Here is a 144,179-nt window from a genome sequence, read left to right on the forward strand (position 1 = left end):
TCTCTGTAATATATATATGTATGTATGACAAAAGTCATCCTAGATTTATGAAACACACAGATTTCATTTTGGGTATAATAAGTACAATGGTCAGAATAGAATGTTGATGAGATGGACATTGATAAAACTTCCAAGAGACAAACAGATAGCCAATAAAGTCTTTAAAAAATAGATTTCCTACATTGAAAGATTCAAATTTTATATAATAATTGGATCAAATTTTAGGTAATAATAAAAACAAGTTGGGGAAAATTATTTCAAACCATGTGGTTCTAACTCCAATTTAATAAGATCAATAAAGTGCCCCCAAATAAAGTCAAGGAAGTATGGTCAGTTCTTCTCTGTTATTACCTTAGTCTGGCAATACTAGACAATGCATTTAGATAACTTAAAATAATGTAAAAGTGAATTAAAATTTATGTAGATGAAATGATTATATAGCTAGAAATCTCAAGATGATCTGGAAAGTTCTTACAACAACAGTAGAATTCAGTAAAGTGACTGGTTGAAAATGTTATATACAAAAGTCATCACTTCTCTATACACATTCAACTATTTTGAAAGTATAGTGGATAAAGATCTATTTTATATTTTCAGCAAAATGATTAAATATCTAGGAATAATATTACAAAAAAGTGTAAGAGTTGTTGAAGTAAATTTGAAGATGCAAAATAAGATGAAGAAATCTATACACATGGTCCTGAGAAGGCAATGGCACCCCACTCCAGTACTCTTGCCTGGAAAATCCCATGGACAGAGGAGCCTGGTAGGCTGCAGTCCATGGGGTCGCTAGGAGTTGGACACGACTGAGCAACTTCACTTTCCCTTTTCACTTTCATGCATTGGAGAAGGAAATGGCAACCCACTCCAGTGTTCTTACCTGGAGAATCCCAGGGATGGGGGAGCCTGGTGAGCTGCCATCTATGGGGTCGCACAGAGTCGGACACGACTGAAGTGACTTAGCATAGCATAGCATAGCATACACATGGTCATAAAGAGAAAGACAGTATTTTAAGATGCAAAGTTATTCTAAATTGATTAATAAATGTAATAAAATCCCAGGGGAAAAATCATGAAGATTGAGGGGAAATAGACTTGCAAACTCTCAAGTTCACATGGGGGCAGATACTGTAGGGCTCATGAGAAAATTAGAAAAAGAGAGATAGTAAGAAAGGTGTGGCCTTGCCAGATAATCTCTATATATAACCTAGTGATTAAAGGCACCAGATATGATGAATTTTTAAAAATCAATGGAATATATATATATAGTAGGAATGTATTTTTAATTGTTTTTTAAAATTGTGATCAGAAAAGATGCTTGAAATGATTTCAATTTTTAAAATTTACCAAGGCTAGATTTGTGGCCCAGGATGTGATCTATCCTGGAGAACGTTCTGTGTGCACTTGAGAAAAATGTTTTGGGATGAAATGCCCTATAAATATCAATTAGGTCTAACTGGTTCATTATATCATTTAAAGCTTATGTTTTCTTGCTAATTTTCTGTTTGGATGATCTATCCATAGGTGTGAGTGGGGTATTAAAGTCTTCCACTAAGTGGTCATGTATAGATGTGAGAGTTGGACTGTGAAGAAGGCTGAGTGCCGAAGAATTGATGCTTTTAAACTGTGGTGTTGGAGAAGACTCTTGAGAGTCCCTTGGACTGCAAGGAGATCCAACCAGTCCATTCTGAAGGAGATCAGCCCTGGGTGTTCTTTGGAAGGAATGATGCTAAAGCTGAAACTCCAGTACTTTGGCCACCTCATGCAAAGAGTTGACTCATTGGAGAAGACTTTGATGCTGGGAGGGATTGGGGGCAGGAGGAGAAGGGGACGACAGAGGATGAGATGGATGGATGGCATCACTGACTCGATGGACGTGAGTCTGAGTGAACTCCGGGAGTTGGTGATGGACAGGGAGGCCTGGTGTGCTGTGATTCATGGGGTTGCAGAGAGTCGGACATGACTGAGCGACTGAATTGAACTGAACTATTATTGTGTTACTGTTAATTTCCCCTTTCATACTTGTTAGCATTTGCCTTACGTACTGAGGTGCTCCTATGTTTGGTGCATATATAATTGCTATATCTTCTTCTTGGATTGATCCCTTGATCATTATGTAGTATCCTTGTCTCTTATCATGGTCTTTATTTCAAAGTCTATTTTATCTGATATGGGTATTGCTACTCCTGCTTTTTTTTGGTCTCTAATTGCGTGAAATATCCTTTTCCAGCCCTTCACTTTCAGTCTGTATGTGTCCCTGGGTTTGAGGTGGGTCTCTTGTAGACAACATATATAGGGGTCTTGTTTTTGTATCCATTCAGCCAATCTTTGTCTTTTGGTTGGAGCATTTAACCCATTTACATTTAAGGTAATTATTGATAAGTATGATCCCATTGTTGTTTTGGGTTCATTTTTATAAACCTTTTCTGTGTTTCCTGTCTAGAGAAGATCTTTTAGCATTTGTTGAAGAGCTGGTTTGGTGGTGCTGAATTCTCTCAACTTTTGCTTGTCTGTAAAGCTTTTGACTGCTCCTTCATATCTGAATTCTGAATGAGATCCTTGCTGGGTAGAATAATCTTGGTTGTAGGTTTTTCTCTTTCATCACTTTAAGTATGTCCTGCCATTCCCTTCTGGCCTGAAAAGTTTCTACTGAAAGATCAACTGTTAGCCTTGTGTTATTTGTTGCTTTTCCCTTGCTGCTTTTAATATTTGCTCTTTGTGTTTGATCTTTGTTAGTTTGATTAATATGTGTCTTGGGATATTTCACCTTGGGTTTATCCTGTTTGGGACTCTCTGTGTTTCTTGGACTTGGGTGGCTATTGCCCTCCCCGTTTTAGGGAAGTTTTCAACTGTTATCTCCTCAAGTATTTTCTCACGCCCTTTCTTGTTGTCTTCTTCTGGGACTCCTATGATTCGAATGTTGGGGCATTTTACATTGTCCCAGGGGTCTCTGAGGTTGTCCTCATTTCTTTTCTTTTCTTTTTTCTATTTTCCTCTCTGCTTCATTTATTTCCACCATTCTATCTTCCACCTCACTTATCCTCTCTTCTGCCTCAGTTATTCTACTGTTGGTTCCCTCCAGAGTGCTTCTGGTCTCAGTTCTTGAATTATTCATTATTGATTGACTCTTCTTTATTTCTCCTAGGTCCTTGTTAAACATTTCTTACATCTTCTCAATCCTTGTCTCTAGTCTATTTTTCTGTAACTCCATTTTGTTTTCAAGATTTTAGATCATCTTTACTATCATTATTCTGAATTCTTTTTCAGGTAGACATCCTATCTCCTCCTCTTTGGTTTGGTTTGGTGTGTTTTTATCATGTTCCTTCACCTGCTGAATATTTCCCTGCCTTTTCATTTTGTTTAGATTGCTGTGTTTGGGGTGCCCTTTCTGCAGGCTGGAAGTTCATGGCTCCTTTTAACTGTGGAGTCTGTTCCCTGTGCGTGGGCTTGGACTGGTGGCTTGTCAAGGTTTCCTGGTTGGGGGAGCTTGCGTCTATGTTCTGGTGGGTAGAGCTGAATTTCTTCTCTCTGGAGTGCAATGAAGTGTTCAGTGGTGAGTTTTGGGGTGTCTATGGGTTTGGCATGGCTTTGGACAGCCCATCTTGTAATGATCAGGGTTGTGTTCCTGTTTTCTGGAGAATTAGTGTGGTGTATCTTGCGCTGGAACTTGTTGGCTCTTGGGTGGAGCTTGGTTTCAGGATAAGTATGGAGACTTTTGCGTGAGCTCTTGTCTATTAATGTTCCTGGAATCAGGAGTTCTCTGATGTTCTAAAGTTTTGGAGTTAAGCTTCCTGCCTCTGACTTTCAGTCCTCTTACAGTAGCCTCAGGACTTCTCCATCCATACCACACAGAAGATAAAACCCCTAGATTAATGGTGAAGCAATTCTCTGCAGCCAGGAACACCCAGAGAGATTCAGAGAGTTATGTAGAGAAGAGAGAGGGAGGAAGGAGATAGAGGTGACTTGGAGGAGGAAAGGGAGAGTCAAAAAGGGAGACAGCAATCAAGCCAGTAATCAAATCCCTAAGTGAAAATGGGTACTGAAGATTAGATTCATAAAGGTGATAGAAAATATCAAAAAGCAAAGATTAAAAACCTAGACTAGAGGTTAGACTCTCAAAAATACATTATAAAAATACAGAACAAAATCAATCACAAAAATTAAAAATATATATATATATATATACGGAATTTGTTTTTAAAACATAGGTTTTTTTTTTTGAAAGGTAATAGAACGTCACCTACAATTATTTTGTGACCCTATGGGCTATAGCCTGCTAGGCTCCTCTGTCTATGGGATTTCCCAGGCAAGAATACTGGAATGGGTTGTCATTTCCTCCTCCAGGGGATCTTCCTTACCTAGGGATCGAACCCACATCTCCTGCATCAGCAGGGAGATTCTTTACCACTAAACAACCTGGGAAGCCTATATATATATATGTGTGTGTGTGTGTGTGTGTGTGTGTGTGTGTGTGTGTGTGTGTTTGTGAGAGAGAGAGAGAGAGAAAGAAAGAGAGAGATAAAGGGATAATCAGTAAGGAAAAACTGGATTGGTTAGGAGGTATTTCAGGTCAGTCAGGAAAAGCTGAATTGTTTAATAATATTGGACATTTGATCAATCACCTAGAAAGAAAAAATTGGATCTCTTGGAACAAGTTCAAGGTTGATCAAAGTTTGAAACATAAATCTGTAAAAGAAAAGCCATAAAAGAAAAAAAAAACTCATAAATTTCACCATATAAAAAATTTAAATGTGTGCACAAAACCTGAAATACTCTAAACAAAGGTAAAGTCAAGTGGGAATAATGTGTAACAAGGGTTTAACCATGATTCCAGTTAGGGGTCTTGAACTGTCTTAGTTCAAGCGTCCTCCCATCTATGCAGATGCTGTGAGGGGCTGCCTACATTATTGGCTTTCAGAATTCCACCCTGGGTTCTTGGGCACACAAGTGTTATGATAGGGAAATGTACACAGCCAGGGACCAAGCAAAGCCTTGGGATCAGTGCTAGCATCATCACCCTTGCCTGATGATCACTTTTCCACTATAGGATATGATGCTGTGAGGTAGATGCCCCTGGAAGCACAGGGCACCTGGTAGAGATGATGTGAGGTGATGGTAGTGAGTCTGCAGGCACTGACAGAGAATTCAGGCAACTTCTGAGTGCTGACACAGTATCCCTTAATGTGGTACCTCCTGGGTCCAACTTAACTCTTTCCTTCCTAGGCAGCAGGTCCTCTCCTTTCTTAGGAAACTTCTGGGGGTTAACTCTCAGCTCCCATAGTCCACATGCAGCTCATACCATCTCCTCTCCACATTCTCCAATGTCTATAATCTTTTAAGATTTTCTGGAAAACCTCTTTCCCTCTTGCTCTGTCGATATAACAGTATATTAGACAAAATATAATGGAGAATGAGGTCCACATTCCTAAAAGGCACCCTTATTGGAAGTGTGGAAAGAATTTGCTCTTCGTCTTTCCATTGCAAGAAAAAGATGGGGAAAGAACAATAATTTTTTATTTTTAATCTATAAATTTTTATTATGTACAAAGCAATCCAATATCCTGCCACAAATATTTACATACAGTTGATATACCAAAGGAGATTTTCCTTAACCTGTAAATTAGAAAAAAAGATTTCCTTAACCTATTAAATATAGGAAAAGATAGGCAACACATTCAAAATTAGGTAAATGCATATGAAAGGAATAAGCCATTTTTTCCTCTATTATTAACAAAAACAAAACTTTTGATAATACTTGGCATTGATGAGGATGTAAAGGAAAAGCTATTATCATACATACCTTTTGTAGAATTGCAAACTTGTAGGAACTACTTGTAAAATAATTTGGCCATATATATCTAAATTTAGAATTTCAGCCACTAGACCATTCAGGTATGACCTAAATCAAATCCCTTATGATTATACAATGTAAGTGAGAAATAGATTTAAGGGCCTAGATCTGATAGAGTGCCTGATGAACTATGGACGGAGGTTTGTAACACTGTACAGGAGACAGGGATCAAGACCATTCCCATAGAAAAGAAATGCAAAAAAGCAAAATGGCTGTCTGGGGAGGCCTTACAAATAGCTGTGAAAAGAAGAGAAGCGAAAAGCAAAGGAGAAAAGGAAAGATATAAACATCTGAATGCAGAGTTCCAAAGAATAGCAAGGAGAGATAAGAAAGCCTTCCTCAGCGATCAATGCAAAGACATAGAGGAAAACAACAGAATGGGAAAGACTAGAGATCTCTTCAAGAAAATTAGAGATACCAAGGGAACATTTCATGCAAAGATTGGCTCAATAAAGGACAGAAATGGTAGGGACCTAATAGAAGCAGAAGATATTAAGAAGAAGTGGCAAGAATACACAGAAGAACTGTACAAAAAAGATCTTCATGACCAAGATAATCATGATGGTGTGATCACTCACCTAGAGCCAGACATCCTGGAATGTGAAGTCAAGAGGGCCTTAGGAAGCATCACTACAAACAAAGCTAGTGGAGGTGATGGAATTCCAGTTAAGCTATTTCAAATCCTGAAAGATGATGCTGTGAAAGTGCTGCACTCAAAATGTCAGCAAATTTGGAAAACTCAGCAGTGGCCACAGGACTAGAAAAGGTCAGTTTCCATTCCAATCCCAAAGAAAGGCAATGCCAAAGAATGCTCAAACTACTGCACGACTGCACTCATCTCACACACTAGTAAAGTAATGCTCAAAATTCTCCAAACCAGGCTTCAGCAATATGTGAACCGTGAACTTCCAGATGTTCAAGCTGGTTTTAGAAAAGGCAGAGAAACCAGAGATCAAATTGCCAACATCCGCTGGATCATCGAAAAATAAGAGAGTTCCAGAAAAACATCTATTTCTGCTTTATTGACTATGCCAAAGCCTTTGACTGTGTGGATCACAATAAACTGTGGAAAATGCTGAAAGAGATGGAAATACCAGACCACCTGACCTGCCCCTTGAGAAACCTATATGCAGGTCAGGAAGCAACAGTTAGAACTGGACATGGAACAACAGACTGATTCCAAATAGGAAAAGGACTATGTCAAGGCTGTATATTGTCACCCTGCTTATTTAATTTATATGCAGAATGCATCATGAGAAATGCTGGGTTGGAGGAAGCACAAGCTGAAATCAAGAATGCTGGGAGAAATATAAATAACCTCAGATATGCAGATGACACTACCCTTATGGCAGAAAGTGAAGAGGAACTAAAGAGCCTCTTGATGAAAGTGAAAGTGGAGAGTGAAAAAGTTGGCTTAAAGCTCAACATTCAGAAAACTAAGATCATGGCATCTGGTCCCATCACTTCATGGGAAATATATGGGGAAACAGTGGCTGACTTTATTTTGGGGGGCTCCAACATCACTGCAGATGGTAACTGCAGCCATGAAATTAAAAGACAATTACTCCTTGGAAGGAAAGTTATGACCAACATAGACAGCATATTAAAAGCAGAGACATCACTTTGTCAACAAAGGTCCGTCTAGTCAAGGTTATGGTTTTTCCAGTGGTCATGTATAGATGTGAGATTTGGACTATAAAGCTGAGTGCCAAAGAATTGATGCTTTGAACTGTGGTGTTGGAGAAGACTCTTGAGAGTCCCTTGGCCTGCAAGGAGATCCAACCAGTCCATTCTGAAGGAGATCAGCCCTGGGTGTTCTTTGGAAGGAATGATGCTAAAGCTGAAACTCCAGTACTTTGGCCACCTTATGCAAAGAGTTGACTCATTGGAAAAGACTCTGATGCTGGGAGGTATTGGGGGCAGGAGGAGAAGGGGACGACAGAGGATGAGATGGCTGGGTGGCATCACTGACTTGATGGACATGGGTTTGCGTGGACTCCAGGAGTTGGTGATGGACAGGGAGGCCTGGCGTGCTGCGATTCATGGGGTCGCAAAGAGTTGGACACAACTGAGCGACAAACTGAACTGAACTGAGACCCTTGGATGAGCAATGTCATTTCTAAGAATGTAACCTACTCTTATTTTCATATTTGTGCAAAAACACATAAGCCTGGAAGGGCTTCCCTTGTGGGTCATCTGGTAAAGAATCTGCCTGCAATGTGGGAGACCTGGGTTCAATTCTTGGGTTGGGAAGATCCCCTGGAGAAGGGAAGGGCTACCTATTCCAGTATTCTGGCCTGGAGAATTCCATGGACTGTATAGTTCATGGGGTCCCAAAGAGTTGGACACGACTGAGCAACTTTCACTTACTTAGTCACACAAGTCGGAAACCACCAAAATATCAGTCAAAGAAATACTAGTTAAGTGATTTACGGACCATGTACAGGATAATGACCATGGAGTCATTCAAAAGAATACATGCTGTGATATATGATATTGCTTATGTGTAGTATCTTAAAAAATGATACAAATGAACTTATTTACAAAGTAGAAATAGAAAACAAACATGGTTGTCAACGGGGAAGTGGGGAAGAATAAATTAGGAGTTTGAGATTAATATACACACAATATTATATATAAAATAAACAAGAAGAATCTACTGGATAGCATAGGGAACAACATTCAATATCTTTTACTTATCTTGTAATAATCTATAATGGAAAAGAATCTGAAAAAGAATACATATGTATATATATGCATATATACATGTGTATAATTGAGTCACTTTGCTGTGTATCTGAAAGTAACACAACTTTGTAAATCAACTATACTTCAATAAAAAAATATTCAAAAATTAAAAAGAAAAAGAATACATGAGCTCAACATGTATGGAAATGGAAGGATTCCCAAGATAAGTTCTAAGTGAAAGCATGCTCCCATTACATGTGTGTAGAATATTTCTGGGAGGATTGCTTCCCTCTTAGGAAAGGGAAACTTGTGATTGAAAGTTTAGTGTAGAAGACTTCTTTTTCTCTGATACCTTTTTAGTGTTCAAATATGTTAATTTTGTAGTTACTACTTTTCCAATGAAATAAAAAATTTTATTTTTTATAATCTTAAAGTTCATATCAAGATTTCTGATTGCAAGAGGGAAAATCAGTTACGATGAGTTTCCTGTCATGATACAGAATGAGAAACACTATATCATCAATGATGTACCAGCCAAGGGTGCCTGACTGGACTCTAATCAAGCCTTTAGATCCCACTTCCAATTTAGAGAAACTATAGATGATTAGGAACAAGGTGGAGAAGGCAATGGCAACCCACTCCAGTACTCTTGCCTGGAAAATCCCATGGGCGGAGGGGCCTGGTAGGCTGTAGTCCACGGGGTCTCACAGAGTCGGACACAACCGAAGCGACTTAGCAGCAGCAGCAGCAGGAACAAGGTAAATAATACCGCAAGGAAGCAATCAGGTGAATCATATATTCTACAGGACAGCTGGCCCAGTCCATTCCACAAGTCAGTGTATTGGGAAAGATGACGTGTATAAAGGGCTTCCCTGATGGCTCAGATGGTAAAGAATCTGCCTGCAGTACAGGAGACCCAGGTTTTTTCCCTGGAGAAGGGAATGGCAATCCACTCCAGTATTGTTGCCTGGAGAATCCCACAGACAGAGGAGCCTGGCCAGCTCTAGTCCATGGGGTCACAAAGAATTGGACACGACTGAGCAACTAACACACACACATGTACAAAACAAACCAATGCAATACAAAGTTCTGGATTGGATCCTAGATTTGACAAACATACTATAAAAGGCCTGTTAGGTACAAATTGGGTAAAATTTAATATGGACTGGGTATTAAGGAATCTGAATTAATTTTGTCCTTCCTTTTCAAAGATGCATATGACTTTTTTGATACATTCTAAAATATTAAATTACTATTTATAATTCACTTTAACTATTTTAACATATAGAAATGAGGAAGAGCGACACAGACATAGAGAACAGACTTTGGACACAGCAGGAGGAGACGGTGGGCTGAATCGAGAGCATAGCATTGACACATGTATACTAACGTGTGTAAGACAGAGAGCCAGTGGGAAGCTGCTGTGTGGGCACAGGGAGCTCAGCCCAGGGCTCTGTGACAACCTGGAGGGGTGGGATGGGGTGCCGGGTTGGGGGAAGGTTGAGGAGGGAGGAGACACATGTGTACTTGTGGCTGATTCACGATGTTTTATGGCAGAAGCCAACACAATATTGTAAAGCAATTATTCTCCAATTAAAAACAAATTTTAAAATTAGAAAAAAATGAGGCTTTTCCTCAAAAGCAAAATTCTTACAGGTTCTGACTTGGTACAGGGAAATTAAGAAAAGGTCATTGTAAAAAGTTAAAAATGATCAGTGAAACTAAGAACAACTGGTTTGAACCAGCTCTTTCCAGTTCCACAGCAGATGTTTACCTTACTGGGGAGTTACCAGGAACAGTAGATGGCCCTTGGATAAACCCTGCTGTGCTGTGTGTAGAATCAGCAATGCAGACCTGCAAATAGCTGGCATGGAAACAATCACAGAGGATCGAAGAGATGTGCTGAAGCTAAGAGGCAAAGTTCAGCTGGAAAAACAATTCGTGCTTTGCAGTGAACACAGCCAGAATTTTATACCCTTGAGCAAAATCGTAAGCAAAGTTAAGCAACTCCTTTTGGCTGTACAGCCTGCTGCCTTGAAGACGAGCAGATATTCTGTCTAATCAATAATGAAAATGCTGAAAAGAGTTTCAGAAGGGTGCAATTTTGCCTGACATCAGAGTTATTAGAGTCTTGAGCAAAGCAGATGGGGGCCTGCTGACTCGGACATTGCTGGCACTCTGACAATCACATTTCATTCCATTCTGATATTTGGTCAGAAGAGAAAGGAGAGAAGAGAGAGGGGGGAAATAAAAGTTGTATTTTTCATGATATGGATTCATATGAGCTGACCTTTTCAAAATACTGAAATTGGAGAAGCATCTTTCCATGTGATGGTGACTATTCGCCTTGAAGATTCTGTGCTCCCATACCAGTTATATTCATTCATTCATTAACCCAACCACTCACTCATCCATTTGTTTTCCTAGTTTTCCTAGTACTTGACTTCTGATAGTTACTGCCCCCTGCTTCTATGTGCTTCTGTAGTACCCTATATTTATCGTGAATAAGTACAATGTAGTTTTAATACTCTCCTGATCATTCCTGTTTACTTGCCTGTCCCCACTAGAGGGAGCAGAGAAGATGTCTTCTTAATTGATGTATTCCCAGCACCTGACATATTGTAGAACTGAAAAAAGATATGTTAAATGAATGAATGAGTGGGCGAGTGAATGTACAAACCACGCTAGGGTCAAGGGATGCAAAGATGAGTAACTCTTTATGTTGCTTTGTTGAATTCTCTTCTCTGATAGCTCAGTTGGTAAAGAATTCGCCTGCAATGCAAGAGACCCTGGTTCGATTCCTGGGTCAGGAAGATCACTAGAGAGGGGATAGGCTACCCACTCCAGTATTCTTGGGCTTCCCTGGTGGCTCAGCTGGTAAAGAATTGGCCTGCAATGCAGGAGACCTGGGTTCAGTCCCTGGGTTGGGAAGATCCCCTGGAGAAGGGAAAGGCTACTCACTCTAGTATTCTGGCCTGGAGAATTATATTAGAACTATACAGTCTAATACAGAATTATTAGAACTATCCAGTCCATGGGGTCACAAAGAGTTGGACACGACTGAGCAACTTTCACTTCACTTCACTTTGCCAAAAATATTTTGAGGAACAAGTACATGATATATGACAGACCAGCATCAGATTGTGTTCATTTGAAGAAGCTGGTGTTGGAGAGACTGGTGCAAGAAAATAAGAGGTACTGGGGATTGGAACAGCACATTATACAAGAAGAATGGCTCAGGAAGCAACCCCAGGCAGGTTCTAGCTGGAGTAGCTAGAAGAAGTGTTAGGGTAGAGGGGGGAATTTGCACTCAGGACCATTATTAATGGGAAAAAACTTCACCTTTAAAAATGCATCGTTGCCATTTAAAATGTGGAAACCAGGGCTTCCCTGGTAGTCCAGTGGTTAGGAATCCACCTGCCAATAAAGGGGATACTGGTTCAATCCCTAATCTGGGAGGATCCCACATGACTAGGGACAACTAAGCCTGTGTGCCACAACTCTGGAGCCCACGAGTCTCGACCACTGAGCCCATGGGCCACGACTACTGCAGCCCGCCAACCTCCAGAGCCTGTGCTTGACAACAAGAGAAGCCACTGCAATGAGAAGCCTGCACACCGCTGCTGGAGAATAGCTCCTACTCCCTGCAACTAGAGAAAGCCCATGCACAGTAATGAAGACCCAGAGCACCCAAAAATAAATACATACATAGTTTTTAAAATGTGGAAACCATTTTGAAGTCTAAAAAAAAGTAAAGCCAACATAGCCATTTTAACTGTTTCTGGAGAAGATGAGTATGGAACACACGATTACAAACTACTTTTGGTAACTGCAAAATGATAAATCATACCTTTCTGTTTAGTAGATTAAGAAATATTGGTTCCGCATTCATGAAATGTGGGCTTCTTTCCATGCTGAAGAAGCCTTAAACATGGCTATGATGAACAGATATACCTATATTTTCTGACTTCAGGGGCAATAAATAATCCTTTTCACTCCCCTCTAAAAGTACTTGTTTCTCTTACCTACTTATTCATTCATTCTCTTCAATAAATATTTAGTAAGGCTGCTATGAGTCAGACACTGTTCTAGAAATTCACAGTGTGATTAACTGGCCTGGTTGGCCTGGGACAAACCCAGTTTTAGCACTGAAAGCCCTGTGTCCTGGGAAACCCCTCTCTCCTAGGCCAAAGTTGGTCCTCCTAGAGCCTGTATCAGTGAGGTGAGGTTGAAATTTTAGAGGGGCCCCTTACTCAAAAGGTTATTTTCAAGAAAAAACTTGGAGGAGATAAGGATGGCAACACAGGATATCTTGGAGAAGTCCAAAGAGGTCAAAGCCCAAGGAAGCCAGCTTGCCCCACATTTTCGAGGAACAGCCGAGGAACCAGGAGACATGATGAGAAAGTCACAGGAGCTGAGATCTGGAAGTTAGGAAAGTCTCATTATGTCAGGACTTGGCAGTCTTAACAAAGATCTTGGCTTTTACTCTGAATCATATGAGAGGACACAGAAGAGTTTTGAACCAAGAGAGGACGGGATTACTTTGGTTGCTGCATTGAGAATAAACCACAAAGATGTCAGAGCGAGGAAAGAGAGGTATAAGATTTAAACCATCTTTTTGAAAGTTCTGATTCCTCTTAGCTGTACCCACGGAAACTGAAGGAAAGATTTTTGCCCATCTAGGGGCTCAGTTTTATCTTTAAGAGAAAGAGATCAGGGGGAGGAGTCTTTACTCTTTCCTTCTCTAATCGTGATGGCTGATTCTCACTATTATAATGAGGGAAGCAGTTTTAAACATGATGAACATTAACAGTATTATCGAAATTGAAAGTCTCACAGTGGCACAAACTTATTGCCATGGAGTGTTGTTAAGGATGTGCGGTCTGGGGACAGACCACCTGAGTCTGAATCTCAGTTCTGCTGCATACTATCTGGCCTTGAACAAGCGGCTTAGCTTAGAGACATTCCTTGGAATGTTCTCTCATCTGTAGGAATAACAGCTGTACTTATAGAGTTACTGGGACAATTCAATGCGTTCGCCTGGAGCAGTATAAGTGCTCATTAATGTTATGCATTCTCATAATTATTAAGTCATCCAGCAACAGAGGCTCAGCTTTGAAACAGATGTGAGCTTTCAAAGATAGGGCTTGTGACTTACTAATCACCCATATTTAGCTCTGAGCACAACATTTGCTGAATGAATAAAAAACTGTTACTAAAGCATCATATTTTTAAAATTTATTTATTTTTAGTTGGGAGATCATTGCTTCACAATGTTGTATTGGTTTCTGCCATACATCATCATGAATCAGCCATAGGTATACATATGTCCCCTCCCTCTTGAAGCTCCCTCCCACCTCCCAACCCATCCCACCCCTCTAGGTCATCACAGAGCACCAGATTGAGCTCCCTGCATCATACAGCAAATTCTGACTGGCTATCTATTTTTACACATGGTGTATATGTTTCAACGCTACTCCCTCCGTTTATCCCACCCTCCCCTCCCCCCACTGTGTCCACAGGTCTGTTGTCCGTGTCTGCATCTCTAGTGCTGCCCTGCAAATGGTATCATTTTTTCTAGATTCCGTATATATGTAATACATCATATTTATTTTTCTCTTTTTGACACATACTTAACTCTGTATAACAGTTCATGTTCATCCACCTCACTAGAACTGACTCAGATTTGTTCCTTTCTATGGCTGAGTGATATTCCATTGTGTGTGTGTGTGTGTGTGTGTGTGTGTGTGTGTGTGTACCACAACTTCTTAATCCATTCATCTATTAATGGACATCTAGGCTGCTTCCATGCCCTGGCTGTTGGAAATAGTGCTGCAATGAACACTGGGGTACATGGGTCTTTCAGAATTGTGATTTTGTAAGGGTATATGCCCAGTTTAGATTGCTCGGTCTTATGGTAGCTTTATTCCTAACTTTTTAAGAAATCTCCATACTGTTCTCCATAGTGGCTGTATCAATTTACATTCCCATAAACAGTATAAGAGGGTTCCATTTTCTCCACATCCTCTCCAGCATTTATTGTTTGTAGATTTTTTTGCTGATGGCCATTCTGACAGGTGTGAGGTGATACCTCATTGTAGTTTTTGATTTGCATTTCTCTAATAATAAGTGATGTTGAGCATTTTCATGTGTTTACTAGCCATATGTGTATCTTCTTTAGAGAAAACAAAGAAGATTACAAGAGATAAGGGAGGACAGTACAAAATGATCAAGGGATCAATCCAAGAAGAAGACACAACAATTCTAAATAGTTATTCAAACAACACTGGAGTACCTCAATACATAAGGCAAACACTAACAGACATAAGGAGAAGGCAATGGCACCCCACTCCAGTACTCTTGCCTGGAAAATCCCATGGACGGAGGAGCCTGGTGGGCTGCAGTCCATGGGGTCGCAAAGAGTTGGACACGACTGAGCGACTTCACTTTCACTTTTCACTTTCAGGCGTTTGGGAAGGAAATGGCAACCCACTCCAGTGTTCTTGTCTGGAGAATCCCAGGGACGGGGGAGCCTGGTGGGCTGCCGTCTATGGGGTCGCACAGAGTCGGACATGACTGAAGCGACTTAGCAGCAGCAGCAGCAACAGACATAAAAGGGGAAATCGACAGTAACACAATAATAGGAGGGGACTTTTACACCCCATTTACACCAATAGACAGATAATAAAAACAGAAAATTCATAAGGAAATGCAAGCCTTAAATGACACATTAGATCAGATGAACCTAAATGATATCTTCACGACAGTCCATCCAAACACAGAAAAATAACACTTTCTTCTCAAGTGAACATGGAACATTCTCCAGGATAGATCACATCTTGAGTCACAAATCAAGCCTTGGTAAATTAAGAAAATTGAAATCATATCAAGTATATTTTCAGATGAAAATGCTATGAGACTAGATGTCAATTACAGGGAAAAAAACTGTAAAAAAAACATGAACACATGGAGATTAAACAATGTTTCTAAATAACCAACAGGTTACTAAAAATATGAAAAGGCAAATCAAAAATTCCTAGAAACAAATGACTGAAAACACAATGACTCAAAACCTATGGGATGCAGCAAAAGCAGTTCTAAGAGGGAAGTTTACACCAGTATAATCTTACCTCAAGAAAAAAGAGAAACATCAAATAGACAACCTAATATTACACATAAAGCAACAGGAAAAAGAAGAACAGTTATATTATTTTATGAACTTAAAAAATTGAGTTTAAGAACAGATAATTTAAAGACCATCTTTTGCCTTGGAAAGTAAATATTTAAACCCTGGACACAAGAGAGATTATCTTAGAAATAAGTTCTATCAGCCAGTGTTCTGGTGTGCCAGCAACAGAACCCATTCTATCAAGTTTAAGCAGGAAAATGTTCATTAAAGACTATTCAGAAGTTCAAAGAACCTTCAGGAGGACTAGAGTCAGACTGATCTTAACAAGGAACATTCAAACCAGTCCATGAGTGAGCCCACTGCTGACACGAAATATGAGGCCCACGTCCCTCCTTCACTGCTGCTTTGGCCACACCCACTTCAAATAAGGGTCTACATGATGCCTGCTTCAATACACCCACTGCTTCTCACTCATACTCTCAAGCTGATGTATGGCCTCAATCATGCACCTGCTAATCCTAGCTGTCAGGAAAGCTGGGAAAGTGAATTGTGGGGGGGGGGGGGTGGTTTACTTGAGGCAAGACTTCTAGAATGGGAAATTACCCCTAAACATAGGAAAGATAGTCAAAGATTGGTAGGCAGCCAGAAAATACAACCACATTAACCAAGAGAAATCAAATATTCAGTTGACTAGAAATAGAGACAACTCATTGGAAAAGACCTTGATGCTGGGAAAGATTGAGGGTGAAAGGAGAAGGGGGCAGCAGAGGATGAGATGGTTAGATAGCATCACTAACTCAATGGACATGAATTTGAACAAACTCTGAGAGATAGCAAAGGACAAAGAAGCCTGGCGTGCTGCAGTCCATGAGGTCACAGTCAGACATGACTTAGTGACAGAACAGCAGCAATAAAAAACCCTTATGGTACTCTCACATGAGAATCTAACCATACATATGAGATATATATCATGTTGAATGCATAACTGAGGTTTAGTTCAATTCAGTTCAGTCGTGTCCGACTCTTTGAGACCCCATGAACCGCAGCATGCCAGGCTTCCCTGTCCATCACCAATTCCTGGAGTTTGCTCAAACTCATGTCCATTGAGTCAGTGATGCCATCCAACCACCTAACCCTCTGTTGCCCCCTTCTCCTCCTGCCTTCAATCTTTCCCAGCATCAGGGGCTTTTCAAATGAGTCAGCTCTTTGCATCAGGTGGCCAAAGTATTGGAGTCTCAGCTTAAACATCAGTCCTTCCACTGAATATTCAGGACTGATTTCCTTTAGGATGGACTGGTTGGATCTCCTTGCAGTCCAAGGGACTCTCAAGAGTCTTCTCCAACACCACAGTTCAAAAGCATCAATTCTTCAGCACTCAGCTTTCTTTCTAATTGAGGTTGTAAACTGAAATTTCAAGTTAGAGATAATGATTGAAATCAAAACTAGAAAGAGGGGGAAAATCTATTCAAGTTTTCCATTAACTTTAATGACTGTGAGGATCTGATTTAAAATAGAGTATGTACATATAACTCTTAGATCTGCTCAATTTATTTTTCCAGATTTTCTTTCCAATGAAAATAGAAATACAGCATCTTAGAGCCCAGGGAGAATAACTCTTCTGGTTTGACTCTATTGTTGTTGATGAAAGGACGCTGAAGCCCAGGAAAGCTCAGTGATTTACTCAAGGGTCATTGTTGAAAAGAAATGATGTTGAAAGGCCAAATAGTTTCCTGTTGTTTGAAGAACTCCTTTTCAGAGCCTCCCACAGTAGAGTGCGGAAGCAAGTTTCTTTGATCAAAAGAGCCCAAATCTTGGCTGCCTTCAACATCCAACCAGAAGGGCTGCTTGCACTCGCCGTGTCCATTCTTTTGGAGAGATTTATCCCCATCTCCTCCCAAGGATGCTGCATCCCAAAGCCTCAGACATGAAGAATGAGATCAATAAAATCAATTTCCACAGAGGCTATAATGTGGAAAATACTGCTTATTTCCCCCTGCTAAATCAAACAATTGAATCAGCTTTCCCTGCAAATCCTCTCCCTTCATTGTAGCATCATGACATTTATTTGACAAATATTTATTGGAAGCCTACTTTGTGTCAAGCACCATACAAGGCAATGGTCTGAATCTAAATGCATTAGTGCTTTGGGATTAATTTGGAGAGCACAGAAGCTCACTCCATCTAATTAGTCTCTTCTTTAAAATATGGTAGAAAAACCCACTGGCTGTCATCACCATGAAATAATGGGCAGTTGTTAAAGTGAATAAATAGCCTTTGAAGAACATGTTCTGATTCTTAGAAACATTTTTAAGGAACAGAATAGAACATTTTAAGGAGGATATGATGCGGAAAACAAATTTAATTAATTAGCTAATTAATGTAACTAAAGGCACCCAGCTATGTTCTATATCTCTATAAGCATCACCAGTGGATAATGGGAGAGGAGCACTAAGAGGCTGGGCCATCCAAAGGACCAGTTAAAATTCTGTTGCTTGGTTCTTTGCCTACACAGTATCAATTGCCATAGGACAAACTACTGTTAATGTTGATATGACCAAATGATAGAGAGTGGGGTGAGATAGTGAAAAAAGGAGATTAGGTAAAGAGTAGGGACCCATGTTCAAGTCCAATAAAGGCTCCAATAAAGATATGTGTGACCTTCACAAATCATTAAATCACTCTCAGCCCCAGTCTCTTAAAAACAAACGAGAGTCAGGAAAAAAGACAAACTGAGGAATGAGAGGGCTTCCCTGGTGGCTCAGGGGTAAAGAATCCGCCTGTAAATGCAGGTGATGTGGGTTCGATCCCTGGGTCAGGAAGATCCCCTGGAGAAGGAAATGACCACCCACTCCAGTATTCTTGCCTGGGAAATCCCATGGATAAAGAAGCCTACTGGGCTACAGTCCATGGGGTTGCAAAAGAGTCAGACACGACTTAACAACTAAACAACAACAACAAGGAATGAGAAAATTTGCAAATCATATACCTGAATAGGGCTAATATCCAGAATACATAAAGAATTCCTACAACTCAGCACTTTTTAAGTCTGATTAAAAAATGGATAAATGACTTGAACAGACATTTCTCCAAAGAAGATATAGAAATGGCCAACAAGCATATAAAAAGATGCTCAACACCACTAAACTTTAAGGAAAAGCAAACCAAAGCCACAATGAGATATCAACTCATACCCATTAGAAATAGCAAGTGTTGGTGAGGATGTGGTGAAATTGGAACACTTGCACACTCTTGGCAAGAATGTATAATGGTATAGCCCCTAAGGAAAAGAGTACAGTGGCTCCTTACAAAATTAAAAATAGAACTGATGGGATAAAATTTAAGTTTTAAGGCAAGACAAGAAAATTTAGCATAACATATTTTCTGTCTATATTGACTGCTCCCTTACGCGTGATGTGTGTCTTCATTTTACATTAACCATTAACCAAAGCCAGGAACCCCTGGTAGATCATTAAGATCAATGAGCTTTTTTTTACTTCTTCTGATGACAGCAGTGTAACTCCTTAGAAGATTAATTTTTCCTTTCCTAGTTCTGTAAAGGATCATGGTGACCTGTAGCTTGCTTAGTACAAGTTTTTCTGGACTATGTATCTTTGGTAAACTTTATGTAAAACGTCAGTGTGTCATTTTGATGTATAATCCTTTGTCTTGAAAATGTGTAACACTGTGCCTTTGATTTCTAACAAAAGGAATAGTCCTCGGAGTTTTATGAAGACTGTCTCTTGAGTTATATCTGTCAGACTGGCTTGAACAAAATTCTCTATTTCACTTTTAGATTGACTTTTTATTTTTACCTAAAAGAATTATCATGTTATTCTACTTCTGGGTGTATACCCAAAAACTGAAAGCAGAACCCAACCATATTTTTGTATACCTATGTTCACAGCAGCAGTATTCACAATAGCCAAAAAGCAGAAGTTACCCAAGTGTAAACTGACAGATGGACTGATGAACAAAATGTAGTATATACACAAAATTGTATATTATTTAGCCTTAAAGAGGAAGAAAATTCTCATATGCTACAACGTGAATGAACCTTGAAGACATTATGATAAGTGAAATAAGCCAGTCATAAAAGAAAAAAATGCTATAGGATCCCACTTGTATAGGGTTCCCAGAGTAGTCAAGTTCATAGAGGCAGAAAATAGAATGGTCCAGGAAATGAGGGAAGGTCAAAATGGGGATTAATTGTTTAATGGGTACTGAGTTTCAGTTTGAGAAGATATTTTTAAAGGTTCGAGAAGTTCTAGAAAGGGATGGTAGTAGAGTACACGACAAAGGGAATGCACTTAAATAATTAGAGCCTTGCTCTGGATTAGATCTTCCTTTAAGGAAATGTTGTAGCTGGTTTGGTCTTCTGTCCAGACCACTAAAACTTTCTCCATATCTTATAATAAATAAGGCTGTTTCACTTTCTTATAGTGAGTTCACTGGAGGGGCCATTTTAAGTTCCTTTAAGAACTTTACCTTTGCATTTACAACTTGGCTAACTGTTTAATGCAAGAGGTCTAGCTTTCAGCCTATCTCTGCTTAAACCAAGATACTTCATTTAAGTTGAGAGATACGTGACTCTTTCTTCCACTTGAACACTTACAGGCCGTTGCAGGGTTATTAATTGGCCTAATTTCAGTATTGTTGTGTCTCAGGGAATAGGGAAGCCCAAGGAGAGGGAGAGAGATGGGTAATGGCAAATCAGTTGTAATAGGCAGAACACACAACATTTACCAAGGTTGTCATTTTGTATGGGCAAAGTTCATGGTGCCCACAGCACTAATATCCAAGAACTAAAACATTACCAGCAACCCAAAAGTACTCCCTGCCTTTCCTGTCACTCCCCGCTTCCCCTAGGGTAACAAATATCATGACTTCTAAGAGCACAGTTTCATTTTCCTGCTTCTGTACACAATATACATGTAATCTTACAATAATGCCCTTTTGTGTCTGGATTCTTTTACACAACAGTGTGACATTCATCCACTTTGTTGCACGTGAGTTACAAGTGAATCATTCACTTTATGTATAGAATGCCGCAGTGTAAGTGTGTCACAATTCCTTTATCCACTCTGTTATCAGTGGGCAGTTCCCACTTTGGGCCTTTTATGAATGGGCTGCTGTGAACATTTTGTACATTTCTTTTGAGGAACAATTATACATGTTTCACCCAGGAACAAAATTGCTTGATACAGATATGTGCAGCTCCAAAAGATACCGCCAAACATTTTTCCTAAAGAGTTGTACCAATTTGTACTCTTACCAGCAAGGAACAGTATGAAAAGGCAAAAAGATACGACACTGAAAGATGAACTCCCCAGGTCCGTAGGTGCCCAATATGGTACTGGAGAAGAGTGGAGAAATAATTAGAGAGAATGAAGAGATGGAGCCAAAGCAAAAACAACACCCAGTTGTGGATGTGACTGGTGATGGAAGTAAAGTCCAATGCTGTAAAGAACAATTTTGCATAGGAACCTGGAATGTTAGGTCCATGAATCCAGGTAAATTGGAAGTGTTTGCCATCTCAAACAGGAGATGGCAAGAGTGAATATTGACATTTTAGGAATCAGTGAACTAAAATGGACTGGAATGGGCAAATTTATTTCAGATGACCATCATATCTACTGTTGTGGGCAGGAATCCCTCAGAAGAAATGGAGTGGCCCTCAGAGTCAACAAAAGAGTCTGAAACACAATACTTGGGTGCAATCTCAAAAACGAATGAATGATCTCTGTTAGTTTCCAAGGCAAACCATTTAGTATCACAGTAATCCAAGTCTCTGCCCCAACCCCTAAGGCCGAAGAAGCTGAAGTTGTACTCTTCTATGAGGATCTACAAGACATTCTAGAACTAACACCAAAAAAAGATGTCCTTTTCATCATAGGGAAGACTGAATGCAAAAGTAGGGGGTCAAGAGATACCTGGAGTAACAGGCAAGCTTGGCCTTGAAGTACAACATGAAGCAGGGCAAAGGCTAATAGAGTTTTGCCAAGAGAATGCACTGGTCATAGCAAACACCCTTTTCCAACAATACAAGAGACAATTCTACACATGAACATAACCAGAGAGTCAATACCAAAATCAGATTGATTATATATTCTTTGCAGTTGAAGATGGGGAACTCTATACAGTCAGCAAAAACAAGACCAGGAGCTGACTATGGCTCAGATCATGAACTCCTTATTGCAAAATTTAGACTTAGAGTGAAGAAAGTAGGGAAAACCACTAGACCAATCAGGTATGACCTAAATTAAATCCCTTATGATTATATAGTGAAAGTGACAAATAGATTCAAGGAATTAGATCTGCTAGAGTGCATTAAGAACTATTGACGGAGATTCTTGACACTGTACAGGATGCAATGATCAAGACCATTCCTAAAAAAAAGAAATGCAAAAGGGCAAAACGGTTGTCTGAGGAGGCCTTACAAATAGCAAAGAAAAGAAGAGAAGCTAAAGGCAAAGGTGAAAAGGAAAGATATACCCATATGAATGCAGAGTTCCAAAGAATAACAAGGAGAGATAACAAAGCCTTTCTCAATGATCAGTGCAAAGAAATAGAGAAAAACAATACAATGGGAAGGACTAGAGATCTCTTCAAAAAAATTAGAGATTATCAAGGGAACATTTCATGCAAAGATGGGCACAATAATGAATAGAAATGGTATGGACCTAACAGAGGCAGAAGATATTAAGAAGAGGTGGCAAGAATACACAGAAGAATTATATAAGAAAGATCTTAATGACCCAGATAACCATGATGGTATGATTACTCACCTATATCCAGATACCCTGGAATGCAAAGTCAAATGGGCCTTAAGAAGCATCACTACAAGCAAAGCTAGTGGAAGTGATGGAATTCCAGTTGAGCTATTTCAAATCCTAAAGATGATGCTGTGAAAGTGCTGCACTCAAGATGCCAGCAAATTTGGAAAACTCAGCAGTGGCCACAGGACTGGAAAAGGTCAGTTTCCATTCCAGTCCCAAAGACAGGCAATGCCAAAGAATATTCAATCTACTGCACAATTGCACTCATCTCACATGCTAGCAAAGTAGTGCTAAATATTCTCCAAGCAAGGCTTCAACAGTACATGAACCTAGAACTTCCAGATGTTCAAGCTGGATTTAGAAAAGGTGAGGAACCAGAGATCAAATTGCCAACATCTGTTGGATTACCGAAAAAGCAAGAGAGTGCCAGAAAAATATCTACTTCTGCTTTATTGTCTCCAACAAAGACTTTGACTGTGTGGATCACAACAAACTGTGGAAAATTCCTCACAAGATGGGAATACAAGACCACCTTACCTGCCTCCTGAGAAATCTGTATGCAGGTCAAGAAGCAACAGTTAGACATGGAGCAACAGACTTATTCCAAATCAGAAAAGGAGTACATCAAGGTTGTATATTGTCACCCTGCTTATTTAACTTATATGCAGAGTACATCATGCGAAATTCTTGGCTGAATGAAGCACAAGCTGGAATCAAGATTGCTGGGAGATAATAACTTCAGATACCCATATGACACCACCTTATGGCAGAAAGCAAAGAACTAAAGAGCCTCTTGATGAAAGTGAAAGAGGAGAGTGAAAAAGTTGGCTTAAAACTCAACATTCAGAAATCTAAGATCATGGCATCCAGTCCCATCACCTCATGGGAAACAGATGGAGAAACAATGGAAACAGTGAGAGACTTTATTTTTGCGGGCTCCAAAATCACTGCAGATGGTGACTGCAGCCATGAAATTAAAAGATGCTTGCTCCTTGGAAGAAAAGCTATGACCAACCTAGACAGCATATTAAAAAGCAGAGACATTACTTTTCCAACAAAGGTCTGTCTAGTCAAGGCTATGGTTTTTCCAGTAGTCATGTATGGATGTGAGAGTTGGACTGTGAAGAAGGCTGAGCGCCGAAGAATTGATGCTTTTGAACTATGGTGTTGGAGAAGACTCTTGAGAGTCCCTTGGACTGCAAGGAGATCCAACCAGTCCATTCTGAAGTAAATCAGTCCTGAATATTCATTGGAAGGACTGATGCTAAAGCTGAAACTCCAATACTTTGAACACCTGATGTGAAGAGCTGACTCATTTGAAAAGAGTCTGATGCTGGGAAAGATTGAAGACAGGAAGAAAAGGGAACGACAGAGGATGAGATGGTTGGATGGTATCACTGACTTGATGGGCATGAGCTTGAGCAAGCTCTGGGAGTTGGTGATGGACAGGGGAGCCTGGCGTGATACAGTCCATGTGGTTGCAAAGAGCTGGACACTTCTGAATGACTGAACAGAACTGAACCAGCAGAGATGAGAGTTCTCTGGTTCCCCATCCTTCCCAACATTTTCTATTTTTCTTGTTAGTTACTCTAGTTTATTTGTAATTGTATGGCTGGGAGCTCGTTTCTGAAAGTGCCAGCTTCTTTTTAAAATTCTTTAAGCTGGGTAGGTTATAAAAACCAAGAAAAGTGGAAACCAGGGAAGAATAAATTAGAGAGAATTTTATTTGTAATGTATCCCTTGCTTTACTCTTTTTGGTTCCTATTATATGCACATATTAATTTGAAAAACATATAGGTTCCTGTAATCCTGAGGTTCAGAAACTGGAGGATGATAAGACTTTTACTACTTAGAAATATGTTACTACTTTCCTAAGTTAACTGAGGGCTGTGCACTGATAATGATATTTTTGTTGTTCAGTCACTGTCTTTGCCCAGCTCTTTGCAACCCCATGGACTGTAGCATGCCAGGCTTCCCTGTCCTCCACTATCTCCCAGAGTTTGCTCAAACTCATGTCCATTGAGTTGGTGATGCCATTGAACTATCTCATCCTCTGTCAACCCCTTCTCCTCTTGCCCTCAATTTCTCCCAGCATTAGGGTCTTTTCCAATGAGTCAACTCTTTCCTTCAGCTGGCCAAAGTATTGGAGCTTCAGCTTCAGTTCTTCCAATGAATATTCAGGACTGATTTCCTTTAGGATTGACTGGTTGGATCTCCTTGCAGTCCAAGGGACTCTCAAGAGTCTTCTCTAGCACCACAATTTGAAAGCATCAGTTCTTCAGTGCTCAGCCTTCTTTATGATCCACCTCTCACATCCATACATGACTACTGGAAAAACTACACCTTTGTCAGGAAAGTGATGTCTCTGTTTTTTAATATACTGGCTAGGTTTGTCGCAGCTTTTCTTCCAAGCAGCAAGCATCTTTTAGTTTTGTGGTTCCAGTCAGTGTTCTCCACGATTTTGGAGCACAAGAAAATAAAGTCTGTCACTGTTTCCACTTTTTCCCGTCTATTTGCCATGAAGTGATGGAACCAGATACCATGATCTTCATTTGTCGAATGTTGAGTTTTAAGCTAACTTTTTCACTCTTCTCTTTCACCCTCATCAAGAAACTCTTTGATTCCTCTTGGCTTTCTGTCATTAGAGTGATATCAGATGCATATCTGAGGTTGTTGGTATTTCTCCAGGCAATCTTGATTCCAGCTTGTGCTTCATTCAGCCCAGCATTTCACACGATGTACTGTTCATATAAGCTAAACAAGCAGGGTGACAATATACAGCCTTGATATACTCCTTTCCCAATTTTGACCCAGTTCGTTGTTCCATGTCTGGTTCTAACTTTTGCCTCTTGACCTGCATACAGGTTTCTCAGAAAGCAGGTAAGGTGGTCTTGTATTCCCATCTCTTAAGAATTTTCCAGTTTTTTGTGATTCACATAGTGTAATCAAAGGCTTTAGTATAATCAATGCAGAAGCAGAAGTATATGTCTTTTTGGAATTCCCTTGATTTTTATATAATCCAAAGGATGTTGGCAATTTGATCTCTGGTTCCTCTGCCTTTTCTAAACCCACTGTGTACATCTGGAGGTTCATGTACTGTTGAAACTTAGCTTGAAGGATTTGGAGGTAAGTTAGCAAAAACTTACCTTGCTAATGTGTGAAATGAGTGCAATTAAACAGTAGTCTGGACAATTTTGGCATTGCCCTACTTTGGGATTGGAATGATAACTGACCTTTTCCAGTCCTGTGGCCACTGCTGAGTTTTCCAAATTTGCTGGCATATTGAGTGCAGCACTTTCTCAGCATCATCTTCTAGGATTTGAAATAGCTCAACTGGAATTTCATCACCTCCGCTAGCTTTGCTTGTAGTAGTGCTTCCTAAAGCCCACTTGACTTCACATTCCAGGATGTCTGGCTCTAGGTGAGTGACCATAACATCGTGTGTGGTCGTTAAGACCTTTTTTGTACAATTCTTTTCTAATTTCTTGTCACCTCTTCTTCTGTGAGGTCCTGGCCATTTCTGTCCTTTATTGTGGCCATCTTTGCATGAAATGTTCCCTTGGTATCTCCAATTTTCTAGAAGAGATCTCTAGTCTTTCCCATTCTTTGTTTTCCGCTATATCTTTGCATTGTTCACTTAAGAAGGTTTTCTTATCTCTCCTTGTTATTCTTTGGAACTCTGCATTCAGATGGGTAAATCTTTCCCTTTCTCCTTTGCCTTTCACTTCTCTTCTTTTCTCAGCTATTTTTAAGGCCTCCTCAGACAACCACTTTACCTTCTTGCATTTAAACTAAAGTCATATACCAGCTTGTACCCAAAAAATGCTTTACATGGACAAAGATTTCTACTATCATCACCAAGCTAAAAACCCTCACCAAATCCTCTTCAGAATCAACTGATGTATAAAACAGTGATGTGCAAACCAATAGGAAACAGAAAAGAGAAAACAGCATGCTTTTTTGTAAGAAAGAAAAAGGGAAGGGAATCTTTTGGTCCAGCCCAAAAGAGTTTCCCATCAAACATAAACTCCTCAGCGAGGTCCTCATGTCTAATACTTCCTGTGCTGGATACCACTCTCACCCCAACACCCACGACATTTTCTTTATGCCACCATGTCTCCCTTCTCATGCCGCACACCCACCAACCTGGTGAGTATTTCCCCTGAAGGGTCTAGACCAAGACACGGGGTTGTCCCCAGAGTATGACTCCTAAATCAGGAATTGTGTGGGAGCTGATGGGCCATATAAACATCACATGCCAGCCCCACAGGAAAAGGGAATCTTTGGCCTCTGCTCCAGCTTCTCCCATTCAAAGAAGCAAATGAAGTCTTACTGATCTTTCAAAGATGAAGGAAATCAAGGTTAGATTGCCTATCTCAGGAATTATGGTATTCCTTTTCCCGTACCCACTTAAAACATCAAAGTTTCACTATGACTGGACAAGCCAGGGATTACACACACTCTAAGAGTCGTCATGTGGATGATAGCCTGAACAGGGCAGACTGTTTTCTGTCAGTAACTAATTGTATGTCCAGCGAATCTAAACTTCTCTTGATCAGGGGAAGGGACCTCTGTGTTGGGTCAGGTGAGTGGGAAGGGCCATGAGTTGGATGAGGTTATAAAGAGTTTGGGGAGTTATTGTCAGAAAAACAGTTTACTAAAAAGGAAGAATAAAGTCTCTTTAAAGACCATGATCTCTGCTGTCATTTGGCCTGGGCTGCAGTCCTCCTCTCAGTTCTGCGCTTCTTATTGGCATGATCTTGGGAAGGTTCCCATTTAACCTGTGTGCCTCAGTATTGTCATCAATAAAATGGGAATGGCAAAATACCTACCTCTTGGGGTTACTGTAAAGATTACACGATGCCTATGAAGCACTTAGCACAGCAAACTCCACATAGTAAGTGCTCATAAGTTATAGTTTCTGGGTTTTCTTTTTTTAAAGAAAAAGAGGAAAAGGGCACTTGACTGAAGAAGACTGGCTAATTATGCCATTAGAAGGCATTGAAGGAAAGGCAGGAGAGGAGAGAAAATTTCAGAGCTAGAAATAGAACTTGGGAAGCAATTATACTGGGAGGACAGTCTGGGAGACTGGGGGTGTCCAGAATTTACAGGAACACTGGCCACAGGGTTTCTCTGTGGAATCCAGGAAACTGAACAAGTTGGCAGATGTGTGAGCTCTGAGAGAAGCATTTTTACCTGTGGTGGAAATAAGCTCTGAACAGTCCAGCAAAAATGAAAACCACTATTTCTCCAGAAACTAGGAATGGGCAGAAGTTGAAGGCAGGAATAGGAGCCAGAGGTATCCTCCTAGCCAGCTCAAGCAAGTGCTTGCTGATTACAAGAGGAATGCAAAAAAAAAAAAAAGAAGAACATGGGAAAAGGCTGGTTTTTGCTCTAAGCATATGCTAAGCCAATTGCAAGAAAAGAATCTGAGAAGTCACCTGGCTTTAACTTGAATTTTAAATAAGTAAACAGGGCCCTTAGAAGGGGAGGAACTGTGTGATGTGGGTTAACTGTCCTGGGATCATGTTGAGTGCGGCCACTGCAATGGGCGGAGGGAATGAAGCTCAGACGACCCTGGAACAACACAGGTTTGAAATGCACAGGTCCACTTATACATGGATTTTTTTTCGATAGCAAATACTACAGTAAGATGGAATTTCACTTCCCAGGTGGCTCAGTGTTAAAGAATTCACCTGCCAATGCAGGAGACTCGGATTCCATCTCTGGGTCGGGAAGATCCCCTGGAGAAGGAAATGGCAACTCACTCCAGTATTCTTGCCTGGGAAATCCCATGGACAGAGGAGCCTGGAGGGCTACGGTCCATGGGGTCGCAAAGAGTCAGACACAACTTAGCAACTAAACAACAAATATTCAACTTGCTGGTGGTTGAATCTGAGGATGCTGAATCACGGATACAGAGGAACTGCTGATAAGGAGGCAGATTTTCAACTGTGCAGAGGATTGGCTCCCCTAATTCCTGAGTTATGCTGGCACCAGCTGGACTACCAGAAAAGATAAAATGAGAAATGGCTGTGTACCCAGGGAAGAGAGTTTTAGGTAAAAAGCCCACTCTCATCAACCCTTTATGATGATCCCCAGCAGTGGCAACAAAAAAGTAACTGAGATTAGTGGCAATGAAAAAATGTAAGGAAAGTGAAACTTTCGGTTTGGGGGCTATTTGGGAGAACTTGGACCAAAGGACATCTCACATATATTTGATAATCCCTAATATTCCTTCTGGCACCCCACTCCAGTACTCTGGCCTGGAAAATCCCACGGACAGAGGAGCCTGGTAGGCTGCAGTCCATGGGGTCGCAAAGAGTTGGACACGACTGAGTGACTTCACTTTCATGTTTCACTTTCATGCATTGGAGAAGGAAATGGCAACCCACCCCAGTGTTCTTGCCTGGAGAATCCCAGGGACGGGGGAGCCTGGTGGGCTGCCGTCTATGGGGTCACACAGAGTCGGACACGACTGAAGCGCCTTAGCAGCGTAGCAGCAGCAGCAATATACCTTCTGTTTATAGCAGAGGTCAAAACCTCATATGCCTTCCAGGTAAGGTGAGTACATGAACCAATCTCTGAAAGTAGAACAACTAACCGGGTGTGGATCAGACTGGCAAAAGGGAAGGCGCCACATAAAGGAATCCACATTCTATTAAAAAACAAACAACACTGACCTTGCCAAAGGAAACATAGAAGCTGGCCCCATTTTTATGTCACCAGTTTGCAAACACTGTTCTACATGATGTTAAAACATAAAATGTGTTCAATGGTTTAAAGGCTAAAACATTTTTAGTCTAAAAAGCTCTATGAAAAGCCACTTTCATTTTAAAGATGATCCAAATTGAATGGAATGAAAAGTCCTGACATTTTTTTCATCTGCATATTGATAAAGGGGACATTTTAACTCTTACACAAGATGAAATCTATTTTCCCCTTGGGGAAAAGGAGGAAATGTCCTTTACCCCCAACCTTGGTCTTTGAAACATTGTATAAATTGAGCTTCCCAGTGGTAAAGTATCTGACTGCCAATGCAGGAGATGCAAGAGACACAAATTCTATCCCTGGATTAGGAAGATCCCCTGAAGTAGGAAATGGCAACCTGCTCCAGTATTCTTGCCTGGAAAATTCCATGGACAGAGGAGCCTGGTGGGCTACAGTCCACGGGGTCCCAAAGAGTCAGACTCGACTGAGCACGCATGAACACGAACAGGCCTTAAGTGTCTGTTAAATGAATGCATGGCGTTATAAGCAGAGCAAAGCGCTAGAGCTGGAGACAGAACCATGACCTCTGTTTTTGAGGTTATAAAAGTAGGAGAGTGGACCTTCAACTCTAACCCTCCTCTTTCTCTTCAGGATTTTTTTGTGTGTGTAAGTTTTTAAAACAACATTTATTTCTTAAAAGTTAACATGTGCATAATAGGAAACCAAAAAACACAAGAAGCAAAAAATGAAGTCATTCATAATCACAAGCAGGTTACCATCTGATGTGTCCTCTCTAGGTCTCATTTGTGCCTTTTCACAACTAAGCAACCATTTTTATGTAAGATCATACAGCTACGTATCATGCTGTTTCAAACATCATGAATATTTACCATTTCGACTGAAGCCAAATGTCTTCGTAGGAGGCCGAAGACTTCAATGCTGTATGATTTTCTTCATCTCATCGCTCCAGCAGAGAACAGAGAACATGGGCAGCTTCCCAAGAACAGCTATCACAGAACTCACTCCCCAGGTGGCCTCCAGCCACCTCAGCACTTGGTACTTTGGAAATGGGGCACAAGGACTTCAGGGATCACACCAATAACCTTTCTATATCTCCCCGACTTCATGCTTCTTAAGGACAAAGAGGGGGTGTCTACCTCACAGAATTGTGAGGAGTAAATAACATTATATGCATAAAAGGCTTAATGTAGTGCCTGGCCCATTGTAAGCACCAAGTGCCTTGTGGATACTATTAGCTATTACGGGAATTCGTAGGCGCATGAATTTTTTTTAATTGACCTAATTGGAGTGGTGGCGGGGCGGGGGCGGGGGCGGGGGCGGGGGTGGGGTGGGGATGAGGTAGAACAAGCTGAGAAGCTGAAGAAAAACAAAAGTATTTCAACAGCTGTTTATTAGTCATTTTAGAAAAGGTGAAAGTGGACAGTTGTCTAAATAAACTAAATTCCCCTCATTTAAATACAAATATTTGTGGATACATGTGTACACTTAGATACACATAGGATTCTGGAAGAATAGTTAACAGATAACAGTGGTTATCTCCAGGGACGCCTTGACCTGGGAACAGCAACTGGGGAAAGACTTTTAAATTTTTGCCAGGTGTCTATATTATCTACTGAAAATTTGCAATTCATTTTAAAATTAATCGCTGCTAGTTTAAAATCTATCCTAAATTTTGTTGAAGGTGGACAAACTGAAATTGAGAATGGCTGTTTTCAGTTTTTAATTGTCGAGCACTGATACCGCCCCCTAGCGCCTGGTACCCGCCACCACAACTTCTTTGTTAAACCCTGTGCCAAGGTGCTTCGGTCCTGAATCTTTGTGACCCAATGGACTATAGACCACCAGGCTCCTCTGTCCATGGGATTTCCCAGGCAAGAATACTGCAGTGGGTTGTTATTTCCTTCTCCAGGGGATCTTTCCGACCTAGGGATGGAACTTGCATTTCTTATGTCTCCTGCATTGGCAGGTGGATTCTTTACCACTAGGGCCTCCTCTGAAGTCCTGTGTGAAAGTGTTAGTTGCTCAGTCGTGTCTGACTCTTTGTGACCCCATGGACCATGTTCCGCCAGACTCCTCTGTCCATGGCATTCTCCAGGAAGAGTACTGGAGTGGACAGTCATTCTCTTCTCCAGGGGATCTTCCTAACCCAGGGATTGAAACCAGGTCTCCTGCATTGCAGGCAGATTCTTTACAGTCTGAGCCACCCTAGCCAGGCTCAATCTAAAATCCCCTGGTTAAGACTATGAGTAGTTAATGCATTAAAATACTGAACTATTACCTACTCATATAGTCCAACCCTGTCATGATCAAAAACCTAGGCACTGTGAAGAATGCCTACAATAACTCATGCCTCATTCTTGGTGGACAAGTGAAATAATAGATCATTTGCATTACAATATATGCATTCATTTTTTTTCCATTCTAGACTTGACAATTACCTGAAGCAAAAGGACTTCTCTGCTTTTTCAGTTTTATCTTGTGTACATCATTTTATTTGTATTAAGTCATCATTTACTGCAGTAATTTCCCTCTCTTCATTTGTTCAAATAGAGGTGTTGTTCCACATACAAACCTTTTATGTATTTAGGTAAAAGTTGCTGAACTCTATTTCATACTTTTTAGTTGTTCTTTATGTTATTTATTGTCATGTTATACACTTTTAAAAGTAACGTTTTCATTATTTTAAAGTATGTTCCCACTGTAAAGAAATTTTGGCAAATACAGTAAAGCATAATGAATAAAATAAAAGCAAGACCTAACTCTAACATCAACAGATAACTACTGTTAACATTTCTGTTTTCCTTCGGTTTCTCTAATGCTTTTCATTTTTAAACACAGTTTTCACACTGAATTTTTAAGTCTACAAAGTACATTTCCACTATCATATATAAACATCAAGTGTTTGTCCTTGTCAAATATTGCAAAGATATCATTAGAAACTGTAAGGCATGTTTGGATATAAGGGCAAAGTTCATTCTGAACATACACACACACACACACACACATGCAGAGTTAGTATTGGAAAATGTCATATTTTGTTCAGATACATAACCACTGGGTGTGTATCACACTGGAGGTCACATTTTATAGTCATTCAATAATCCTCATTCAATAATCTTGTATCCTTGGCCTTTGACAAATGTTTGGGCATTGGATGGAATTCTTGGGGGTCTGGCCTAGCGACTGAAGGTGCATGACTAATGGGACATGATCCCAGGCAAGGGAGAAATCAATTGAGTTCGTGGACCTGAGAGGGGAAAAGAAGGGCCGAGCTCAGATAGGTCTGAAACCTGAGCGAGTGGCAACCTCATTGTTTAATTATATTTTTCTTATTTTACTTCTGGATAATTTCCCCCATTTGGGAGAACAATTTCGATCACCAACTCCTAATACAAGTTCCCAAGCAGCAACGGGCAAGGATAAAGGGCTGGTGGGCGTGTTCCCCGCCCAAGGCCCCTGTTGGACCGCGCAGAGGCTGGGGAAACAAACCCACACCCGGAGCAACGGGTATAAAGAACCCGGCCACGGCTCCAGGCTTCGCAGGGGGAAGCGCTCTCCTCGTCCATCCTCATCCGTGTTAGGTGCAGTCCGGGACACCAGGAAGATGGCACCGGCTGGGGGCAAAAATGTCAAGAAGGTGAGTGTGCGGGGGACCCAAGGGTGCTCTGGGTTTAGATCGGCCAGCCCCGCACCCCAGCCTGGAGAGATCAGAAGGCCCCCAGCCCCACCCCCATCCCCAACCTGGGGAGAGCAGAGGGCCGCCCCCCACCCCGAACTGCTGCTTCGGAACACCAAGCCACCTCTGAACCCCGACCCCTGTCCTCTGACCACAGCGCCCTCTAGAGCTGTGTGACCCCCCCCAATTCCAGGGCACCCCTAAAACTCTGAGTCCCGCACCCCAAGACCAGAGTACTCCCCCAAGATGTGGCTCCTAGACCCAGAGGTGCGACTTCTCTCCCCTCCGGCGGTGGGACTTGGGGTCGCCTGCTGGGCACCCTGGGTTCCTCTGGGTCTGCGCGCACCCCTCGGCGCCCCTAGCAAGAGAAGGCGCGAGCCTAGGCTGCGACCGTTTCGTCTTGGGGACCCCACCCCGCAAGGTTCTCGCCAGTCCTAAGGCTCTGCCATTGGTTGGATGATGGTAAGTTTTCGCAGGCAGTCTGGATTTAGAAATCACAGAACAGTGTACCGTGCAGGCCTCGAAAAGACTGTTTACGAAAAATTAAGCACAATGGCCCTAAGATATTGAGAAAGGACTGCTGAGTTTCTAAAATAAAAATGCAGTAAGATGCCCACCTTTCCCTTGGGACTAGTGTTTCCGTCCAGACTGTGGGCCTTCGGGGAGTGGGGGAGGGAAGGGGTGGGTGAATGGGTGGATGGACTGATAATAAGGTTACAGTTGGAAGCGGGATGAGAAGGACGGAGGGAGGAGGGAGTATCCTTGCCCCTTGGGTGTCAGAGCGCCCGGCCGCATGTCTGGCAGAGGCCGGGGAATGGCAGGGAAGGAGACAGGGCCGGCCAACTATACCCGTGAGGACAAATTCATTGCCAGCCATGCCTCTAGAAATGGGTTGTACCTAGTTTCTAAGGGGATGACCCCGCCTCAAGAACACCTCCACATAAGGAAAAACAAAAATTAATTCAATTAAAAATTTTAAATGCCATGAAGTCAAAGATTTAAGATGTTGAGATGGCAATTGCTTATAGACTGTCACCTGTTCAATTAGGGGGAGAATTTTTGCCAATCCCTACATCTACTAAAATAATGTATGGCTGGAAAGGATGATTCCCATAGAGATTTTTAAAATATTTTTGCTTTGGCCCCATTTGCATTGCCATAAATTCTAATCCACTCCCCAAACTCACAAAATGAAACATTTTGAAGGATTACTTTAGCAAGATGGACATAAAATGAGGAGAAAAAAGTTTCTTTGGTAACCTGGTTTCCATGCCTATGTCACTGTTAAAATATGGATAATACTATGTCTACACTTCTGATTAAAATTAAAATGTTACAAAGCTAACACTTGTTCATTATAAACAACTATGAACAATACTAACAGCAGTGTCTGCTACATTTTGATGTATATTCTGCTAGTTTGTCTAAGCAAATATGTACTTTTTAAACAAAAACAGTCTGATATTAAACACATTGCTTTGCAACACCTTTTCACAAAAAATGTCTTGAGCAATTTCTCATAGCACATTCCATTTTAAAACAAAAAAAGGAACAGAAAAGTCTGAAGTTCAAGTTATTTAAAAACGCAGTAGACAAGTCCATTCTATACATGTGCATCTCCATTTCTGCCCTGCAGATAGGCTCATCAGTACCATTTTTCTAGATTCCATATATATGTATTAATAAATAATGCTTGTTTTTTCTTTCCAACTTACTTCACTCTGTATAACAGGCTCTGGGCTTCACATGTGCTTAGTCAGTCAGTTGACTCTGACCCTTTGTGAACCCCATGGATGTAGCCCTCCAGGCTACTCTGTCCGTGGGATTCTCCAGGCAAGAATACTGGAGTGGGTAGCCATTCCCTTCTCCAGGGGATCTTCCCAACCCAGGGATGGAACATGGGTCTCCTGCATTGCAGGGAGATTCTTTACCATCTGAGCCACCAGGAAAGCCTAACAGCCTCTGGGTTCATCCAAACCCACGCAACACTGTAAATTATCCTCCAATTAAAAATAAATAAAATTTTATAATTAAAATGCAATAGAATCCAAGTGTTTTTCCTGATGAAATTGTTCAATAAATTAATGGACAGCGTGGTAACTGAATCACCACTAGCCACTTTGCCACCAAATATCATATTGTTAGTTATGCTGTACATCAAGATGTTGTGGCACTAAAGTCTGAACACACACACAAGAGTTCAATGAGAGTTTCTAGGTGACTGAAAAAAATATGAATTATTTCACGCAAATTAAAATTAGTAGCCAGTCATATTTCATGTATTTGATTGTTGTTCATATTTTGATACAACTGTACTGATTAACAATATATCCATTTTTCTTATTAATTGGGTCATAATGATCAAAGTTGTAGTTCTAAGATGTGACATTTAGACACATTGTAATCATGACAGGTATTTGGATTTCAAAATTGCATGTGGTGAATTCTATACTTTGTAGTTGTTATCTCACAGACTTCAACACTTGAATTTCTTCTATCTGGAAAAGCTATTCAAGAATAGAAAACACATATATGTGGAATCCAGGAAAATGGTACAGATAAACATATTGGCAAAGCAGAAATAGAGTCACAGATGTAGAGAACAAACTTATGGTTACCAAGGAGGGAAATGTGGGGTGGGATGAACTGGGAGATTGGGGCTGATGTATGTACACTACTGTGTATAAAATAGATAATTAATGAGGACCTCTTGTTTAGCACAGGACACCCTACTCAATGATCTGTGGTGACCTAAATGGGAAAGAAATTTAGAAGAGCAGATATATGTATACATATAACTGATTCACTTTGCTGTGCAGCAGAAACTAACAGAACATTGTGAAGCAATTGTAAAATTACTTCACAATTAAAAAAGAAGAATAGATAGCACAATCCTCCTGTTTTACTGCTTTAAAGTAAAAATGTTTCTTTTCAGATGTTTCTTTTCTCTGAGCACCAGCTGTTGAGTTCACATGGGGAGGGGCAGAAGGCGATAAGGACTCAAGATGCCATTCAAATTCTTATGAATGCCTCTCACAGATTTTGTAACCCTTGTTATATCAGCATTTATTAACCATTAATGGCAATAAATGGAACACAGTAGATATGTACATTCCAGGTTATTACTTTACATGATTTTTTCAGGGCTGTCCCACTCTCCTCTCTCCCATTTAAAATCAAATCTAGATACTATTTGAGGGTAAAAGAATCAGTGAGCCCTCTAGGGGCTGACCTGGGAGACTGTGTAAATTACTCAGAGACTCTGGACTTTGTAAAATCAGAGAGAGGTTTCCCTGGTGGCTCAGTGGTAAAGAATCCGCCTGCAATGCAGGAGTTTCAGAAGACACAGGTTCTATTCCTGGTCAGGAAGATGCCCTGGAGGAGGGCATGGCAACCCACTCCAGTATTCTTGCCTGGAGAATCCCATGGGCAGAAAGGCCTGGCAGGCTACAGTCCACAGGGTCACAAAGAGTCAGACACGACTGAAGCGACTTAGCATACACAAGCACACAAAATCAGAGTAACCTTTTACTTTAAAATTTATGATATTTTGAAATAAAAAAAATGATTCTACAAGAATATTACTAATTCACAAATCGCTTTAAAAATATTAAGTTCAAAGTTGCTGTTCTAACACCAGGGTAATGATTGCATGTACAGTAAATGGAATAGGTATGCAAGTTGGACTAGAAATCAGTTTACAAATATTTTATTTACTGGTCTCTTCCCAGTTCTCTCACTTGCAGAGAGCAGGCCGTGCATACTTACAACTTTCCGGACAGCATAATGCAGCTGCTGTTATGGAAACTGAATTTTAGCACCAAAGACATGGCCAATTGATTTGGCCATCTTTGTGGTGGTATATTCTGCCTTCTGTTCTCACCAAATATATTTTGACTTTTCAGTCTCAAAACGCCTTCGTAGCGTCATATGCCACTTCAGCTTCTTTATAAAATATAATCCTCTCTTTTGTTTATTGATAGAAAAAGGAGAAAGACTTTAACAGTCACCATTTTAAGAATGTGTGCTTAAGTATTCATTTGAGGCTTTACAACAAAACCTTTTCATTTAATCTTTCTGAAGATATTTATTCAAACATAACATCTCCCACAGTATACTTCAAATACTATCTAGTGTGTTCTGAAAAGCCCCCATCCCTGGCACATACACATGGAAACACAAGCTTGCATTATACGAGCATTCTGATGGTTTGCCTTATAGTCACAAATTTCTGAATAAAATATATATGTATTTTCTGAGAATTTTAAAGAAATCATACTTCTCAACAATATTTTCTGAGAATTTAAAAGAAATCATACTTTTAAACAATATGGGAGCAAAAGTTCTGCTGTAGAAATGAGTAGAAAATTGTATTTAACATTCAAATATTTCATTTATCCATTTTCTCCCTCCCCCGCCCCATAACTTTAGGGCATCCTAGAACGGCTAAACTCTGGAGAGGTCATCATCGGAGACGGAGGGTTTGTCTTTGCGCTGGAGAAGAGGGGCTACGTGAAGGCAGGGCCCTGGACCCCAGAAGCTGCTGTGGAACACCCAGAAGCAGGTTGGTGCACAGCTCTATTTTAAGCTCTCATAAAAGACCACTGTGTTGACCCATGCCTAGGAGCATGCCATCAAGCAGATGCCTCCATGCTATGGTTTCCAAGTATTTATTATTGCCTGCTGGGCACTGTGCCAGTGTATAAATATAGATCCACCTGCTGGGTAAATACCAATGGCCCCTCCTTATTTCTGTCACCTGTGTCTACCTCTTGCTCCCTGCTCCCTGCTCTATATGAGTCTAGCACCTGGCTCTCTTCCTTCTCCTCTGCCCCTACCTACCTCCTCCAACACTCTAGATGACTCCAACATCCATACATGTGATTCATCCAGCACTCTTCCTATTAGTACCCTGACTTCCTCTCCAACAAACGTTCTTCCTTCCCCACCTCAGCAACCCACTCCATCAATAGCTGTCCACCTCTGAAATCTCAAGGACAAGTACTGCATTCTCTGACCACGCCTCCTCCTATCTTTTCTGCTCATTCTTTCTAGTACTCCTGTTCTTCAGTCTCATCACATCTGTCCTTCAGTGAGTTTTAGCCATTCTTCCCCATAAGTCCAGCTTCCCTCCTTAACCCACGTTAAGTTCCATGATACAGCATCAGTCACCGTCTTGCAGATAAGCCCTCTTCCATTATATATTTGCCAACTAGTTAAATTCATTGTATACTAGCTCCACCCTATTTAAATTCAACCATCTACCTATGCTGCATCTGTATCCACAAACCTTATTCTCACTTTATCTTCTTGATTACAGATCTTTTTGGCTAGGAAGGGAGGTAGGATGCAGCCTGAAAGGAATAAATGTTGTCTTCAGGGCCTCTGTATCATCCTTAAGCAATAGAGAAGGATTAATCTTTAAAAGGGGAGGAAATGGGCCACTTCTACAGGCCCAGAGAGTTCAGGGGGATGTGGGGCTCTCAAGGTTGATGGGTTAATCCAATTATGTCTTTATTCCAGGTCTCAAGTCCCATTTCTTCCTAATCAGATCTTAACTTTTGGCAATAGAATACTTTTCTGGTTGAGAACTCTCAATGGGTGGGTGTTCTAGCTGGCCAGAAAGAGATCTGACTCCAGAACAATGTTTGAAGAGTAATTTCCTGTGGCTGGTTGTGGCTTCAGCTCTTGCAGGTCAGACCAGTCAGGAAACACATTATGAAGCAGAGATTTGTGCTCAAGAGTTCTACTAGGAAGTATTTTCAAGAAACAGTACCTCTAAGGGAGCAAGGGAAGCAGGATTGAGCAGCAGAAAGAGCTCAACTGTGATGAGTTGCAACAGAGGTCCCAGCCAACCCCTCAGGGGGCTTCAGAGTTGGACAGGCCCCTCAGAGTTGCCCCAGATGGAGGCAAGGGGGCTAGTTTGTGCTCTTCCCCTGTGAATAGACCAAGCCCTACATACAACCTTGATCTCCCCTCCCGCTTTGGGCTAAGGCACTTCCTAAGGAGGGTCAGTTGTAAGTCAACAGCAATCAACACTTGGAAAGAATCTGAATCTTTCAGAGGAAGCCAGAGTTCTTGTGAATATTATATAAGATAATAAACAGTTGTTTTTTTATGGTAAAGGAGAGCATGTTTCCGTGAATTCAGAAATGAAGGATGGAAACTAATGAAGAACATAATCAGAGACAGTACAGCTTTCAGATCCAGTACAGACTCTGCTGCTGCTGCTACTGCTAAGTCACTGCAGTCGTGTCCGACTCTGTGCGACCCCATAGACGGCAGCCCACCAGGCTCCCCCGTCCCTGGGATTCTGCAGGCAAGAACACTGGAGTGGGTTGCCATTTCCTCCTCCAATGCAGGAAAGTGAAAAGTGAAAGTGAAGTCGCTCAGTCGTGTCTGACTCTTAGCGACCCCATGGACTGCAGCCCTCCAGGCTCCTCTGTCCATGGACTTTCCAGGCAAGAGTACTGGAGTGAGGTGCCATTGCCTTCTCCAAAACCAACAGTAGATCTCAAATTTTAGATTCACCAGTGGAGTTTGTTAAAAATTATAAATTCCTAGCCCCCATTTATAGAAATTTCATCAGGTTTTGAAGGGGTCCAGGAGCCTGCATATTTATAATACCTGACCCCAAATAATGGCAAGGTGAACCCCACTTTCAGAAGCACTGCATTAAAGGGATGTAAGAAACATAGTGGAGCAATTAAGACCTCAGACAGAGGATTTCTAATATATCCATGTTTTGTTTCTTAAGGTTTGAGTGTTGGGGTAAACTCAGAATGAAATATTTCTTAGGCCAAACTGACATTAACAATAAACTACCTTTGCCCAAACTCTGCCTTGAAAACAAAATAAGACTCTTGTTTAAACTGCAAGTTTCAATTTTGTGAGTCATATTTTCTTTTTTAAAGTTACACATTAGAGGAGCTCAAGAGAAATTGCTCTGATTTCCTTTGATTTTATTAATGCAGAAACAGCACGTTTGATCTCTTGGCCATTTGTGTCTTGAATATTTTAAGCTTATTTAAATGTATTGAGCATTTGCTCTACTTTTTCTTCTGGGAGCTGCCTGCTTTTTCAAGAATTAATGAAAACTCCATAGTTCTGAGTTATTAGATTTAATCCTTTCTGCTCCAGATTGACATCCCATATATTCAAGTCTGCCAGCACCTAGATCAAACTCTGTCAACCCCAGTGCAACTCCAGGATGCATCAGAAAAGACAAATCTCCTGCTTGTAAATGCATCCTCATAGAAACATTTCATAGGACCTCAGATGTATTTAACCTGTTCAAGGAGGGGAGGGGTGAAAGGTGTTTAAAACCAGGTGGCGCTAGTGGTAAAGAACCCACCTGCCAATGCAGAAGACATAAGAGACATGGGTTTGATCCCTGGGTTGGGAAGATCCCCTGGAGGAGGGCATGGCAACCCACTCCAGTATTCTTGCCTGGAGAAGCCCACAGAGGTGCCTGGAAGGCTACAGTCCACGGGGTTGCAAAGAATCAGACACAATTGAGGCGACTTAGCACGCATGCACACTCATGCTCTAAATGAGAGAATGGTCTGTGTCATGCTGGTTTATGCAAATGAGTTTATTTTCTGCAGGTGCTTTTCTAATTTTGAGTGGGTGATAGCTGGAATTCTTATAGATTCTGATAAGTTTCCCTGCAAACTGAATGACACCCAAAACATTTTTGTAAGATTGGTGCCTGGGCTTGACTTTTGGTGGCTGTAAGCAGTGAGGAAAGGAAAGTTACGCTACAGATCTACCATCTCTTATCCAAGCCCTTGTGGGGCCAAATGCCAGAATTTGAGGGAATTTTAGATAGTTAATATGTTACATATGCTATATATTGTGTAACACTCTCTTTAGGGTCTAAAGTGCTCCCCCAACCCGCATCAAACACATTAATACTCTTTTTGCATCAATATATATGACTGCTGCTGCTGCTGCTGCTGCTAAGACACTTAAGTCATGTCCGACTCTGTGCGACCCCATAGACAGCAGCCCACCAGGCTCTGACGTCCCTGGGATTCTCCAGGCAAGAACACTGGAGTGGGTTGCCATTTCCTCCTCCAATGCAGGAAAGTGAAAAGTGAAAGTGAAGTCGCTCAGTCATGTCTGATTCTTAGTGACCCCATGGATTGCAGCCTACCAGGCTCCTCCATCCATGGGATTTTCCAGGCAAGAGTACTGGAGTAGAGTGCTGTTGCCTTCTCCAAATATATGACTACTCACTCTAAATGGGATACAATTATAAATATCCTCACATTAGTTCAAGTCACTTTGCTCCCAAGTGATTTTGCTACAAATTTATTATCCCAGTGAAGAAATATTGCAAAATTCTTTTGACTTTTTAGAGTTAGCTGTGGAATTCCAAGGAATCACCTTTCTCAAGAAAATTTACTAGGTAAAAGCAATGTTCTATACATATGTACCTGGATCATGTACATATATGATCATATATATATGCATATACATGTATGCTGCTGCTGCTGCTAAGTCGCTTCAGTCGTGTCCGACTCTGTGCGACCCCATAGACGGCAGCCCACCAGGCTCCTCCATCCATGGGATATTCCAGGGAAGAGTGCTGGAGTGGGGTGCCGTTGCCTTCTCTGATATACATGTATACACAAATATATACTTCTATAATATTGTATATTACATTGTATGTCAAGTATAATACATACTTTGTAATATTTAGCTTCTATGATGCTAAAATGAGACTAGTATAATGGAGCGTTTAAAGCTATAAAATGAATATAATTAGTATAGGTTGTATCATTATTGTAGGAACCAGTCACATCCTATATTACTGGTTACAGGATAAAGACTCAAGAGTTTTATCCTGAGAGGATAAAACAGAAACAGAAAATAGAGGAAACAGAAAATAGATATTGAGTGGATATCCAGAAATCACCAGAGTAATTCTCCTACTGAAGTTTATGCCAAAAGTTGTGGTTCTTGCACTCAGTGGAATTAGCATTGTATTTGGAAATGAATTTGGGTCTGGAAGGGTTTGAGGAATCTGAATATTTAATTGTTCCCAGGTGAACCTAGTAAGATCACACTTGGAGAAGCTCTCCATTTTTAAGAAGCATGAAGGAATAATCAAATCAATTAAAAGTGAAAGTTGTCTTCACCTTTCTGAATCACTGCCCTCTGGAAAAATCTGATAAAACTTATAGGCCCTCTGAGAACCATAAAATGTTTGTACATGCAAACAATTTGCACACTACTCCAGGGTTTTTGTTTTGTGTTGTACAGTCTCTGGAAATCTATCAAAGGACCAGCTGGGTGGACTTGTTCTTCATAAGAAATTCTGTCACGGAGAACAGGAGCCAAGTCTGTAGTCCCTTCTCCCCTACTCCAGCCACACCACTGTGTTTTTCTGATTACTCTATGTAAGGGTTTTCAGTTGGTTCTGTTACAAATTAAAACAACTTTGAAACTCCCTAATTTATGAATGTTTTCAAGTTCCCACTGAGAACTAAAGTTCCCACGATTTTAAAAGCAAAGATTTGGCTTCAAACTTAGGAATCCATTTTCTGAAATACACTACAGGTTTTTTTTTTTTTTTGCCTCACCTTTAAGTCCAGTTATAAACAAACACAAACAGAAATGCTTCCTATGTTCTTGGCACTCTACTAGGCATCTAGGCTGCAAAGCCGCCAGACTAATCTCCAGTCTTAGTCCCTGAAGGACTAAGAACACCAGTGTCCTGGTAATTTTTTAGACGCTAATGTGGTTGCTCCCAAACCTGTGCATTTTATAGGCCTCTGAAATTTAGAAATGAATTTTAGTGTCCAAAATACAACTGCTGATTTCTTACTCTGCCCAGTCATTTCTCTTGACAAAAACAAAACACCAAGTCTCACTATTATTTTATAAAAGGAACATTCTTCTGCTGTCTTGGAATGGTGATGCTCAACAAAACTGAAAGTAAGAATCAGTTGGGAAACCTTTCCAAAAAATTGCCTGTGCCCTACCCTGAACCAATTAAATTAGAATATACATGGATTTGACCCTAACATTCATAATTTTTTAAAAGTTTGCAGGGCTATGTAATGGGCAACCAGAGTCTAAGACCACTATTTTAGAGCAAAGGATAATGGATAACTCTTAAAATTGCATACATTTGATTAAATAGAAAACAAAAACATCCCACTATATTTCCTGCAGCCATGAAAGCTTTGCCACATGGTATTCATCTGTGGACCTAGCTTGGTAACCTTGCTCCAACTCTGCTATCAGAATTATTTCTCAAAAACACTGAGCTAATCATATTAATCAATTGCTTTAAAACCGTTGATGTTTCCCCAGTATCTATGGTCTGGAGCCTAGAGTCCCTGGGACGATGTGCAAGGCCATTTGCACTCTGTCTGGCAGCCCACCTCTCCAAGTCTGTCTCCCATCACTTCTCCAGCATATCCTCAGCCCCGGCCATTCAGGCTGCTTGTCATTCCCCGAAAGGCCAAGACTGTTCCTGCCTTCTTGTCTTTGCTTGGGCTGTTCCCTCTCTAGGGAATGCCCTTCCCCATGTTCTTTGCCTAGCACAATCGCTGAGATGATTCCTCCTCTGTGGGACCTCCCTCTTCCCTTCACCCCACACTGCTGGCAGAGATAATCTATTGCTCCTAGCAAGAGAGTCCATATCGACCTCTCATTAGCCCCCAGGATGAGCAAATGCCAGGCAACCAGGAATTTAAGCACATATTTTCATTGTTTATCTAAGAGCCTTCTGAAAGCATCACAGGCTGATAAACTGATAGTAAAGAATGTCTTTCAATCTCCCAGTTCGCCAACTTCATCGAGAGTTCCTCAGAGCTGGCTCGAATGTCATGCAGACCTTCACCTTCTATGCCAGTGAAGACAAGCTGGAGAACAGGGGGAACTATGTTGCAGAGAAAATATCCGTGAGTATCACCATACTGTGTCTCAGGCACGTGCATCATCAACAAAGCTCCCAGAGAAAAAAAATGTTAAGCCTTGTTAGAGTTTCGTTTTGTTTTAAACAAAACAGAAATGATGTATGTGTGAATAATATTCTTAGGTCTTAGCTAGAGTCCCCCAGATTAACAGAAAGGCATTTAATGAAGCAGATCAAAGAACTGTTTAACTATTAATAATTTTCCAAGTCTTTTGACTAAGTTTTTGAGTGAGTATCCTTACAAACTCTTAGATCTTTACAGTTTTTTAATGTGACAGTATAGGAGAAAGGTCATATGTGGCAGGAATCAGTGACTCTAGAATATTCCTAGTTGAGCTACAATTAACTGTGTGATGTTGGGCAAACCATTTACCTATCCCATCATATCAATAACTTCATCTCTAAAATGAAAAAGGAATTCTAAAATCCATGCATCTGTGTGATATTTTGAGGACGAGAGTCAGTTTTTAGGGTCTAAATACTTCATAAAGACCTTACTTGTGATACATTTATCTGTTAATTGAGAAAGTATATAATGACAAAAAGTCATGAATTCTGTAGTTATTTTAATCGAGTTTATTCTTATTAATCAAAAAAGCAAATCATCATCACCACCACTATTTGCTAGGTATTCTTCTAACTGCAGTTTAAGCATTGGAAGATATCAGATCCTTTTATTTATTTACTTATTTTGGTCACACGTTGTGGCATGTGGGATTTTAGTTCTTGATCAGGGATTGAACTCAGGCCTCCTGCAGTGGAAGTGCGGAGTCAACCACGAGGCCACCAGAGAAGTCCCAGAAGATACCAGATCCTTTTACGGAAAGACTTTTACCCTCTCACAGATCTTTGGTATAAATGTAATATTCCCTAAATACCATCGTAAGATTTATTTTTTTATCACTGTTATTGGCAGTGTTGTTACTACAAATTGTTCAACTCTGTAAAGCACTGAACTACTCCATCACTGTCATTTTCTGAAATCAAATCACTGTTGTAACATACAACTGAGATGTAGACATTTGAATAACAATTTTGCTTCAATTTCACATGAAAATGTAATCATACTGTATATTCACCCTTTTTAGGGGCAGAAAGTCAACGAAGCCGCTTGTGACATTGCCCGGCAAGTGGCTGATGAAGGAGATGCTTTGGTAGCAGGGGGTGTGAGCCAGACACCTTCGTACCTTAGCTGCAAGAGCGAAACTGAAGTCAAAAAAGTCTTTCAGCAACAGTTAGAGGTCTTCGTAAAGAAGAACGTGGACTTCTTGATCGCAGAGGTAAATAGATACTATCAAAGATGAGATGAGTACACTTCATACATTTTATCTGCCTTTACTCTCATGAGGACCATTTGGGGTTAGGTACCAGTCATGACTAGTCCAGTAATACTTATTTTCGAAAACTTCTTCCAGTTTAGGGCTTCAACTAAATGTGATTCAGTTGATGTAATATATATAGCATTCTTCAAACCTTTGGACTGCAATTCACAGAAATCACCATTCTATTCTGTTTTTAAAATGCTGCTGCTGCTGCATCGCTTCAGTCGTGTCCGACTCTGTGCGACCCCATAGATGGCAGCCCACCAGGCTTCCCGTCCTGGGGATTCTCCAGACAAGAACACTGGAGTGGGTTGCCATTTCCTTCTCCAATGCATGAAAGTGAAAAGTGAAAGTGAAGTCGCTCAGTCGTGTCCGACTCTTAGCGATCCCATGGACTTCAGCCTACCAGGCTCCTCCGTCCATGGGATTTTCTAGGCAAAAGTACTGGAGTGGGGTGCCATTGCCTTGCTAATGAATCACAACTCAAGAGTTTAAGAAACAGTCATCTGGGGATAATTAGGTTAATATGCAATAGGATAAGTTTTCAAATTATTTGGGGAAAAACAAAATTAAAAGTACTTTGACTTTAACTTATTTCAGTATTTTGAACATGTTGAAGAGGCTGTATGGGCAGTTGAAGCCTTGAAAGCATCAGGGAAACCAGTGGCGGCAACTATGTGCATCGGCCCAGAGGGAGACTTGCACAGCGTGACCCCTGGCGAGTGTGCAGTGCGCCTGGTTAAAGCAGGTGATGATAGATTTTGATTGGTTTGCAACTAGTGTGTCTTTTAAATGACATACAAACACAGGTCCATCTATGAATCACTATATACTATTTTTGTTACAGGAAAATCATTCATTTACTTTAAGAATGCTGATACATTATTGCATCTCAAAGAGAAAAAGTGTAAACAAAACAAAACAAAACGGTACACCCATCAGCCTTTTGAAAGGGGCAACTAGATCTACACTGAAGGTTTAATATCTAGAAGTGAGAAGAATTTTGGTAAATCATAGAGAGTATTAGGACAAATTATGTTTTACTTAAAATTTATCTCAAGTTGAGGCTTTAGATATTAATATCTTTCAAGATGGTTGCCCTCTTTGCCAAAGTTTTTCCATTTTCCATAAATTACTGGTATGCTTAACTTTTTGTAATTGGTATCATAAAATTTAAAATCCTTTGATATGAAATACTGAGTATTCAATTTATCTTTTTATATAATTTCCATTCCTAATATTGGGTTTCATTTCAGTTAGGGAAAATTCACAGACTGTTTTCAAAGCTGCCTCATTTTAAACCTGAGGAATAGCACAGTGTCTATGGAAAAGTCCTACTCACTCGGTGAAGTAGAGATTTTTATTGGCTAGTCTTATCTAGCCAATCAAAATTTAATTTAATTTCTCATCTTTATCCAACTCTTGCTATGTCATGAAAGTTATTTCATATTTGTCACTAATAATTACAATTATTTAGGTTTAGGATGACATTGTAGAATCCGAATTTCTGATTATAAATACAAAAAATGAGGAGAGCGCATCCCTGGTGGTCTGGTGGTTAAGAATCCACCTCGAAATGCAAGGGGCACCAGTTTGATCCCTGTCCTGGGAAGATCCCACATGCGGCAGAGCAGCTAAGCCCATGATCCATAACTACAGAGCCTGCACTGAGCCCATGTGCTGCGACTACTGAAGCCCGTGCACCTGGAGCCTGTGCTTTGCAACAAGCAATGAGAAAGTCTTACTTGCTCAGTCATGTCCAACTCATTGAGACCCCATGGACTGCAGCCCTCCAGGCCCCTCTGTCCGTGAGATTCTCCAGGCAAGAATACTGGAGTGGGTTGCCATTCCGTCTCCAGGGCACCTTTCCAACCCAGGGTTGGAACCTGCATTGTAGGCAGATTCTTTACTGTCTGAGCCACCCCTGAAATGAGAAGCTGGCAACAAAGAGTAGCCCCTCCTTGCCACAACTGGAGAAAGCCAGCATGCAGCAATGAAGACCCAGTACAGCCAAAAATTAAAAAAAATTTTTAATGGGGGGAGAAGCCAAGTTAACATGTTTCAAAAAGATCAGAGGAGGCCCTCATCCTTCCAGTTGTTAGCTGGCAGGGATTCTTGGCCTGTGTCTCATCCTTTCCTCACCTGACTTCAGAGTAAGTGGCCACAGTGCTTGCCGTCACTGTGCCCTGTTTATATTCTTTATAGAACTTACCCGATATCTCATTTGTTTATGTCTTAAACGTCTGGGTCTCTCACTAGACTGTAAAATCCAAGAGGGCAGAGACTATGTCTGCTTGACTCAGCACTGAGTACCCTGTGCCCAGCATACCACCCAAGCACACATAGGCTCCAAGTATCCATCTCACAATTGAGTCCATCTTCCAGTGTCGTTAGTCCAGCCTCGATGTGTCCTTACATAGTCACTCCTACCCCAAGTGATCACTTCCTCCCAGCAGCTTTAACACTTTCTATTTATAAAAAGACATATTCTAACCTGTGAGAGTCTTAATAGGGTTCTGGAGTTACACAGAGGTAGAAAATTCAGTTTTAAACCAAGCGAAGCAGTCTCTTGACTGCAGACCTTCTCAGTCCTTTGACATGTTCATATATATTTGCAGTCTCCATGAAGGGGCTACAGTAAAATATATATATATATATATATATATATAGACTACTCTAATGTAATTGTTCATAGAATCTTATTTTCATTGAGCAAACCTTTGGAAACCCTGTGCTAAATTATAAAATCTTTTGTGTCCTATATTTCTCCATAACCCTTTACAAGGACCTTTGTGCCTAAATGACATCCAACAAATAGCCGACATATGATTAATTCATTAGTGTAATGAAGTCAAGAAAAGAAAGAGAAACTCTGACTACAGAATATTCAAAAAAGAAAGTGGTCAGGATCCAAGTGACCCTGTTCAGTAAGCTGTTGAATATACCAGCCTGGAATCCAATGGAAAGGTCAGGGTTAGAGAGAAAGCAGCTTGGGAGAGTTGTGTATGTAGATGGGATTGAGAGCTTAGGGTAGAAAAGGAAGTGTAGATGCAGAAGAGAAGATAGCCCAATGGAATCCTGTGACAAAGCAGGATTGAAAGGTTCAGCCTTGAGGAGGGGTTAGCACATAGCACTCTAAAAAAAGCAGCCAGGGAGGTAGGATCAATACTCAGAAAACAAGGGAAGTTCTCAGAAGTGAAGAGAAGGGGAGTATTGAGGGAGTTGAAGGGAGAGTGCCACTTGGATAAAAGTGGCTGAGACGTTGAATCAGCTGAGGACAGAGAAGGGACTACTGGATTTGGCAAGATTGAGGTCATTGGTGCCCTTAACAAAAACTGATTCAGAGGAATGATGGGTAATGAGGCCTGACTGGAACAAGAATGAAGAGCAAACTGCAGGCCTAGGCCTGTAAGGACTACTAAGATGCCTGCTACTGAACACTGGAGATATAGCGTGTAGCATCAGCTCTGCTGCTCTGGGAATCTAGATGTTGGCGTCACTCTCATTATAGCCAGAAAGATTCTTTCCTTTCCTTGTTCTTGATAACTCTGTATCCAAGATGCAAAATCCTAGGCTGTGAGTTCATCAAAAAAAAAAAGTCCTTTCTGGATGTGGAAACAAACCAAGTGTCCAACTAATGAATAAACAAAATGCAGTGTGTGTGTGTGTGTGTGTGTGTGTGTGTATACAATGGAATATTACTTAGCCATAAAAATGAATGAAATTCTGACACATGCTTCAACAAGGATGAACCTTGAAAACACTGTATTAAGTGAAATAAGCCTGTTACAAAAGGACACATACTGTATTTCATTTACATGAAAGTTTCAGAAAAACCTTTTCCTAAATTACATTCTGCTGTTATGCCCAAGAAACTCAATAATGCTTTAAATTGGCCTGGTGAAAGGGAACATTGATTTATTCCTCAGATGAGTGGTATGGTCACCACAGGTGCCACTGGGCAGCTGGGAGTAGTGAAAAATTATTGTGCTTTGCAATGTAATGTCAAAGATTGAAAAACATGACTATTAAAATTTGATGGTATGTGGAGGGAGGTGGGAGGGGGGTTCAGGATGGGAAACACATGTACACCCATGGTGGATTCATGTTGATATATGGCAAAACCAATACAATATTGTAAAGTAATTAGCCTCCAATTAAAATAAATTTACATTAGAAAATAAATAAAAAAATAAAAATGGTTAACATAAAAAAAAAATGTAAAAAAAGAAAAAGGAAAAAAACCTCTAATAATGTTTGTTTCTTTTCCAAAAAAGATGGACCGCCAAGTGTTCATAAATGACACTTCAATTGTATCAGACTCTTCAGAGCACTTTTCAGAGAAAGCACTTGCTGCCTGTTAGTCATTCTTGCCCAAGGGTAAGATAAGTTTGCAGGGGCCAAATGCTATCCTTCTAATTCACCATTCCAAATTAAAGCTCCCCGACTCAGAGTTGACCTCCTGGTATCTGGTGAATCTCTAAAGCTAAACTGTTCTTCCCCTTGCAGGAGCTTCCATCGTGGGGGTAAACTGCCATTTTGACCCCACAATTAGCTTACAGACAGTGAAGCTCATGAAAGAAGGCTTGGAGGCTGCCGGACTGAAAGCCCACCTCATGAGCCAGCCCTTGGCCTACCACACTCCCGACTGCGGCAAGCAGGGGTTTATTGACCTGCCAGAATTCCCCTTTGGTAAGAAAGCCATTTTATAAATCATCTCAGGGTCTTCATGTTAGACAAATTCCAAATAAACCTCTGGCCATAGAGCGTTATCATGGTAAAATGATGGCAGCATATCTCCTCATCTCTTGGCCCTACTTCTTTCCCTGCAGCCCCAAAACTTTTAAATTAGACATTAGGAAACACAGGACCAGTAAGCAAAAAGACCTCTGATTTAAAGGTAAAATCAAAGGTGAGTCAACACCTGGGTAGACAACCAATTCATCACACGTGGAGTTTGGTAAGAAGAATGCCCTCCTGAGCGGGATCAGTGAAGACTCTGCTTCTGGTTCTAGCTCTGTTGCTTAGTGGCAGAACCTTAGCAAAGGTCCTTAGTTCACCCAGATCTGGATTTTCTCATCAGATAAATAAGGTTAGGCCAAGTTATCACCAGTATGCTTTTCTCTTATTTTGAATGCTGCTTGAATACTCTAGCTATATCTGAGTTGGGGGCGAGGGCAGAGGGAAGGTGCCATCACTGGGTTACTGTGTAACAGATTTGAATGAACAGACCAAAGCAGATGATGTGGGGTGAACCCTTGCAGTCTGAGAAGAGGGATAAAGCTTGTGTGGGAAGTGGGCTTGACTCTACCTGGAGAATCAAGCCAGAGGTGAGCCTGGCCTGGCCAGCCTACTATTTCATTCTAGGGTCCTTATCTCATATTCTAGAGGGACTCTAAAATCATCAGTCTAGAAGAACCACAGAAGAAGAATGGCGAGGCATTTGTGGTTTTATTGGTGTAGAAGAGATTATTGCAAAATTTAGTGGCTTTAAACAGCAAATATTTTTTATATCCCATAGTAGCTGAGGGTCATGAATTTGGGAGAGCTTAACTCGGAGTCTCTTAATAGGCTGCACTCCAGACTCTTGCAAGGGTTATAGTCACCTGAAGGCCTGATGGGAGCTCTTTCAAGCTCTCTTAGTTAGCTGTTGGGAGTCAGGGTCAGTTTTTTGCTATCTGTTGCCTGGAGCCCTCAGTTTCTTGGCTCATGGGCTTTTCCACTGTGATACTTGAGCATCTCACAGTGTGGCCGCTGGCTTCCCCTGGGATGAGTGATCCAGGAGAGAACAAGGCAGAAACCCTAATGTCTCTAATGATCTAGCCTCAGAAGTCACAAGCCATCCCTTCCACCATACTTTATTGGTCTCACAGACCAACCTGATGTAATGCAGGAAGGGTCACCAAGGGTGAGACCATCAGAGGGCAGAGATCATTGGGAACCATCATGAAGTCCCGCTGTCACAGCTGTTTAAACTGGGCATGTCAATGCAAGGTAGCTAATAATTTTTAAAAGTTAGGAACTGAATATTTCTTTTCAGAAATATAAGATCTTATCTAATTCATTTACTGAAAATAACATTTATTATAGCTATTTATTTTGAATATTTTTACTGAAAGAGAGCATCATTTATTACAGGACTGGAACCCAGAGTTGCAACCAGATGGGATATTCAAAAGTATGCCAGAGAGGCCTACAACCTGGGGGTCAGGTACATAGGTGGGTGCTGTGGATTTGAACCCTACCACATCAGGGCAATTGCAGAGGAGCTGGCTCCGGAGAGGGGATTTTTGCCACTGGCTTCAGAAAAACATGGCAGCTGGGGAAGTGGTTTGGATATGCACACCAAACCCTGGATTAGAGCCAGGTAAGAACCTTAAACTGTATTTGCCAAACCAAACTCACACAAATTATGAATACATCCAAGTGAGGTCATTACAAAAAGTACTGCCAATTTGCAGTGTAATGACAAAGAATCATTTAGCCTCTTCGAATTCTGTCACAGAAATATTTATAACTTTAGCTTTATGGAGTGATTTCTGGAGAAAGCTTTAAGAATATAGAATATAAATAATGTAAGTTGCAACAAAATGTGATATCACACTCTTGGAAAGCACCATCTATGTGGTGGACACTAACAGTGAATCTGTTGTTAGGATTCAAGTACAAATATTAATTGCTTATTCTGTGCCAAGCACAATCCTTGGAGCTGGGAAGACAGTGGTGAATGAGATTAAAAAGGTCTTTGCTCTCAGAGCTTACATTCCATGGGGGATGAGGAACAATAAACAAATAGATTTTCACATCAGGCAATGTGCAGGGTACTAGGAATATAGAAATGAAAGGCTGTAATCCCTGGCTTAGAGCCTCTCACAGTCTACTGGGGGGAAATGGAGAAGAAAGCTGATGTATTATGCTGTAGTTATCTACTTAAGTAGAGGCATGGATGAAGAAGGCATTGGCACCCTACTCCAGTACTCTTGCCTGGAAAATCCAATGGACCAAGGAGCCTGGTAGGCTGCAGTCCATGGGGTCGCTAAGAGTCAGACATGACTGAGCAACTTCACTCTCATTTTTCACTTTCATGCATTGGAGAAGGAAATGGCAACCCACTCCAGTGTTCTTGCCTGGAGAATCCCAGGGACGGGGGAGCCTGGTGGGCTGCCATCTGTGGGGTCGCACAGAGTCGACACGACTGAAGCGACTTAGCAGCAGCAGCAGCAGAGGCATGAATAAAAAAGTAACAATGAAGAGAAGAGAATAACTGTCTCTACCTAATAGATGATGTAGCAGAAGGGACTTTGGGGCTAGATTTTAAAGAGCTAGGTAGATTTCCACAGAAGAAGGAAGTGGGTAGAAACTGCCCCCCAAGCAGAGGCAGCAGTTTCACTCTATTTGTTTTTTTTTTTTTAATTAAAAAAAAAATTATACATGTGTTCCCCATCCTGAACCCTCCTCCCTCCTCCCTCCCCATACCATCCCTCTGGGACGTCCCAGTGCACCAGCCCCAAGCATCCAGCATCGTGCATTGAACCTGGACTGGCATCTCGTTTCATACATGACATTTCACATGTTTAAATGCCATTCTCCCAAATCTTCCCACCCTCTCCCTCTCCCACAGAGTCCATAAGCCTGTTCTATACATCAGTGTCTCTTTTGCTGTCTCGTATACAGGGTTATCGTTACCATCTTTCTAAATTCCATATATATGCGTTAGTATACTGTATTGGTGTTTGTCCTTCTGGCTTACTTCACTCTGTATAATAGGCTCCAGTTTCATCCACCTCATTAGAACTGATTCAAATGTATTCTTTTTAATGGCTGAGTAATACTCCATTGTGTATATGTACCATAGCTTTCTTATCCATTCATCTGCTGATGGACATCTAGGTTGTTTCCATGTCCTGGCTATTATAAACAGTGCTGCGATGAACATTGGGGTACACGTGTCTCTTTCCCTTCTGGTTTTCCTCAGTGTGTATGCCCAGCAGTGGGATTGCTGGATCATAAGGCAGTTCTATTTCCAGTTTTTTAAGGAATCTCCACACTGTTCTCCATAGTGGTTGTACTAGTTTGCATTCCCACCAACAGTGTAAGAGGGTTCCCTTTCTCCACACCCTCTCCAGCATTTATTATTTGTAGACTTTTTGGATCGCAGCCATTCTGACTGGTGTGAAATGGTATCTCATAGTGGTTTTGATTTGCATTTCTCTGATAATGAGTGATGTTGAGCATCTTTTCATGTGTTTGTTAGCCATCTGTATGTCTTCTTTGGAGAAATGTCTATTTAGATCTTTGGCCCATTTTTTGATTGGGTCATTTATTTTTCTAGAGTTGAGCTGTAGGAGTTGCTTGTATATTTTTGAGATTAGTTGTTTGTCGGTTGCTTCATTTGCTATTATTTTCTCCTATTCTGAAGGCTGTCTTTTCACCTTGCTAATAGTTTCCTTTGATGTGCAGAAGCTTTTAAGTTTAATTAGGTCCCATCTGTTTATTTTTGCTTTTATTTCCAATATTCTTGGAGGTGGGTCATAGAGGATCCTGCTGTGATGTATGTCAGAGAGTGTTTTGCCTATGTTCTCCTCTAGGAGTTTTATAGTTTCTGGTCTTACGTTGAGATCTTTAATCCATTTTGAGTTTATTTTTGTATATGGTGTTAGAAAGTGTTCTAGTTTCATTCTTTTACAAGTGGTTGACCAGATTTCCCAGCACCACTTGTTAAAGAGATTATCTTTAATCCATTGTATATTCTTGCCTCCTTTGTCAAAGATAAGGTGTCCATATGTGCGTGGATTTATCTCTGGGTTTTCTATTTTGTTCCATTGATCTATATTTCTGTCTTTGTGCCAGTACCATACTGTCTTGATCACTGTGGCTTTGTAGTAGAGCCTGAAGTCAGGTAGGTTGATTCCTCCAGTTCCATTCTTCTTTCTCAAGATTGCTTTGGCTATTCGAGGTTTTTTGTATTTCCATACAAATTGTGAAATTATTTGTTCTAGCTCTGTGAAGAATACTGTTGGTAGCTTGATAGGGATTGCATTGAATCTATAAATTGCTTTGGGTAGTATACTCATTTTCACTATATTGATTCTTCCAATCCATGAACATGGTATATTTCTCCATCTATTAGTGTCCTCTTTGATTTCTTTCACCAGTGTATATATAGGTCTTTAGTTTCTTTAGGTAGATATATTCCTAAGTATTTTATTCTTTTCGTTGCAATGGTGAATGGAATTGTTTCCTTAATTTCTCTTTCTGTTTTCTCATTATTAGTGTATAGGAATGCAAGGGATTTCTGTGTGTTGATTTTATATCCTGCAACTTTACTATAATCATTGATTAGTTCTAGTAATTTTCTGGTGGAGTCTTTAGGGTTTTCTATGTAGAGGATCATGTCATCTGCAAATAGTGAGAGTTTTACTTCTTCTTTTCCAATTTGGATTCCTTTTATTTCTTTTTCTGCTCTGATTGCTGTGGCCAAAACTTCCAAAACTATGTTGAATAGTAATGGTGAAAGTGGGCACCCTTGTCTTGTTCCTGACTTTAGAGGAAATGCTTTCAATTTTTCACCATTGAGGATAATGTTTGCTGTGGGTTTGTCATAGATAGCTTTTATTATGTTGAGGTATGTTCCTTCTATTCCTGCTTTCTGGAGAGTTTTTATCATAAATGGGTGTTGAATTTTGTCAAAGGCTTTCTCTGCATCTATTGAGATAATCATATGGTTTTTGTTTTTCAATTTGTTAATGTGGTGTATTACATTGATAGATTTGCAGATATTGAAGAATCCTTGCATCCCTGGGATAAAGCCCACTTGGTCATGGTGTATGATCTTTTAATATGTTGTTGGATTCTGATTGCTAGAATTTTGTTTAGGATTTTTGCACCTATGTTCATCAGTGATATTGGCCTGTAGTTTTCTTTTTTTGTGGGATCTTTGTCAGGTTTTGGTATTAGGGTGATGGTGGCCTCATAGAATGAGTTTGGAAGTTTACCTTCCTCTGCAATTTTCTGGAAGAGTTTGAGCACGATAGGTGTTAGCTCTTCTCTAAATTTTTGGTAGAATTCAGCTGTGAAGCCGTCTGGACCTGGGCTTTTGTTTGCTGGAAGATTTTTGATTACAGTTTCAATTTCCGTACTTGTGATGGGTCTGTTCAGGTTTTCTATTTCTTCCTGGTCGAGTTTTGGAAAGTTGTACTTTTCTAAGAATTTGTCCATTTCTTCCTCGTTGTCCATTTTATTGGCATGTAATTGTTGATAATAGTCTCTTATGATCCTTTGTATTTCTGTGTTGTCTGTTGTGATCTCTCCATTTTCGTTTCTAATTTTATTGATTTGATTTTTCTCCCTTTGTTTCTTGATGAGTCTGGCTAATGGTTTATCAATTTTATTTATCCTTTCAAAGAACCAGCTTTTGGCTTTGTTGATTTTTGCTATGGTCTCTTTTGTTTCTTTTGCATTTATTTCTGCTCTAATTTTTAAGATTTCTTTCCTTCTACTAACCCTGGGGTTCTTCATTTCTTCCTTTTCTAGTTGCTTTAGGTGTAGAGTTAGGTTATTTATTTGACTTTTTTCTTGTTTCTTGAGGTGTGCCTGTATTGCTATGAACTTTCCCCTTAGGACTGCTTTTACTGTGTCCCACAGGTTTTGGGTTGTTGTGTTTTCATTTTCATTCATTTCTATGCAAATTTTGATTTCTTTTTTGATTTCTTCTGTGATTTGTTGGTTATTCAGCAGGGTGTTGTTCATCCTCCATATGCTGGAATTTTTAATAGTTTTTCTCCTGTAATCGAGATCTAATCTTACTGCATTGTGGTCAGAAAAGATGCTTGGAATGATTTCTATTTTTTTGAATTTACCAAGGCTAGCATTATGGCCCAGGATGTGATCTATCCTGGAGAAGGTTCCATGTGTGCTTGAGAAAAAGGTGAAGTTCATTGTTTTGGGATGAAATGTCCTATAGATATCAATTAGGTCTAACTGGTCTATTGTATCGTTTAAAGTTTGTGTTTCCTTGTTAATTTTCTGTTTAGTTGATCTATCCATAGGTGTGAGTGGGGTATTAAAGTCTCCCACTATTATTGTGTTATTGTTAATTTCTCCTTTCATACTTGTTAGCATTTGTCTTACATACTGCGGTGCTCCCGTGTTGGGTGCATATATATTTATAATTGTTATATCTTCTTCTTGGATTGATCCTTTGATCATTATGTAGTGACCTTCTTTGTCTCTTTTCACAGCCTTTGTTTTAAAGTCTATTTTATCTGATATGAGTATTGCTACTCCTGCTTTCTTTTGGTCCCTATTTGCATGGAAAATCTTTTTCCAGCCCTTCACTTTCAGTCTGTCTGTGTCCCCTGTTTTGAGGTGGGTCTCCTGTAGACAACATATGTAGGGTCTTGTTTTTGTATCCATTCAGCCAGTCTTTGTCTTTTGGTTGGGGCATTCAACCCATTTACGTTTAAGGTAATTATTGATAAGTATGATCCCGTTGCCATTTACTTTATTGTTTGGGGTTCGAATTTATACACCATTTTTGTGTTTCCTGTCTAGAGAATATCCTTTAGTATTTGTTGGAGAGCTGGTTTGGTGGTGCAGAATTCTCTCAGCTTTTGCTTGTCTGAGAAGCTTTTTGATTTCTCCTTCATACTTGAATGAAATCCTTGCTGGGTACAATAATCTGGGCTGTAGGTTATTTTCTTTCATCATTTTAAGTATGTCTTGCCATTCCCTCCTGGCTTGAAGAGTTTCTATTGAAAGATCAGCTGTTATCCTTATGGGAATTCCCTTGTGTGTTATTTGTTGTTTTTCCCTTGCTGCTTTTAATATTTGTTCTTTGTGTTTGATCTTTGTTAATTTGATTAATATGTGTCTTGGGGTGTTTCGCCTTGGGTTTATCCTGTTTGGGATTCTCTGGGTTTCTTGGACTTGGGTGATTATTTCCTTCCCAGTTTAGGAAGTTTTCAACTATTATCTCCTCAAGTATTTTCTCATGGTCTTTCTTTTTGTCTTCTTCTTCTGGAACCCCTATGATTGAATGTTGTAGCGTTTAATATTGTCCTGGAGGTCTCTGAGATTGTCCTCATTTCTTTTAATTCGTTTTTCTTTTATTCTCTCTGATTCATTTATTTCTACCATTCTATCTTCTAATTCACTAATCCTATCTTCTGCCTCTGTTATTCTACTATTTGTTGCCTCCAGAGTGTTTTTAATTTCATTTATTGCATTATTCATTATATATTGACTCTTTTTATTTCTTCTAGGTCCTTGTTAAACCTTTCTTGCATCTTCTCAATCCTTGTCTCCAAGCTATTTATCTGTGATTCCATTTTAATTTCAAGATTTTGGATCAATTTCACTATCATTATTCGGAATTCTTTATCAGGTAGATTCCCTATCTCTTCCTCTTTTGTTTGGTTTGGTGGGCATTTATCCTGTTCCTTTATCTGCTGGCTATTCCTCTGTCTCTTCATCTTGTTTAAATTGCTGAGTTTGGGGTGTCCTTTCTGTATTCTGGCAGTTTGTGGAGTTCCCTTTATTGTGGCTTTTCCTCGCTGTGTGTGGGTTTGTACAGGTGGCTTGTCAAGGTTTCCTGGTTAGGGAAGCTTGTGTCGGTGTTCCGATGGGTGGAGCTGTATTTCTTCTCTTTGTTCAGTCGCGCTGTGGGGAGGGAGGGAGGGATGCTGCAAACAAATAACACTGGCATGCGCTCGCAGTGCCTCAGCCACACTGGGTCTGCCCCCGCTCACAGCGCGTGTAGCCTCCCTGCCCACACTGCTCGGGCTCTAGGTTGTTCCGCCGGGAACAATCCGAGGCTGGCCCTGGGTTGCATGTACCTCCCAGGTCCAAGCCGCTCAGGTTCAGGCACTCGGGTAGTCCTCAGAGGCGCAGACTCAGTTAGGCCTGAGTTTTGTGCTCTTCCCAGGTCCGAGCAGCTCAAGTGATGAGGTGTTTGGCCAGCGCCAATGCTGCGACTTATTGCCTCCCCGCGACTCGGTTATCTGGGTGTAAAACCGGCGCACCTTCTCAGGCAGATGTTAACCGTCCAGACCCCCAAAAAGTTTTAGTTAGCAAAAAAGCCTGCTTACAGTTTTATAGATAATGTCTCTCTGGGGCTGCGATTGCCCCCTTCCGGCTCTGGCTGCCTGTCACCGGAGGGGGAAGGTCTGCAGCCGGCTAGCTATGTTCGATTCTTTGTTCCGTGCGTGGGCCTGGCGGTGTCTTAGGTTGGGGCTGGCTTTTCACGTGGTAGATATCCCACAGTCTGGTTTGCTAGCCCAAATTATTTCGCTCAGATAGTGCTCAGGGTATTCAGGCCAGATTCTTTCTCTAAGCGATGCAGTCCGCGCTGCGCCTCCCTGCCCAGCCCCCGCTTGCTAATGGCGCATGCAGGCGTCTGCGCTGCTTCTCCGCTGGGGGAGTTACCATAGGACTCGCAATCTTCGAGTTTTAATTGTTTATTTATTTTTCTTCCTGTTATGTTGCCCTCTGTGCTTCCAAAGCTCGGCACAGATTTGGCAGTGAGAAGGTTTCCTGGTGTTTGGAAACTTCTCTCTTTTTAAGACTCCCTTCCCGGGACGGAACTCCGTCCCTCCCTCTTTTGTCTCTTTTTTTGTCTTTTATATTTTTTCCTACCTCCTTTCGAAGAGTTCGATTGCTTTTCTGGGTGCCTGATGTCCTCTGCCGGCATTCAGAAGTTGTTTTGTGGAATTTACTCGACGTTTAAATGCTCTTTTGATGAATTTGTGGGGGAGAAAGTGTTCTCCCCGTCCTACTCCTCCGCCATCTTGGCTCTGGCATCCAGTTTCACTCTATTTGACCAATGTTAGTTCAACAAAACTATGTCGGACAATGCCACCAAAGGAGCAAGCTGGACAAGGCACAGGCCTGTCTCCAAGGAGGGTAATAGTCTAGCAGGCAGAGAGATAAAGAGCTAAGTTCAGCTGACATAGTAAGTTAAGGATGAAGATGTACACAGGTGCTGGGGGTCCACACTAACGGCCACCAGCGGAAAAAGTGGGAGGGCTGGTGAAGAATTTCCCACGGAACTAGTGTCTGAGCTGAGTTCTGAAGGACGAGTTATTTTGCCAGGTAGGAGAATGGCCTAGAGTGAAGCACTGGGTGGGGGTGCCGAGAGAACGGTATGCTGAGACATTAGCAGTTTGAGAACCTCAGATTCAGAATTTGGTAGGAGACACACATCCGGACGGGAGGTGGCCTCTGCTCCCACTCATGAGGTCTGGATGACCTTATCCCAAGACAGTGAGGAGTCTGAAGGGTCTGAGACCAAGTTCCATTCCCAAGTTTCAGTAGCCTGGAGACAGGGAAACCTATGAGGAAGTCTTTTCTGCAAGAGACCAGACCTGGCAAGGCCTGGAACTAGGAGCTGATGGAAATAGAAAGGAGGCAGAGGCAGGATCTCCGGGTTGAGGGATGCAGAAGCAGCACTGGCTTTGGGAAGAGCAGTGAATGTGGGCCTAGGTGGCTCAGGAGGTAGAGCCAGAAAGTGAGGATGGGGAGGTGAGGTAACTTAGCAAGTGTCCTTGTTCTAAATCCTTAGCTTTTGAACCTACCTGTATATGAAAAGAAGGAATTCAAAGTAATTTTAGACCTACAGATTCTGGGGAAAAAGAAAAGATAAATGTGTTTCAGAGGACACACTCTCGAGAGTCCAAAGATGCAGGGTTCTAGCTCACAGCCTGGAGACCGACCCTCACGGTTTCTGTGTGTTTTGTTCACCCAGGGCCAGGAAGGAATACTGGGAGAATCTTCAGATAGCCTCGGGTAGGCCGTACAACCCTTCCCTGTCAAAGCCGGACGCCTGGGGAGTGACCAAAGGAACAGCCGAGCTTATGCAGCAGAAGGAAGCCACAACGGAGCAGCAGCTGAGAGAGCTCTTCGAAAAACAGAAGTTCAAGTCTGCACAGTAGCCTCGATGGAAACCATTTTTAGTGACTTCCTCCAGGCTTGGGCTACAGTTCCAAAACTAAGGAAAAGATAGTTAAAAGGCAGTGCTTATACAAATGCCAGCTTATGCGTCAAGATTGACAGGAACTGAACAAAACAATTATAAATAACACTTGACCAGTTTTTAAAAGTATGTATTTAGAACTTGGAAGCAAAATGAATAACAAGTAAATCTTAAACTGGGTTACTAAGTAAACCAGGTACACGGTATTAAGGAAATCACTGTGGCCAAGAAAAAATAATTTGGACAATAGTCCTACTTTAAAAATTTCACAGGCTGGTAAGGAGGATGAGATGTGAGCTGTCATAAATGGTGTAGCAACCAGACAAGTGCAAAGTGCTATAGGAAAGTGACTTTCAAGCTTTTTGGAAATGGCCCTTAATGAGAAACACAATTTATATAATGACCTGGTAAGGCACATGTACAACCATTGAAATAAAATGTGATCCATTCTGATATTTTTAAATTCCATTCCTTTCTGTCCTATTTCATTAATAAAATATGCTGGTTAAGGCCTTTTAAATTGATTTTATGACCATTAATTGAAAACCACACATTGAAAAAACACTGCTAAGGGACATTTCAGCTATAGGGACTTGGCTATTCCTTTACATTTCTCCTTAGAAAATCAGTCTATGGAACCAGATTAGTAAACATTCAAAGCTTAGAGTCCTGCTGTCTAGAGTTCCAGAGTTGTTCCCTCTTTTCTGACCCATTTCCACCACTAAGAAGCATTCAGACCAATGGGAAGGCCAAGAAGGGATTGGTACCAGGTTCTCTCCATTCTGCCTTAGGCTGGATCCACCTAAATGCCTCCAGTCAGTAAGGCTAGGGAGAAATGGTCTTGAAATGGCCACCCACTCAGTATTCTTGCCTTGAAAATCTCATGGACAGAGGAGCCTGGGGGGCTACAGTTCATGGGGTCACGAAGAGTAGAACATGAGTAAGCGACTAAACACAAAAAGGTCTAATAAAAAGAGATTTTCCAAACTCTGTTAGGGTTTCCTAGATTGAGAACTATATTTTCTCCTGGTAATACCTACTCTGAAAACTCAAGCCTGAAGATGTAAGATCACTGGAATAAATGACTACTCATTGTATTAGAAAAGAGTTCATGCTTCTTTCTAAACATTCTTGGATTGGTGTGGCTGCTTTGAAACTCTTAATTTCTTCAGCTATTAAAAAAACTAATAAGACTACCTTGGATGTATTTGATTCTGTTCCATAATTTGCTATATACAGTGGAAGTGACAAATAGATTTAAGGGACTAGATCTGGTAGACAGACTGCCTGATAACTATGGATGGAGGTTCGTGACATTGTACAGGAGACAGGAATCAAGACCATCCCCAAGAAAAAGAAATGCAAAAAAGCAAAATGGCTGTCTGGGGAGGCCTTACAAATAGCTGTGAAAAGAAGGGAAGCGAAAAGCAAAGGAGAAAAGGAAAGATATACCCATTTGAATGCCGAGTTCCAAAGAATGGCAAGGAGAGATAAGAAAGCCTTCCTCAGCTATCAATGCAAAGAAATAGAGGAAAACATTAGAATGGGAAAGACTAGAGATCTCTTCAAGAAAATTAAGATATACTAAGGGAACATCTTATGCAAAGATGGGCTCAATAAAGGACAGAAATGGTAGGGACCTAACAGAAGCAGAAGATATTAAGAAGAGGTGGCAAGAATACACAGAAGAACTGTACAAAAAAGATCTTCATGACCCAGATGATCACGATGGTGTGATCACTCACCTAGAGCCAGACATCCTGGAATGTGAAATCAGGTGGGCCTTAGAAAGCATCACTATGAACTAAGCTAGTGGAGGTGATGGAATTCCAGTTGAGCTATTTCAAATCCTGAAAGATGATGCTGTGAAAGTGCTGCACTCAATATGCCAGCAAATTTGGAAAACTCAGCAGTGGCCACAGGACTGGAAAAGGTCAGTTTTCATTCCAATCTCAAAGAAAGGCAATGCCAAAGAATGCTCAAACTACCACACAATTGCACTCATCTTACACGCTAGTAAAGTAATGCTCAAAATTCTCCAAGCCAGGCTTCAGCAATATATGAACTGTGAACTTCCAGATGTTCAAGCTGGTTTTAGAAAAGTCAGAGGAACCAGAGATCAAATTGCCAACATCCGCTGGATCATCAAAAAAGCAAGAGAGTTCCAGAAAAACATCTATTTCTGCTTTATTGACTATGCCAAAGCCTTTGACTGTGTGGATCACAATAAACTGTGGAAAATTCTGAAAGAGATGGGAATACCAGACCACCTGACCTGCCCCTTGAGAAACCTGTATGCAGGTCAGGAAGCAACAGTTAGAACTGGACATGGAACAACAGACTGGTTCCAAATAGTCAAAGGAGTACATCAAGGCTGTACACTGTCACCCTGCTTATTTAACTTCTATGCAGAGTACATCATGAGAAACGCTGGGCTGGAGGAAGCACAAGCTGGAATCAAGATTGCCGGGAGAAATATCAATAACCTCAGATATGCAGATGACACCACCCTTATGGAAGAAAGTGAAGAACTAAAGAGCCCCTTGATGAAAGTGAAAGAGGAGACTGAAAAAGTTGGCTTAAACCTCAACATTCAGCAAACGAAGATCATGGCATCTGGTCCCATCACTTCATGGGAAATAGATGGGGAAACAGTGGCTAACTTTATTTTTCTGGGCTCCAAAATCACTTCAGATGGTGATTGCAGCCATGAAATTAAAAGACTCTTACTCCTTGGAAGGAAAGTTATGACCAACCTAGATAGATAATAAAAAGCAGAGACATCACTTTGCCAACAAAGGTTCATCTAGTCAAGGGTATGGTTTTTCCAATGGTCATGTATGGATGTGAGAGTTGGACTATAAAGAAAGCTGAGTGCCAAAGAATTGATGCTTTTGAACTGTGGTGTTGGAGAAGAGTCTTGAGAATCCCTTGGACTGCAAGGAGATCCAACCAGTCCATCCTAAAGGAGGTCAGTCCTGGGTGTTATTTGGAAGGACTGATGTTGAAGCTGAAACTCCAATACTTTGGCCACCTAATGCAAAGAGCTGACTCATTTGAAAAGACCCTGATGCTGGGAAAGATTGAGGGCAGAAGGAGAAGGGGACAACAGAGGATGCAATGGTTGGATGGGATCACTGACTCGATGGACGTGTGTTTGGGTGGACCTCAGGAGTTGGTGATGGACAGGGAGGCCTGGCATGCTGCAGTTCATGGGGTCGCAAAGAGTTGGACACGACTGAGCGACTGAACTGAACTGATAATTTGCTAAGTCTTATATGAAATTTCTATATCCCAGTTTCTATTTAAAAAGACACAAGTATGCTTAAGTTTTAAAGGAGAAGGCAGCAGTATTTAATGGGAAAAGAAATTTCCAGAATTTTCTTACTAAGAGAATTAGAAATCTACCTCTTATCCTCCAATGCACAGAAATAGAACCAAAGGTGCATGTGGCTGAGGTGAAATAAGAAAAGAGTGAACATCCTTCCCCTCTTTTTTTTTTTTTTTTTTTTTTGACCAAGTTTCTATCACTCTCAAAGCAGTTCAGCATTTAATACTTTCACTCATAGATGATAAATACTTTTCTTTAATCTACTATTATATTGGGTTGACCAAAAAGTTCATTCAGGGTTTTCCATAACATCGTACAGAAAAACACAAAGGAACTTTTTGGCAACCGAATACCACTGTGTAAGATGCATGCCCCTTTAATATTCTATCCAGAACTTTTACTGCCACACAAAACATTGTAACCCCTAATTATTCTTAATACCCTTTGATTTTAAAAATATTTCCCTCAAAGGAAATATACTGAAGCTACACTGGAATGAAACTGTGTATCAACACTGCCTCTTAGTGGCATATCTCATTTTTTGAAAAAATATTTTTTAATTCATCCCTCCACCAAGTACATTCATTTTATTTCCAGAAGTTTTGTTCATTAAAAGGGAAGGTTTGTTCAACATTTCTCACTGGTAAAGATATTTTTATGGAATCAAATCCAGAGAGACCTTAGAGATCAAGAGTCTAAACTCTCCCATTTAAGGATAAGATTCTAAAGGCAGGATGCCAAATCAGGAAGGACTTGTTAGTCTAAGGCTGCCAGAAAAGATGGCTTTAGCTTGGATTCTTGGTGTAAGGAGAGTGGAACCAGGACAGACAGTTCACAAAACTAAGGAGTTCAGCCTCCTGCCAAGAAAGAAAGATCCCTGCATTACTCAGAGTCAGTGTAAACTCACTGAGTGAACTGTTTGTAGTTTGTGGCCTGATACTTATTCACACTGTAGCAAAGTGCCTTTGAGTAAGGGAGCCAAGCCAATGCAGACCTAAAATGGAGAAGACTCTGAGAGTTCCTTGGACTGCAGGAAATCAAACCAGTCAATCCTAAAGGAAATCAACCCTGACTATTCATTGGAAGGACTGATGCTGAAGCTCCAATACTCTGGCCACCTGATGCGAAGAACTGACTCATTGGAAAAGACCTGATGCTGGGAAAGATTGAAGGCAGGAGGAGAAGGGGACGACAGAGGATGAGATGATTGGATGGCATCAGTGACTCAATGGACATGAGTTTGAGCAGGCTCTGGGAGGTGGTGAAGGACAGGGAAGCCTGGCGTGCTGCAGTCCATTGGGTCGCAAAGAGTCAGACTTGACTTAGGAACTAACTGAACAGCAACAATGGAGACAGAACTGGACAGGAAGGGATCCAAAGCGTCAGTTCCCAATTTCTCCAGAGGAGGGCAGCAAGGCACCAGCTGGGAATGCCAGAGGAGCCATATTTGTGCTTTGGACTTGAGCTGTTTCATTGAACAACCTATAACATTGAATGGCAGAAGCAGCTGCAGCGCTCTTTACTTGTTTTGATCGGTTTTTCCCTAAGATACATGGATCTTTGACTCACATCCTGGACAACCCACCCAGTGCGGAAAGCTTTATCTCTCTCCAACCAGCTCCTCTTTTTTTTTCCCCCTAGGGATCACTGTTCCCGGCTTTGAGCATACTGGCTGGCTGAGAGCATTACCCAGACTGTTTTCCCAAATAGCCTTCCTGTTAGTCAATAACATCCACTCAGCCAGTCTGGAACCTTCCGTGAGTAACCTGCCAGGTGGAGAATCCTGATTCTTACACGATTAAGGAGGAAGGAGTCAGTTTGAAGAGAGAAAAACAGAGTCCCAGGAAGTGCTTCAGGAGTAGTCTGAGAATGTGTTAACTACAGAGTTAGCGATAATCAGGCCCAGTGTTTCTAAACATCTTCGGGAACAAATGAATGTTTAGCGTTTGAACAGAAAACGACTGAAAGGCAGCCAAATACAGACTTCTCACAGATGGTGACAGGAAGAACGGGGTCATTTGGCCAAAACTGGTGGGAGTGTGGTGAGGGAAAGGAATAGCTAGAAAATGCTTCCAGTTTTCAAGCAGCTGGAGGCTCTGCTGGCCTTGGAGATGAAAAATTTAGGGGGTGGAAAGTGAGAGAGACAGATGTCATCATTTGTGCTGCTATGAGCTGCAGAAATAATGCCAAACCATTCAAGCACAGCCGAACAGAAGAGGTTAGTTTATATGCCACTAAATCAGACGCACAATCATTTTATCACATGCTTTGAGTGACAAATTTGCGAATGTTCCCCATGTAAATTTTTACATGAAGCGCATTTTCAAGGGAAACAGTGTACTTTTAACAAAAATTTATTTCCCCAAATGCCTAAAATACTTTTAGCAGTCATCACTTATATGCAAGCTGCTAATGTACCATTTTAAAAATGATTCCTATTTGTTCCTTCACGCAGGTTCACTGAGACCTCTGTTTGGCCCCATTCTGCGGTTTTTCGTTCCAGTTTACTACATGGCCTTGAAAGGAAAAGGCTGAATATCTTTGAAAATAGTTCAAACTTTTCCCCCAATTCAGCTTGGCCATCTTTCCAATTATTTTGACTTAACGAGATTTTACTGTTCTTTGGAAAGGTTAACGTCTCAGCATATGAATTGGCTGAGTGGAACACAGCCATTTCTCCCCCCAAACACTTCTGCAGTGTAGTACAAAAAGCAATAAATAAATTTTGAATCAAGAATTTTGGGTGTAAGCCCTAGCTTTGCCCTACCTCATTTTGCAGTATTGAATAAATCACCCTGCTTCGCTGAACTTCAGTTTTCTCATCTGAAAGGTGTGTGTGTGTGTGTGTGTGTGTGTGCGTGCGTGGCGTGCGTGCGTGCGTGCGTCTTAGTTGTATCCAACTCTCTACAACCTTATGGACTAGAGCCCGTCAGGCTCCTCTTGTCCATGGAATTCTCCAGGCAAGAATACTGGAGTGGGTTGCCATTTCCTCCTCCAGGGGATCTCCCCAACCCAGCGATCGAACATGGGTCTCTTGCATCTCCTGCACTGGTAGGCCGATTCTTTACCGCTAGCGCCATCTGGGAAGTCCCATCTATATCATCAAATTAGAAACATAAAATTGTGGAGTTTTTAAAGCAAGGTATCAGAGATTTAATAGCAACAGCCTCATCACTGTCAACAAATATTTACTGAGTGCCACGAGTGGCATGTTTCCAGCAGACTTAGTTGTTAATTAATTATTCCCGACTAAACAGATAGCAGACGAAAACAAACAACACTGCTCAGGGGGCAGGGAAAATGTTATTAGGCTAGAATCAGCCTGGCACTGGGAATGAAAATGTCATTGTTCCCCATAGGTACCTGCTTCCTAGGGAGATTTGGGCCTGTGGTTGTTCACATTATGAACTGTTTCTGTTTTCAGGACTCAGAGGTCTTTGTAGGATGGCATAAGCATAAGCTATGGAAATTCTAGAAACCATCAAGTGGTTAATTCTTGTTTAGAGTTCTTCATCTCCCTAGGAAAGAGAGAACTATCTTCTCGTGTGTTATAATAAGATGATAAAGTCTGGAAGCTACAAGCCTCAGAACTTTTTCCTTTCAAAGAGTCATTCCCAGAAGCTTGATTATCCCCAGATTTGTATCTCCAGCCTGGACCATGCCCAAGAACATGCCCTTGATATCAACCTGACGTTTAGACCCAAGTAGATCGCTGCCCTAAGCCCCTTCCTGTGGTTGTCCAGGGAGAGTTCCCCAAATCTGTTTGACCTGGTCTGCATGGGTTCTGGTCACCAGAGACACCTTCCTCAAAATTTTCTATGCCCTCTATAGTGGTTAGGAATGCTCAGGGCCAGTGGTGCCATCTGGAAGGGCACCCAGCCTGGACACGTTGGCATAGGACCCAGTCCTGGCTTCTCTCCTTTGAGGTGCTCAGTGACAATCTACACCTCTTTTCCCATGTCCCCCACTTCATCCCTGTCTGGCACTGACCAAGTGCTCCATGGAGGCGTGGGACTCTCGTTGGCCTCAGTTCCAGGAGGGGCACCCGGTGACAGGAGGGTTCCCGCTGGAGGGTGCAGTGTCTCTGAACAGGTGAGGCTGGGCTGCCCAGTACAGAGGAGACTGTATGCAGCTCATGTCAGACACACGACAAGTTCTGGACTCTGGGCTGCCACCAGAGGTCCACCGTCAGCCCTCGCTTTGAGCGGCCTATGGGAACCTGCATTCATTCTCATCTGTGGGGCTTCTGGCCTCAGCCCAAGGTAGGGGTGAGGGGACACAGCCTCAGGGGGCAGCAAACAAAGCAAACTAAAGACACTAAGATCATGGCATCCGGTCCCAGCAGCAGCAGCAGCTGGGGTAAAGACAGGTGCTCTCTGCCCTGAGCATCCGTTCTCAGACATGGCCACTCCCTCCTCGCCACCCCTGCCGCTCAGGGGTCACCCCGCCCCACAGGCTCCACCAGAGATGGCCATGCCTCAGCCTCCGAGGAGCTCCCAGACACTGCTCCACAAGGTCAGCAGGCTGCGCCCGTCCACACCCCTTGGCCTCTGATGGATGCGGCCCTGGCCTGGCCTCCCAGGTTGGTATGAAGCGGTGCCAGATGAGGGATGGGGGTCCCCAGGTGAATGGCACCTCTCTTCCAGCACTGCCTCCTGTGGAGGTATGGAAGGGGGAGGGCACAGTCAACACTGTAAGAGATCATATTCTAGGAAGGTGCTGTGTAGGGCTTAACCATGTTGTTGGAAGAGGCCTTCCTCTAAGCTACAATCCCAACAGTAAATTCACCACAAAAGAAACTATCATTCAACGTTCCCACACGAGACGTGCACTCGGGGTCACTGTCCACGAAGCACAGCACTCACCTCCCAACAGGCAAGGAAGCCGGTATTCACTGGCTGCACCACGGATGGTGTAGTGCCAGGAAAACGGACGTAACCAGCATTAAACAAGTGATATTAGGGAGCCCCAGACACAAGATCTTATTATTCAACACAAACGGTTTCCAAAGAACCATGGCATTCAGAGCAAGAATGGCGCTGCTTTCTTTTTATCTCAATGGAAGATATGAAACCAGTACATTTGCCAAAGAAGAACAAGGAGAGAGGGCTCCTATTCCTCAGGAGGAGGAGACGGTTATCTTCACAGAAGGACTGCTTTTCAATGCACTGTTCTAAATCACATAGGCCCACAAATTTTTAAACATATTTTAAATCACATACACTTTTAAAATAAGATGGCTTATGTAGGCAGGTATCCCATAAAAACATTCCCCAGAGCCCTCATGTCCGAGGTGCTGCAGCCTGTACCTGAAAACCAGGCCCTCATCTCATCTTCCCTTTTCCTCATAAATGTGACCCACCCCCAGAATCTGCCATATTACAACACAGCAGCTCCATATTCTAAGATTTTGTTCAAGTCAAAATCCTTGACTCCTCTCTTCCTCGCATGTCCACTTTCAGCCCATCAACAAAGCCTTCAAAACACATATCACTTTTCACTTCCTTCCCACCATTACCTCCCTGGGCCAAGTCACCTTCACCGCTCACCTTGATTATAACACAATGTGCTTCTTTAGCGGTTGCTGGGCTTCTCCACAGGCTCTCGTAGACCTAATCTCCACAGAGGATCATGAACGATTCTTTTAAAAGCTAAGTAGATCATGTCACTCCCCGTTTCAGTTGCTTCCTGTCACAGACACTGAGTTTTGCCTCTCAGATGCTCTTTCATGGAAGGACAGGGTGCCCTGCTCTGGGTTACATGACCAGAGTGCCCAGCTCCTTCAGGGTCAAAGCTGCCAATGGCCTCTTTGTTCAAGGTCAGACCTTTCCTGGGACAACCTGTGCCTGGTATCTGAGCGGTACAAGGGCATAAATGCCTGATGTATTGACCTGACAAAGGATGACCTTGAACAAAGGACCACAGAGGACAGTGCTCTCTCCAGTACTCACCCTGGAGTGGACCAAGGCACTTTTGGCTCTTCATCGCAACTCAGCTTCAACCTCAGCCCCATCCTCTCTCCTCCTCCTCCTCCTCCCCTTTCACCGGTGCCAGACCTGCATTGCAGTCTGAAGGTTTCGCCTGTCATTCCTTCTCCCTCTCCCCTTTAACTTCCAAGAGCATTTCCACCCCACCTGACCCCTGAACCTTGCAGTTCTATGTCCTGTTGGCTTCTCATCCCCAAAGGACCCAACAGTGACTCGTCTGCCCTCACCACCCCACGTAAAACATCAGTGCACCCTCTGCTCTCTCTATCCCCCTTACTCTGCTTATTTTTATCAATGGATCACCACTTGTCATACTTTTTTTTTTTTTTCCTCAAAAAATATTTGTTTTTTCATCTTCTCCCCACAGACTAGAATACAAGCTCCTCAGAGACTTGGCTTTGTTTACTTCCATACCTATATGCCTAGAATAATGCCTTGGATGTAGTAAGAGCTCAATAAATACCTGATGAATGAAAAAACAAATGCACATTTGGGAGACCCCTGCTAGAAAGAAGGAAACTTGAATAGCTGCAAAAATACTTCAGTGTTGTCTCTCAGACATATAGAGAAAATTTTAGGAGCTGAAAGTGTTTGAGTTGTACCCATTACTTCCAGGTTTGAGTCTAGAACCCAGGGGCCCAGATTCCCATATTCATTTTGCCTCCAAGCACATATGCTGCTTCAGATATTTGTTGAGCACTGTCTGTGAGCCAGACACAGCTAAGCACCTGGAAATACAAAAATGAAAATAATACCACCCTGCCTTTGGTTAGCCTCAGGCCAGTGACGGAGACAGACAAGAATTCACCAAAGGAACTAAGGGCTACACCAAATGTCACAGTGGATGCTATGGAGGCACAGAGAAAAGTCACTTAAGCCAGCACTGAGGAGAGCCAAATTGCCCCAAGGAAGCCCTGAGAAACATCTCCAACAGCCCCTAAGCTCACTTCTACCTCAGTACCTTTGCACTGGCCGTCCCTTCTGCCTGGAGCATGGTACCCTCTAGATTTTCACATGGTTGCACCTTCATGTCTTGGATCAAATGTCACCCTTTCAGGGTGCCTCCTGAACACCTGAAGTGCTCCAACTACCCCAATCCTTCCTTCCCTTACACTTTGACTAGATGCTCTGTCAAATTACCTTACTTTTGTCCTTCACCTGTTGATTGATTGGTTCTAGAACAAGCACCTTGTTTGTTTTGCCTTTTGCTCTGCAATGCAGGAGACCCCGGTTCGATTCCTGGGTCCAGAAGATCTGCTGGGGAAGGGAGAGGCTACCCACTCCAGTACTTCTAGGACTTCCCTTGTGGCTCAACTGGTAAAGAATCTGCCTGCAATTCGGGAGACCCCAGTTTGATTCCTGGGTCCAGAAGATCCCCTGAAGAAGGGAATGGCTATCCACTCCAGTATTCTGGCCTGGAGAATTCCATGGACTATATAGTCCATGGGTTTACAGAGTCAGACACGACTGAGTGACTTTCACTTCACTGACTCCAGTGCCTACAAAGGGGCCTGGCACATGTGAGGTGTTCAACAAGAATGTATGAACAACTGTGTGCTGTGCTGTGCTTAGTTGCTCAGTCGTGTCCGACTCTGTGCTACCCTGTGAACTGCAGCCCTCTAGGCTCCTCTGTTCATGGGGTTCTCCAGGCCAGAATACTGGAGTGTGTTGCCATGCCATGCTCCAGGGGATCTTCCCACCCCAGGGATCAAACCCAGATCTCCCGCATTGAAGGTGGATTCTTTACCATCTGAGCCACCAGGGAACCATGAACACTTGGGTAGAAAAGTGGATAAAAAGACATTGCTTCAATAGAGATACAAAGAACAACTAGTAAGTCAGGGTGGGGTGAGAGTGAAGCAGCTCCAGAGGGAAAGCTTTTGCAAAGAAGTGGATTGTCTTTCTCCCTAACCAGGGTCCCAACATAAAAAATCTTCAGGTCTTGGGGATTGTATATTGGGATTCAGACAATATTGGGGGATTCATTATAACATTCTCTTTACTTTTATATTCTGAAATTTTTCATAATAAACTAAAGACGAATTGATGCTTTTGAACTGTGGTGTTGGAGAAGACTCTTGAGAGTCCCTTGGACAGCAAGGAGACTCAACCAGTCCATCCTAAAGGAAATCAGCCCTGAATATTCATTGGAAGGACTAATGCTGAAACTGAAACTCCAATACTTAAACCACCTGATGAGAAGAACTGACTCCTTAGAAAAGACCCCGATGCTGGGAAAGATTGAAGGCAGGAGGAGAAGGGGGATGACAGAGGATGAGATGGTTGGATGGCATCACCGACTCTATGGACATGAGTTTGAGTAAGCTCTGGGAGTTCGTGATGGACAGTGAAGTCTGGCGACTGCATTCCATGGGGTCACAAAGAGTCTGACACGACTAAGCAACTGAACTGAAAGCAACAAAAGTCTTGGGGCTGAGAGAGTAGGAAGCAGATCCATTTTAAGCCCAAAGGTGGGACCAGGGGTAAACTGAAGAGAGCAGACTCCATGCAAAGACATTCAGGTTTCATTTTTCCTCCCCACACTCTGGTGTGGGCTGAACAAAATGAGCCAGAAATAAGTCAATTTGTGAACCCTGAACAGCACGGGCCAAGTCCTGGATCCTAAACAACCTATTTGCTTGATTCTGAAAACCTTTACAAGAAATCTCCAACATCTGGAGACCAAGTCTCAGAAATATTGAAGAATCAGGCTCTTTTCTAAGACCTCACTTGTGTCACAGCTCTGTCTAGGGCACACTGCTATTTCCCTATGGGGAGATAATAGAAAATATGTATTTTTTTCTCTGCCCCCAGTTCCTGGAACACAACCTCTGAAAACCTGTTATTTCTTAGGTGAAAGGAGCACCTGGAGCATCTTTTATATTGAAGGGACTCTATAGCAGGGACTGATCATCTATTGCAGGGATTCTGGGTGGCTCCCAGATGAGAGATGGTCATCAGAAAGACCAAGTTGTGATTAGAAGCTTAGCGTTTTCATTCCCAGCCCCCATGCTCTGGAGAGAGGAAGGGGCTGGAAATGGAGTTAATAACTAATCAGGCCTTCATGAGGAAGCCTCTATAAAAATCCCTATAGAAGGGGGTCTGGAGAGTTTCTAGATTGGTAAATACGTCCACATTGGGAAAGTGATGTGCCCCAGCTCCACGAGGACACAAGTTCTTATACTCAGGACCCTTCCTGACCTCACTTTGTGTATCTCTTCAGCTGTCTCCTTTATCTTATCCTTCAATAAACCAGTAACCATGTTTCTCTGAGTTTTGTGAACCACACTACCAATTTAATCAAGCTTGGGGCAAGGGAGTCATGAAAACCTCCAATTTACAGCCGATCCACCAGAAGCACAGGTGACAACCTGGACTTACGACTGGCATCTGAAGGGGGTGTGGGGGCAGTCGTGTGGGACAGAAGCCTTACCCTGTAGGATCTGACACTATCTCCAGAAGGCAGTATCAGGACCGAGTGAAATTGTAGGATCCCCCACCCTTATCCCAGCTGGTGTCACAGAGAATTGCTTGGTGTGGAGAAAAGCGTTGATGACCAGAAGTGAAGGGTTTCGTGTGAGGAGTAAAGGAGACACAGAGGAAAGAAAGACTTGCTGGTGCAAAACTGAGTTTTCCTCACACCTCCCTTCTCCCAGACTCCGTGCCGGGGAAGCGAGTACTCACAGCTCCTCTAAACGCCCCACTGCAACTTCCAATCGTTACTGTCCCCCACTCCCTCCCTTTTGAGGTTCATGCCCTCCAACCCCCGACCCCACCTCACTTCCCATCCTTGTTCCTTCAACCTCCGGCCCCAGGTCACCCCACCACCATCAGCAAGGGCTTCAGCTTCTCCTCACAGGGCTCTTTCCCTGCAACCTCAGCCTCCGGTCAGAAAATGACAACCATCCATGAAGGTGACCCAGCTGACAGCCCCGTCGCCCGCATGGTTCCGCAGAACTGCTCTCAGCCACGCCTGGAACCCAGGGTTACCTTCAGGCCTGACGTCTTGCTCTCCGAATGGTACCAGAGCGCCGCAAGAACAGACCTCAGAAAGGCAGCCATTGCTGCAGCTCAGCACTTCACACCTGTGACCAGACAAACGGTCCGGCTCAGCCATTGGCTGGTGCTGCAGTGGGCCACGCCCACAAGCAGCCAGCTGTTAATGAGGGGCCGTTAATGAGGTGATCCCGACAATGGTCAGGGTAGTGGTGACCAGTGGTCAGGTGGAGAGTGAGGTAAGGGCCAGATCCTGGCCTTCTCCCTGGGGCCCTCAGGTCTGTTCCCCAGCCTTGGGCCAGTAGGTGAGCTGAGGGACCCAGGGAGCAGGCTAGGGGCTGTGTCCTGCAGGGCTCCAACCCACTGGTGGAGTCCAGGCCTCGGGGCAGTGGTGAACCTCTTCCCATCCCTGTCTCTGCAACCCTGCTGTCTGCCTGGGTCACAGTCTGTGGGACCTGCCCACCCTCCTCCACACACACCAGTTTCGGTGGCCTGAGGAGCCTGACGTTGGGTGCCTGGCTCCTTTGGTTGATGACAGCAGGGCAGGGTCTGGGGACCTCGGCTTGAGGGAGCTGCCAACTGAGATCCGCCTCCTCTCAGTCAGGACCTGAACCTTGGAGGATGACTGGTCCTCGGGACCTTGCCAATTCTTTTCAGAACAGAGAATAATATTTGTCTGATAGAGATTTACAGGAGTAGCATTACCTGACCTCAAGAACAAAGGGTGTGACACCAAGAAGTTTACAGCAACTACCCAAACCTCTCCCTCACCTTTCCTAGAAAAGTGCTTTGCTAAAAGCTTTCGGGGAGTTTGGGTTTTTAAGGGATGAACCACCCATCTCCTTGCATGGCCCTGTAATAAAACTTTCTCTGTTCCAAACTCTGATGTCTCGGTATTGTTTGACCCCATTGTGCATCGGGCACACGGACTTGGGTTTTCAGTAACAGGAGCAGCCTCCCCCTTGAATCCAGGGCTCAGTCAAGCCCTCTACATCTGGGATCTTCAAGATCTTGAATTCTCATTTTCTTTTCAATCTACCAGCATCCATCTCACTCCACTTCTTTTCCTTGCATACAGTGGTGTTCTGTAACCTCAGCTAAATATTAGAATCACCTGGGGAGTTGCTGCAGCTCGGGAAGACTAATCTGCCTTAATCAGTGGCATCAGGTGCTCTGGGGGAGGGACACAACCATAGTTATTGCCCAAGCTTTCCCCATTGATTCCAATGAGTGACCACGGTGCAGAGCCACTCGGTGCTCCACCTTCTGAACCTCACGGATCTTTGCTTTAACCACTTCCTGACCTGTACCTTCACTTCCTTCCTTCTTTGCAACCCCACCACACACTTTGTCTATTCCTACAAGGAAGCTGCGAACTCTGCTAGAGGAAAATCACAAAACCACCCGCTTTCTCTGGAGGACTAGTCTGACATAAAAAGGCCCTAAGCTGGTGGGGTTTGAAGAATCCCAGAAAGAGTCATTCCTTTGGGAGACACGCTTACTTCTTTAGGCAATAATCTTACCAAGTGCATGTCATCAGGAAAAGTTACAAATATAGGAACAAGACTCCATTTATAGTAGCAGGATGGTGTGCATTTTTTGGTCTTGTTTTGAGTTTTTGTTGTGGTTGTGTTTTGTTTAGGGTTTTTGTTGTTGTTGTCTGTCTGACTGTGTGGCATATGGGATCTTAGTTCCCCGATCAGGGAATGGAAGCCACATGCCCTGCAGTGGAAGTGCAGGGAAATGCAGTGGAGTCTTAACCATTGGACCACCAGGGAAGTCCAGTGTGCATTTCTGGTTGAGACCTAGTCCTCCCACTCATGTTAGCAGAATAACGCAGGGATCACAGCAGAGTCAGTGCTGTATTGAGAAAAGTTATGAAAGGCTTGGAGCTGAAATAAAGAAGGACCAGTTGCTAACTAGAGACCTCTGCCCTCCCAGGGGCTGGAGAGACTAGGCTGGTTTGCCAGGTTCTATCATGAGAAGGTCTAAGAGGAGGACTTCTCCTCTGGGGAGAAAAGACAAGGTTTTACAAGAGAGACTCTGGTTTCAGGACGGGCCTCCTATCCAAAGTTGAGGGAAAGGAACTCAATAGAACCGCTCCAAGCTGATGGGTGTCTAAAAAGAAAGAGAAATTTGACACCCCAGGCCCTGTTTGCATGACTGGTGAGCACTGGTCTTGTGGATCCACCTCAGATACCAATAGGGGAGTAAGCATGGAAGCCCAAGATGTGATGGTGGGATCAGAAGGTGGAGTGGGGGTGGGGGGGGTGCAGTGAACACACTCGCAGTTTCCCAGACCCTCATGATAGAGCATGAGCCCCCTCACCTCCTCCTAGACCCCAGAGTTGGGACCACAGAAGATATACGATCGGAGGTGGCAGGCTTGTCAAGGACCATCGAGGGGTGAAGCAGAGGGGCTCTGGGTGCAGAGGAATGTTGGGGGAGACTTCAGGCCTGGAGTCACCAGACCTCTCACAGGCTTCTTTCTAGGCCTGTTTCGACTTGAATTCCTAAAGAGTGCCACCTGGAGTGAGGAGACCTCTTCACCTCAGGAGACACCTCCCTCTTCTGCTTCCTCTCCACGTGCTAGAAGGGTCCACTGTGGAACAAGTGGGGCTTCTGTGAGAGAACAGTGCACTCCTCCATCAGTCATGCGCACAAACACACAGATTCACACACAAGTCACTGGGGCCATGAGCCTCATGTGTGCTGAGAGGACGGGGAGAGTTTTGGATCAAACTTGAAGTTTTGAAGTGAATCAGGATCTGATTGACAGTTTGGATTCAATGTTCTCTCCTGATCCAAACAACTATGGCTGGGCCGTGAGTCATCTAATCTAATAATGGCTCCCAGGTTGCCACCCTGTGGATGAGGGAGTCAGATGTATGACAGGCAGAGACACGGTGAGTGTGGATGGCACCTCAGGGGTTGTCCTCCATGGTTGCTTTTCTTCCAACTAGAAGCTGGGAGACATGAAAAATACTAAGCTCCTGAGAGGCTGAGGGATGGATGCTGCAGGTAGAGAGAAAGAAAGAAAGAAGCAATAGAGAGAAGAAACTAAAAGACACACTCCTCCTACCTAAGTATGTATGCATGCTAAGTTACTTCAGTCGTTTCCAAATCTTTGTAGCCCGCCCGTGGGGCTCCTCTGTCCCTGGAATATCTCCAGGCAAGAACACATGGAGTGGGTTGCCATGCCCTCCTCCAAGGGATCTTCCCAATCCAGGATCAAACCTGCATCTCTTATGTCTCCTGCATTGGCAGGTGCGTTCTTTTACCACTCAGGCCACCTGGGAAGCCTCTACCTAAATATGGCCAGCCCTAAACCCAGCCTTGACCCAGCTTGTTTCTGCTTGATTAGTTTTCTTCTTGTAACTTCCACATTTTCCACTACAGGTTTCATGGTTCATTATTTGCTTTATTTATATGACTCCCAAAGAAATCATCTTTGACTAATATATTACCAGAACAACACGTTACTACATTACAAACCAGAAGAGAGGTAAAGCCCACAGAGAAAACAAAATATCTGGAAGAACACTGAGAAGGTTAGAAAAACTAAAAAATGATTGCTAAGACACATGAAAAGAAACAGGGGGGAGAAAAGTATAAATACCTTAAGGGGCTAGGACGAAAACCCAGAATTCTGTCTGTCATGTCTTATGCCTGGAAAATGAGGGTGATACGCAGCACCATCATGAAACATACGTGTGATTACAGAAAAGTGACTCCAGGTGACTGCCTGGAGGTACTCACCTGTCGGAAGCATGTGACTGTCAAGATGAATCAGAGCTATGGAAATTAACCAGTGGGTACACTGTGGGCAGAAATATGTTTTAGAGAGAAAGACTGTAGCCTTAGATTTGTGGGTAGGAGTAGACATGCTGAGAATGAAAACCAGAACTAAGGGAGAGAACAAAACAAACTCCTAATTCTTCTCTTGTACAATTCAGTAGCTGGGCTTAAGTTTTTCAACAGGACAAGAGTTGGGAAGTACCAACATTACCTAAAGTACTAACCCAATCTAAAGAATGGTTTAAAAGAAATTTTGCATGTGAAAGGAAGTGTAATTAGAACTGATGACATTTATTTTAAAGGAGACTTTAAAGTATATTTCCTCAAGCACACTCAGGCCTGGATTAATGGAACTAGGTAGAGTGATTAATTAACAAATCTGCTCTCCAATACCTAGACTTTCTTTACGTTTCCAAATTTTAATAACATCTTTGAAGGATTTAATAACATCTTTTGAAGGATTAAGAGCAAGGAATAGGATTCAGGTCAATGTAATGAATATGTTAAAATAACCAAAGCTTAAGCAATACAGGATGTGGGATCCCAACAATGCTGTTTTGCAATAAAGGCGAGCAATCCCAGATGTCAGTCCTTCTGGCTTCCAGCATTCCCATCAACACATTGTTGGTGTTGTCCTGGAGAGGATCATCAGAGCAGTGAAAGTAGAGGCAGGGAGAGGGGAGCAAACAGAAGGGGATCCAAGGAAAGACCCTGGAACTGGAACTCGGACTCTTCACCTTAGAAAGGGGAAGAATTGCCCCTTAGTGCAGCCATACCAGCCCCCAAACTGGCACAAGAAAAATGCTCTAACAATAATATGTCCTCCATGGTCCTTTAAGCTCTCAACAAGACATGATGTCTTGGTTGCCCATTCCCACCTGGGAATTTTCAAAAATGTGAAGTGCTTTTCCCACTGGATCTAACTATTTCTATGGAATTTTTGGATTTGGATTTGGATTTGGAATTTCTATGGATTTCCTAGGACTCATTTTGTGTGATTTAGAGGGATTCTATCATAATTCTCATCCTGCAGACTGAAGAAAAAAAAAAAAACTTGATGGAAAAAATGTTTAAATACACAGGAAGCTTTCTGAAAGTGAGATCTATGACTTCATTGAGTAATAAAATGGATAAAGAAATATTTTGAAAAGTACTTGGCATTAGAAATTACTAAATATTGTAACTAAAATTGTACCTTTGAGAATAACCTGTTCTGCTCACCATGTAGTTCTTTTGTTTACAGATAGAGTAGTGTGTCAAAATATTTGTTATTTGTGCACTCATTCGTTGACTCCATAGCATTTATTGAGTGTCTACCCCTAAGTGCAGACACCATGCCAGGTGCTGGGGTGGAGAAGGGAATAAAAATACTGATAAAAATAACTACCATTTCTTGAGTGTTTATTACCTATCTCCTGAAGCCCCACAGTAACACTGCTGCTGCTGCTGCTAAGTCGCTTCAGTCATGTCCGACTCTGTGCGACCCCATAGACGGCAGCCCACTAGGCTCCCCCGTCCCTGGGACTCTCCAGGCAAGAACACTGGAGTGGGATGCCATTGCCTTCTCCAACAGTAACACTAGGAACTACATATTATTATTTACATTTCTAGAAGAGGACACTGAGGCTTGCCTAAAGCCACCTAGACCAAAAGGATAGAGCAGGAGTTAAGCCAGGGGTGGCCCTGTCACCTGCCACTCTAAATCACATGTGCACGCCTTCCTGTGATAAACTAAGTAGTTTAAAATCAATTCAAAATCCCTAGTAGCCAGTACATCATTGGCACATGGTAGACTCTTAATATGGAGAAGGCAATGGCACCCTACTCCAGTACTCTTGCCTGGAGAGTCCCATGGATGGAGGAGCCTGGTGGGCTGCAGTCCATGGGGTCGCTGAGTCGGACACAACTGAGCGACTTCACTTTCACTTTTCACTTTCATGCATCGGAGAAGGAAATGGCAACCCACTCCAGTGTTCTTGCCTGGAGAATCCAAGGGACGGGGAGCCTGGTGGGCTGCAGTCCATGGGATCGATAAGAGTCGGACACGACTGAAGCGACTTAGCAGCAGCAGCAGCAGACTCTTAATAAATGTTTGAGTCACCAAATTTGTGTTTTAATTTTAGTTTGTTTTTATAAGAGTGTGTTATCTACTTAATCTGCTTGGTAGATGTGACTATAGTGAAAGTCGCTCAGTTGTGTCCGACTCTTTGTGACCCCATGGACTATAGAGTCCATGGAATGTAGACTTCTGTTTGCTCCCCTGGAGAGGCCAGAATACTGGAATGGCCTTCTTCAGGAGATCTTCTCAACTCAGGGATCAAACCCAGGTCTCCTGCATTGCAGGTGGATTCTTTACCATCTGAGCCACCAGGGAAGCCCAGATGTGATGATAAAGAATCTTAATCTTACCAGTTGCTTGTAAATATTGTGTTGATCACCCTTAAAGACTCTTACCACAGTTGTCAATTGGGAGGGTCCTGGATAAATAGATTCTGAGAATAAATTGCATATTTTAGAAGTTTATATGGTGTAATTCCAGAGCCTAATATTCTTTTCCCTCTACAGATTATTCATGTTTTGGTCTTGACCAAAGTTGCTAGAGCTTTACAAGCTAAGTTAAATTGAGCATTTTTAAATGCCATTTGCAACAACATGGATGGACCTACAGATTATCAGAATAAGTGAAGTAAGTCAGAGAGAGAAACATAAATATCATATGAGATCACTTGGAATCTAAGAAATGATACAAATGAACTTATTAATTAAACAGAAACAGAAGCACAGATATAGAGAACAGACTTGTCGTTGCCAAGGGGTAGCAGGGTGGGGAGGCAGATATATTAGCAGATATAAATGAGTATATGTAGAATGGATAAATAATAAGCCTCTACTATATAGCACAGGGCACTATATTCAATATCCTGTAATAATCCATAATGGAAAAGAATATCAAAAGAGATGTATAGATGTATAACTGAATCGCTTTGCTGTACCTCAGAAACTAACACCACATTGTAAATCAATTACACTTCAATAAAATAAATTTTTAAATGATAATTTTTAAAAATCTCAGCTTTTTTTAAAAACGAAAAGCACTACTTGCTGTAAGAGAGAAGGACCTGGTAGAGCGTGTGGTGTGAGGACAGCTGGGTCCCTTCACAGAGGCGCAAGGGGCTAGTGGTGTGACCATTGAAAAGCACACCGCAAAAGCTGATTCTGAAATAGGTTCACACGAACGATCTTCCAACCGTAATGTGATTCCAGGACTTTTCTCTTCCCTGCACAGACAGAGGTGATTTTAAGAAAATCAATTTCAGAGCCTCACCTTGAGTTTGAAAGGACTGTTTTATACAATAGTGGTGGTTTAGTCCCTAAGTCATGTCTGACTCTTGCAAGCCCATGGACTATCTTGCCTGCCAGGCTCCTCCGTCAGTGAGATTTCCCAGGCAAGAATACTGCAGTGGACAATAATTCTGTCTAAAAACACACCTGTGGTCCAGGTATTTGTGAGTTCTCCTTCTACCTTTCCTCTAATAATCACTCCCCCTATCAAAAACAAATTTAAAGCACACCTTTAACTCATCCCAAATCTTTCTACACTGAATTGTAAAACCTAAAATTATCCTGAGATGTCAAAACATCTGAAACCCCAAACACAGGGAGATTCCTAAACACTGGTGCTGAAAAAGTATATGACTTTAATGGTTGATTAACATTTTTGCAAGTCAGCTGGTTCCTAATTCTTTGCTATTAGTGTAACTGAAGTAGGATATGTTAGCTAGCAGGGCATTAATAATAATAATTCCTGGTGATATAGCATTGTATAATTTCTGATGTAAAACTTGGAAGGTATCCAGGGGATTGACTAATAGTGCTATAACAAACGGAGAAGGCGATGGCACCCCACTCCAGTACTCTTGCCTGGAAAATCCCATGGACGGAGGAGCCTGGTGGGCTGCAGTCCATGGGGTCCAGAGGAGTCGGACACGACTGAACGACTTCCCTTTCACTTTTCACTTTCACGCATTGAAGAAGGAAATGGCAACCCACTCCAGTGTTCTTGCCTGGAGAATCCCAGGGACAGAGGAGCCTGGTGGGCTGCCGTCTATGGGGTCACCCAGAGTCGGACACGACTGAAGTGACTTAGCAAGCAAGCAAGCTATAATAAAATATTCTTTCCCATCTGCTTACTTATTTGAATAAGATTTCTCAGAACTTAAGTCTATAAAAAAGTAAGTAGGCATAGAATTGATGCTAAACTCTGCCTCATCCTACCAATAAATAATATTCAAACGTGCATACATAAGCTAATTGAAAAACCAGTTCAACTCATTTAATAAAGAAATATATTTCTAGTAACATTTTACTTTTCATAATTACATATCAAAATTTATCTTTTGATCACCTGAATAACAATAGTAATAATAACTCAATCTAAAAGAAATGTTAAATATTTTGAGCTTGTTATTACAACAGAAACTTTACAAACTTATATTTAAATGTATAAACATGTTTTTCTGTAGAAAATTTGATGGGTCTATCTACAGAAGATGTTCAGACATAAAAATAAATTACACTGTGGGGCGAGGAGGAGTAGAATGAGAATACAGATTTAAGGAAGACAAACTTTATAATATTTTCTACTATCTAAGAAGAGTTCATTAATGCATTTCTAAAAGGGATAAAGACAGGAATCAAACTGATTTGGTATTTTGCTTCCAATTAATACAGTTGGCTTTTTAAGGTATCGATTTATACTAAGTTAATAATGACATCCTTTGCAAATTTTAAAATACATACACTGATTTAAAAAATTAATAACTTGAAAATGTGTGAGTGTCACCTCTCTTGCTTTGTTTTTACACTATAATAGAGCAAGAAAGTTAGAAAGCTGTTATATTATGGATCTATAAAGAAAGCTGAGTGCTGAAGAATTGATGCTTTTGAACTGTGGTATTGGAGAAGACTCTTGAGAGTCCCTTGGACTGCAAGGAAGATCCAACCAGTCCATCCTAAAGGAGACCAGTCCTGAATATTCATTGGAAGGACTGATGCTGAAGCTGAAACTCCAGCACTTTGGGCACCTGATGCAATGAACTGACTCATTGGTAAAGACCTTGAAGCTCGGAAAGATTGAAGGTGGGAGGAGAAGGGGACAAAGGGGATGAGATGATTGGATGGCATCACCGACTCAATGGACATGAGTTTGAGTAAGCTCTGGGAGTTGGTGATGGACAGGGAAGCCTGGCATGCTGCAGTCCCTGGGGTCACAAAAAGTCGGACAAGACTGAACAACTGAACTGAATTGAATTGAATTCCACATAAATTCTAAAGAATCTGGCTATACTCTTTTGAAATTTCTAGTCAAAGAAATGTATACATCGTGATAATGGGTAAAAACTGCCATTTCAGAAAATTACCCTATTAACAGAATTGGTGCTCCTAACACTTGCTACACCATCAAGCTTAATTAAAGTGGCTCTTATGAGAGATCAACATTCATAAATTCCAAGAACAAATTTGAGAGATTAACATCAAATCCATGAGTAACTTTCTTTCACTCATTCATTCAACAAATATTGAGCCCCTCTCCTAAGCCAAGCCTGTGGGAGGCTCAGGGGGCCCAGCGGAACAATCAGGGGCCTGTGTTCCCTGTCAGCTCCATGGCAGTGGGGGAAGGCCATCTGCAAACGGTTGGCGCATAATAAGATAAGCTCAGATTGTGGTTAGTGTCAAGGAAAATGAAAACCAAGGGAAGTGATAACAAGTAATTGAGGAGTGGAGTTGAGGGGCATCGACTCCAACATAATGCAACTTAAGTTTCAGAGCTCTTCATCCGTGCAGGCCCAGTTCAAGCCCCTGGAGGAACTGTGATGCTAGGCTAGTGTGAAGGCACACGCATGCTCACACACCACACACCTGGAAACAAAATCACTTCTTAGAGCCCATATACAAAAAAAAAAACCTAGTAGAGACTGCTAAAATTTTGTTGTTTTAGTTTAGTCAGTAAGTCATGACCAGCTCTTTTGCAATCCCGTGGACTGTAGCCCGCCCAGCTCCTCTGTCCATGGAATTTCCCAGGCAAGAATACTGGAGTGGGTTGTCATGAGCTCCTCCAGGGGATCTTCCTGACCCAGGGATCTTCCTGATCCAGGGATCAAACCTGCATCTCCTGCATTGGCAGGCAGATTCTTTACCACTGAGCCACCTGGAAAGCCCTCTAAAATTTTGATAGCAATCCTAAAACTTAACATGTCATTACAAATAATGAGTAGAGAAAGCAAAGAACAACTTTTCTGTACTATAAATCATGAAAACACATTTCAATCAATGACATTTTACCAAAGACTGGATTATCTTCTTATTCACCAACTAGAAAATAATACCACACCATTACTGTCATATGGAGAGGTGACCAAAGAGTATATTCCCAAAATTGTAGGGTAAAAAGATATTATGTCAGGCAGCTAATTATTAAAATTACATGTTCTTCTTTAGGCTTTTCTGATGGCTATGGTATGTGTCAGTCTTTTTGCTGTGTCCTTTGTTGTGATTTTTTTCTAAGTAAAGTGTTTACTATTCTATGGATGTTTATATTCATAATTTTGCATTCTCTTCCTCAAATTCGGACCTAACAAAACCCATCTGGCCCCTGGGTGAAGCTAATTTAGATGGAAAGATCTGGAAAGCCCTTTTTGAGTTGCTGACATTGGAACAGAAACCTGAATGAGGATGGCATTCTAGGAAGAAATAACGAGTGACAAGGCCTCCAAGGGAGACGAGCTCCTTCAGGGTCTTGGAGGCTGGGGAAGAAGTTTGCTTCATTCTAAATGCAGTCAAATAACCATCTGATTTATATTTAGACATAGCAACATCAATGTAAAAATATATGGACTAGTTAAAATAGCCTAAAGCCCTAATGTGTATGTATTAAAACATTTTCCCACCCATAAAAGATAGAAATCAGTACCTTCTGAGTGAAAAGCTACTGCCCCTCAGTGGTAAAAGAAGAAAAATTCAGAATAACACGATTCTAGGCTAAAGTATGGAGAAGGCTATGGCACCCCACTCCAGTACTCTTGCCTGGAAAATCCCATGGACGGAGGAGCCTGGTAGGCTGCAGTCCATGGGGTTGCTAAGAGTCGGACACGACTGAGCAACTTCACTTTCACTTTTCACTGTCATGCACTGGAGAAGGAAATGGCAACCCACTCCAGTGTTCTTGCCTGGAGAATCCCAGGGACAGGGGAGCCTGGTAGGCTGCTGTCTATGGGGTCGCACAGAGTCAGACATGACTGAAGCGACTTAGCAGCAGCAGCAGCAGCAGGCTAAAGTAATGGAGAAGGCAATGGCACCCCGCTCCAGTACTCTTGCCTGGAAAATCCCACGGATGGAGGAGCCTGGTGGGCTGCAGTCCGTGGGGTCACTAAGAGTCGGACACGACTGAGCGACTTCACTTTCAGTTTTCACTTTCATGCACTGGAGAAGGAAATGGCAACCCACTCCAGTGTTCTTGCCTGGAGAAGCCCAGGGACGGGGGAGCCTGGTGGGCTGCCGTCTATGGGGTCACATAGAATCGGACACGACTGAAGCGACTTAGCAGCAGCACCAGCAGGCTAAAGTAAAACAAGAATTCACTGGTGGTGATAATTTTATTTTTCACTAAGCAATAAACCACAATACTCAATTTTCATAAGATATGAATTCTAATGATGAACATATAGGGATAGCACTTCACAGTGAGCTTTACTGTCTTGGTTGTTACTTCCTTTCTCTCTTCCTTCATCTTTCCTTTACGTGTTACCTTCCCCACTTCCTCCCCCAACCACCTTCATTCCTTCTTTCTTTGCTTCCTTTCACAAGTGCTTATGAGCACCTGCTTTGTACTACACATGTATACAAAAGTAACCAAGACAGACATTAGCTTGTGACTCAGAAAGGAAAACAGACTTCAAACAAATAGTGTTTTAGCTGCAATTAATTGCAATTCAGTGTTTACTATAGAAAGAGAAGTTTAGGATGCCATGGGAGCATCTATCAGGGGCCTACATTAGACTGGGGAGGTAGAAAAGTTCACATTGATGAAGGGGTCTCAAACTTGCTGCCTCAAGGATCACTAGGAATTAGGGCGGTGAAAGCAGAGAGGAGGAGTATTCCAGGCAGAGGAATAGCATCTGTGAAGGCCATGAGATGAGAAGAATGATGTTTGAGGAAATGAAAGAAGACCAAGCCTAGAGGAAAAGAAGCTGAAGAAGAGGCAGGGGAGGGAGGTAGGAGTCCTGTGACAAAGCACCTTGCAGACCACAAGAGGGATTTGGGACTTAATCCTAACAGTAATGGGGAAATGCTGAGGGTTAAACAAACGAGTCAAAGAGGACTTTTCGTGTTTCGAGGGACAGAAACCGTAGCTCCCTGTCCCCTATCCACTCAGCTCCCTGAACCAGAGATAGCCAATAATTCTAGGGTTTTATAAGTCCATTCAGGATTAGCTATGCATACACATGCAAATATGTCTGTTAATCTTATCATCATTTACATAATTTATGGTTGCATACTTCCCTGGTGGCTCAGACAGTAAAGTGTCTGGGTTCGATCCCTGGGTTGGGAAGATCCCCTGGAGAAGGAAATGGCAACTCACTCCAGTACTCTTGCCTGGAAAATTCCGTGGACTGAGGAGCCTGGTAGACTACAGTCCATGGGGTCACAAAGAGTCGGACACGACTGAGCGACTTCATTTCACTTCACTGGATATACTGCCCTGAATCTTGTTTTCCTGACTTAACAATGTATCTTAGCAATCATCTCCTATCAGTGGATATAGAGCTGCCTCATCTTTTTCTTCCTCTGGATTAGATTGTCTGTTGCATGCATGGACCATTATTTATTTAACTAGTTTCCTATTGGTGGACATCTAGGTCATTTCAAGGCTTTTACTACTGCACACAAGACCACAGTGAATGTTCCTACCTGTAGCATTGCCACATGTGAGAGAATAACTGTCAAGATAAATTCCTAGAAATAGAATTCCTGGGTCAAAGAGTATGCTCATTTGGAATTTTGATAGGTATTGCCAAAGTGCCTTCCCTAGGAGTAATATTAATATATACAACTAACAAAGTGTTGATATGTGTACAACATATACAAGGATACGGCAGATGAAAAAGTGATATCGCAGTAGTGTTAATTTGTACTTCTTTTATTAAAGGTGAGCTTGGGCACTCTTAGATCTGATTAAGAGCTAGTGCTTGAGATGAATTAAAAATTATCTAATTAGTCAGACAGCCAAAGGCCTAGAGCTAAAAATGATATTTCATTCATTCAACAAGTAGTTTTTTGAAAAACAGTTCTGCACTAGGCACACTCATATCACAGCCTCTGATAAATCCAAGATGGATAAGACTTGATCCTGACCCAGATGAGATCAAGTCTAATGAGGGATGTGGAAACATATAATTAAATACAATTTTTTTTTTTAAGAGAGAGAAAGGAATGCAAAAACAGATCACAGAGAAGAGTAGCTAATGCTTATGTGCCAACCATTCACATATATTTTCTTGGAATACTTAATTTTTTATTATTTTTATTTTTGGCTGTGCTGGGTCTTTGTTGCTGCATGGGTGTTTCTCTAGTTGTGGCAAGTGGAGGCTACTCTCTAGCTGCGGTGGGTGGGCTTCTCACTGCAGTGGTCCCTCTTGTTGCAGAGCACAGGCTCTAGGGCACATGAGTTTCAGCAGTTGCAGCACGTGGGCCCAGTTGTTGCAGCTCCCAGGCTCTGGAGCACAGGCTCAAAGCTGTGGCCCATGGGCTTGTTTGCTCCGTAGCATGTAGGGTCTTCCCAGATCAGAGATCCAACCTATGTCTCTTGCGTTAGCAGGCAGATTCTTTACCACTGAGTCACCAGGGAAGCCCTAGAATATTTAATTTTTAAAGGACAGAGAGTTGGGAGAAGCAGGTAATTAATATTTTTTCATTTTTTAAAGCCTTGGATTTCTTTTAAAACTTGGCTCTGTGTATTAGCAAAAATACCCACAATTGTTTTAGCAGAACTTGGATTATTTTTCAGACATAAAGATGTGTCTGAAATTGTGGCTAAGACCCCCTTCATGGAAACGTAGTGTGAGTAACACAAGGGGGAAGGCGTCTCTGCACACTATTACTTCATCTTCAAAGCCAAGGTCACAGTCAGTTTCACATAGAGAACCCCAGTTCGCCCAGGGTCCCCACCCACCGTGCCCCTACCCCAGCCAGGTTCAATCAAGATGTGTTCGAAAAGGTTGTTTTTGCCTTCAAGGAACTTTTGGGTGAAAATCAACCTTCTGTCATTAGTTTTATCCTTAGAAAAAGAAACTTTGGCACTTAAATACTTTAAAATGTTTTCAAATCTATTTCTTCTTTCTGGTCTTTCATTTCAGTTCAGTTCAGTCGCTCAGTCGTGTCCAACTCTTTGCCACCCCATGAACTGCAGCACGCCAGGCCTCCCTGTCCATCACCAACTCCCGGAGTTTACTCAGACTCACGTCCATCGAGTCGGTGATACCATCCAGCCATCTCATCCTCTGTCGTCCCCTTCTCCTCCTGCCCCCAATCCCTCCCAGCATCAGAGTCTTTTCCAATGAGTCAGCTCTTCGCATGAGGTGGCCAAAGTACTGGAGTTTCAGCTTCAGCATCATTCCTTCCAAAGAACACCCAGGGCTGATCTCCTTCAGAATGGACTGGTTGGATCTCCTTGCAGTCCAAGGGATTCTCAAGAGTCTTCTCCAACACCACAGTTCAAAAGCATCAATTCTGTGGCACTCAGCTTTCTTCACAGTCCAACTCTCACATCCGTACATGACCACTGGAAAACCCATAGCCTTAACTAGACGGACCTTTGTTGCAAAGTAATGTCTCTGCTTTTGAATATGCTATCTAGGTTGGTCATAACTTTTCTTCCAAGGAGCAAGGATCTTTTAATTTCATGGCTGCAGTCACCATCTGCAGTGATTTTGGAGCCCAAAAAAATAAAGTCTGCCACTGTTTCCACTGTTTCCCCATCTGTTTCCCATGAAGTGATGGGACCAGATGCCATGATCTTCGTTTTCTGAATGTTGAGCTTTAAGCCAACTTTTTCACTCTCCACTTTCACTTTCATCAAGGGGCTTTTTAGTTCCTCTTCACTTTCTGCCATAAGGGTGGTATCATCTGCATATCTGAGGTTATTGATATTTCTCCCAGCAATCTTGATTCCAGCTTGTGCTTCTTCCAGCCCAGCGTTTCGCATGATGTACTCTGCATAGAAGTTAAATAAGCAGGGTGACAATATACAGCCTTGACGTTCTGGTCTTTACTTAATAGTAAATTATATGCTTAGTAAAACTCAGGGCAAAATAGGGCTGGAGACAACAGCCTCTCAGCTTCCCAAGGGCACAGCAGAGTCGCACAGGGGAAAGCTGCGGGCAGAAAGAGTGGTTAGTACGTTTGCATCCCACCTTTGGCTTCTCTAAGTCACAGAGATCAGGAGCTGAGGATTTAAAGGCACCAGATCAAAATGGTACTTGTCAGGACCCAACACTCTGGTGCTCAGTGACAACCAGTCTTTCCTGGTTCTGGGCTGGGGACTTGGGTTCACAGGGGAAAGGGTGGGTGCAGGTGGACACTGTGCCTGGCTCCACGCATCTTGGATCTGCACCCAAGACTAGCTACGGGGTCCCCGAGTGTGTACTTCTCTTATCTATGGGCTCTGCACACTTATCCCCAGAAAATGTACTATAAGGCCTTCCTCCCAGGATTAACTGAGTGCTTGAAAAAGCCAAGTATTTCAGACATATTCCTATTTTTCTGTGAAGTTATTCTTGCCTGGAGAATACCATGGACCAAGGAGTCTGGTGGGCTATAGTCCATAGGGTTGCAAAGAGTCAGACACTACTGAAGTGACTTAACACATATGCTACCTCAACTATACCTCCTTCAGGACATTCTTCACAAATCATCATGAACATTCTAGAAAGTTTAAGGTTTCTTATAGACAAGTCTCAGGTAAGACTGATATTCATATCAGTCTTGACAAGGATTCTAGTCAGTGGAAGAAGCCCTTTTCCTGTAATACACGAATGGCAGGTTTTACTCACGTTATTTTTATAATCTCCTAAGATTGTCCATTTCATTACTTTAGTCATGTCCACAAACAGTGGGAGGTTGGGACTATCATCCCCATTTTACAGATCTGGAACCATTTTTCCTTCCCAGTGATCCATAGTGTATGGAAACAAGTAGAAATGTGAAGCTGGAAAATCTGTATTTCCTACTTCATTCATTCATTTAACAAATATTTATCAAATGCAACAATACGTAAGGCACTATTCTACAGAATGAAGCTATGGAGGTAAAAATTCATGATCTCCACTTCTCTTTCAGAGGTTGCTATTTAGGAAAAGGAGATAAATATTCAGTTCAGTTCAGTTCAGTCGCTCAGTCGTGTCCAACTCTTTGCAACCCCCTGAATCGCAGCAGGCCAGGCCTCCCTATCCATCATCAACTCCCAGAGTTCACTCAAACTCATGTGCATCGAGTTGGTGATGCCATCCAGCCATCTCATCCTCAGTTGTCCCCTTCTCCTCCTGCCCCTAATCCCTCCCAGCATCAGGGTCTTTTCCAATGAGTCAACTCTTCGCATGAAGTGGCCAAAATATTGGAGTTTCAGCCTCAGCATCAGTCTTTTCAATGAACACCTAGGACTGATCTCCTTTAGTATGGACTGGTTGGACCTCCTTGCAGTCCAAGGGATTCTCAAGAGTCTTCTCCAACACCACAGTTCAAAAGCATCAATTCTTTGGCAGTCAGCTTTCTTCACAATCCAACTCTCACATCCATACATGACCACTGGAAAAACCATAGCCTTGACTAGACGGACCTTTGTTGGCAAAGTAATGCCTCTGCTTTTGAATATGCTATCTAGGTTGGTCATAACTTTCCTTCCAAGGAGTAAGTGTCTTTTAATTTCATGGCTGCAATCAAGTGAGTACAATAAAATGTTAGTCTTCCTGGAGTATAATGGGCCCCAAAGAAGGGAGAAGTCAATTCCCCGTGTGGAGTAAGGAGGGAGAGTTTCACAGAGGAAAGGGTTCCAACTGTTTTGGAAGAACAGTGAAGATGGAATGGGAGAGGGCATTGCAGGAGGAGATAGCATGAAAGTAAATTAATAAGCAAAGTAATTTAAAAAAAGTACCTTGTATAAGAGTGCCTGGGAGGCTCAGCTAATAAAGCATCAGACTTTTAATCCAAGGGTCCAGGGTTCAAGTCCCTATCCAGGTACCAAAAATAAATAAATAAATGACTATATAAGGCACCTCTGCTATACAGCACTTTATAAAGGTAACATCATTATTCATTAGCAAATACTTATGCTGTCCTTGGCTTCCTGTGGGACTCAGCGGTAAAGAATCCACCTGCAAGGCAGGAGACACGGGTTCAATCCCTTAGTTGGGAAGATCCCCTGGAGGAGGGCATGGCAACCCAGTCTACTATTTTTGCCAGGAAAATCCTATGGACAGAGGAGCCTGGTGGGATACATTTCATGAGATCGCAGAGTCGGACATGAATAAAGCAAATGAACACACAGACATGCGTGCTGTCCTTAATTATATGCCAGATTGCATATAGGTGCTTAGAATAGAAAGGTGAACAAGGTAATTTTTTTTACCTTTAAGCTTTAAAGAAGTAGAAATACATAAGGGATAGAATTTCATATACACATGATGAAGAACAGAAACCAGTGAGGAGGTAACTGGTGGTGGGATCTCTGAAGAGGTGGCACAAAAACAGAGACCTGCAGGAAGACAACACATGGAGAGTGGAGCAAGGAGCATTTCCAGTAGAAGAGCAGAAGTGCAAAGGCCCTGAGACAGAAATTAACTCAGTGAGTCTGAGGAACAGCAAGGGGGCCACTGTGGCTGGACAGGATAAGTGAGGAGAGAAAGATAAGTAGGTGCAAGTGGAAGCTTCTATAGGAGTTTAGCTTTCATTCCAGGTACAACAAAAAGTCACTGGGAGGCTTTAAGTAGGGAAGGATATGATATACTCGGGTTTTTAAAAAACTATTCGAACTAGCTTTACAATGAATGGTCTAGAGCAGCGGTTCCCAACCATTTTGGTACCAGGGACTGGTTTTGTGGAAGACAATTTTTCCACATGGCACAGGGAAGGAGGGGGGCATGATGTCAGGATGACTCAAGTGCATTGCATTTACTGTGCACATTATCTCCATTATTATTACATCAGCTCCCCCCTCAGATCATCAGGCAGGAGACCCCAGAGGTTAGGGACCCCTGGCTGGGAGGAAGCAGGGATGAACGTCATCACAGATACCACAGGAACTTTCTATCAAACCATGAGTCAGATTGAAAACTGAATTGTCTTCCTTTCCTAACTTAAACCCCTGTATTGCCCAACTAGTTTAATCATTACATCTCTATCAGCTAGGATCTGGAAAAATAGAACTTATATTAATTAGTTCAACTGAGGGGAACTGGTTACAAACAGATCAGAAAAACTGAAAGAGAAAACAGAGGAAGGTGAGGCAACCCAAACAGAGGTTAGAGCAGCAGGAAGCCTCTGTCACCACTGACACGGAAACAGCGCAGAATAGGTGGGGTTAGAGAGCCCTAGAGCAAGGATACCAGGTGGAAGCCGGAACCTGGGACCACGGCAGGAGCTAATGTGGCAAGCAGACTCAGCCAATGCAGCTGATGCCCTGGGGACGGGCGAGAGGCAGAACAGGCTTGGCTTCTCTCCTCCTCCCACCTCTGGCCCAACCAGAAGCCAAGAGGAAAGGGAGCCGGGGCACAGTAGTTTGAGGGGGTCGGTTACCCAAGATGACAAGCAAGGGAGGGCAGGGAAGGGATCCGAGAGTATTCTGAACACTACATGACTGTCACACAACCAACCGGTGACAGTCCCAGAATTTTAGAAACAACCATTTAGTCATTATGACCTGTCAATTCATCTCCCAAAGCTTCTCTTCTCTATCCCAAAGTCACTGCCCCAGTTCAAGCCTTACCGTCTCTCACTTGGACAACAGGAATGGGTTTGTAACTTATTTCCCTGCCTCTACTCTCTCCCACTCCAAAATGCCCTCCACAGGAATAGACCTACAGATTGCATTTGTAAACAAAGCTGACGGCGCCCCAGTCTTGACACTCGGCTGAAATCTAGTTCCCAGAGGGCAGCCTCAGAGCCTCTGACAGTCTGGCTCCAGAATGCCTTTCACCCACATCTTCCTATAAAGAAACTATGTTTTAGCCACAAAAGGAGAGCTTGAGACTTCCCAAGCATGACATGTTCTTTCATGCTCACATTCCTTGTTCACACTAGTTGGAATTCTCTTTTCAAAATCCTTTCTTCCTCCTGGAATCCTTTAAATCCTAAAAGTTACCTCCTAAATGAAAACTTGCTTCACAATGCCAGATAAAATGAATGACTTTCCTTTGCTGTATTCCAATCTCAAGTTGTTTGAACTGCTTTTAGAGTTCACATATCATGTGTATACTGCTGAGGAAGAGTACTCTTTACATTGTATTCCAACTCATTTTAGCAGTATCAGTAATTTCCTTCATCATGAGTCCATAACCTGTTTTTATAAAAAAGGTGTATTGGCACACAGCCATCCCCATCCTTTGACTTACTGTCTGTGGCTGCCTTAGCACTTACATCATGAAATGTTAATTGAATTGTTTAGAAAGTTGACTAGTGTGACACAGACTGGATAGCCACCCACCCTGCCCCCCAAAACTGAGATATTTATCTGGTCCTTTACAGAAAAAGTTTGCCAACTCCTGTCCTCGATGTTTCCTTAAAGGGATTCCTAGAACTTAACCCAAAACTTCGCGCATAATAGGTGCTCTATAAATGTTGATCAAATTGTCTAGGAAGATAACAAATAGGCTCAAGAATAAGAGAATACTACCCAGACATAAAAAAGAATGAAATCATGCCATTGACAGCAACATGGTTGGACGTAGAGATTACCACACTAAGCAAAATAAGTCAGAAGGGAAAGATAGATACCATATGATATGACTTATACGTGGAATCTAAAATGTGATACAGATGAACTCACCCATGAAACAGAAACAAGCTCGCAGACAGAGAACAGACTTGTGGTGGCCCAGGCAGAGGGAGGTGGGGGAGGGATGGACTGCGCGTTCCGCGTTAGCAGGTACAAACTGTTACGGAGAGAAAGGATAAACAACAAGGTCAAACTGGACAACACAGGGAACTACATTCCGTGTCCTGTAATAAACCATAATGGAAGAGAATTAAAAAAACAGTAAGAGAAAAGGCCAGGAATAAAAAGAAAGCCTTATTTTAAAATAATAACACAAAAGCCATGGGGAAAAGGGAGCCTGTCTTCATGTAAGGAAAGAACTTACATTTTCCCCAGCTTTATTGAGATATTATTGATGTACAACATTATGGAAGCTTAAGGTGTATAATGGGATGATTTGATACTTGCCTATATTGCAAACTATTTCCCACAATAGGGTTAGTTAACACATTCTTCACCTCACATAACTACCATTTTGTGGCTGTTATGGTGAGAACATTTAAGGAAAATGCTCCTGGTGTTTTTGAAACAGAAGAACACAAAGGAATGATTCTCTAACTGTGGGTAAAGAAGTTGGGTTTGGCCTTTCCTTCCTTTGAAAAAGGAAAAAATTGTGAATTTTTCTGTTTCAGTAGAAAAGAAAATCTGGAATTCTGGAAGATTAGAGTAAGCATTCTGTGTTGCATGACCTAAATTGGGTCAGGCTTACACCTTTGAGAGACCCTCTAGCTCATGAGTCTGTGAGTAAAGGCATGTATGTGTTTCTATGGTACAATCCTGGGAGTTTCCAGTGTAGGTCCAAGGAGGGGACGGGTGAGCCCTGCAGTGGCAGCCTGAAAGGTCTCTTTGTCTTTCCTTTGAATGTTTAGATAAGTAATCTGAAAATTACATTAACAAAATGTTTTGCATGAACCTAAAAATAACTCAAGGGGAGCACACTCAAAGTCTTTGTGGTGGTTTTACATGCGAACGTTAATTATGCCTACATGCAAAATTGACTGGTAAAAGATTTTACTGTCAGGTAACAAATACCTCAAACTGTGGGCTCGTGTTCTATGTGGTGTTGTTGACGGCAGAATATGAGTTTATTAAAACTTGAAAAATAATTCCTCATCACTACTAGTTAAGAATTCAAAGATTCAACATCAAAAATTGAATTCTGGAGGACTCTATAGGCAGATCCTTCACAGTGAGGAGAAACTCTATCCACTGAAAAAAAAAAGTATTAAAATACAATCAGTAAGGGAGGGAAGCTCTGTTTCATATACAACAAACAATGGCTATTCTTTGTAGACACATAGCTTATGCATAGATTTGCTTTTAAATGTTGTTGCTAATGGACTTTTTTAAAGTACTATAAGTAACAATTCTCATTCATTTGCTGATAGGAGTACAAAATGCTACAACCACTTTGAAGGACAGTTTAGCAGTTTCTTACAGAATTAGGCCTACTGTTGAGGGGGTGGAGGGGGAAGAGATGAATTAGGAGTCTGAGATTCATCATACACACTGCTATATATAAAGTAGATAACCAGCAAGGACCTACTGTATAGCACAGGGAATGATACTCAATGACTTGTAATAATCTATAAGGGAAAAGAATCTGAAAAAAAGACACACACATATATATCCGAGTCACCTTGCTGTATACCGGAAACTAATACAACGTTGATTGTAAATCAACTATATTTCAATAAAAACATTTTTAAAAAAAAGAAGGAAAAGAAACACCCTACTCTTATCCATATGATCTGGCAGTCATGCTCCTTAGCATTAGCTGAAAACCAAATTAGCTGAAAATCATGTCCACACATGTCCACAAAACCAGAACACGAATTCATAATTGCCAAAACTTAGAAATAACCAAGATGTTCTTCAATAGGTGAACAAACAAAGCATGGGACATCTGTATGATTGTGTATTTTTCAATCATAAAAAGAAATGAGCTCTCAAGCGGCAAAAACAACTCTTAATCGTAAATGCATATTGCTAAGTCAAACAAGCCAGTTTGAAAAGACTATCTACTAGATGCTTCCAATCATGTGACACCATGGAAAAGGCAAAATGATAGAGACAATAAAAAAGATCAGTGGTGGACTTCCCTGGTGGTCCAGTGGGTCCAGACTCCAACATTTCTACAGCAGGAGGTGCAGATTCAATCAGTCCCTGGTCAGGGAAGTTCCACATGCCCTGGGAACAGAGGAACAAATCAGGAAAGGAATATTCAACCACTTATTGGCAGATAAGGTGCGAACAAGAACCCCAAGGAAGAATCACAGCCTTTTCACCCATGCTGGCTATTAAAGCCTACATTTCGGGAATTTCCTGGTGGTTCAGTGCTTAGGACTTGGTGTTTCACTGCCAGGCTGGGTTCAATCGCTGGTCAGGGAACTAAGATCCCACAAGCCCTGCAGCACAGCCCAAAATAAAAAATAAATAAAAATATAAATATAGCTTACCGGACTTCCATGGAGGTGCAGTGGTTAAGAATCCACCTTCCCATGCAGGGGTCACAGGTTCAATTCTTGATCAGGGAACTAAGATCCCACATGCCCTGGGGCAACTAATCCCGCACCACAATTGCTGAGCTCGAGTGCTGCAAAATACAGAGCCCATGAACCACAACTGGAGAGGAGACACGCGCCACAGTGAAGATCCTGCATGCCACAACTAAGATGCAGAGCAGCCAAAAATAAAACAAATAAACATAAATAAATAAAGTTTATCTTTGAAGGAATGTAAACCCATTGACATTGAATGAACACAAGCACTTTTAACTCACTAAAAGCCAGTAGGGTTGCTTTAGATTAATTTAGTCTTCACATAAAAAAATCTTCAAACTATTTTAGATTGAAAGGACATCTCTGATCATTTTAATCAGTTTTTTTTTTGCCAACACTGAATTTAATTTGCTCTATAGACACTTGCATTTTACCTATCCTCTCTATATATACTATCCGCTTCCCAAGAAGATAGCTAAAAGTTGATTTTTTTTAAGGATTTTAAAAATACCTTTCAAGCTTTTTTGGTTAACTTTTCAGAAGCCCAGCAGGAGCCACCTATGTGGCATAATTTTAGGGACACTTCTGCCCAGTTCATAAGTTTGCCCACCTGCTCTAAAACCGGAAAGACCTTGCTCAGGAAACAAAGAGCTTTATTTTGTACTTAGACAAGACTCAAAAGGCACATTCCCAGAGGAAAGCAAAGCATCTATTTAAATCCAATTGAAAATATTCTCTTCCCAGGTGCTCTCGTCTCTACTCAATTTCTTCATTACTATCCAAACACAGATGACTCACAAATTCACATCTCCAGCCCAAGCCTCTGTCTCCTCAGGCTTCAAACCTGATTATACAACTGGCAAGTTTGTCCTCTTAGAATTTCTTGAAGGTGCCTAAGCTTAATGAATTCAAGCTCTTTTCATTCCCCATACCCACCAATACTCCTAACCTGATTTCCTTCCTTGGTTCCCATCTCAATGAACTAGTCATCCAGTAGAACCAACCTGAAAGCCGGAAGTGGCCTCCCTTCACCTCCATGCCCAAACTATCCCCCAATTCTGTCAAAACTGTTTGCTCCTCTATGTCTTCCTTACCAGCTTCACCCCAAAACTTTGTCTACTTTAATAACCTCCTAACAAGTCTACCTGTATCCCTTCTAACCCCAAACAAACTTATTCACCATATTACAGCAAAAGCAAAAATGTAATATGCATTATACCCCTTTGCTGTTGTTCAGTTGCTAAGTCAAGCCCAACTCTCTGTGACCCCATGGACTGCAGCACGCCAGGCTTCCCTGTCCTTCACTGTCTCCTGGAGTTTGCTCATACTCATGTCCATCGAGTCGGTGATGCCATCCAACCATCTCATCCTCTTGTGGTCCCCTTCTCCTCCTGCCCTCAATCTTTCCCAGCATCAGGGTCTTTTCCAGTGAGGCGGCTCTTCATCAGGTAGCCAAACTATAGCCCCTTAACCCTTCACTGTTACAGAGCCTTTGTACATACTATTTTCCTGACTTGAATCACTCTTCCCTTCTTGATACTCCTTCACATTTCTGTTCAAGTATCATTTTACAGGGAAGCTTCCCTTGGCTTTTATGACCAGATCTAGTCCCCTGTCTCCTAGAAATTTGCATATCTCTTTCACAGCTATCCTCAAGTTGTTATCTTACATTTATTTATTTTGTTATATTGTGTCTCTCACTAGCTTCTCTCATGGCTTCATAAAAGCATGAATTTGTCTAATTTTTTTCTCCCTATTGTATCCAAACAAATAGCATAATGTCGGGTACATAGTAGTTGCTTATGAAATATTCACTGGGTAAATAAATACATAAACTAAAATATAAATAACCAATCAAATTCTTTCCCCAAAATAAAGTTCTTATGATAGACGCCAACCAGAAGGAGAATGAAAAAAAAACAAATGAAAAAAAAATGTCTGGCACATAATAGGTACACAATTTTGTAAAAATTCATCTACTTTAAAACTTTCATAGAGCCAATATCTACAGCCTGTTACTCTATGCATTCATGGCGAGAAGAATTAAGCAATGCAATTTGCTTCCAGGATGCTAAGAATGAAGTGTTTTTGTCTGTTTCTACTTCCCGAACACGCTTTGCTTTGTGTAAATTTGCTGTGACTACACAAGACAGATTAGGCCAAATGCAGGAAAGAGTTGCAAGGATTTTCACTTTGCAGGTTGGGCACTATGCCTGGAAGAGATGAAATTTAGGTCTTCCTGTTAAATGGATACCCAGCTGCCTAGTCTTAAGACTCAAATAAAGAATATCTACTAGAAAGAGAATCATCCCTAAATATGGGCCAGAGAATTCAAGATTTCAAGGATAGCTTCCTCAGTGTGAGTGAGACACTCAAAGGGACAGAAGATGAAGTGCCTCCCTGAGTTCAGTTAAGGACACAGCCCAATAAGGAAAAGCTGCGGGGCTTATGATTGCTTTATAAAACAGTGTGAAGAGAACTGTTTGGCACTCGTTTACACATGACAGGCTCACAATAATTCATTTCTTTAAATATGAAGCCCCAAGTCACCCCATCTAAAATTATGTTTCCTACCAACATTGCTTAGTAACTACACAGAGGAATGAGCACTGGCCTGGAGGCAGCATCCACATATCTCCTGAGATAATGACACCCTCTCGCCTTTACAAAAAGTCCTGCTCAAGACACTTGGGTTCTTGTCCCATTTCTCTGGCACTAATTAGCTCCAAGGCTCTCACACAGTCTCAGTTCTTCACATATAAAATGAGAAGGCTGTAGTTTTTTAAGGCTTTAAACTTCCTTCCAGTTCTAAATTCTTTGATTTGTTCCTGAATCTCTGCCGGCGGATTGGAGTGTTAAGTCACCTACTTGGTCTCCAGAGTCACAGGAGCATTGTAGAGGCTCCCTTGTCTTTGAGAGGGTTGGTTCACAGGAGGAATTTACTGGAAGGACTGATGCTGAAGCTCCAATCCTTTGGCCACCTGATGCGAAGGGCCAGCTCATTAGAAAAGATCCTGATGCTGGGAAAGATTGAGGGCAGAGGAGAAGGGGGTGGCAGAGGATGAGATGGTTAGATAACATCACCGACACAATGGACATGAATCTGAGCAAATTCCAGGAGATAGTGAAGGACAGGGAAGCTTGAGATGCTGCAGTCCATGCCATTGCAAAGAGTCAGACACAACCCAGTGACCAAACAACAACCACCAGTGAAGTGAGCAGAGGAGAAACCTGTTCTTTCCCCACAGGAACGTAAGCAGCCTCCAACCTGGGCTGACTGAAGGGCTGGGGTGGGAGGAAGAAGCAGACAGGACACAGCTGCCATGATGGTGAGCAGGAATTTTGCCCCCAGGAGGCACTGGCCAGGTTTCCCTTAACCACTGCTCTAATCTCAGCAGGTCTGCCACTGGCTTCACAGGCCTCCCCTCTGCAGCTGTGCCTCACAGGACTCACTCGAAGAATATCAAGTCTTCCATGGCACATTGTCATGTTTACTGAGCAGCTGTACCTGCATTTAAAGAAAAAGAACATGTGTCCTCTCCAGTAACCCTCTGGCGGGGTTATGCTACAACAGAAAATACCTGAAGCAAAGGACATTTTCAAAGAGGAGGCATAAATTCAAGCTACCTGAATCACTTTGTGTTTCTGTCCCCAATAGAGAAGAGAGACATTCCTTCTTTTATTTTCCCAAATGGATTCTTGTCTCCTTCAAGGCTTTACCATGGGCAAAAAGATTAATGTCAACTTCTATAGGAAAGTTTTGTTTGTTCAACTAACCTACCAGAAGAAGACTCTAGTTCAATTTCTTTGCCTTGTTTTATAGACAATAAATATACTGCCTTGCTTAGGATACATTTTTCGCAATGTAACCCAAAATACTACATGTCAAAATAATTTTCAAATTTCATTCTTATAAACATAGAATTTGAAATGTAGCAAGATGTTGTCAAAGTATAATTTGCTTAAGAATAATATTTTAAATTGAGATTTATTCTTGGCTATACTATACATTTGTCACTTCTTGGATAAACTTTTTTTTGTTAACTCCCTACTGAATTATGTTTGTCAACTCCCTTCTGTTTTATTTGAATCAAAAAATTGACTTTCATCTTAAACAGATATGACAAAAGGAATTTTTCTGTTTTGAAAAGTCAAACTCATTCTTTTACTGGCCTCTCCTTCAACCTTACTTTGGGTATTTTTAGCCTAAGCCAATCTTTCAATATTTACTTTATGTATGTAAATAACACATGTTCCTTTCAGAAATGCTACCTACATTCCAAAAAAAGCAGTGACTCTGATCGCTTACTGCTGTCATTCAAGTCCTAAGGGTTCCAATTCAAGTTCCTGGGTGACTGGAGACACCACCCTCATCCTATTGGATTCATTATGGATAACAGAGGTATAACGACACTTGTAATTACTGACAAATGGTTTGCCATCCCCTTTGAAGTTCCCCAAAGCAAGATGCCCCAAATGTATGCTCAGAATTATTTGTTGGTGAGATTACAAAGCAAATTTTAGCTTACTCAAAACAAAATGGCATTTTTTTTCCTTTATTTAACTTGAATTACAATATTTCTCAAACACAGGATATAAAGACTCATACACGTAAATACATGAGCTGTTTGCATGAAGTTGCCATCATAAATAGAAGTCAACTTGTAACAACCTCTGTTTCAAGAGAATTATTACTAATGTTGAAAATAGTCAAATCTCACCAAATAAAAATAGATTATTCTCCTTATAAGGCAAATATATTGTGTTTCAGTGATGATGACCCAAACATGATCATTTCAAATTGCTTAAGATTTTGTAGAATCTAATGCCCAAAGTTCTATCTGCTTTCCAGCTTTCACATCCCCCTTACATTATAGATTAAATCTCATAATATTGTTTTGGAAGCTTTTGTCTACTTTCCTTCTGAATCCACATCCTATTTTTTTATAGTAAATTTGTTGACAGTTTGATGTCCTAAACTCCATGCCTATTTTCATCTATCTCCATAGTAACTACACATTCCCTACAATGTTAAACTTTAGACCAAAGACAAAAATACATAGCCAAGAAGAAATCATTTTCTACGTATTGACTTTCTGAGCCAGTCTAGTGTGTTTGCTATGAATGCCATAGCAAACATCTTTATAGGCATATCAACATCTTTATATACATATCAACATCTTCATAATGGAATTAACTATGCCTTTTAAATTTTTGGCGGCATTTTTGGAGAGCTTATATAAAGTTGATATAGAAAATTATGTATTCTCCCAAAGGATTGCTTAAGATGCAGTGGTAAAGGCAAAATAATTGCCTAGGCTGATATCCAAAGGGAAGGCAAATTATGAGGTCAGGTGTGGCTTCCCTGAGACTTGAGCAAAACTATTTCTTCCATCAAGGGAGTAATTCCTCTTCCCAGCAAGAAACTCACTGCCACTCCCCTGAGTCATGTGCAAACTGTGCTATTAGAGATGAAACACCAACTGACATCTACAAAAATAGTTTCATAATTTTTCAGTGTAAACATTTAATGCCACAGTGATTTCATGGGTCTATGCATTCTTTTGATAATTATAGATGACTGACTCCAAATGATATTTAGCCAAGTGACAGTAACCCTGTAAATGCCTGCCTCGAAGGGCTGACCACCACTGCACAGTAACACACACATTTATGTGTCAGTCTCCCCAGCACCTGTCATTATAATGTTCAGGCGCTATAACACATCAAACATTGCAACACAAGAGACTGCCAAAGGCTTACCCAAACTACAAAGCCACGCTCTTGTTGGCAAATGATTCAGATAATTACAATGAAAATGACACCAACAAGGTTCATAAACTGAAACTAATATTTAAAACTAATGTTAAACTGAAACAAATGAGGTTTTATTGTGTGGATAAAGAATATAAGATTCTGGCTTAGAATTCATAGCATCCTGTAGTTGGAAAGTGCCTTTTTAGAGGCCATACAGCTCAGCCATTCACCTAATGCAGAAATTTCTTGTACAACATTCTTAACAAGTGGTCATTCAGCCTCTCCTTTTTCATGTCCCGCGCCCAAGAGTACACTGTTGCTACAGTCAGAACTCACCTTACTGAAACTTCCACCCACTGATTTCTGTCTTCTAGAGTTTTTAAATCAGTTCTGCCACTCTCTATACTAGTTAGTTGGCTTTTTAAAATATATAACAATAAAAATAAAAGCAAGCATTTATTGAGTACTTACTATGTGCCAGGCATTGTATTAAGTATTTTATATGAACTATATTATTTATTTAGAGATTATGAGTGTAAACTCTGGAGCCAGACTGTCTAAGTTAGAATTCTGGCTCTGCCAGTTACTAACTATACAACATTAGAAAAGTCACTTGACCTTTTTCTGTGCTTTGGTTCCTCAGCTATAAAATAGGCATAATAGTAATAATGCCTATGTTATGATAATTAAATATTGGTATACCTAAAGTGTTTAGAATAGTGCCTGCTGCTGCTGCTGCTAAGTCGCTTCAGTCGTGTCCGACTCTGTGCGACCCCATGGATGGCAGCCAACCAGGCTCCTGCATCCCTGGGATTCTCCAGGCAAGAACACTGGAGTGGGTTGCCATTTCCTGCTCCAATTCGTGAAAGTGAAAAGTGAAGGTCAAGTCGCTTGGTCGTGTCCGACTCTTCACGACCCCATGGACTGCAGCCCACCAGGCTCCTCCGCCCATGGGATTTTCCAGGCAAGAGTACTGGAGTGGGGTGCCATTGCCTTAGCATATGATAAAGACTATAAAAATGCTGTTGTGTTACTCATTGCTATCATCATTCTTACTATAATCCCATTGTATAGATGAGCAAACTGAGGTTTAGTAAAGAGGTTAGGCAACTTAAGGAACAATTCTCATTGTTAAATCACATCTGGAATCAATTTACTATTCACTGTTTTCACTATTGCTTGTGTGTTTGTTACACCATTTAACTTTGCTTTTTTTAAAATAGATTCGGTTCCAGGAACACTTTTCAGTGTTTGATTTGTTCTAAGAGTTTGTAACCAATAGTATGACTTCTCCAAAAGAGGCACTTCTAACACTCTATTCTCCCATGAAACAAAATCATCCAGTGTTAACTGAGAGATGGTAAAAGAGTTTTTGAAAGGCACTATCATAAAATGTATCAAGAATCATAAAATTGTTCAAAGACTTTGATTTAATAATCCTACTCCTGGGAAGTTATTCCAGGGAAAAAACTCAACAGACAAGTAAGCTGCTCACATCCGAATCTTCCTTATCGCATTGCCAGTTCCATCCCCTGAAAAGATACTAGGAGTAAATATTAAGGGTATATTCAGGTGAACTAGGATAAACCTGAAGGAAAATTATATAGTTAATTAAATGATCATTATAACATGTTAAAATATGGAAAGAAGCTTGTGATACAACACAAAATGGAAAGAAAAAATATTAAATGGGAAAAGAACCAAAATTGAGTTATAATGGAGTTATCACTATTAAAATATGCACCCTTGACCATAAACTGCAAATGAAAATAATTCTGTTAACATGGTACAACCACTTTCTTCAAAAAAATTTTTTTTGACCATGTCATTAAGCATGTGGAATCCCAGCTCCCCAACCAGGGATCGAACCCGTGCCCCCTGCAGTGGAAGTGCCAAGTCTTAACCTGGACTCCTGGCAAATTCCCCGCAAATGTTTTTATATTTAGACAATAGAATACTATACAGTGAAAATGAACAAACTACACATATCAATATGAATAAATCTTGAGAAGAAATATTTCACAAAGATACACATATTTCCACTTACACAATGTTTTAAAAACTTATAAATGCTATACTATATATTATTTAAGGATACAAACATACATATACATGTGTGATTAAAGTTGAAATATTTGGATGGGGATAATAAACACCAAAATTAGAATAGTGATTACCTTAAGGCTTGGGAGGGAAATGTGATCAGGGAGAGTATCACAGGGAAAGATTACTTCTTATGCTGGTTGGAGAGTAATCTGGTTGTTTATGTGGTTCACAACTCATCTGAAGAGTTTATTAAAAATACAGATGCTAGGGCCCCACCACTGCAGACACATTCATCTGGTTTATTTATTTATTTTTTAATTGTGCAACAGGTGTATTTCTTTCTTTTTTTTTTTTAATTTTATTTTATTTTTAAACTTTACATAATTGTATTAGTTTTGCCAAATATCAAAATGAATCCGCCACAGGTATACATGTGCTCCCCATCCTGAACCCTCCTCCCTCCTCCCTCCCCATACCATCCCTCTGGGTCATCCCAGTGCACTAGCCCCAAGCATCCAGTATCATGCATTGAACCTGGACTGGCATCTCGTTTCATACATGATATTTTACATGTTTCAATGCCATTCTCCCAAATCTTCCCACCCTCATGGAACAGTCTCATCTGGTTTAGAGTAAGACCTGGGCTTCGTGATTTGAAAAGTTCCTGGGTGATTCTAACGAGCACCCCATTCTGTCCCACTGAATGAGAGATGAGAACCCAGCACAGGGAACTCAGCTCTGTGCTCTGTGATGGCCTGGTGGGCTGGGATGCGGGTGGATGGGAAGGAGGCTCGAGAGGGAGGGGATATGGGTGTATTTATAATTGATTCACATTGTTGTACAGCAGAAATCAACACAACATTGTAAAACAATTATCCTTTAGTTGAGAATTTTTAAAAATGAGAGATGAGGGCTAATTTTTATTTTTTGTATTGCTAAAGTAGATCATAATGATTAAAACTGATCTTTAACGTTGATATATTGTTTTAGCAACAAAAAGACGAGATTTAAAAATGTGCATCTTGGGCTCTGCTTGACTCATAAAATTAGAGAACCCTGTAGCTCTCTAGCCCAGGCACCCTTGGGTTCTCTGTTACCCACAGTACAAAGAACCAGGCATGTGCATTATGCAAGAATGGAAACCAAGCCCAAATAGATCCAGGAAACAGTACTGTTTAAATTGTCATGCCAGCGACAGACAGCACGACTGAAAATGACACCTCCACAGTATTGTTTTCTCTGCCTAGAGAATTTCACAAGAGCTCCCTTGTAGAGGGCGACTTCCACCCCCTCGGCTTCCTCCTCCTCTGGGCCTCTCTCTGAATGTAATAAAGGAAAGAAGAGAAAGAAGCCAACCTGTTATGTCTCTGCAAGGCAGGCTTGTCAGATTTCCATGAGGCTAGGCCAGCGGGTACAGTGGCAGAATCGCCTTGTAGGCCAACAAGGAGGATAACCAATTGCCTTCTATGGCAGTCAGCCCAGAGGATGGTCTTCAAGTCAAGTGCAGAAGCCAAAGGAAGCTGTGGGGGCCAAGTTTTGGACTCGGGTTAGCTAGATGAGTAAGAGAGGCCCTGGAGGGTGGAGGGCAGGTCTACCCACCCACTCCCCAGCCTCCCCATCGTCTTTGTCCGTTATCTGCAGTCCCTGGGCTTGGACCTTTCCCCAGGTTTTCTTTAGAGACCAGAGAGAGGGTATGTGAAGAAGAGGGTCTTAGAGTAAAGCACCAACTTTTGTGGCAGAAAGAACAATAAATGAAATGTAGGCATATTAAGGAAACAGCCAAATTTACAGAATAACCCTTATAGAGTGAACTGTGGTTCCTTAGCAACTTGAAATGTAGTGCTCTTAAAGAGAAAAGAGTACTCTCTTTTGGTTAAAAAAAAAAAAACTAACTCACTATTGCACTATTTTTTGCACAATCTGTCATCAGTAGAACATAAGTTCTAATATGACATTCATTATTTGAGATCCTTGTGGTTCAGTATCCCAGCATCCCAGACTGAGAATATTTTTACTAAGGGACCTGAAAATCCCACTGGGTCACAAAGGGTTAGGCATGGGATTAAAAAGAAAGAAGAGACAGAAGGAATGAAAACAGCATTGCCGAAATTTACTTTTATGAAAGAACCCAAGATTTTACAATGAGGATATTTCTATTAAATATTCTAGCTAAGAGAGGCTAAGGAGTGGCATGTTAAAAGCGGTAACTTTCTTTTCTTAGAAAAAAGAATTTGTGTCAGTGAGTGGATCTTATGGTCTGTTTGTTGAAAGAAGCTCAGAAATGAGACCTCCCAATTTTCTCTAGACTAGAGGAATGGTGATTATTTCTGAGATGATATAGATGAATATATATGTAAACAAACGTGGGCAGAAGCAGGAAGGCTAAGGAATGCTACCACGGCTCTTATGCCTGGCACGCAATTATTTTTTTAAATTTATTTCTCCAGACCTAATCATCCTAGCATCAGAAACAAAAGCTGAGGGATTAAGCTCCGTTCCAAGAACAGTTTTGATAATATTAATTATGTTGGGAAACAAACCCAGAAACAATAAAAATAAATCAAGCCATATTTCAGCTCCAACAAAAAAGCAGTGCCTGCCAAAAAGGCCCTAATATCAAGGAAGAAATGATTTTCAAGCTTCTAAAAGAAGTCTAGCCATGAAGACTAAATAAGAAAAATGAAAACCTCTGGAAAGGAAAGAAAATAAAGCAATTTGCTATTTTAATAAGTATGGCAGTCATTTAAAAGGAAAAAAAAAATCCTTTAATGACCGACATGAACTAGTGATTCTCTGGAACTACGTAATGAAGTTATCCAACAAGAATTCGCTCACACTTAATTAGTCATTTGTGCAGTCATCAGGCAAGGATTGCCAAGACTTTCACACAACCTGATGCCTTCAGTGGCAAAGACCAGTCAGACAAGTTTCCAGATAGAAATAAAAATAAATGCAAAAAAAGTAGAGACCAGGAGAAGATGTGGCTTGTTAACAAAGAGAAGCCGCATAACCTTTGGTCCCGAGTGAATTAAAAAACCCACAGTTCTGTTACAAACTCAAATTAATTTAAAATTCAACAAATCAATCAAATAAATTAAAAACTCAGCACATACTCTTCATTATCATTTAAGTATCTAAATATGCTATTTCATCAGATCATTCTAGATACAACAGTAATAATTTATACATATGCGTTTCCTTTACATCAAGATGTAAAATGGTTAGCTCATTATTCTTACACCACTGTGAAGAAAAATGAAACATAATGATGGCCTCATCAGTGAGTATGTTCATTCTAGAATATGACTTTCTAAACTAGGTCACAGGTCTTTGCTCAAAGGCCAGGTTCAAGTTGTTTGTCTTCCTGCAAGGGCATTGAATGCATCTCTTGTGTAACCATTATAACACAGACTTCTACAGCCTAAAGATGTCCATAGGTAGAGATGACACATTAATATCCATTTTATATTGGATTAGTCCATCTCAGGTCCCATTTTAAGCATTTTTCCTCCCCAGTTTTGCTTGGAGGTTGTATCCCACTGCTGGGGTCTACTGTAACAAAGCTATTGCTCCACCATCTTCATTCAAATTCACTCAGCACTTCATTTATTCACACATTCATTGATTGGTGATTTTAAGGACTGCCATGAGGAGACATTAGCCAGATACTTTTAATCACCCTCATTTCATACAGCAAGCACAGTTTCAGTTCAAGCTCCCTAATTTTCAATCCCAACTAGATGATCACCCCAAACCATTTGTTTTTCTTTTTTAATTGAAGGATAATTGCTTTACAGAATTTTGCTGTTTTCTGCCATATCAACATGAAGCATTTCAATATACAAATCCTAGAGCTCTCACAGCACTGAAAGTGTTAAAGTGAAAGTGTTAGTTGTTCAGTTGTATCTGTCTCTTTGCGACCCCATGGACAGTAGCCCACCAGGCTCCTCTGTCCATGGAATTTTCCAGGCAAGAATACTAGAGTGGGTAGCCAGCCATTCCCTTCTCCAGGGATCTTCCCAACCCAGGGATCAAATCCAGGTCTCTTGCATTGCAGATGGATTCTTTACTGTCTAAGCCACCAGGGAAGCATTTCTATATCCAAATCCCAGCGATGTCATAGCATTCATCTTTCATAAATACTTCTTTTTCAGGCACTGGACTGGCACTGGGATACAGCTGACACTATACTCTGACCAAGTCTCTCTTCTCAGGATTATAGAGTCAGGGGAGTATCTGCTTGGACTCAGGTAGCGACAAGATGCAGTTAGAAAGAAAATTCTGATTTCTCAAGACTCTTAGTTGGGAGACATCTAGAAAAGGATCCAGGATGTAGACATACCTAAATATCCTGATTTAGCAAAGCTAAAAACTATCACTGCACTAGACACTCATAATGTGCCTTTCAGAAACAGTATTTAACAGTAACTGAACACCCAAATACATAAATGGTTCCTGATTTACATGCATCCACTACTGATTCTGCCCCTAATACATTAAAACATCTGCAATCAGGTTAACTGTGACTTCAAAGAGAGATGGGATAACTTGCCTATGATCACACTGCTAGGAAGTAGGAAGACAGGATTGCCACCCTGCCAGTCAGGCCCCGGGCCACAACCTTAACCACCACCCCGGCTGAGCTCAGGATGCAACTAGTTTCACTTGCCCTCCCATTCTGGAATGCTTTGCAGTGCAATGCTATTAATTTGGAGGCAGAGTCCTCTGTGATTTAAAGTAAATAATTCTTCGATGCACGATACAGGATGCTTGGGGCTAGTGCACTGGGACGACCCAGAGGGATGGTATGGGGAGGGAGGAGGGAGGAGGGTACAGGATGGGGAACACATGTATACCTGTGGCGGATTCATTTTGATATTTGGCAAAACTAATACAATTATGTAAAGTTTAAAAATAAAATTAAAAAAAATAAAAAGTTAAAAAAAAAGACAATATGAAAAAGAGAAAAAAAATAAATAAAGTAAATAATTCTTGACTGAGAATTCTGTTCTTGCCCCAGCTCTGCTAATGAGCCCCATAAATGAGGACAAGTGTCTTCACCTCACTTCTCAGTTCCCTCATCTAAAAAATGCTGACAAGTGTTGAGCTTCCTGTGTTTATACAGCAATTTCCCGGTAGCTACCTATTTGACACATGATAATGTATTCTGTTGTTCGGTCCCTCAGACATGTCTGACTCTTTGTGACCGCATGGACTATAGCCTGCCAGGCTCCTCTGTCCATGGGATTCCCCAGGCAAGAATACTGGTGTGGGTTGCCATTTCCTTCTCCAGGGGATCTTTTCAACTCAGGGATCAAATCTGAGTTCCTGCATTGCAGGTGGATTCTTTACCACTGAGCCACTAGGGAAGCCTAACGTGTAGGAGACTGTCCTACTGGGGACTCTGATATGTGCTAAAATTTGAGAATCAATGTTTTCCGGGAAGAGTTGATAATATTTAGAGCAGTTCGCCTGAGGACAGCTTGACAAGCAATGTAATGGTAATGTATATGTTTCAATACTATTCTCTGTGACAACCTAGAGGTGTGGGATAGGGTAGGGGGTAGGGGGAGGGAAGTTCAAGAGGGAGGGGACATATGTATACTTATGATTGATTCATGTTGCTGTATGGCAGAAACCAACACAACAATGTAAAGCAATTATCCTCCAGTTAAAAATAAATCAACATGCTGACATGGAACTGAAAGGTCTCAAAAGATTTTTCATTCTTAAATTTCAAAGTTTTAAGACAAATATACTCAAAATTAAGGAGTATTTTTTAAATTAAGATGTAGATCATAATTTAAATTATCTGTCTATAATGACATTTGAACTTGAGTATACCTAAAGGAATATCCCATAGGACTTTTCTTTCAAGGAGAGCTTTAAAATGTTGTATTTTGATAAAATTTCAACTTTAAAATGATCTCACCTTATTCACCCTTTTCAAGAGGATGAGTCCAGCTCTGGAAATGCCTTGACTCATGAAGTTCCTCTCTGGAGGTGAAACAGAGACAGGCAATTTCTGCATTGGTATCTGGACACCTCACTTGACATTATGACATGTAGGTAGTGGTGAGGGCTAGTGTCGATGGGAAACGAAGAATAACAGAATGCAGGAAGGTAGGAGGAAGACGGGTGGTGGCAGAGGAAATGGTGGGACCTGCCTGGCAGGGTGATACCTCCAGCTGTCCAAGCTCATTATCAGTGTTGACTCTGCATAAGGGAAACAAGCTTCACATGTATTAGTACGTAAGTGTTTGCCAAGTTATACACAACTTGTACTATTAATAATACACTCAGCCCTTCATCCGGCCTTAATACCCTCTTCCTCCTTCTTCTCTTGCTCCAACTCTTGCCTCCACCTGCTTGAAACCCTGCCCTGACAATAGCTTAGAGCTGGGGGATGGCTGATTGGGTAAGAGAACAGAATGGGGTCACAAAAAGAATTGTTATTTCCTGAGCCTCTTAAGCTTGGAGAGACCAAGAAAAAGGATCCAAGTTGATGACTTGTCTAAATATTCTCCATTGTATAAAGTTGGACCTTGAAACTGTACTAGAAACCCATAGTGTTAATAGGTAACATTTGTTTAGAGTTTACTAAGTGCCAAGTGCTATTTTGGGAGCTTCCCTGGTGGCTCAGGTGGTAAAGAGCCTGCCTGCAAAGTGGGAGACCCAGGTTTGATCCCTGAGTTGGGAAGATACTCTGGAGAAAAAAATGGCAACCCAATCCAGTATTCTTGCCTGGAGAATCCCATGGAGAGGAGCCTGGTAGGCTATAATCCATGGGGTAGCAAAGAGTCAGACATGACTGAGTGACTACCTTGCCCATAAGCACAATTTCAAAGAGCTTATACATACTAATCCACTGTTACCCCCAACCCAGTGAAATAGAAACTATTACCCTCTTTTATAGAACAAGAATCTAAGAAATGAGAAGTTAGTTGAGAACTCTATTACAAACTCAGATGACCTGGTTCCAGATTCAGTGCTCCAAACTGCCACTCTGTACTGCCTTGGTGTAGATATTGTTCCCTAGAAATCCAGAATCCTTCTTACCAATAAGAAAACCAAGATCAGTGATGTAACTAGGCTTACTCACATCCTACATACCTAAAGGAATAGCCAAATAAATAACAAATCCTAAAACTCACAAGAATAGTAATTCATCTCCCATCTTTTGTTGATTCTAGCAGGGCTGAGAGTTGGGGATATCAGTGGGAAGGGTCTTGAGTTTCTTAGTCTTGCTTCATATAGAAGCAGTTCCATGCCCTTGCTAGTTCTGTTGCTCTTTTCTGAAAGGTTCCACTTTCTTGAGATATGGCACCCAAAAACATGATCTGGCTGAACATCTGTCATCAAAGGCCCACAGTCCTTCAGAAGACAGTTTGTCACTGAACCAGGTTTGTGCAAAACACAGCAAGTCAAATGCTGAGATGTTAAGGTTTGCAGCAGAGAAAAGGTTTATTCACAAGGTAGCCAAGCAAGGAGAGGGGCCAACAAATCTCCCATCTGTCCCCCTGAAGGTGAGGGGCTCAGAATATTTATAGGACAAGGAAGCAGGGTGGTCTGAGGTGTGGAGAGAGATGCTTGGAGGCAAGAAAAGGTGAAATGATGGGTGTTCTGTGCAGGCCTATATGAGTGCCATGCTTCTTCATGGGATGCATATTCAGAAAATGGCAGTGTTAGCATAATCTGAGGGGGGCGTTTTGGACTACTGGCATTAAAAAGTCATCCATTGGTACCTTGCGCAGACCCAGGTAGAGTCTTGAGCTGTTTGACCTGGACAAAGCTAGCTCCACTTCCCTGAAAAACAATTTGTTACCGTTGCTATAGCAACCCACGCTTCAGAGGTGTTAGCCATAGCAGGCAGTTAAAGGAGTCTTGTGGTGTATTGTCTAAGCCACATGAAGCTTGGTGAGTATGCAGCCTGCAGAAACAATCAAGGCACATTACAGGGCTACTTATTCAGCCAGTTACTGTTCAAGGGTTCTAACTTATGACTGCCCTTGGTTTCAAGTTTACCCACTTTTTAAAAGAACTAAAAGAACATTCATCCTCAAAGACAACAACAGCCACCCTGAGCAGAATGTGCCCCAACGTTGATGAGGTTTTCTTTTTTCAAAGTATCACAAACACACAGAGTGCAGGCTCATGACCCAGACTGACAAGGGCCTAGTTTCAGCTCTACCACTTCCTTACCGTTGGGGGAACTAAGGAAAGTTACTTAGCCTTTCTGTGCCTCAGCTTCTACCTCTGAAAAATGAAGCTAATTTTTCAGGGTCATTGTGAGGACCTGTTAGGAGGTAATACTTAATTAAGCATTTGTTAGCGGCTTAGGTAACATTTGTTCTGCACAATTAGCCCACCCTGAAAGACTGTTTATAAATATCTTGCTAAGGAAAAAATTTTAAATCTCTTAAGTTCAATCATTGTGCAGCAGTTATATGTTTGGGTTAATCCAGGACAGCCTAGTATGAGCTTCAGTATTTCAAGACCTGGATTCCTGGTGTAACCTGAAGATATAGCCTTCACTATTCTAGAGCATGGAGAAGGCAATGGCACCCCACTCCAGCACTCTTGCTTGGAAAATCCCATGGACGGAGGAGCCTGGTAGGCTGCAGTCCATGGGGTCGCTAAGAGTCAGACACGACTGAGCGACTTCACTTTCACTTTTCACTTTCATGCATTGGAGAAGGAAATGGCAACCCACTCCAGTGTTCTTGCCTGGAGAATCCCAGGGACGGTGGAGCCTGGTGGGCTGCCGTCTATGGGGTCGCACAGAGTCGGACACGACTGAAGCAACTTAGCAGCAGCAGCAGCAGCATTCTAGAGCATGGGTGTCTCAGGTGGTGCTAGTGGTAAAGAACCCGCCTGCCAATGCAGGAGACATGAGACGCGAGTTCAGTCCCTGGGTCGGGAAGATCCCCTGGTATGGCAACCCACTCCAGTATTCTTGCCTGGAGAGTCCCCATGGACAGAGGAGCCTGGCAGGCTATAGTCCATAGCTTCACAAAGAGTTGGACATGACTGAAGCAACACACATTCTAGAGCATCCTGGACAGACAGACAGACAGAGATTCACTCAGTTGTGTCCAACTCTTTGAGACCCCACAGACTGCAGGCTGCCAGGCTCCTCTGTCCATGGAATTCTTCAGGCACAAATACTGGAGTGGGTTGCCTTTCAGAGGTGATTATTAAATCACACATACACAAGCTACCTTCTAAGGAAAAATAATAATTTTCAAAGGTCAGATACTTAAAGTATATAAAGAGAACAATATAGCCCTTCCTACCAAGGTGATCAGCACAGAGCCCCAGTCCACAGTGGGGATGGCACACCACATGACTGCTTAGCTACATTAATATGCTTTTTGTGCTAGTTCTAAGCTTCTAAACTCACCTACTTCATTACCCTGTACACAAACCAGGCCAAGACTCTAAAGTTGCAGCCTTCTTTTTCTTCTTTAAGCAAGATTAGATTCAGCAGCATGACATCCGTCATGGTCTATGTTAATTTCTGCAAAGGAATAATTGCAAACATGAGTCTTCATTACTCCCTGTGCTATACCCAGGGAGTCAGGGAGTGTGGGTGAAAGATTTGTTCTCCAAGTTTTGTAAATTTCAACGTTTTTGTGTGTCTTTAGAAAATTTTCAGCATGTTTTGTTTTAATCAAATAAAACATTTACCGACATGTACATCGTTTTGTGTTTTGTTTGATATACTGACATATTGTGACATACATCATACAAAATCATGATAAAACTATTGACTCAGAGGTGTTTAACCCTCTCAATGAATTTGCATCTATGTTTTAAATGCTTCATTTTCCTGATTAGACAGTAAAAATAATTTTAGAAATTATCAAAATCAGTCAGTACTTGAAATGTATAGCATAGGCCTTCTAAAAATGAAACCATCTGTTTACCAGTTGAGAACTGTATTGTGGTTGAATCAAATAAGAGATAGGAAGCTGCAGTTGAAGCTATTACATTCTATCTTCTTGGGTAGTAATTTAAATCAATTTTATTTAAATCAATTCACCTTAACTTACATGCATCAATGCAATCATTATGAATAGTAGGTGGAACAGATTTGGAAAATAACACTGAGATTAGTAGTAGGATAAAAGAAAAAAGAAACTGTCATCTTTCTCTGATTAGTCAAAGAAAACATTAAAGAATAAGTAACCATCTGGGGAAGTCTGTGACATGAAAAGTGACTGTGTGACCTCATGGAAGGGACAAAATAAAAAGAAGACTTTCAAACTAATTTTTGTCCAGTCAATATAACCAGATTTTCCAGACTTTATATCAATTCATTTTACTTGGTGCTAATCAACTTAACTATTTTAAATGAGGGTATATAAGAAGAAATCCAAATATAAATTTCTAAGATGTTAAATTATTAATCAGCATTATAAAATTTAAGCTTGTTTCCACTTCACCAACCTATATTTCAAATTCATATTTATCATGTAATATGCTTCATGTTTTTATTCTAAATCAATAATGAATTCTTATGAAATAGTCTTACAAAGTTTTGACTTGTAAAAAACACTCAGAGAGAAATTATTTTGGCATTAAAAAATCATTCTTTGGAGGGAACAGAAATTCAGATGTCCACTATGCCTCAGGCTGAGAAAGGATATTTACTAAATTAATACAGTGGCTTCTTCATGATCAGACCATGATCTTATGTCATTGAATCCACTCCCATTCTCTTGCCTGCCTGTGGCCTCGTCATTCTCTGATGGCAGAGTCGGCCCTTTGTTTGTTCTGGATGCGGTCTCATCCATCTTGGGCAGAACAGCAAGGAAAAGCAGGATGCACGCGTATGACCAAAACAGAGGAATGCCAGTAATTTTATGGGGTTTATTCTCAATTGTGCTTCATATTAATTTCCTGTGATTTATGTTTTAACCCTTAATTGCTCTATTTTGCAACTAGCCAGCAGCTGCAGATAATGCAGGTCAGTCACCAGATTAGTCAGTCTCACACTTCTGAGGCCATTCTACGCATTTGCTAACCACATTTCAGGGCAGAAGCCACCACAGGCTCACAACAGGCAGAAGCTTGGGTAAAGAAAGTTGGTTTAAAGACCTGTCTTTCTCAAAGTGTGATCCCTAGACTAGCAGCTTCAGCATCATTTTGTTAGAAATGCAAATTCTTGCATCTCACCCCAGAGCTAGTGAATCAGAAATTCTGAAAGTTGGGCCTAGTGATGTGAACTTTAACAAGCCCCTCTGGGTGATTTTGATGCACACTGAAATTTGAGAACCATTGAGGGAACTTCCCTTGTCCAATGGTTAAGACTATGGGCTTCCACTGCAAGAGGCACAAGTTCAATCCCTGGTCAGGGAACTAAGATCTTGCAAGCCTTGAGAACAAAAAGAAAAAAAAAAGGTTTGAAAACCACTGGATTAGAATGATTTCCCAATGTCATGATTTTTTTTAATGTATATGATTTTATCACAAAGCTTCAGAAGACCCAAGATATTGTTCACATTACAGTCTCTTGTATCCAACTATGAAAAATTAGGGGAAATGAATATTGGGAACTTATGAGTGGTCTAAAGAGCACAGTATTCTAAAACATAACCAATGTTATATTTATAGGAGTGAAGTTTGGGTGTAGAAAATATGTGAATCTCCTTTCCAAGACCTACAACCCACTGAGGCAACTGCTTCCCAGGGTCTCCCAAGGTGGGGCTTCTATATTCTGGCAAAAGAAGCTTGGGGTTGAAGGCAGGAGTTCAGGCCCTGGGAGACTTGGGTCGCCATCATCATAGTGGGTACCTATAACACTGACTCATTTTCTTATTTATGTATTTATTCATTCCCCAAATATTTAATAGAAAATCTGAGTTCATTGGGCCTGGTAAAAACCCTTGCCCTCACAGGATTTATATCAGTTCTGAACCAGGCCAAGGAGAGTCAGGACTGACCCATTAAGGCAGCTTAAGTTGGTGGGCAGGCATGTTGAGTGGGTGTAAGATACCCTTGCCCTCCCCACTCTCGTTCCTTTCCCCACTTTTGTCTTTCCTGGAATCTCCCAAAAGGGTGCAGGTGCCAGCCTCCAACATGAAGTTTAGCATACTTAATGTTTATACTACATTTAGACAATCGATAAATTCACCTGAACTTCAACTGCTGGGAATGAATTTGTTGTTGTTGTTTGGTCACCAAGTAGCATCTGATTCTTTTGCAACCTAATGGACTATAGCCCACCAGGCCCTTCTGTCCATGGGATTTTCCAGGCAAGAATACTGGAGTGGGTTGCCATTTTCTTCTCCAGGGGATCTTCCCAATCCAGGAATTGAACCCACATCTCCTGCATTACAGGCAGATTCTTTATCACTGAGCCACCTTGGAAGCCCAGGAATAACTTTAAGAATGAATAAGTGATGGGATTTCCCTGGTGGTCCAGTGGTTAAGACTTTGCACTTCCAATGAAGGGGGCACAAGTTCAGGTCCTGGTTGGGGACTTAAGATCCCACATGCTGCACAATGTGGCCAAAAAAAAAAAGAAGAATGGATAAATGAAAAAACAAACAGTGAGTCCTTTTACTCTTTCTTTCTCAGACTTTCTTATTTTTAAAATCTTGTTCCTTGCCTGGGTATAGTTTTTTGTCGTTGTTTTATTTATTCATATGAACATAATGTTGTTTTTAGTGGAAGCATTTTATGGTAATATAAATTCATAGCCCTACTTTTTCTAAAAATAAATTTAGGTCTTACAGTAACTTCCAATAAGAGATGCATATAGAACACACTTATTGGGATAGAACTATAATACTAAAGTCATAAAAAGGAGGGGGAAGCATATACTCTGGCCCCAAAGGCTAACATCTTATCTGGGCATGATTACTCTATTTTAGCCAACCAGAGAAAGAAGAGCTATAGAATGTGTTGTTCTTAGAATGGCAAGTTTGGAAGCCAGTTTTTTAGATGGGATTTTTCCTCTAATACTAAACTCTAAAATAAAAGAAAACCATCATACAATGTCTTATGTTGAAGACATTGTTAGATATTTTAGTCTATAACTTCTAAAGCTTTATAGCAAAATTTGATCCATGCACTCTCTAAAAGATAGAGGATAGCAGTGATTCTGGAGAGAACTCAGTTAATGTCACATAAATAGACAGCTCAACCATGATCTAATGTGATACCAGGACAGATTTTAAGAGTCACCAAAAAGTAGATGAGTAACATGTCCCTTAATCTTCACTAAATGTCACTTACCTATGCTTAGTTTTTGAAGAGTAAAGTAATTGACAGGTCAAGGTCATTCTCCAACCAGAGTGTCGTGTTGGGATTTTATGTTGCTGACTGATGGAAGATACGTAAATCTTGTGCATCATGGAAGCAGGTAGCAAGGCTGACACTCTATAAAGCAAGTTGAAAACGCTGCCTCAGGTAGTTCTCTAGTGGCTTAGTGGTTAGGATTCTGGGCTTTCACTGCTATGGCCCAGGTTCAATCTCTGGTTGGGGAACAAAAAAACAAAACAAAACAAAAACCTGCAAAATACCCTGTTCCAAACTCTCTGTTCTGAGGGAAGATGAACTTCAGAATACCTGAGCCAAAGCCAAAATTTTCCCTCACAAAACACCTTTGCTTCCATTCTGGTACCTACTTGAGGTCCCCAGAGAAATACACAAACCTACAGAATTGCATAGGACTCAGCTTCCTAGCAAGGATGTTTGGCCAGAGCTTGGTATATATAAGTTTGGCCTGGAAAATTTTCAGAGTAGGTATCATCAGTTTTGCCACTCAGCCATAGAAAAAGTCCAGTAATGTTCCTGTGGAACATTTGATTCCGAACAACATCGTTTCCTGACACGCCTGCCAGAGTGAATTAGCTGCAAAATGTACAGCCAGGCACCTGCATAACCTGCCCCTCTTCATGGGGCTGTTTGAATTCTGGTGAGAACCATGGGAGGCAGCAATCGGAACTTGAGCCATTCTTTCTGGTAGAACCTGGTAGAAATGATGGCTTATCAAGACTCTTCTCATAAGATGTGCTGTTAAAACTTCATCATATGTCACTTAAATGTGGAAGCTAAAATATGACACAAATGAACCTATCTATGAAGTAAAAACAGACCCATGGGGAATTCCCTGGTTGTCCAGTGGTTAGGACTCTGTGCTTTCACTACTGTGGGCCTGGGTTCGATCCCTAGTTGGGAATTAAGATCCTAAAAGCAGCTTGGCTCAGACAAAAATAGAGAACAAACTTGTTGCCAAGAGGGAGGGTTTAGGGGGCAGATGGAGTGGGAGGTTGGGGTTAGCGGATGTAAGCTATTATGTACAGAATAGATAAACAAGGTATAGTATAAAGAACTATATTCAATATCTTATGATAACCATAATGGAAAAGAATATTACAAAAGAATGTGTGCATATATATATATATATTATATATAACTGAATCATTTTGCTACACAGCAGAAATTGACACAATATTGTAAATCAACTGTATTTCAACTTAAAAAAATTATATCATAAGCATACAGAAGCTTATCTGTATGATTTGCTATGGCAAAAGGGCTTATGTTCCAGTAAGAAAAAATGACTTCCTTGAGAGTGAAGCTTGATCTCATCACCTTTTCTTGGGTCCCTTAAATTGTGAAAGGCCATCTTTTGAAGGATATTTAAAACCTTTAATGGTTAGGGATCTATGTTCAGCCCTGTGAAAAAGTAAGGATTGTCCAATGAGTGAACAAGTTCAAAGTGGTTTGCAGGACGATGAGATTTCTCCCTTTTTAAGTGATAACTCACAAGATTTCGAAGTTTTGAGCAGCTGTCACCTACGTTCAACCACTTTGTTTTAAGGTGCCTTTGTTCTTGAACCATTAGAGAAACTCCTACACTAGCTGCTTAAGATACAAGAGTAACAGAGGTCACCTTCCTTCAGATGGTGTACAGTCCCCTGGTAGGCTCAACCACATCCCAGTGCAAACGTGACTCTCTGCAAACACTGAGAGACCGGCAGACAGATACACCTGGCAGCCTGCTCCAGAAAGGTGCTCCCTAGTGTCTGCCCCAAGCCTTAGCCCCAGGTCATAATCTATCTAGCTGACACATAAGTGAAAAGGGCTACTACCTCCAAGGTCTCAGTTTGGGGATGACTCTGAAAAACCATCCCAGTTTCAGAAGTCCCGATAGAACAGGCTGAGGCCTTGGGTTGCACCTGCATCATGAGTCAGTTTCTCCCTCTGTCGGAGTTTTGTCTCCCTCAATTCCTTAAAGCTGTGTCTCCTGAATGAAATCCTTAATAAACCTGCACGTGACAATTAGTCTCAGAGTCTGTTTCCAAGGACCTAACTGACAACACACAGAAACCCGTAAACTTCTTTGTTACAGACGTTTTCCATGTGTCCCTCCAGATCTCCGCCCTCTTCCATCTGACTTTCTGGCCCTTGGCTCACTTGTGTGAATTACATTAGCAGGGTTCCTGTGTCCCTGCATGCCTGTTGGATTTAGTCAGGAGAATGCCACAGCAGAAGATCCAAGGGAGAGAGAACAGTAAGGCGAGATATTTATTCCCTGATCGAGGTTGGCTGGGTCATTTGATTGACTGAAGGTCAATGCTGCTCTCAAATTGGCTTGGTCCACATGACTCTGTCCTTCCAGGTTCTGGCAGCATCTGGTTCTTCAGTCCTCTCAGATCCAGGGAAGGTAAATACTCTATTGCTATTATTACTTGCGGTTCTCCTCCACCAGCCAAACATTTGTAACTAGTCTCCCTTATAAATATATCCTGCTCAAAATACCCAGATTTGATTAATCCACTTCCTTCAGGGACTAAGATTAATATAGACCCATCAGGTATAAGGAGAAAGTTGGTTTCCTCCATTGCTTCCTGCTTATACCAGCAAAGTTTTAGCACAGGACAATGGAAGAGGATACAAGGAAATATAATAATAGTAGCTAATATTTACTGAGTACTTAGTCTGTTCAGGCACTGCTAAAAAAACAAATCCAGACTTAGTCAAGGAGAAGCTTCATGTGACAAGATTCTTTCAGGGATGGGAGGTGCAGTGGAAGAAGTTTATGGTAATAGGAAGAGGGTTTTCACGTGATAGGGAGGATTCCCTGAAAGTGAGACAAGTGCAAGTGTCTCAGAGATTAGGTAAAACGTGCTGTTCTTTTAGAGGGAGGAGTAAACAAGGCTAGGAAGAATGTAAAGTGGGAGAGTAGAGGGGCTTCAATTCTTGTATCTCCTCATATCTAGAAAAGCACTTAAATGTTCGTAGTAATGACTGCTCCAAGTGACTAGCAGAAAGCTTCTGGAAAAATATGTGCTTGATTGCATGTATTCCCCCTTCACCAAAATCACATATATGCTGACCTTCCTCCCTGCCTCTTTGGAACAGTTTCTCAGAGCTATCTGAGGTGCTGTCTCCCGGGCTGCAGTCATTTTGCCCCAAATAAAACTTAACTCAAAACTTTCAAAAAACAAACAAACAAAAAAGTAGAGGAGATTGAGGGAAGATCAAGAATCCTAATCAAAGTTTGCTTAACAAATGTTTTGTTCTGATTGGTCAGTGGGGACAAAACAGTTCAACTCATTATGAGAAAAAGAATAGGAATTTGAAGGATCCCTGTTTGGCCTTTATCACAGGTAAACAAGTGAGCACCCAAGAGTCTTATGTAAATCTATGGGGAAGGATTATTCTTTGCTGTAAACCGTTTTCCAGAACACAAAGGGTAGAAGGATTTCTTTAACCATAACTATTTTCCAGGATCACAGGCCTCAAGGCAAAATTCAACACTGTCAGCACTAATCTAAGAGTTTTACATGCATGCTTTTATTTAATCCTCTCAACCTCTCTACTTGTTAAGTACAGCAGTGTGATTAAGAGGGGCCTATCACAAATTTAGGCAGGTTACTTTAGTTTCCTTTCTGTTAAAAGGATTAAAAACAGTTCTGACTTCATAGGGTTGTTGTGAAGGTTAAACAAAGTAATACAGGCATAGATTCTTCTGAAGCAGAGTGAGTTTTCACTATACCATGTTAACTGTTATCACTATAATTCTCTCAATTTCTCAAATGAAGAGAAAGTAATTTATCCAACTATGAAAAGATTAAAACTCACCCAGATGAGCCTTTTATCCTCTCTCCTCTACTGCACTCCCCATGTGGAGAAAAAGATACAGTGGGAGAAATCTTAGACAAAGTGGTGAAAGATTCTTCAGAATTGCTGCCTACAATTCAAGAAGAAGGAAGAAACAAAATCACATTTTCACTTATTATTGACCTGAGGGATTTTGAGGTGGTAGCATAAAGAAAGCACTCTTACCTCCTAGAACTGTCATTAAGGGGCTAGCAGAATCTGTGACCACGGCAGGCTGGCACTGGAGCTCCCAAATTATCAAGCCCTCCAGAGGACCCTCATTCTACCTGCGGCGGTTCTTTACTAGATGAAGTAAGGCTGTAAACTTCTGCATGCTGTTGTGCTTTATTTTCTGCTAGCCCAATTAACAAAATCTCTCTTCATACTTTATAACTGGGGTGGTAGTTGTTATTGTTTAACTCATCTTTAATAATTTTGTTTCCTCTCTCTTGCTTTACCTTATTTTCTAGAGGAATAAGTTAATAGTAATATCAAATGCCCTTCTCCCTGCTGGATCTGACCAAGTACTGGAAAATCTAGAGCCTAAAATGTACCACTTGGTTGGATTTTGATAACGATAGGGGATTATTGCTAATGCATGATTATTGCATTTTTATGCATTGATTTTTATGCATGATCATTGACATACCTATTTTATTTGATGTCTGAAGCTGACCTAAATTCCTAACTCTCTATACAACAAACATTTTCCAGTAATAATCATGAAATCAAATTGATAATGGCCAGAAAAATTGACAGTATATTTTTAATTGATTGAATTTTGTATGTATAAAACATGTCAGTAAAATAAAGAAATAACAAAACAAAGATTACATACCAAAAATGTAATGAATTCATCCTGTTTAACTACATTAATTTTAAGGGAAAAAATTACACCAACATGTTGGCCTTTCACAGTAATGAATGATAACATTTTGTTACTCAAAACCTAGATTCACTTCTTGGTGGGTGTCAAGCCAAAAGACACAACCAAGCCAAAGATCAGGAGAAAGAAGGAAGGGGCTTCTCCAAGGGGTTCAGGCAATGTACAGAGTCCAAGCTTTAATGAATTGAAATCCAAAGGGTCGGAAAAAATCAAAATTGTCACCCCTTAGGTTGCAGTTGATGTGGTGATTTAGCACTTCAAGCTAATCTTTACCGTTGAATAGAACTGGGAACCTTTACAACTAACAATATTGTTTTTCCTGTTGTTACTTCTCTTGCCTTATAACAGTAGCTTGTTTCTTCACTCTTTTATCCCCTTAAGATCTTTAACTACAGAGATGTGCTCAAGGGCAAGCCTTGCAGCTAGACTTAGTCACACAATGATTTAGGCCCAAAATAACTTCACTTATGTCAAGAAAGCCATGCCCGGTTTTCTTTCCCCAGAAAGAAAAACCCCCTACCTTATCCGCTTACAATTAGAATTTAATTGCATTTAAACAAGAATAATTCCAACTAAAATAAAGGTATTATATAAGGTAAGTGAGATATTTCATGTATGAATTAAAACTTGTCAGCCTTCTGCTCAGGGATTCCAACCTGCTCCAAGTCACAGGTTTTAGTGTTTGTCCCAAATCCTGGTAAGTCTTTATGAAATCAGGCCTAGCTCATATCTGAAGTCTGTCCACAAAACTAAAAGTTGTTTCGACATTAGAAAATGTAAACCTATCAAACAAAAATATTTCACCTTGCATTCAAACTGTTTCACTGTTTTAAATTTTAAACCCAAATAACAAACCCAAGTGGTCACATCGAATAATGCAATTGAAGTATTCAAGTTCTCTTTACCTTCACCGTTATTATGCCATCATTGTTCACCTATTGTCTAGATGCAGGAGTACTAGTACCCCCGGGGCCTCAAATATGAACTGTGTCTCTGTAACCTCCCATCCAACCAATGCAGTTCAACAATTCAAAACCTTTAGGAACTTAAGAAATGAATGTTTGTAGTTCAGCCCAAATGCTTCTAAGTTCAGGGCCAATTGTGTCACAAGAATTCTCTGCCATTAGAACACAGTGTTTATTTAAATACAAGCAGTAAGAGGTGCTAATTTGAAGTTTATGTATTATTCAACACCACAGAGCAATTATTTACAACTAAACAAAAAAAATTTTTAGGGAGAAGTATTGTATCACTGAGAGTCCCTTGGACTGCAAGGAGATCCAACCAGTCCATTCTGAAGGAGATCAGCCCTGGGTGTTCTTTGGAAGGAATGATGCTAAAGCTGAAACTCCAGTACTTCGGCCACCTCATGCGAAGAGTTGACTCATTGGAAAAGACCCTGATGCTGGGAGGGATTGGGGGCAGGAGGAGAAGGGGACGACAGAGGATGAGATGGCTGGATGGCATCACTGACTTGATGGACATGAGTTTGGGTGAACTCCGGGAGTTGGTGATGGACAGGGAGGCCTGGCGTGCTGCGATTCATGGGGTCACAAAGAGTCGGACACGACTGACCAACTGAACTGAACTGATTTTATCTCTGACGTTGTTTAGAACTGACAGTAGATGGTCAGTTTTTGTTGCTTTTTCATTCTTTACAGGCAATGCACCCTATCATTGCCTGCACCTAGGGTGGACCACTTCCACTGCCTCAGCATTAGCCTGGCACTGGTAGATGATTAAGTATATATGATCAAGACATTGGTATATGAATGCCCTTATTCTTGGGTTCTACATGCTTAAGTTTTTAAAGGTGAAGTTTCACAATGTCTACAACTTAATTTCAAATGACTGCAACAAAAATGCGCTTTCCTGGTGGCTCAGTGGTAAAGAACTCGCCTGCCAATGCAGGAGACTCGGGTTCGATTCCTGGGTTGAGAAGATCCCCTGGAGAAGGAAATGGCAACCCACTCCTATATTCTTGCCTGGGAAATCCCATGGCCAGAGGAGCCTGGTGGGCTATAGTCCATGGGGTCTCAAAAGAGTCAGACATGACCTAGCAACTCTACAGCACATATACAGGAAGGATAATAATGAAAATAAGATGAAGTGTTAACAATTATTTAATATAGGTAGTGTACAATTCTTCAAATTATTATGAAAATTTTCATAATGAAAAACTGTAAAAAGTACTACCTTTACCCAGTGGCAAATTCAGTGAGAGAAAGAACACACATACGTGTATATATATACATTTATACTTTCAGTTACATATGATGTCAGTTTTTTCTCATCAACTTTCCCACATGTAAATAGTTTTAATCACATATAAAATTTGGATTCTTAAAGAATTGTCATTCTCTAATTTGATGAAATTATCCAGTTAATGTTGAGATAATCTATAGTTTTTGATGAATGACTGATTGTATTAAAAACAATATTGCTTAAAAGTATACCAATACAATCTTCTCAGCTTGAATGGGGTCCCAGTTGGTTGAGTGAGATGTTATCTATAGCTCCAAACCTTTAAAAAGACTTTCTTTAGGGGCCTCCCTGGTGGTTCAGTGGTGGAGTCTGCTTGCCAAAGGAGGAGATATGGGTTTGATCCCAAGTGCAGGAGGATCTTACATGCTGTGGGTGGTGTCATCTGCATATCTGAGGTTATTGATATTTCTCCCGGCAATCTTGATTCCAGCTTGTGCTTCATCCAGCCCGGCATTTCTCATGATGTACTCTCTGTATATAAGGTAAATAAGCAGAGTGACAATATACAGCCTTGATGTACGCCTTTCCCAATTTGAAACCAGTCCATTGTTCCATGTCTAGTTCTAACTGATGCTTCTTGACCTGCATACAGGTTTCTCAGGAGGCAGGTAAGGAGGTCTGGTATTCCCATCTCTTTAAAAATTATCCACAGTTTGTTGCGATCTACACTGTTAAAGGCTTTAGTGTAGTCAATGATGCAGAAGTAGATATTCTTCTGGAATTTTCTTGCATTTTCTATGATCCAATGGATGTTGGCAATTTGATCTCTGGTTCCTCTGCCTTTTCTAAATCCAACTTGTACCTCTGGAAGTTCTCAGTTCATGTACTGTTAAAGCCTCACTTGGAGAATTTTGAGCACTACTTTGTTAGCATGTGAGATGAGTGCAATTGTGCAATAGCTTGAACATTTCTTGGAACAGCCCTTCTTTGGGATTGGGATGAAAACTGACCTTTTCCAGTCCTGTGGCCACTGCTGTGTTTTCCAAATTTGCTGGCACAATGAGTACAGCACTTTAACAGCATCATCTTTTAGGATTTGGAATTCCATCACCTCCACCAGCTTTGTTTATAGTGATGCTTTCTAAGGCCCACTTAACTTCACACTCCAAGATGTCTGGTTCTAGGTGAGTGATCACACCATTGTGGTTATCTGGGTTGTTAGGATCTTTTTTGTACAGTTCTTCTGTGTATTCTGGCCACCTCTTCTTAACATCTTCTGCTTCTGTTAGGTCCATAGCGTTTCTGTCCTTTATTGTGTGCCTCTTTGCATGATATGCTCCCTTGGTATCTCTAATTAGAGACATCAGGTGATGCTAGTGGTAAAGAATCCGCCTGCCAATGCAAGAGATATTGGTTCAATCCCTGGGTCAGGAAGATCCCCTGGAGGAGGACACAGCAACTCACTCCAGTGTTCTTGTTTAAAGAATCCCGTGGATTGAAGAGCCTGGCAGGCTACAGTCCATAGGCTCTCAAAGAGTCAGACACGACTGAAGCAACTTATCGCGAATGCAGGCACATGCATAAAGGGCTTTTCTTTTACAGAGAAGAGTATACTAGGCTAGAGAGAGTGTGAGGTGGGAGGGATGAAAGTGTGAGGTCGCTGATCTGATAGTAGTTCAGAGAATGTTTTGCCCTGAGGTCAACCTATTTTCAGCAGAAACCTTTAAGGCCGAGCTATGCCAGCTCAGCCTGGGAGTGAAAGTGAAAGTTGCTCAGTCGTGTCTGACTCTGCAACCCCATGAACTGAAGGTTGCCAGGATCTTCTGTCCATGGAATTCTCCAGGCCAGAATACTGGAGTGAGTATCCATTCCCTCCTCCAGGGGATCTTCCCAACCCAGGGATCGAACCCAGGTCTCCAGCATTGCAGACGGATCTTTACCAGCTAAATTAACCAGTTAACAAGCAGTTTCTTTCCAATCCCAATTCCTTCCAATTCCACTTATGAGACAGAGAATGGAAATTTAGAGGATCTGTGTCTGGCTTTATTATAGATAAATAAATGGAGCATCCATGAGTTTCATGCACATCACATGGGGAAGAGTAGTTCTTTGTAATAAGTCAATTTCCAGAACAGAATGAGTTTGGGGATTTCTTAACCTTAACCTGTTTTCCAGAATCTTTGCTGCTAAGCCGCTTCAGTCGTGTCCGACTCTGTGCGACCCCACGGACTGCAGCCTACCAGGCTCCTCCGTCCATGGGATTTTCCAGGCAAGAGTACTGGAGTGGGTTGCCATTGCCTTCTCCAGAATGTTTAAGTAAAATTAAATATTGTTAATCCTCCATGAGGTTCAAAATGACTTTTTTTTTTCTTTTGTGCAACCATTCAAAGAGATCATAAATCTGATTGGATAAATCAGGATATAAGAAATCTGAAGACTCTTTTTGGTGTTGTTCCTACAAAATGAGTTGAACCATCTAATAAGAGGGCATGGTAAAGGTCAGTTTTTTTAGGATCAGGCATCTTAAAAGAGGGGGCTGTGATATTTTTTTTATGCTTCAAATAAAAGATTGATGGCAAGTGTTTTTGGAAAAACCTGAATTTCCCCTCCTATCTTTCTGCCCAATGCGTCTCCTTTACTACTCACTCAGGACACTTCATTTCTAATACTTCTGATGACCAAATGTGGGGGGTGGGGTAGGGTTTGCCCCACACCAAACACTTCTCTGTAACACCAGCTGAGTATCCTACAAGTTAACCCAATGCTAATACTAATGTCAAGTCCCATAAGTTAAGGGCTCAATCCCACAAGACACTTCCACCCCACTTTGGATGTCAATCGCAATCAGCTGATCCTCAGGTTACTCACAACTTCAGTCCAGTCTGGCTACAAATTGAGGGTTCCTGTGACCTCCTCCTCAGGTTCCATTAACAGGTTAGAGTGGCTCAGAGAACTCAGGGAAACACATTTACCAGGTTATTACAGGATATGATAAAGGATACAGATGAACAGATATTCGGAAGAGGTCTGGGAGGGTCCAAGCACAGGAGTTGGGGTGTGCCACCCTTCTGTTGCGGATGCATGTCAGTTTGGACTCCCTGAGTCCTCTACTATTGTAATTTGATGGAGGCTTTCTCAAGCAGGCACGATTCATTATTAACTCCACTTCCAGCCCTCTCTCCTGCCTGGAGGATGAGGGGTAGCATTGGAAACTCCAGGCTTCTAATCATGGCTTGGTTTTTCTGGTGAACAGCCCCCTTTCAGGAGCCCACTAGAGTTGCCCTAAAAGAGCAAAAGATGGCCCTTATGCTCTTACTACTCAGGAATCCACAAGTGTTTCAGGAGCTCTGTGACAGGGATGGAGTCAAGTACAAATATCAAAACAAGAGATGTTCCATCCAAGTGGTCTTTTCACTTAGGAAATTACAAGAGTCTCTGGAGCTTTGTGCAAGAAACCAGGGGCAGGGACTTGAATGTATATTTTCTATTATCTCACAGTAAGTGCCTTCAATGTAGTTTCTACATGAGAAAGAAGGAATAAGCTGGGGAAGTTACAACACACCATTTCTTCTAAGAATTGAGTCTTTGGTTATGGGAGATAAACTTACTGTCATCAGTTATATTACAGGTTTACTCTAACTTCTCTTATATAATAGATTTAGAAATGAAAAGTCTATCATTCTTCCTTCAGTTCAGTTCAGTCACTCAGTCATGTCCGACTCTTTGTTACCCCATGAATCGCAGCACGCCAGGCCTCCCTCTCCATCACCAACTCCCGGAGTTCACTCAGACTCACGTCCATCGAGTCAGTGATGCCATCCAGCCATCTCAGCCTCTGGCGTCCCCTTCTCCTCCTGCCCCCAACCCTCCCAGCATCAGAGTCTTTTCCAATGAGTCAACTCTTTGCATGAGGTGGCCAAAGTACTGGAGTTTCAGCTTTAGCATCATTCCTTCCAAAGAAATCCCAGGGCTGATCTCCTTCAGAATGGACTGGTTGGATCTCCTTGCAGTCCAAGGGACTCTCAAGAGTCTTCTCCAACACCACAGTCCAAAAGCATCAGTTCTTCGGCGCTCAGCCTTCTTCACAGTCCAACTCTCACATCCATACATGACCACAGGAAAAACCATAGCCTTGACTAGACGAACTTTGTTGGCAAAGTAATGTCTCTGCTTTTGAATATGCTATCTAGCTTGGTCATAACTTTCCTCCCAAGGAGTAAGCGTCTTTTAATTTCATGGCTGCAGTCACCATCTGCAGTGATTTTGGAGCCCAGAAAAATAAAGTCTGACACTGTTTCCACTGTTTCCCCATCTATTTCCCATGAAGTGATGGGACCAGATGCCATGATCTTCGTTTTCTGAATGTTGAGCTTTAAGCCAACTTTTTCACTCTCCTCTTCCACTTTCATCAAGAGGCTTTTTAGTTCCTCTTCACTTTCTGCCATAAGGGTGGTATCATCTGCATATCTGAGGTTATTGATATTTCTCCCGGCAATCTTGATTCCAGCTTGTGCTTCTTCCAGCCCAGCGTTTCTCATGATGTACTCTGCATAGAAGTTAAATAAGCAGAATGACAATATACAGCCTTGACATACTCCTTTTCCTATTTGGAACCAGTCTGTTGTTCCATGCCCAGTTCTAACTGTTGCTTCCTGACCTGCATACAAGTTTCTCAAGAAGCAAGTCAGGTAGTCTGGTATTCCCACCTCTTGAAGAATTTCCCACAGTTTATTGTGATCCACACAGTCAAAGGCTTTGGCATAGTCAATAAAACAGAAATACATGTTTTTCTGGAACTCTCTTGCTTTTTCTATGATCCAGCGGATGTGGGCAATTTGATCTCTGGTTCCTCTGCCTTTTCTAAAACCAGCTTGAACATCTGGAAGTTCACGGTTCACATATTGCTGAAGCCTGGCTTGGAGAATTTTGAGCATGACTTTACTAGCATGTGAGATGAGTGCAATTGTGCGGTAGTTTGAGCATTCTTTGGCATTGCCTTTCTTTGGGATCGGAATGAAAACTGACCTTTTCCAGTCCTGTGGCCACTGGTGAGTTTTCCAAATTTTCTGGCATATTGAGTGCAGCAAATTCTTCCTTCAGAAACATTTAATACTAAAAAATTCTGAACCCCAAGATTCAATTTTGTGCTAGACATTTTTAAAATGTCTCAAAGTAAGGTTTTTTTGTTTGTTTGTTTTTGTTTTTAACCAATATTGAAAGATTTAAATACAAGACTTCCCTGGTGGCTCAGATGGTAAAGAATCTGCCTGCAATGTAGAAGACCCATGTTTGACCCCTGGGTCAAGAAGATCCCCTGGAGAAGTAAATGGCAACCTACTCTAGTATTCTTACCTGGAGAATTTCATGGACAAAGGAGCCTTGTGGACTACAGTCTATGGGATTGCAATAAGTCGGACACAACTGAACAACTAACACTTCAATATCAAGAAATGAGTAATAAAAGAGAGAATACATATGAATAAAAGAGCACAGCTTTCAGGAAGTTGAGAGCTGTAGTCTATTATGTTAAATCTAAACACAGAGACGGGCTTTGTGAAACCTAAACAAACTGAATTTAAACCAGTGGGAAGCTAAGTGATAAAATCTTGCAACTTTGTTCAGAGTTAAAACAAAGGGAGAGAGAATTTCCTGACATCATGCCACAAACACTTGATTCAGCATTTTAAAAATCAATCTCCACACCATTATTATTTTTATCAAGTATGCTTAATATCAAGTATTATTTTTTAAAGCATGCTTTTTTTAAATGAATGTTATTTTTTTTTCAAGACATTTTCCTAAAAACTTTTGCTGCTCAAAAAATGCTAGTGCCTATTATAGCATGTGGGATTTTTTCCCACTGTTAGAATGGAGACTGGCTACATATAGAGTGTCCTGGTACCAAAAAACAATTCAATTCTACTCAATTGAATTAAGGAATCATCTCGGTTATCAGTGTGTTGAAAGAAGATTTTGTTTCAGTAAAGCTAAAATTACACTTGTAACAGGATTTTTTTTTTTTACTGGCCAGTTACCTGAAAGATTATCATCCTCACTTTGGTATGGCCACATCTTCAAAATAATACTAATTTTAAAAAATGCACCAACGTGAATGGCCTTCCCAGGTGGTGCTAGCGATAAAGAACCCATCTCCTGCCAAGGCAGGAGATGTAAGAGACACAGGTTCTATCTCTGGGTCGGGAAAATCTCCTGGAGGAGGGCATGGCAATCCACTCCAATATTCTTGCCTGGAGAATCCCATGGACAGAGAAGCCTGGTGGGCTACAGTCCAGAGAGTCCTAAAGAGTCAGACGCAACTGAAGTAACTCACACCCACCAAAGTGAAGACTGGTAAACATCACTCTGTAAAATCTCCCATGCCCCAAAGAGTCCCAGTCTCAAATAAGATTAGAAAACCTTGGGGGGTGGGGGTGGGGTGGGAGGAGAAAGAAAAGAAAAGGAAGAAAGAAAACCCTGAATATTCTTTATTCTTCCTAGAGCTTCACAATGCACCTAGGTTACTCAAGGCTCTGAGAAGCCCTAAAATATAGAACTTCTTCATTTTGTTTAGCACAATGTCTTCCAAAAAAAAATTTTTTTTTCTTTTCCTTTGGTTGTAAGAAGAATGACTATTCAGCTCAACCAGATTTTGAAAAATATTGCTTTGGGAAGTACTAATCCAGAGAGTGACCAGGATGCTGAGAAACTCAGGAAATGAAGGAACTGGAACTAGGGAAAGTTGAAACTTGGACTCACACATTTTGCTTTCCACTCCGAGTTCAGCCACATAGAACTTGTATGACTTTTTCACCTGTAAAATGAGCATGAAAATGCTGACCTCAACTTTTTATAAAGATTAACAATACAGTGTACAAAACCTCTAGGCCATAGAATTCCCTGATGGCCCACTGCTGAAGACTCCATCCTTCCACTACAGGTTTGATGACCAGTCAGGGAACTCGAGGGCTTCCCTGGTGGTCCAGCTGTAAAGAACCCATCTGCAATGCAGGAACCACAGGAGACACAGGTTCTATTCCTGGGTTGGGAAGATCCCCTGGAAGAGGAAATGGCAACCCACTCCAGTATTCTTGCCTGGAGAATCCCATGGACAGAGGTGCCTGGCAGGCTACAGTCCATAGGGTCGCAAAGAGTCAGACACAACAGAAACGACTGATATTTAGATCCCACATGACAGCAGCATGGCCAACTCCCCTACCAGAAAACCTCTAGGCCAGTGTCTGGGTCATGGTGGGCAATAAAATATCACACATACCTAGGAATTCCCTGGTAGTCCAGTGGTTAAGACTCAGCATGTTCACTGCTGGGGCCCCAGGTTCAGTCCCTGGTTGGGAACTAAGATCCTGCAAGCCACATGGCACAGCAAAAAGGGGAAAAAAAATGATGTATATTTGTTTATTGTTAGTTATTTTACCAGGATAAAAGAAAATTGGAAGGAAAAAAAAGGAAGGATAGCATTTAGAGAGTTTTTCATATAGCAGAAGGAATAGACTATTCTAAACCTATCTAAAATAGTCTATTTGCAGAAAAAGAATCAATGGGCGGAAAAAAAAATTAACAGGCAGAAGTTATGAGAAAACATATCTCTGCCCTTAGGGAAAAGTGTTTTATGATCGAGTAGGCCTGGAGAATTCCATAGACAGAGGAGCCAAGAGAGCTACAGTTCATAGAGTCGCATAGAGTCGGACACGACTGAGTGACTAACCCAGCTCACCCTACCCCAGCCCACCCCACCCCCCACACATAGGCAAAGAGTGATTCCCAGGTGGCACAGTGGTAAAGAACCTGTCTGCCAATGCAGGAGGAACAAGAGATATGGCTTCGATCCCTGGATTGGGAAGATTCCCCTGGAGGAGGAAACGGCAACCTTATCCAGTCTTCTTGCCTGGAAGATTCGGTAGACAGGGGAGCTTTGTGGGTTACAGCCCATGGGGTTGCAAAGAGTCGGAGGTGACTGAGCGACTGGGCATGCGTGCACACACACTCACACGCACACAGGCAAAGAGTGGGAAATCTGCTTATTAAAATACTGAGCTCCTTAACACTAGCCACATGTAAATGACTGAAAAGTAGCACAGCAAGAAAGTTGTAAAGTAGATTCATCCCTTCCAGATCTTGGGTTTTATGATCTAGTATCACAAAATACCTCCTCTCTACCTGTACCGCATTTCAGAGGTCCAAAGCCCATAAAAGTGAAGAATTACTGGGCACTGAATTTTTACTGGCAAAGCCCCTGCTTAACTCCCAAATGGGGAGAAGAGGACCATCTACAGACCACTCTTACCAATTAGCAACAGTTTGTGGAGTCAATCTAACCATTTGTTTCTTATGTTCAAAAAAACATCCAGAAGTGCTCCTCAAACTATTTAACTCTTTCCTCCCAGTCCATTCTTTCCTTCTATTCACTTCAGGCCTATATGTCCAGGTGTCCATTTCTATCTCTGAACCTTCTTCAACATTCTACTGAAAGTCAAGATACTTTTATCTTTCTCTAACTTTGACATCCAATCACAGATTCACCTTTTTTTTTTTTGGCTGCACTGGATCTTGGCTGCTGTACAGGCTTTCTCGAGTTTCTGTGAGCAGGATCTGCTGCCCGTTACAGGGCCCAGGGTTCTCATTGTCACGGCTTCTCTTTTTTTGGAGCCCGGGCTATAGGGTGCTCAGGTTTCAGGAGTTGCAGCGTGTGGGCTCAGCAGTCGTGACACACAGGCTTAGCTGCTCCATGGCATGTGGGATCTTCCCAAACCGGGGAGCCGGCCCATGTCCCCTGTACTGGCTGGCAGATTCTTGTCCACTGTAACACCAGGGAAGTCCAATTCAATTTCTGATAGCCCATTTCCTCGACAACTTTTAAGTAAAATCACCACAAAGGTAGGTTCACAGATTGAAATAGAATAAAATGGTAAGATGCGGCTAAGAAAGATGAAGGCTTAAAGAGGATATGACTGCCGTGTTTGTGGTCATGAGGCTTTGGAAACAAACAAGCATGCCTCAAATTTCACATTATTAAATAAGCTATGTCTCATTGAACTTGAAGTAGTTCATTTTAGGTCTGAAAAATTCTCAGGACAGCTTTATGCAAAGATGGATATCTGTGTCAGACATCTTCTATATCTCTCCCATCTCTGTAACCCCAGATCCACCGCCCACCCTTCTTTAAGAGGCTGACCTTTAAGAACTACCTCCACGAACTGTCTTACCTCTGGCTTCTGGTTGGGTTTGACCAATGTGAAGCACTGGGAAGAGATAAGAGGAAGGGCAGAAAGTATGGTCTGGGTATTATTCTCCTACTTTCCCCACACGGGGTCCCCTGGAGACTGAGGGCCTCCTCCCGCCAAAGCTCTTGGCTCCTGACAAGTGGTCCTCTGCACACAGCCCTCTCCCCTTCCATTCTAGCAGCCGACCCCTCCTCTTGCACTAGGATGGCTGTGCCACTAGCGTCTACGTCTGTGTTTCCCTACTCCCACCTTACACCTTTGCTCACCCTCCTTTCATTAAACTCTTCTCGAATGATCACAATTTGAAGATGTAATATTTTTCATGTCAGAACCCTAACTAATAGAACAACTATCTCTGTTGCTGAGTATTAGCAAGAGTTTAAGCTACGGTACCCAACCAGGTAGAATCTTTTACCAGTGGGACATTGTGGTGAGTTGGATATGTAATAGGGCATAGAAGAGATGGCAAAAATAAGGGTGAGGCCTAATGCATGCCTAGGACAAAGCCTGACATACTCCTGTTGGAATGTGGAAAAACTTGGCCTCTTGAGTTTATGAGCGAGCACACACAGAGCAATAAATTCATCCTCAAGGCTGAAGGGTTACCAGGGAAAAGCATATTTAACACAGACACTTTAAGGACAAGTCCGTACAACAGCAGTGATTGGTTATAACCATCGTTGGCTTGCTTAGCACTCATTTTGTCTTTTAGTTGTTTCAAACATATCAAGAAAACTTGCAATATTTGAAATAGTGTCCTGAACCCCAAAACATCAGAATCTCTGGGTTTAGTGTTTAAGCCTTCAGTAATACTTATTGCTTAAGGTCATAGAAATTAGGATTAAAATGCAAATTCATTTGGAAGAAGTAATTCTAAGGGATTAAATGCATAAGACATTCTCAAATTTGAAAGTACACAGAATCAGGTGGCAGTTCTGGTAAAGAACCCGTCTGCCAATCCAGGAGACATAAGAGACACAGGTTTGATCCCTATGTTGGGAAGATCCCCGGGAGGACAGCATGGCAACCCACTCCAGTATTCTTGCCTGGAGAATCCCATGGACAGAGGAGACTGGCAGTCCATAGGGTTGCAAAGAGTCAGGGGACTTAGCGCACAGGAATCAGTTCAGAAGCTTGCTAAAAGTATAGATCACTGGCCCCTACTCCAAGATAGTTTCTTCATCTGATAGTGTTTTTTCAACTGGAGAGTTACCTGTTCAATAAGCTCTCCAGAAAATTCTGATACAGACCACATGTATTAGGTATTTATTACTACATAATAGATTACCCAAACTTGGCAACTTGAAACTCCACATTTATTATCTCACATAGTTTCGGAGGGTCATGAATTCTGCAGGAACTTAACTGGATGTTACTGCCTTGAGGTCTCTCATAAGGTTGAAGTTAAATCGTTAGCAGAGGCTACAGTCATCTCAAGGCTCAACTAGGTTGGAGAATCTGACTTTCAAGTTCACTCACATGGTTGTCAGCTAGAGGCCTCAGTTCCCACTTCCCACCTGCCACGTGGGCCTCGCCATAGAGCTGCTCACAACCCGGCAACATCCTTCCCACAGAGTGGTCAGAAAGACAAGAGACAGCCAGGATGGAGCTCTCAGTATTTAATAGCCTGATTTTGGAAGTGACATATCATTACTTTTGCCATATCCTACGTGTCACACAGACTCATACTCATAAAGTCAGATGGGACTAGACATAGGTATGAATACCAAGAAGTGGGGGTCACCAGGGGCCATCTTGAAGGCTATGGCCACACTACATTTTGGGTAATCCTGGCAAAAGTGACTAAGAGCTACTTCTTTCTGAAATTCAGATAGAACAGACGATCCAGTAAGGAAACAGAAAAGAGGTCCTGACAAATCCAGCACCAGGTCAGCCCCAGTCGACCTAGACCCCACCCCACGGATCAGGCCGGCTGAGCAGCATGCGCAGGGTCAAGGGCCATGCTTGATGTTCATGCCTGGTATCTGGTCTCCTGTTGGCCTGGGTCTCTATTTTATCTTTCATGTTCCTGTCCTGAGTTTCTAGTGGCAGAGTCTGACATGGCTGATCTGGACTTGCTGCCCTGATCTCAGAATCTCTCTCACATCTCTCTCTTGCTCTGGTTCCACACCCAGAACTGACTTCTGTGCATCTGACCTCTGTCCTGCCTGCCTTAGGCACCTAAGTCTCTTGGGCGCCATAGAGATTCCTCCTGGTTTAGCTGAAGTGTCCCTCACCTCGCACAGTCTGGCCTTGCCTGACACAGTCTGTCTCAATGTAAAATATCTCCTGTTTCCCTCGGTTTCCTTTTTGATACAAAACTGAAGGCAGTCAGTCTCTACCATTAAATACATTTCCTTTATATAAAAGGATATTTTTGTTGTCTGTGTACTGTCTGTATATTTTAAAATATTTTCTGTCCTATGCTTTTTGCTACTCTATTCATTTGTTTGTTCATTCAATCACTCAATAATTGCAACTGATACTCTTTGTCTGGCACATGCATATATTCTCCTGCTTGAAACCTGCTGTCCCTGTTCATACACGCCATTCCTCTCCAGCCAGAGTGGAGTCTATTTCCTCTCTCCTTGAATCTTGCTGGCCTGTGACTTGCTCTAACCTACAGAATGTGGCAAAAGTGACACCCTGCTGACCTCAGGGTTGGGCCTTCAGAAATCTGACGACCTCAGCTTTTGGTTTCTTGAGGGCCCCAAGAAGTAAAAAAAAGTCCAGTAAAAAAAAAGTCCAGCCTCCCTTTTTCTCCCTGTTGGAGAAAGAGGCAACTGAGGCACTAGACATGCAAGTCAAGCCTCACGAGCTCTCAAGCCCCGAGTTACGCATTCCCAGCCAACACCGCTAGGAGCAGACACCAGCAGTCCCCATCCAGCCCTGCCCACATCACAGAATTGGAACAAAGGAATGGTCTGTTGTTTTAAGCCAGGAGGCTTTGGAGTAGTTTATAGTGTAGCAGTAGGTAAACATACATTAACAAACATGAAACTTTGAAACCAATATGAAACTTGCAAAGTAACAAAAAGGCATATCAAGGGCAGAAAAGGCAACTTCTAGACCTATCACCTACTCTCAGGACTGAATGGCATTGAATTTGATTTTTTTTTTTTTAAAGTTATTGGTTTCAGCAAACCAAAAGACTCAAGAGTCCAGTTTATAGAAAATTAAGGAGAAAGCAATTAGTAAAAAAGGAAAAACAAGCAGACACAGAGAAATGATTCCAGAAATTAGAGTAACATAGTGGTTTTCATCCTGCTTATTTTAAAAATCACCTGGGGAACTTTGGAAAAAGCAGATTCCTGGGCCCCACCTTTTAAAATCCTGATTTCACTAATCTAGGGTGGGTCAAGGATATTGTTCTGAGATGCTGCTGTGGCTTGGAACAGATTGTAAAGAATAAAAATAAACTTGCAGTTGAAAGGTTTAACACGGCAAATAAAGATTTTGGATTATGTTGGAAGTTTCAGGAAAAAAGAGCTGGTGAAGAGAGTAGGCCTGCAGATTGGAAGAGAAAGGGAGTAATGAAAGAATTGCAAAGTCAAGAGAGAAAAGACCCAAGCACACAGGATGTAGTAATTGAATGGGTTTCTAAAGAACTTCTAAATGTTGCCTGAAGTCTCAAGAATGAAACTGTTGCTTGCATATAGAATCATATGAAAGAGTGTAAGTCAAATTGGAACATGGACTCTTTTAAGAGCAGGGTTTATAGTGTACTTTCACTTACCTGATTTTATTTTTTCACAATGAGAGTATGACTTTTACTAACTAGACATAAATACACACACAGTATTCAAAAAGAAGCTGAGAGAACTTTTCATTAATCACCTTTTAACAATCACTCCATATCTATTAAAATTTTAAAGTATATTAAAATGTGTAAGTCTAATATTTTGGATCTAAGGTAAGTGGATATAATATTAGAATATGAACTTAGAGTCACAAAACTATTCATACCTTTTGGCCTAATTCCACTTTAGGATTATACCTTAAGGAAATGACCAGAAAGAAAAGAGGTAGCCTGCACAAAGATGGTCATAGAAATGCTATTTATAATACTGGAAAGTTGGAAAAATCTCAAAAGTTCAACAATAGTGACAAGGCTGAGTAAACTGTTGTGCATGATCAAGATGGAAAACTATGGAACACTGACTAGTGTGTGGACTAGGTGAATATACGGAAATGGTAACTGATGCTAAATAAAAAGACAACACCAGAATCCCTTTGTAGGGATCAGAGGATAACATGGAGGGGTGCAAACAGATGACTTAATATCCTTTCTCCATAAAATTATATAAAATCTGGATTTTTTAATCCTCATGAGCTGTTTGTAAATTTTTTGTTTTTCTTATTTATTGGAGTATAATTGCTTTACAATGTTGTGTTAGTTCCTGCTGTACTATGAAGTGACTCAGCTGTATGTATACATATATCCCCTCCCTCTTCGACTTCTCTCCCCTCCTTCCCCATCTCACCCCACTAGATCATCACCAAGATGAGCTCCCAAGGAGCTGTGGCTGCGCGGGCGCAGGACGGCCTAGAGGAGCTATCCCACATTGAAGGTCAGGAAGGGCGGTGGTGAGGAGATACCCCTCATCCAAGGTAAGGAGCAATGGCTGTGCTTTGCTGGAGCAGCCGTGAAGAGATACCCCACACCCAAGGTGAGAGAAACCCAAATAAGACGGTAGGTGTTGCAAGAGGGCATCAGAGGGCAAACACACTGAAACCATACTCACAGAAAACTAGTCAATCTAATCATACTAGGACCACAGCCTTGTCTAACTCAATGAAACTAAGCCATGCCCGTGGGGCAACCCAAGACGGGCGGGTCATGGTGAAGAGATTTGACAGAATGTGGTCCACTGGAGAAGGGAATGGCAGACCACTTCAGTATTCTTGCCTTGAGAACCCCATGAACAGTATGAAAAGGCAAAATGATAGGATACTGAAAGAGAAACTCCCCAGGTCAATAGGTGCCCAATATGCTACTGGAGATCAGTGGAGAAATAACTCCAGAAAGAATGAAGGGATGGAGCCAAAGCAAAAACAATACCCAGCTGTGGATGTGACTGGTGATAGAAGCAAGGTCTGATGCTGTAAAGAGCAATACTGCATAGGAATCTGGAATGTCAGGTCCATGAATCAAGGCAAATTGGAAGTGGTCAAACAAGAGATGGCAAGAGTAAATGTCGACATTCTAGGAATCAGCCAACTGATATGGACTGGAATGGGTGAATTTAACTCAGATGACCATTATATCTACTACTGCGGGCAGGAATCCCTCAGAAGAAATGGAGTGGCCATCATGGTCAACAAAAGAGTCCAAAATGCAGTACTTGGATGAGATCTCAAAAACAACAGAATGATCTCTGTTCGTTTCCAAGGCAAACCATTCAATATCACAGTAATCCAAGCCTATGCCCCAACCAGTAACGCTGAAGAAGCTGAAGTTGAACGGTTCTATGAAGACCTACAAGACCTTTTAGAACTAATACCCAAAAAAGATGTCCTTTTCATTATAGGGGACTGGAATGCAAAAGTAGGAAGTCAAGAAACACCCGGAGTAACAGGCAAATTTGGCCTTGGAATACGGAATGAAGCAGGGCAAAGACTAATAGAGTTTTGCCAAGAAAATGCACTGGTCATAACAAACACCCTCTTCCAACAACACAAGAGAAGACTCTATACATGGACATCACCAGATGGTCAACACCGAAATCAGACTGATTATATTCTTTGCAGCCAAAGATGGAGAAGCTCTATACAGTCAGCAAAAACAAGACCAGGAGCTGACTGTGGCTCAGACCATGAACTCCTTATTGCCAAATTCAGACTTAAATTAAAGAAAGTAGGGAAAACCACTAGACCATTCAGGTATGACCTAAATCAAATCCCTTATGATTATACAGTGGAAGTGAGAAATAGATTTAAGGGCCTAGATCTGATAGATAGAGTGCCTGATGAACTATGGAATGAGGTTCGTGACATTGTACAGGAGACAGGGATCAAGACCATTCCCATAGGAAAAAAATGCAAAAAAGCAAAATGGCTGTCTGGGGAGGCCTTACAAATAGCTGTGAAAAGAAGAGAAGCAAAAAGCAAAGGATAAAAGGCAAGATATAAACATCTGAATGCAGATTTCCAAAGAATAGCAAGAAGAGATAAGAAAGCCTTCTTCAGTGATCAATGCAAAGAAATAGAGGAAAACAACAGAATGGGAAAGACTAGGGATCTCTTCAAGAAAATCAGAGATACCAAAGGAACACTTCATGCAAAGATGAGCTCAATAAAGGCCAGAAATGGTATGGACCTAACAGAAGGAGAAGATATTAAGAAGAGATGGCAAGAATAACTGTACAAGAAAGAGCTTCACGACCCAGATAATCACGATGGTGTGATCACTCACCTAGAGCCAGACATCCTGGAATGTGAAGTCAAGTGGGCCTTAGAAAGCATCACTACGAACAAAGCTAGTGGAGGTGATGGAATTCCAGTTGAGCTATTCCAAATCCTGAAAGATGATGCTGTGAAAGTGCTGCACTCAATATGCCAGAAAATTTGGAAAACTCACCAGTGGCCACAGGACTGGAAAAGGTCAGTTTTCATTCCAATCCCAAAGAAAGGCAATGCCAAAGAATGCTCAAACTACCACACAATTGCACTCATCTCACACGCTAGTAAAGTAATGCTCAAAATTCTCCAAGCCAGGCTTCAGCAATATGTGAACCGTGAACTTCCTGATGTTCAAGCTGGTTTTAGAAAAGGCAGAGGAACCAAAGATCAAATTGCCAACATCCGCTGGATCATAGAAAAAGCAAGAGAGTTCCAGAAAACCATCTATTTCTGCTTTATTGACTATGCCAAAGCCTTTGACTGTGTGGATCACAATAAACTGTGGAGAATTCTGAAAGAGATGGGAATACCAGACCATCTGATCTGCCTCTTGAGAAATGTGTATGCAGGTCAGGAAGCAACAGTTAGAACTGGACATGGAACAACAGACTGGTTCCAAATAGGAAAGGGAGTTCGTCAAGCCTGTATATTGTCACCCTGTTTATTTAACTTATATGCAGAGTACATCATGAGAAATGCTGGACTGGAAGAAACACAAGCTGGAATCAAGATTGCCGGGAGAAATATCAATAACCTCAGATATGCAGATGATACCACCCTTATGGCAGAAAGTGAAGAGGAACTCAAAAGCCTCTTAATGAAAGTGAAAGTGGAGAGTGAAAAAGTTGGCTTAAAGCTCAACATTCAGAAAACGAAGATCATGGCATCCGGTCCCACCACTTCATGGGAAATAGATGGGGAAACGGTGGAAACAGTGTCAGACTTTATTTTTCTGGGCTCCAAAATCACTACAGATAGTGACTGCAGCCATAAAATTAAAAGACGCTTACCCCTTGGAAGGAAAGTTATGACCAACCTAGATAGCATATTCAAAAGCAGAGACATTACTTTGCCAACAAAGTTCTGGCTAGTCAAGGCTATGGTTTTTCCTGTGGTCATGTATGGTGAGAGTTGGACTGTGAAGAAGGCTGAGCGCCGAAGAATTGATGCTTTTGAACTATAGTGTTGGAGAAGACTCTTGAGAGTCCCTTGGACTGCAAGGAGATCCAACCAGTCCATTCTGAAGGAGATCAGCCCTGGGATTTCTTTGGAAGGAATGATGCTAAAGCTGAAACTCCAGTACTTAGGCCACCTCATGTGAAGATTTGACTCATTAGAAAAGACTCTGATGCTGGGAGGGATTGAGGGCAGGAGGAGAAGGGGACGACAGAGGATGAGATGGCTGGATGGCATCACTGACTCGATGGACATGAGTCTGAGTGAACTCCGGGAGTTGGTGATAGACAGGGAGGCCTGGCGTGCTGCAGTTCATGGGGTTGCAAAGAGTCGGACATGACTGAGCGACTGATCTGATCTTATCTGACTAGTTATCTACTTTAGACATAGTAGTGTATATATATCAATCCTAAATTTACCCCACTCTACTCTCTCCACCCCCACCACGACCCCATTCCTGTCCTGGAACTAGGTTCATCTGAACCATAAAATCTGCATTTTTTTTTTTTTTAATGGGAGAGATACATGACCCAGGACTTGCCTACCATGATTCTTCTCTTAACTTTCGGTGCCGGCACCAGTGTTTTTGTCCCCCTGCAGCAATGCAATTTAACACCCACAAAAATAACTGAGTATATAAACACTGGGGTTGTTGTTTTTAATCAAGGATATGGTCAGTGTTTTGAAAATACGGGTGCAGTAAAGAATGTACCAGAAAGATATGGCAACTGGAGGTTATAGACATTCTTTTCCTTTCCTTTTCAAGCCAGTCAAGTGATGGCATATAATTATGTGGTTACTTTCATTATAATCAAAGGGAAAGACCAATCAGAATAGAATGTTTACTTTATTAAAAATATGAACCTGAAACATAAACATTACCTTATGCAAAACAGATAGACGATGGGAACTTGCTGTGTGACACAGGGAGCTCAACCCAGTGGTCTGTGATAACCTAGAGGGGTGGGATGGGCTGAGAGGTGGGAGGGAAGTTCAAGAGGGAGGGGACAAATGTATCTGTTGTTGTTTAGTCGCTAAGCTGTGTCCAACATATGTCTACCTGGGACTGATTCATGTTGATGTGTGGCAGAAACCAACACAACTTCATAAAGCAATTATCCTCCAATTAAAAATAAATTAATTTTTAAAAATATGAACTATCTGAAACATACCAAGAAATATAGAGAGTCATACAATAAATAGCCATGTACTCAACACCAAGACTGAGCCAATGTGACTGTCCAGGAATCTTTGTATCTGCAATACTATTCATCACGTCTCCTCAAAGGTAAAACTATTCAGATAACATTGGTGTGTGTCCTGCCCTTACATTTTAAAATACTTGTACCACATCTATCAATAATATAGAATGTCATTTTACTTACTTAAAAATTAAAATGGCAAAAATATAAAAAAAGAAGAAACAAACTAAAAAAGAAAAAACATACACAAAAAAATTGAAATGGCATCATAATGTATATATACCCTGCTACAAATTCTTTTCTTCATTTAACATTGCTTTTGAAATATAGGTATAATTAATTTTGTTTTAATGACTGCATGGTATTTTTAAAAGTATTAATTTTATAATAAAGTTTTTTTAAGTCAGAAAAAATAAATTTAATAAACATTCATGTACTCAAGACCAAATTTCATCATATATTAGCACTGAGATATGTTAGTTTCAATCTTTTTTATGATATTTTTTAAAGAAACAAAACTTCCATGGAAATGGAGGAATCAGCCTGCCTGACTTCAGACTATACTACAAAGCTACAGTCATCAAGACAGTATGGTACTGGCACAAAAACAGACATATAGATCAGTGGAACAAAATAGAAAGCCCAGAGATAAATCCACACACCTATGGACAACTTCAGAGAAGGCACTGGCAACCGACTCCAGTACTCTTGCCTGGAAAATCCCATGGGCGGAGGAGCCTGGTAGGCTGCAGTCCATGGGGTCGCAAAGAGTCAGACACAACTGAGCGACTTCACTCTCATTTTTCACTTTCATGCATTGGAGAAGGAAATGGCAACCCACTCCAGTGTTCTTGTCTGGAGAATCCCAGGGAGGGGGGAACCTGGTAGGCTGCCGTCTATGGGGTCGCACAGAGTCAGACATGACTGAAGCGACTTAGCAGCAGCAGCAGCAGCATGGACACCTTATCTTTGACAAAGGAGGCAAGAATATACAATGAAGAAAAGACAATCTCTTTAACAAGTGGTGCTGGGAAAACTAGTCAACCACTTGTAAAAGAATGAAACTAGAACATTTTCTAACACCATACACAAAAATGAACTCAAAATGGATTAAAGATCTAAATGTAAGACCAGAAGCTATAAAACTCCTAGAGGAAAACATGGGCAAAACACACTCTGACATAAATCACAGCAGGATCCTCTATGACCCACCTCCCAGAGTAATGGAAATAAAAGCAAAAATAAACAAATGGGACCTAATTTAACTTAAAAGCTTTTGCCCAGTGAAGGAAACTATAAGCAAGGTGAAAAGACAGCCTTCAGAATGGGAGAAAATAATAGCAAACGAAGCAAATGACAAAGAATTAATCTCAAAAATATACAAGCAGCTCATGCAGCTCAATACCAGTAAAATAAGCGACCCAATCAAAAAATGGGCCGAAGAATTAAACAGACATTTCTTCAAAGAAGACATACAGTTGGCTAACAAACACGTGAAAAGATGCTCAACATCACTCATTATCAGAGAAATGCAAATCAAAACCACAATGAGGTACCATCTCACACCGGTCAGAATGGCTATTGTCAAAAAGTCTACAAGCAGTAAATTCTGGAGAGGGTGCAGAGAAAAGGGAGCCCTCTTACACTGTTGGTGGGAATGGAAACTATACAGCCACTATGGAGAACAGTGTGCGGATTCCTCAAAAAACTGGAAATAGGACTGCCATACAACCCACCAATCCCACTGGTGGGATTACACACCAAGGGGGTATACACACTTAGGAAACCAGAATTGAAAGAGACACATGTACCCCAATGTTCATTGCAGCACTGTTCACAATAGCTAGGACATGGAAGCAACCTAGGTGTCCATCGGCAGATGAATGGATAAGAAAGCTGTGGTACATATACACAATGGGATATTACTCAGCTATTAAAAAGAATGCATTTGAATCAGTTCTAATGAGCTGCATGAAACTGTAGCCTATTATACAGAGTGAAGTAAGTCAGAAAGAAAAACACCAATACAGTATATTAACACATATATGGAATTTAGAAAGATGGTAATGATGACCCTATATGCAAGACACCAAAAGAGACACATATAAAGAGCAGACTTTTGGACTCTGTGAGAGAAGACGAGGGTGGGATGATTTGAGAGAATAGCATTGAAACCTGTATATTACCATATGTAAAACAGAGCGCCAGTCCAGGTTTGATGCATGAGACAGAGTGCTCAGGGCTGGTGCACTGGGATGACCCTGAGGGATGGGATGGGGAGGGAGTTGGGAGGGGAGTTCAGGATGGGGATACATGTACACCCATGGCTGATTCATGTCAATGTATGGCAAAAACCACTACAATATTGTAAAG

At 41.5% G+C, this 144,179-nt stretch overlaps 1 protein-coding gene across 1 annotated transcript; it reads left to right on the forward strand.

Annotated features, from left to right (window-relative positions):
- Positions 1 to 32,780: 32,780 nt before the first annotated feature.
- Positions 32,781 to 60,037, forward strand: LOC102286920 (betaine--homocysteine S-methyltransferase 1). The gene is made up of 8 exons (XM_005909468.3): positions 32,781 to 32,813; positions 37,284 to 37,416; positions 43,653 to 43,771; positions 44,874 to 45,065; positions 45,708 to 45,855; positions 49,617 to 49,799; positions 51,246 to 51,474; positions 59,851 to 60,037. Exons 1-8 carry the CDS (start codon positions 32,781 to 32,783, stop codon positions 60,035 to 60,037), a joined length of 1,224 nt encoding a protein of 407 aa, XP_005909530.1.
- Positions 60,038 to 144,179: the final 84,142 nt, after the last annotated feature.

This window comes from Bos mutus, chromosome 10 (assembly GCF_027580195.1).
Source record: "Bos mutus isolate GX-2022 chromosome 10, NWIPB_WYAK_1.1, whole genome shotgun sequence".
Lineage (NCBI taxonomy): Eukaryota > Metazoa > Chordata > Mammalia > Artiodactyla > Bovidae > Bos > Bos mutus.

What these genes read in the sequence shown, in the direction of transcription:
- LOC102286920 (XM_005909468.3), top strand. Translation starts at nt 32,781, where the DNA reads ATGGCACCGGCTGGGGGCAAAAATGTCAAGAAG. An exon ending in GGGGCAAAAATGTCAAGAAG is followed by an intron (nt 32,814 to 37,283) that starts GTGAGTGTGCGG and finishes CCATAACTTTAG; the next exon opens with GGCATCCTAGAACGGCTAAA. An exon ending in AAACCCTGGATTAGAGCCAG is followed by an intron (nt 51,475 to 59,850) that starts GTAAGAACCTTA and finishes TTGTTCACCCAG; the next exon opens with GGCCAGGAAGGAATACTGGG.